The following is a 143,540-nucleotide window of genomic DNA, read 5'->3' on the forward strand; positions in this document are numbered from 1 at the left end:
TGTTTCTTTATTTGCTCAGAATAGTTTTCATAATAAAACGTTTGTGTGTAGAGTGTACAGTGTGTAGAGTGAGATCATTTTGGCCAATATTTTTCTTTCCAATGAGGAATTTGCAGAAGAAAAAAATTTAACAAATAAATAAAAAATACAAATCTTAAGAATGTATAACTTTAACAAGATAAATGGTCGGGGTATGAGAACAACGAACGTGTGACAAGAGAGACTGGAATTAGGCTATAGATTATTTAATAATTATCTTTTTTTCGAACAAACGCCCAGTGTCTCTCACACATATATTCTGAACCAAAGGGGGGCGCCAAAACTATAACAAAACATCTCGTCGGGGGCGCCCCGCGGGGAATCACCGGGTAGAGCGCGAAGTCCGCGTACCATTAAAGGAGACATATTATGGTGTTTTCCCAACAAGGAAACATAGTATTTGAGTTCCAGAAAACATGTTTTTGAAGCTGTTTGCTGAAAATAGCTTTTAGAATGCGCTGTTTCTGGTGTCTGTAGCTTTATTGTTTATGAGCTGCAGGCCATTAACCAATGAGCTGTCAGACTGATCCACAGCATGGAGGAGAAGGGATTTTTGCCGTTTGCGGACTCCTGGAGCTCTATATCTATATCATATAATATAATATAATATAATAATATTATATATGGGTATTTATATAATATTATATCTAATATCCCAGCCAAAAGTTATGTGCACCTGGGATGATATTATGAATAAAGACTGCGTCTGACGTCTCTGGCATTTCCACAACAAGTAAAGACTCGTAGTGGGGGATATCTCGGCCATGGTTGAGAGGAATTGGGGGAAAGGAACTTAGCCTTGACTCTCTGAAGTCCATGAACCGCGACATGGAGGAGAAAGGGATTGTACTCCGGGAGCTGAGCTGCCGGACTTGCCGCCGAGACCTACCCCCGCCGGACCTGCCAGCTTCGGCGGCAGTTCAGCTCCCGGAGTACACCCGCCGGAGCAGCCGGAAAGCTTCGGCCGCAGTTCAGCTCCCAGAGTACACTGCGGGACTGCCGCAGAAGCTTCGGCAGCGGCCGGGCGGCTTCTACGGCGGTCAGACTGCCTCTTTCTCTTCCATGTCTCCTCCTCTGGACTGCCGCCAAAGCTTCGGCCGGCAGTACGGCAGTGAAAGGGATTGTACTTCCGGAGCTTAGCTGCAGGGCTGCTGCCGAGTTCCCCCCGCCGAAGCTGCTCGTCCGCTTGTCCACAAAATCGTAGCCAATGCTCTGATTAGAGGGGAGTGGGGAAGTGGGAGGCAATATTCAATTGTGCCCCCTTTCCACGTAGGAGGGGGCACCGAAACAGACTCGCTCGTTTGGTAACTGTAGGCGGGGTACTTTCAGAAATGCATATCTCCCTCAAAAAATCATGTACAGACTTTTTTCAAAGTTTGTATGCGTGTGGGAGCACCAGAGACCCTAAACAACACCCCAAATCCCAGGAAAAGTGTTGTTTTCATAATATGTCCCCTTTAAGGCCAGTGCCTTACCCCAGGGACCCGGGTTCGATTCCTGCCCGTGGACCTTTGCTGCATGTCCTCCCCTCTTTCTTTAGCCCAATACCGGCTGCATGCAGTGCAGCTGCACTGAGGACGCTGGCCGTCTGCTGCGATGCTGCAGATCCAGCCTGGAGTTGGAAGTGCTGCTGATGCCAGCCAGTAGGCTAAAGTTATCCTGCGATTCAGCATTCTCCATGTGGACCATATAAAAGAAAAGATGCCTGCTTCGTCTCTCCTCTGAACTCGTCAGAGGACATCGCAACAGGCCCAACTCATGTCGTGTTGTCTGTCCGATCAGCAGGAAGTCTGTCGACTAATCTTAAATCTTTAATCTCAATCGATTTGACTTGTGTCTCTCTGTGTGTACGTCAGTGAGTCATTTTGTACTTCAGTGATGGTAGGCCTAGGCCATCCTCTCATACTCATCGGACACCTAATAGTGAGTGTCTGAAATTCTCACTCAATATACAATAATTTAGACTTCTGCTCATGTTGTCTGTATATGGGAAAGTGATTAGATGTAACTTGTTGTCAAATCCGGTTCTAAATTATTTAAAGGATAAGAGAATTGGAGTATAACCTAAAGCAATAGGCTGGAGCCTATTTTGACGAGCGCGTACGAGCGCGCACACACACACACACACACACACACACACACACACACACACACACACACACACACACACACACACACACACACACACACACACACACACACACACACAGATGATCGATGATATACATATTTCAGATATGGAATACAGAAATGTATTATTTTTATTTCATTGTGAAATGCATTCACATGACTTGATAATTGATCAATTCAATGATTGTTTGGATGCTCTCCCATCCGCTGATACAGACAGTAGGACTGTTAGTATGTCCTTCCCTCGCCCCAAACACACGCCTCACAACCATTAAGACACTTTTAAGGGCCAATGTTATCCGATAATTGGCTTTGGGGGATAACGTCATTGATTTCTCCCCCATTCAATTACTGGCCGAGGTGAAACATAACTCAGTTAAGACTCTGGGCTACCAAAGAAAAGCCAGTCAATGGCTCCTCATGTCAAAAAGCCTCCTTCGTAGCTCACCCAGCTCATCGGCATGCACATGTCTCCATTGGCCTTCTAATTCTCCCTCACTAAACACACGTGAAAAATACAATAACCGAATGAAAGAAAAGTTGTATTTTTTTTCCTTCACAGCAAACTTTTAGGTAGCCTGTAAAGGACACAGGCACGCACGCATAGACACACACACACACACGCACGCACGCACGCACGCACGCACGCACGCACACACACACACACACACACACACACACACACACACACACACACACACACACACACACACACACACACACACACACACACACACACACACACACACACACACACCCTCCCCCTCCCTGCGGCTGATAGACTCCCATCAGAGGTTCAGTGTGAGCGGCGGTGGGTTCTGGGTTGCCCACGGTGGTCGGGGTAATACTCACTCACCACTCAGTCAACCGGCGGGTTTAAGCTTCACACTTTGGAGGATTCCCGCGAGTTCACGTTTTAAAGTGTGGCTTTAAGGTAAAACCCCTTCCCATTGTAAGATAGGGGCAGAGAGGATGGACCGTCTCCCCGGACCCTGTCAGGCGGGGTGCTCTGCGAGGTGTTAGTGTTGTCGGGTCCACATGTGGTCGGACTCGGACTCGGAGGAGCCGGAGACACCGTGAGGACGCTGTGGTAAATACACCTTCTCTCCTTTGAAGCCCACGTTTCTTCTCAGCGGTCTGGTAAAAGTATGTATTTTAAGATGACCAGACCAGTGTGTCAGAGCGAAATGTAAAATATAATTTAATATGGTTAATTGATAAAATATAATTGTGTCTAGCTAGCTGTTACACTGCCCTCGGGTCGATATCTCAGGTAACTTTATTGGTTTATTCGTCAGCTTTGCACTTTCTTTTACAACTTTTAAACGACCCTAAGATTTACATTTAAGACCCCCATGTTTGTATTAACGTTATTTAGGTCTGACTCACAAACACAAATTCCCCCCTCAAAACATAGCCTACAGAACTTAGCTAGCAAACTTCCTCATGTCGATATGAATATATTGTGAACGTGTAGCCTACGCCAAATAATTTGTTGATTGAATTATGTTCATCAAATCATCATCAAATATGTTTTTATCTCGAAATAAAAGTTTAAATAATAACTCAAATAAATGTCAGACTGCAATTTGGTTTCCATTCGTTTCTCGTTGTTTCTTTTTTAATACTGGTTTCCTTTGTGCTGAATTGGCAGGTGCTTTAAAATGTCTTCGATTTTTGACCTACAAACACCGGCAACCCAAAAGGCGTAAAGGTAAACAGAACCAGGTAATCAAATGATGCCCTAAATCTCGATCTGTCTATCTATACATCCCTCCATCCATCCATCCACCCCTCCCTCCCTCCCCCACCATCTTCCTTCCTGCCTCCCGTACCCCCTTCCTATCTCCCCCCTTCTGTCTTCCATCCATATTCTGTAAATTCTGTCCATGGTGCAAGTTTCAAGAGTTTGTTTATGATTCAAATGAAAACAGACATCTCACCTTACTACCAATCAAGCTGTGTGACACATCTTAGAAACTCATTCCACAGGGAGTGGGTCACAACACAATCATTGACATTAACTTAACATTACGCAGAAGCACACTTCATGCAAAAAAAATGCACCATTGGATCTGTGTGTGAGGGTCGTTAATCAACATCAATAACTCCAAGACTTTATTTATTCAGGTCGAAACAACATTGAGAAGGAACATATGAGTTAGAGGTGTAGTGGTAAGTGAGAATATGAAAAGTAAAAGAGCAATGAAATTAGTTGATTTTTTAATGAAAGAACCTATTAAAAACCAGAGCTAAAAACATTTGGCTCCTTCAAATGTTATGTCAGGGTGCCTTAACGAGATACTCAAGTCAAGGTTATGTCATAAGAAACAATTCCCCCATCCGCTGTTACTGTCGGTATATCTGTACCCTCCCATGCTTGAACTCAAGAGAAAAGGAAGTGAAGTATGTGATTACAAGGCTTGTCATTAGCAGTGTAAACAGAGCCCGCACCGTCGGCATGTCGTCTTGGCTGGGACATCCCAGCCCTCTACTTTTTTATCTAGCTCTCAAATTAGTCAAGCACCCTAGGCTATAGATGGTGTTGTTTGGATCTGTTCATAAACACTGGCTGTTTTACTGTATGTGTTGAGATTACCTCAAATAGATTGCTAACATTTTGGCCATGAAGAATCCTGCAGATTCTACCACTGGGATACTGGGACCCCTAATGAATATTGGAGGCCCAGCAATATCTGAACTGATGAAGAGAATGCGTGCGTGTGTGTGTGTGTGTGTGTGTGTGTGTGTGTGTGTGTGTGTGTGTGTGTGTGTGTGTGTGTGTGTGTGTGTGTGTGTGTGTGTGTGTGTGTGTGTGTGTGTGTGTGTGTGTGTGTGTGTGTGTGTGTGTGTGTGTGTGTGTGTGTGATTGTCCAAAATACTTGCATTGACATGAGCCTGTGTAGGGTAGGTTAAAAAAAACACAAACATAGTCAATGTGAATGGTGGACAGAATGTGTTGTTCGCTACCTCCCCTTCACCTCTGGTTTCGAATGGAACACATGACAGTCAATCCTTTGTAACCATCCTGTTTGGCTCGTCTTCGCCTGTGGTTCTTCTTCTTGTTGTATAACTGTTCCTCTTCTGTGGTAGAACACTGGGAGTGGTAACCGTTACTGGATGAATGCCACGCTTCGAAGCCGCGAAGAAGAATAAAATTCCGACCTTAGCGTATGCCACCCGGCCCAGTTCTGCAGCCCGCAGCTTCCCACAGCGGGTTGTAAAATAACTTAATTGATGTTTGGACCTTTAAAGAAACCAAGGTATGGAAAAATGCCTGTCTAAGGGGACGTCACGCTGAGAGAGAAGAGGCCTGGCTTGTTCACAGCATGCGTGCTGATGGAAATTAGTTTTTATTGAATTGTATATTAGACAAGAGGTTGTAAAGATATATTCACGATTTTGGCTTGGTAGATTTTGCTGCCTTATGTTTTGAATTGGTGGCAGGATAATGATGGCCAGTGAACAAATGCATGAGGAGGAGGGTTTTTTAGTACATGGATTGAAACAATATCCTTGGAGTTGTCGAGTAATAAGTGAAAGTAAATGAAAAGAGAGATGCTAAATGCTAAAAGACAAAATAAATAAATATATATATTATTCATATATATTATATATCATCATCGATAAGTTATCCTTATGTTGCCCCCTCCCCTTGCCCATGTTGAATAATGCTTGTTGAATTTTTTATTCAGACCTGAGCCCTGCATAATGTTCAAATGCAAAGGCTAAAATGTTCAAATGCAAAGTGACACAGCGGCACAAACAGAAAAAAAGCAGACGTATACATCATCAGAATCTGAAATAATTTCAGGGGGAAATTGTACAAAATGTCTGAAGCTGGAGAAAATTGAAGATTTATCTCTCCAGGGTAATGGCCACAAGAGACAGGGGAGGTATCTTTGGTGACATCAGACAAAGTCACTACTAAAATGTTTGACTGCATATTTAAGATGATACAATATTTATTAACTGAAGTACATACATTTAAAATACATTTCCGATGCTAGAATATCTAATACTACAGCAGGACTAGGTATTAACATCTCTCCCTGTAGACGGTAAATAGTTTTTCCCTGGTGTGCTGCTCTAGACAGACAGTACCACAGACCGATGGCACGTGAAGCATCATACAACACGGCCAGATGTGCGCGTCTCGGAGTCGTGCGACCACTAATGATGCTAGTCGTTTAACAGATCAGGCCTCCATGAGCCTTCATTTGTGTATTTATTTATTTTCAGTGGACAAAAATGCAGACAGGAAAGCAGGTTTAGAAAACAGTTTGGGGTAGGGCTGAGGAGTCCAGGGCTGTGCCCTCTGCTATCCTTTCCCTCTCAAGTTTGTATTCTACTAATTTCTTTCAGCACTGTGCTGAATATTCCTCCAGCCATTATACCAAAAGATGTGTGCTATCTTGTTGCTAGCCCTTGTGCACACCTGCTGCTTGTGCTGTGTGGCTAGACAAACAGAAAGCCAGGCCGCCTGCAGACTTACTGACAGACAGCCAGACCTGCAGCAAGGCACGCAGACAGATGGTTATAGAATGACAGACCGACTGATGGAAGGACAGACTGATAAACAGAAGGACAAGCCCGATGGCAGTCTGCTAGCGAGGTAGGTTGCTACAGACGCTCTCCCTAGAGACCTTCATTACCTATCCAGCTCCGATGTCAATCGGGAAGTGACTTACCAATATGATGTCTGTATGTTGGACCTCTAGTCAATATGTTTGCTGCAGATGCTAGTCTAGGCTAAAAGTAACTGTAACGTGTTGGGCAAAGCATGCTTCAAATCGAGTCCGGTCTTTTCTGATGTCTCATTGTTCTCTCCGGCCCCCTGGGGAGTCATCCTTACTGCAAACCGTTGACAGTTTGACCTCCAAGACACTGTTTGTCCCACGCACAGTAGTGCTGAAACATAGCTGGCCTGTGACCCCATCTTAAGTTCTGGTAATTCTCATGACCCCCATCTTCCTCCCCCCATGGTATTTACTATATCAATAACATCCGTTGATCTCTACGTCTCAGTGATGGTCTGCACCACGGCATCAGACCAAGCCAAATAGTTAGCTTGTTTGTGGCTGTTTATCATTTGACTCCAACCACAGACTGCTAAAAGTATGAACCTAGCGTCCCTGACATCCCAAGTTGGTTAAAGCACAAAGTAAATGTTAAATGGCCTTCATTAATATATAGCTCTTCTAACCAGTGGCCACTCATAGCACTTAACAGTATTGCCTAACATTCACCCATTCATGCACACATTCACAAACCGACGGTAGACTCAACCATTCAAGGCGACAGCCAGCTCGTCGGGAGCAGTAAGGGTTATGTGTCTTGCTCAGGGACACCTCAACAATCAGCTAGGAGGAACCGGGGATCGAGCTTGGCTCACCGGATGTCATCCCATTATATTCAGCATCCACCCCTAGACTAGCCTCCGCATACCGCATACCAACTAAAGACTGTATCAAGAACTTCATGCTTGTTTCTACCGCCTGAGATTCATCTCACTTGGCTTGGCTGGTTCAAAACAAAAGTTGAAGTGCCCTTGTGCACAACACACCCATCTCCAAGCTGCCTCTGGATGAGATGTGTTGTGGCCTTGTGGGATGACACATGCTAGATAGTTAGATGTTGTTTTCCTAAGAGACATCATTAAAGTTTTCTCACCCACACAATCCTCCACAAGTCCTTTGAACAGTGCACGCAAAGATCATGGCTTCTCGTGTCCCTGGCCCTGAACTGGTCCAAGGTCCATCTGTGTGGGGATCTTGATGCCTGGAGCTTGTGAGCGGGTGCAGTTGTCTGTGTGTCAGTGGTGGTTACGATGCTTGTGTTAGTCACACTGAGCCTTGGGCAAAGAGTTGACATACAGTAGTATGACTGTATGACTCGTCTCTTTTTTGAATTGATGGTTGTAGAGAGGTTGACTGAGTGATGGCGTAGAGAGAGTGAGAAGAAGAGAGAGAGGGATGAAGAGAGTGAGGTTCACTGAGTTACAACGATCGCAAGGTCACATAGTTAGATAACTGATAGTTATTGTTGAAAACATACAAAAGGGTTTTGAGAGGAAACAGTTAATCCTCGCAATGGTATACACAAGCATTTACCACAGATGTGTTGCACTTTGAATTAGTCTGCCTTGTTTTCAGCTAGATAGGCAACAATATATTTTCCGACATGTATATCCGCCGTTATCATCCAAATAATTTGAGATGGGGCGAATAAAATATGTAATCTCAGTATTGTTAGTCACAGTTGTTTGTGCTATTTCATAAAATAATTTTAAAAAGATAATTAAGCCAAATGTTTGCAGTATTTTATGATTGTTGGTATCAGCCAAGAATGTTGACATCCCTGATGTTTTCACCCAGTGGGTTTGTTTTTTAATGTTTGCATCTAACCTATACTAATAAAGTGTTGCAGCTATAGACGTTGCCGTGGCTACAAAATCACAGTGTCAGCGAAAGGACTGTCTGACAAATCTGTTTGTGTTCTCATGACATTCACACACACACGCACACACACACACACACACACACACACACACACACACACACACACACACACACACACACACACACACACACACACACACACACACACACACACACACACACACACACACACCGACACACGCACACACATACACACACAAAAACTCAGTCACTCAATCAATCACTCATCTCATATATACACACACACACTCACTCAGTCCCCCACTCACTCCCTCACTCAATCTAAAAAACACACTCACACATAATCTCCCACGAACACACACACAATGCAGTGTACAATTCTACTTGAAATCCTTTCAGTCCCTAACATTCTCTCACAAATGAGCACGGTTACTTTGCATGCGTTGATTGGCTCTCCATCCTAGCCCCTCTCCCCTCTCCTATTTAAATACAACTACAGTATATTGACTTTGAACGGACCCAGGCCTCGGTGGAAGGCCAATTTATCGCGTCAAAATCAATTCACTCAACTCTAATGTCTTTGCTCTGAGGCTCAGGCTCACCTCCTCAATGTTAAGGCCGTCCGCCTGCGTCTGGCAGCCCCTACAGCCACAGAGGATGCCTAGCATCCAGGCTTGTCTGTTGTGTCAGCATGATGCTATATTTCATTCCATCTGTTGGTTAACCTCAGGACTTCACTTTAGCGCATGGTTATAACACTTGAAGTACCACCACCTGGGCCATTGGTTCCAAATACTAAATGTTATGTGTGATGGATAAGTGCATTGTTGTTTTCCAAGCCTTAGGGGGCGCTCTACGGCACTTGTTAAGTGTAACCTGTAACATTGTTCTCTAAAATGTACATTTAGAGCATTTAGCAGACGCTTTTATCCAAAGCAAATTACAATTAGTACATTTGTCAGAAGAAGGTGAAACAATATGTTGCTGTCGGTACAGTAAGGATGTTCATAGAACCAAGTGCAAAGCAATAACAATCACTAGGTTAACCCATTCCCAGTATACAACAAAGCTAGCTAGAATAAGACAACAAAGCTAGCTAGGATAAGACTTAAACCTAAACAACACTAAACAACGTCGTTTGCTTCAAGAAGTGAACATCGCTACCTAACTAAATCTCAGCAGGTTTTCTCTGTATAACCGGACGGGTTTTGTTTGGTACGCTAAAAAGTGCTGAGGTTTGGTACCAAGCTCTGCAGTAGCGCCTGCAGACAATGCTGCAAGACAGGTAGACACGTGGCTGGGAGTGTCTCGCACTTTATGATTTCTGATAATAATATATTGTGGAGCACTAATATGCATACAGGAAAAGCACGTTCATGATGTTGTCGTCTGAACAGAAACATGTGTGTGTGTGTGTGTGTGTGTGTGTGTGTGTGTGTGTGTGTGTGTGTGTGTGTGTGTGTGTGTGTGTGTGTGTGTGTGTGTGTGTTTGTGTGGTGTGTGTGTGTGTGTGTGTGTGTGTGTGTGTGTGTGTGTGTGTGTGTTCGTGTGGTGTGTGTGTGTGTGTGTGTTTGTATATCTGTTTGTGCCTGTGTGGTGACAGAGAGAGCATTCACATGTGCCTGTCTGGGAACAGGCATCCGGGAATTTGTTTGCAAGTATGTGCGCATGCCTGCAAAAGAGAGTGTGTGTGTGTGTGTGTGTGTGTGTGTGTGTGTGTGTGTGTGTGTGTGTGTGTGTGTGTGTGTGTGTGTGTGTGTGTGTGTGTATGTGTGTGTGTGTGTGTGTGTGTGTGTGTGTGTGTGTGTGTGTGTGTGGGTGTGTGTTAGTGCAGGAGGGTGGTATGTGTGTTTCCACAGGTTGATGGGTGGTGGTCTCCTGGCCTTGATAATGGTTAGCATGTGTGGGCATCCCTCCCATGGAGGGATGCCTAGTTAAAGACGGAAGTGCGGATCTGTGCGGCACACCCAGTCACATACACACCAGTTTATAGACACACATGTTTATAACACACACAGGCACATACACACCAGTTTATACACCAACACGTTTACAATACACACACAGGCACACACACACACCAGTTTATACACCCACACGTTTATAATACACACACAGGCACACACACACAAACACACACCAGTTTATACACCCACACCTTTATAACACACACGCAGGTTCACAGAAGCACATACACTTAACTTGGTTATGGTTCTGAAATGTTTTTGTGGTGTACGGCTTGACCTTCGCAAAGCAATTACATTTTGGATCCAAATTCAACAAACACACTCTTACCCGCCTTTTTGGTGTAACAGATTTCAGGGACTGTGTCTTATTTTCTACTCTCGTTCTCTCACACACTTTTAAATTCCAAGCTCCCTTTCTCTCCCTCTCTCCCATCATCACTGTCTCTCTCGTCAGTCCCTCTCTCTCTACCATCACTATCTCTTCCTCATCAGTTATTCAAATATTGTACTTCCATTAATTCCATTTAAAATCGTGAATATTTTGTTTTTGGTTTAAATTATTACAATAATTATATAGATACCAATTATCCAGAACCCATTTTTAGAACTCTTTATCGTACGTTTATTTTTCATTTCTTTCCCATTGGTATGTTTATTCCTGTAATAATTATTTATCCATAATAAATTGGGGAATATAATGTTTAAAGGTAAACCTCGGCCCGCATGAGACAACAGTAATAATGCTAATGTAATCCAGATTCCATGCACTAATCTTCAGCCCATTATTTTATCTTTGACAGGGGTCCTGCATAGCGCAAAAAGTGCTTCAATCCCTGCCCCCTTCCTTCCGTGGCTCCTTCCATCCTTCCCTCCCTTCTCCATTTGCTCCTCCCTTGCCTCCTACTTTAATCTCTTCAATACCATCTCCCCTAATTTCTTCCTTACTTCCCCTCCCCCCTGCTTCTTCCCTTGTGACTCTTCCCTCTTTCCTCCCCCCTTCTCCTGCTTCCACCCCGGCCACCCTTCCCTTCTCACTCTCATCCCTCCCTTGCTTCCTCCCCTTCCCGCCACCATGAGCTGGAGCTTCCTGACCCGCCTGCTGGAGGAGATCCACAACCACTCCACCTTCGTGGGGAAGATCTGGCTGACGGTGCTCATCGTGTTCCGCATCGTGCTGACGGCGGTGGGCGGCGAGTCCATCTACTACGACGAGCAGAGCAAGTTCATCTGCAACTCGGGCCAGCCGGGCTGCGAGAACGTCTGCTACGACGCCTTCGCCCCGCTCTCCCACGTCCGCTTCTGGGTCTTCCAGATCATCCTGGTGGCCACGCCCTCCCTCATGTACCTGGGCTACGCCGTCAACAAGATCGCCCGCGCCGACGACCGGGCGGGCGTCGGCGGCGGCGGCGGGGACGGTTTGCCCCAGCGCCGCGCGCCCAGGAAGTCGTACCCGGGCGCCCGGAGGCAGCACCGCGGCGTGGAGGAGGCGGAGGACGACCACGAGGAGGACCCCATGATCTACGAGGTGGCGGAGCCGGAGAGCGACGGCGGAGGGGCCGGGGGAGCGGCGGGCGGGGCCGACGGGGGTGCGGGCGGGGCCGACGGGGGAGGGGTCAAGGCCAAGGCGCGCCACGACGGGCGCCAGCGCATCAAGGAGGACGGGCTGATGCGTATCTACGTGCTGCAGCTGCTGGCGCGCTCCCTGCTGGAGGTGGGCTTCCTGCTCGGGCAGTACGCGCTGTACGGCATGGCGGTGCCCTCCACGTACGCCTGCTCGGGCCCGCCCTGCCCGCACACGGTGGACTGCTTTGTGTCGCGGCCCACCGAGAAGACCATCTTCCTGCTCATCATGTACGCCGTGTCCCTGCTCTGCCTGGCCCTCAACTTCTGGGAGATGCTGCACCTGGGCGTGGGCACCATATGTGACATCCTGGGCTCCCAGCGCTCCCCAGCGCCCTCCAACGACGAGGCCTCCCACCCGTACGGAGTGGCCAGAGGGCCGGCGACGGAGCCCGCGTACGGGAACGTGCCCTTCTCCTGGAACACGCCGTCGGCCCCGCCCGGCTACAACTTCGCAGTCAAGCCCCCGCTGGACTCCAACGAGTACCAGGAGCCGGCGCTGCAGCCGCCCCCCGCGGCCCTGCCCTTCACCGACCTCACCAACGCCAAGGCGGCCTGCCAGCAGAACCGGGCCAACATCGCCCAGGAGGAGAACCAGCGCTTCGCCGACGACCAGAACCTCCCCAAGACCGGTGTGGGCGGCGGCTGCGGAGCCCTGCGGAAGGAGCTGCACCTGGCTCAGAACCGGCTGGAGGCGGCCATCAACGCCTACGGCCAGCAGGGGGACTACAACAAGAACGGCAGGTCCCCCGGCAACAAGGCCAACAGCGGGGGCCGCAAGCAGCGGGCCGTGTCCCGCACGGGGTCGGGTCGGGCCGGTGGCAGGGGCCAGGGGGGGAGCAGTGGGAGCAGCTGCAACAGCAAGTACGGAGAGGTGAAGGGGTCTGAGTGGATCTAGGGAGGGGGAGTACGATGGGCTGGAGGGGGGGGGGGGGGGGGGGGGCAGGGTGGAGCTGGGTCCGTGGTTAACACGCCTCATTTAGATATCAGTGAGTTCGGTGTCCAGTGAATACTTAGCTATTAGCCGGTCTTGCGCGGCGTTGTTCGGTTACGCGGGACTCGTAGTGAAGGGTATGCAACCTCAACTAAGTGTGAAATGATGTTCACATCAAGAAGTGATTGATGTGCCAAAAACACTGCAAAACACACAATGTTAAGACGTCAACATTTAGCAATATTTTCTAAAATCTTTTAAAACAAATTGTGTTATTATATTCTCGTATTATTTTCAAGGTCGACTTGGGACAAATGCTCTTGGATGGTGATGTTTGTTTTCTTTAGGGGAAGTTAGTGTGTACAATTTTAAAATACTCCCTTTAAATCTCCCTTTACATTACACACATTTACACATTTAATTGAAACATATTTCCGGGGCATTTCATCTATAACCAAACATGTTTCAGTTATTTATATAGCTAACTGTATTGGAACCAAACTATTGTTAGGCCATTAGCACTCAAGGAAGCATAATCCCTTACTGATTTGGTATTTATTATTTTTGTATGGTGTGTTCATTTATGTGAAGACGTTTAGCTGTAAAAGAGGAGTTATGCTGTGTTATCCAACGTGCCTTAGGTTACCTGCAACTGAAAGAGTAATGTCATTTGGAAACCGCATCCCTAAAAAGACATAGGGTCAGTCAGACTTCTGACTGACCCCAAGACAACGCGGCCGCCACTCGTGATCCCATGTGGTTAAAACGTGCATTATCCGATTTTACATTGTTCTTCTCTTTCGACGTGCAATATAATCGTACATATAAAACTGAACGTTTATTGTCATCACATGGAGTCAAATGCATGAATAATTCCTGAAAAATAAGTTCTTCTTATAACTGCTGTCAAAAGTGCCACAAGAAATGTGTGTTGTTTTGCAATGCACAACATATCGTCCATGATGTTTTGTTCAAGCTATTTTTGCGTGAAAAGCTTACATTTTTTGTCAAGAAATATAATTTTCCAGTATAAGATTCTGTTTTGTGAGTGTTGAACCAACTGAAACCACTCAGTGTTGTTATGTATTGTATTGCAAAAGGTTGACATTGCTGTTATCAAACAGGCTGTTTTTAAATGTAGTCTACTGTCCAATGTCAAATAGCTTTTTTACAGTGAAGCATGAAGTTCGTTCCTCTCCCTTCCAATAAAGTTTATTAAGGCCTTGTTTACATGATTGAAACTGAATGCATTAAAGAAGAAAGGGAATAAATAATTATCCAGGTGCTTCTGGCTTGAGTTAAGTTTCTCAGATGTCTTTAGATTGTAAAAGTTATTAAGGGTTGTGCTGTTTTCGATATAGGAAAGTCATTTATTGTGTTGAAATTAAAAACTGCATGTGTTGTTTTTCAAGGGCATTCATAAATAAATTGAGGAAACAACATGTCTGGTCCTTTGATGCCCCAACCTCCACGAATTGAATGAGAATGTTAATCAATCCCTGGTAAACAGATGGAAATTAGGGTAATACTTTAACCATAACAACGGTGTTATTTGATTGCTTAAATGTACAACTTTTTCAGTACAGATCTGATAGGACAGCTGGTGTTTTGTTTTTTTACAAAAAATAATATAACTGTTTATTAGAAGTGTTGTTTTAAATCGCTATAAAAATGAATCGTCAACATTTATTTTTTCTTCTTGGTGCCTTCTATTTACAGACTTTTGGGCCGTATAATACCGGATGTGACGTTGGCTTTGGGCTTTTGTTTTTAAAAAGCGGCGGTTGCTCCAAACCAGCCGGGCCGGCTGTCTGTACTCCTTAAGTTATATACTCTTCTTAAGTGAGATAAGCCACCAATATCACTTTGGGCATAACACGAAGTGAGTACTGTTTTATGATTGCAACGGATGGGTAGGACACCAGACGTCCGTTCCCTTGCTAAGTGAGGTGTTTTAACTTAGCCTTTAAAACAGGAGCTAAGCTAAGGGCTGTTCACTTAGCCTTCATAAGGGGAGCTAAGCTAAGGGGTTTTAACTTGGCCTTCATAACAGGAGCTAAGCTAAATGGTGTTATATTAGCCTAAGGTGTGTTACATTAGCCTTAATAACAGGGGCTTAACTAAGGTGTGTTATATTGGCCTTAATAACAGGAGCCAAGCTAAGTTTGATATAACTTGAATTAGCCTTCAAAACAGGAGCTTAGCTAAGGTGTGTGACTGGTTCGATGACTACATGTTTTTGTCATGTAGGTCAAAGCAGTTTACCATGACCGTGTGCCCTGGTGTACATGATCCTCCATGGTTTATATTGCAATAGTAATGGTACTACTGATGCATATATGATGGTTTATGTTATTAAGTTATAAAGGTTTTAATCTTCCCAGCTCTTCAAGAGGAGGTCTGTGTCTCATGTATCTAAGGGCATGTTTGACTAAAGCCACAATCAGCCAATCGTGATGTGTTGCATGTTGCAGTCAACATGACATTTTAAAATGTAAAATCTCGACCTTTACTATGATTATACAGTTCACATAGTATGGAAATGGCAGGTGGACTTTGCAACAAGTATCATAACTACAACTAAGAGACAATTTACTTTAGCAGTTACTTTATCAAAACTTATTTCCCCAAGAAATTCTCGTGTTCATTCATCTTTTTTAAACCTTTTAAACAACATAGCCATAGCCAAGAGAGATTTGAAGATGTGTATTTATAATCTGTCAGAAATGGCGTTACCTATCTTATTATGTGAAGAAAACATTAAACATCTATCTGACGTCTAAATAAGAAGCTCCAATGTGCTGTTAAAATAACCCAACTTGATGTTAATGTTTTAGCACCAAGAGGAGTTAACATTTTTAAATACAGTTTAATTGCAGTTCTTGTATTATTCACAATTGACATAGTATAGAAATGGTAGGACTTTGTAAGATATGAAGATGCAAGAATGAAGTTATTAACGCCAAGAGGAGTTAAAATTGTTTCCAAGAAAAGTGTCTATCAATAATGGTCTTGTTGTATGCAAAGGACTTTTAACCATGTGCATTTTTAAATGCAAGCAAATACAAAAAATCGATAGCTCATGAGTAAACTACTGCCGCGACGAACCCAAATACATCTCCGATGACCCCTGAGATTTGGAAGAACTGAATAAAGTATGCAAAAGTAGAATGGAAAGTTAGCTTCACATTCACACTGTTCTCCTGCCTGTTGTTCCTGTGCTGCTGCAGTCAGCGATGGGAGGAGGCCTCCTTGGTGTCCTGCCTCCTGGGGAGAAGAGGCTGACGGGAAAGTCCTTCTTCCTGGACAACGTCAAGAGACGGGCAGCCGCCTTGCTGGTGGAGGCCATCTTTCACCTGGGAGGGGTAAGCTAACTGCTTACACATAGGCCTGTTCCTTCTACAAGCTACCTCTAAGCTACCAGAAAGGTTCTCGTTGGGTGAAGAAGAAAATCCAGAAAGCTTGTGTGTGTGATTCGTGCATTTCTAGACATCTATATTTCTATTTAGAATTATGGAAAGTAAATCGCATGATTTGGTAATCCTGCTACAAAGACTGTAAAAAACGGAAGACTAGTATCTACATTGACGTTCACACACTGACATTATCCTACTAAAGGTCACCTTTTTTCTAAACAATAGTTGGGGCCTCAAATGCAATTCATCTCCTTTCACATTTGCTGTAGTGCCAACAATTACAGCAAAGTGAATTATTTCCGATAGGGCTCCTAAACCCATAGATGGAGGCATTTACACCCACACTGGTAAAGCCACAATGATGATGAGACTAGAACTTTGATTTTCCACTCCCATTGCCAGTTTAGAGGAATTAATAAATAAGAGTATAAGTCATTTGTTAGAGGGTTTTATCTAAAGCATCTTCCAATTCCATGCATGGATGCCTTGTTTGCATGGGAGGTTCCAGTGGGAATTGAACCTAACCCTTCCAGTGTTTACCAGCAGTGGAGCCACACTGGACCTCTAGATTCCAAACAGAGCAAACGGTGGAGCTGGTGATCAGCTAACATCAGGATGTCTTTTTTTTCGGGGGGCATGTGACCCAGGAAGTAGAGCGGGTTGGCTCGGAAGGTTGCTAGTTCGATCCCCGGCTCCTCCTAGCTGCGTGTTGAGCTGGCCCTGAGCCTCACCCTGACTGCTCCCGACGAGCTGGCTGTCGCGTTGCACGGCAGACACCGCCGTCGCTGTGTGAATGTGAGGCAGTATCGTAGAGCACTCCTAGCGGCCACTGGTTAGTAAAGCGCTGTATAAAGACAGACCCTTTACCGTTTGTTCTCCTCTTGTGTGTCCCTGACAGAAGGTGGAGGGTTTCCTCCACAAGGACGTGACCTTCCTGGTGACCGGGAGCCAGGAGGCGTCGCCAGAGGAGAGGATCCAGCCCGCCAAGACGGAGGCCAAAGGCGGGCGAGGGGAGACGGACCCCCCCAGAGACGGAGTCCGGGAGGCCAAGGACCGGCCGTGGCCGACCACGCCCCTCCCAGCGCGCCCCACGGTCTGTCCCCCGCCTGTCTGTTCGCTGTCCGTCTGTTTTAAAACATGGAGGAGGTGTTTGCAGAGACACAAACGTGCTCTTGTCTAAGCATGGTCTATGCTTGCTAGTGTGTATATTGTGTATTATATCTGTTTGCTGAGTTTGAAAATACTAGCATGGGTTTGATCATAAAATCAAAGCGCTTCACAGTACACCCCCAATGTAAAATACAATGGGACTGAGATGGGTAAGATCTCTTTTGCTGCTCTTTCATCCTGGAGCGGGCTGTAAATAGACCTTAAAAAGAAAGTCTGCTGTCATGAGTTGTCAAAAATGAGTTTGTATTTGTTGGATGTTCCGTTTTTCGCTTTGTTATTGGCCAGTTCACCCTCGCAATTTTTTTTTTATAGTGATGTGTTTCAACCTAGATTAATAAAGTAATGGTTGAATAATGACGCGTTAATGATCTGGTCAGTGTTATGTTGCCGTAGTTGTCAAAACCATCAGAAATCAGTCTCATCAACTAGTCAAATCTTAACTTGCGGTGAGTGTTAATGTTTAAAACTACACTGTTAGCTCATGTTTTTTTCTTTTTCTTTTTTAGTGTTTCGGCAGTCGTGGAATGGCCCTACTGGAGAAAGCCATTCGCAACAATGTGAGTGGTCCTGTAGTCACAATAGTGGTTGACATGGTTTGGTATGTCAACTGTTGACGCAGTGGAGTCCTGCTGACAAACAGGCCTTTTGTTGTTATTTTCTTCCAGGAGCGACTGCAGGGAAGTGTCTTGCAGAAAGCCCGCTCGTGGGGTGTGCAGATTCTCTATGTGGATGGTATCCTTTTTGACCGATGCCCCCCTTATGGCTTGTCTTTAATGTTCTCTTGGTGTAGTGGGTCTTCGCTTACAGCAGAGGGCACCGTATTCCTGTTATGAGCTTCAACAGTCTGTTAGGATGTTGTGGTCTCATGGTTTCCTCCTGACAATAGGTTAAGAATGGTGGGGTGCCAATTCAAATATTCAGTAATAGTTTTGTTTAATGGACTATAACCATTGAAACCGTCTCTCCTGGCTCCATGAAAGCTTCTACTAATACGAAATGTCAACATTACTTCCATGTACCAACTCTGCTGAAGAGCAATTAGCGTGCATGTGCAAGTGTCACAAATGTGAATTAAAGTGCTTTATTGCTATCTTGGCGTCACTATGGTTGATCCCCCGGAATGGTATGTTTCTTTAATGCGAGGCTAAGCAAGGGGTATGTGTTAAAAAAAAGACATATTTCCCCACAGACAAATTTCATATGAAAGTCCCATGTTAAGGATAATGGGACTATTTCTTATGACTCCAAAGTCCATACTGTAGACTTGAAGCACAGTGTGGAGTGGAATGGATGCTCTCTATGGTAGAGGATGTGTTTAAGTTAAGATAAGATGTACTTTATTCATCTCAGCAGAGAAATGTTGTGTCTTTAACTGATTCCAAGATATCCTGCTGTACCTACAAAGATTAACAAGAGAGAGCTTCAACACCAAGCAGAAAAAAGCAGAGGTAATTTTCTCAGAAGATGCAAAAATCTTTGTATCAATATCAGTTTGGTTTGATGGGCTTTGGATGACATTGTATGTTTCCTTTTGCTTTATCAGCTGAAGAACTGCAGCAAAGTAGCTGTTCGTGTCGTTAAAGGTTAGTTAATGCTCATAAACACTTTTATTACTGTCTCTTACTGCTCTGTCTCAAAATATTTCTAATCATGTTCTAAATTAATTGTACAAACACTCAAACTTTACTTTCTTAAATTTATAAAATGAATGATGGATAATAAATGAACCACAATGTTCTGCATCCTCTGTCGTTAGCTGCCGGTCTGAAATGCCCCTACCTCAAAGTGGAGGATTTAAGCAGGTGAGTGAGTTTCCTCTTTCCATGCTTTTCCCGGTAGAGTAAGTGCTTCACTTGCCTTTGTTTGACATTTGAATCCAAGTGAAACAATACCCTTCAAGATCTTTAAGCCATACCGTCCGTCCCCCCCCTCAGCTTTTCCTCTAAATCCTTTTATGTTAAGGGATTCGACACCCATATGTAAAGGGATCCAGGCCTTTTCTTGGAACCTAAGAGGTATATACTGTACATTATTTGACTATTTAGTAGATGCTTATATCCAGAGTGACGTCCAGTGAAAACACATTAATGTAAATTAGGAGCAGGTATGCAGCCTTGTTGAAGGATGCCTACAGGTGGAAAGCAGGCACTGGGAATCAAACCCAGAAGTCCTCTGGCTGGGTAGAACACCTTAACCACACAATATTGCTTTTCCAACACACTCTAGCCACTTCACATTCCAACACTTAAACGTAATTTTAAGTCTTGATATGCTAGAGCCAGCATGAACCAAACCTGGGGTAAGCACCGTGTGCAGGGTTCATGTGGCGATCTGTCCCGTGGTGCGCGGCTCGGAAATGTGGAACCTCTGCAAGCATCGTGCAAGAGCCGCGTGTCCACACAACTTAAGGCGGCGGGGTATGCAATGGCCATGTGTGGACTGCACTTCACGAGCAGCGCATCACCGCAACCCCTAGTTCTGTTTTACTCATTTAAACATCTGTCTTGGACTTGGACTCCAAAGCCTGGCTATATATAAGCAACAGGCCAGAGGCCAGAGAGAAAAGTGATCAGTTTCTAGATCTTTCCTTCTGAACAGGAAGGTGGGTTGGTTATTATGCCCCGGAACACGCTACGTTCAGCTCCAAATGAGTGTAGTGAGAAAGGGCGTCGTTGACCCAGGGTGACCGGTCTGCAGCTACCCCCTCCCTCCCACTGTGCGTGGGCTCACCCCTGCGGCTTGAGTTTCGGCCCTGGTGGTTTTCCTAATCGTGATTAGTTTAGTGAGTTCAGGCAGCTAGTGTGTCAGTAGCACTGAGTGAAGCGGCCCCCAGGAGCCCAGTGCTCTCCCAGTGGGGACAGATACCGTATCCAGTCCACCGCGACGGCTCCGTACACAAGCCAGGTCAGGGAGGTCTCTGCCCCAGCCAAAGGTTCCCTTCAGTGGCCCCTGTCATTTTAGCTAATGAAAGGAGCCCTCCCCTGTCGGATGGCACCTGTGCCCAGGGAAATCTAACCCCACGGTATCTGAAACGGTGTGTGAGACTCGCTAGGGTCTGCCTCCAATACAACGCTTAATATGCATTCTTGCCTTTTTATGTTCTATATATTTTGTACCAAAGCATCTCTCTTGTGAGGAATTATTTACTTTTGTAGCACAGACTTCAATGAATGTAATCAGACCTTAAGTTTATGTTTCAGTCCACCTCTAGTTCTTTTGATATCAGAGTTAACAAACTTGCGACCTGACATGCTTGTATTATTTAGGATCATTTGTGGCCACTCACCAATCCAAAATGCCCCCTCTAGTGGTGCTCTTCAGCAGCCTTCTGACCCTCACACTAACCTGATGACTGGTGCTCCACAGGAAGTACAAGCCGCTGTACGTCCAGTCCCTGAGCTTCCCCAGCTTCTGCTTCTCGGGCCGCTTCGGCCCTTCCGAGCCCCCCCCTCCTGCTCCCTGCCCCGAGAAAGGCCCGGAACAAGAATGCGACACCAAGTTAGTAATGGTCTTTTACCTACTGAAGAACCAGGCACTAGCCCAGTACTGGGAGTACGACCTGGGAATATAGTGTAGCTAGTCAACACACGTTGGTTGGACATTACTATTAGTCCAATCAGAGGGTCTTCTGAACTCAGGGCCACGTCTGAACAGCCATTTATCACTTTACTATGGATGAAGGTTGAAAGGGAACGGCTGCATTCTGGGTAAGTTGTAGGTCTTATATTATGCTATTACAAAACAAAGGGGCTGGTGCTAGATCCTTGATTACTATTAAAGTGTTTTTGTGTCATCTTCACAAGGAAAACCAAACCCTAAAACAACCTATTCAAGATAAAGTGATGTAATCAGTAACTTTAGAATTATTATTTTATTTTTTTAATTGGCCACTGAACTATGGTCATAGCATCAAAAACATCAAACTATTAATCCTGAACAGTGGATTGCATGTGTAACAGCCTGCAGAATGCCGAATTACTGATTAATCAGAATCAGGTATTCAGTAAAGCTGTGTAAAAAACAATTGTACTGTAATGGATACCAATCTGTCCTCCACCAGCCTTTCTAATGATTGTATGTTCTCTAGAGAGTCCTACAAAGTGGCCAGCGGACCTCTGGGCCCCCCGGAGCCCCCCCTGCCACTCAAACCCTCCCCATGGCGGGCGCTCAACAAGGTCCAGGGCTACTGTGAATGCTGCCTGGAGGCCTTCACCAACCAGGAGGAGGTACATGGAGGGAACTATGGAATCAAAAACACATAAAGTGAAGGGTTAAACAAATAGCTCATGTGACCGATTTGAATACATTTGAGATGAAATATAGTGTGTGTGTGTGTGTGTGTTGTGTGGTGTGTGTGTGTGTGTTTGTGTGTTTGGTGTGTGTGTGTGTGTGTTGTGTGTGTGTGTGTGTGTGTGTGTGTGTGTGTGTGTGTGTGTGTCATTTGAAATAGCCCTAATGTATATCATTTCGAATCCCATTGAAACCGTTGAAATGTGTGTACGATTCAAATGCCGTTGAAAGTCATTTTCTCCCCCGTCTGTCTGTCCTGTGTCTCTTCCTGTGTGTGTCCTCACTCTGGTCCTCAGCACCTGGTGTCCGCCACACACCGTGGGTTTCTGCAGCAGGCCTCCAACTACAGCGCATTGGACCGGTTGGTGGCCAGCCTGCTCCCGGGCTTCGACCCAAACCCCCCCCAGCACATTGACCCTTCCCTCGACAGGTGACCCCTCTAAAACCCCACTATATTTAAGATTTAAAGAATGATCAATCTTTAAATCTTTTAATGGATCACCCACTCACACAGAAACTTTTTTATGTATCCTTCTGGCTCTATTTTGATTATTCTCCTACCATGAATAGCAGATGTTATATTCATGTTGATTACAGCTCAACCTGCACAGGTGCAGTGTGTATATTTCGGTTGATAGTGTCTGCGGTAACATCGTGATGTGTTTATGCCCACACCAGCGTCCCCACCCCAGCATGCGGCCCCAGCCCCGGTGCGGCCGACCTGCTGACCCTCAGTGACGGCGCGGCGGAGAAGGCCGTCCGAGCGCTGCTGAACCCAGTGGCGGCCTTCGACGAGGCCTTCCGCAGCCTCCCCGCCAAGCCTCCCTCCCCGCCGCCCCCAGCCCCCCGGCACGTGCCTCCACACCACGCCTCGCACCCGACCTGCGCGCCCATCCTCGCTGCCCTGCTGGCCGCCCCACGTCCTCCCTCGCCGTGCATGGGGCTGCGACCTCTGGACCCCCCGACGCTCACCCCCTGCTCGCCCCTCCGACAGCCCCCTAAACTCGAGCCGCTCTCCCCCTGCAAGCTAACCCCGGACGGGACCTCTTCCGATCCGTACTCCCAGCCCCCGGTCCTCAGTCCCCAGGCCCCGGACACCCGTTACGAGCGCCTCGACCTCTTCTCGGACCCGCCGGAGCTCAGCCCTGAGATCCCGATCCTGCCCCTTCCCGCCCTCCAAGGCATGCAGGTCTCTGGTTCTGAGACAAACCACAGTTTGTTCAATGTCCTAGAGAAGATCGGAGCGTTGTGTCCTGAGACCAGCCCCCCGTCGGCCCTGTGTCGATCTTCCTCCTTCCCCCTGATGGCGTCGACGTCGTCGAACTCTAAAAAACGCAGCCGGTCTGCCAGCCCCAGACGGAAGTCCACGAAGAGGAGGAGGCTGGCGTTCTCTGTCGACCAGCGGTCCTTTTGTAAACCAGAGGGGGACCTGAGTGTGGGCCTCCCTGGCCCTGTACACCTCGGCCCCGTGTGCTCCAGTACAGACCTCGCGGTGGCTCAGGCCTGCATGGGGTCGGACCCACCGGGGGACTTGGGTCTTGGCGAGCCCCTCCATCTAAAGTCCCTTCTCTGGGATTCTCCTTCCTGTGGCCCGGTCCCTCCAGAGGGAGTCAAAGAGGCCACAAAACCCACTTTCACCTCGTTCCTTGTGCCAGACACCAAGGTCTTCTCCCAGCCCCCCAGTCGTTTGGCCAGCAGCCATTCCGGTCTGGGGGACCAACCTCCCTCCCCGGTCTCCCCCAACACTCCAGACTGTTCCTTCTCCATCCAAACCCCCCCCGGGTCCCACCACACCCAGTCCAGCCAGTGCTCCCTCCCCCACGCCGTCTCCTCTGTGTGCATCGAGTCCGCCCTGGTGCCCGACGTAGCCGGCCTCTCCCCGTCGTCCTCGGAGTCGGACTGGGACCACGAGTTCCTTTCCCGGCTCGCCCCGACGGGAGCCCCCCCCCAGGAACCCCTCCTCTCCACCCGGGGTCGCTGTGGGCTGGACCAGGAGCTCCTTCAGAGGGCCTGTACCTGGGCGCACAACAGCAGCTACGAGGCGCGCCTGCACTCCGCCCTGCAGCCCCCCACCAGCCGGGTCCTGTAGCGGGGCGGTGTGCTGAGGTCCGACACCGGGCACGTGGCCTTCCCTCCCCCCACCGAGTCCGTTCGCTTTTTTTTATTTAATGTTTCACCTCCTCACCGTTTAGGTTCTCCAAAAGAAGCCGAGCAAGTTTACGATGAATGTTTTTAAATCATGCATCCATGAACTCGGTGTCTGGGCAATGGGTTGTAAAAGGTGAACACAATCACCCTCAGCGTCCTGCTCTTCCTGCTTCTGAGCCTCTTACCAGAGGAGAGTATAACCACACATGCACCCTTTGGTGACCGCCTATCCATAAAGTACCCCCCGGCCCATCAGGCTTTCAGCCTCTCTGATGCTATGGAGAATTTAACGAGGCCCTGCTCCGATGGGATATTACTCAATTAGTCCTAAGTGCTGCTAGCGAGCCTCCAGTACATCCCGGCACTCTGTTGCTGCGGAGCGCCCAGGGTCAGAGCGCTCTGCTAGGGATCAGGGAGGAAGTAGCTGTAGCTCAAGCAGCTGCTGCCTGCCCAGTGAACCGGGTGGTGATAATGGCACCATCGGCTTCATGGGAACCATTGAAGGTGACTCATAGTTGTGGGGAGGGGATGCTGCCAGGACTAGCTCTGAGCGGACCCCCCGTCTCCAGGCACTTCAGTGGATAGGCTGCGCACAGGACGTCTAAGGGGGAGATACTCTGATCGGCCTGATGGGAGAACAAGGCCTAATCCCACTTCTACCCCTTACCCCTTCAAAACAAGGGGATGGGGTAAGGGGTAGAAATGGGATTGGGCCCGGGCCCAAATCTCATCATCTTAAGGCTTGAGGCTGAAGATTGAGAACCCGAGAATCTGCGATAATGAATTGATTATTACTGAAGTGCTTTTGTGCAGTGGACTCGTTTGGAGGGACACCCCTGGCTATCAGTGACCATGCTGTGAAGCTCAAATGACTCCTTTTACTTTGGACGGTGTATCACTTAAATAAGCTTAGAAATGGACAACCGGCTCTCCTCTCCATCTCCAATATAGAATAATATATGTAAAGAGAAGAGAACGACGCAAGTGGTTTTCTACAAATGGCAGCTTATTCATGGTGAAAGTATTTTATTGCTTTGAAATGTGAAATTAATTTGAAATAAATGTTATGATTTAAATAAGTCATGATTTGGTTTTTAGGATTTTCTACATCACTGAGGACCGATTGACCTATTGACTGTCTACTGTTGAATTTCAGCGTATGTTTTTATCTTTACCATAAACACACCAAACCACTTCGCCATAAATGGATTCTCGAAATCTCGATATACCTCACCTCTAAGTCGATAACCATAACTTGAACATTACTGAATAAACTATTACCATTTCTAATGCACCATGGAAAATGACCACTGGCTAAGTTTCTTTGTTCGCTTTCTTTCTGAGTGATATTTATGTGGGATGTGGTGTGAGCGCAGTAGATCGTTCCTTCGTTATCCTCTTCAACCTGCTTATGTAGCATTAATCTGATACCTTATTTATTTACTTCCGTTTTAACTAATATGTTAAATTATTCCAGGTCAGGCAGGCAGTCTCACAGCAGACAATTGAGACTTTAATTTACAGAGATTAATTTTGGTAAATCATACATGGATTTCTTTAGTTAATTGCATTCCTACAACCTATAATTTAGGTCTGAATAACTGACTGAGGTCCTTTTACCTGTAATGATGAGTCAGCTAAATATATTAAGGAGTTCTTCAGCAATATGCCTTTCATTTCCACAGATTCATATTTATTAATACATTTTTGTTAACAAGTTTTTGTCAACTAGCTAATTGATGTACATTAACTAGGTGAGTGTGTAAGCATTGCTTAACAATTGTTGTTCCTAGGCTTTATTCTTTCTTAATTATTCTTTGCAAATATGGTACCAAACTACATCCAAAATGTTTCACCTAGAGACTCCATTCTCGGAGACCTCAACTAGGCCTACTTCATATTCATAACTTGGTGCATTTTCAACCGTTGAACTTTGTATCAACATTTAACAAATCAACACACTTTGATCTTTAGATATATCTAAACAGATTTTCGATCTAGTTTAATTTAAAATCCACTTTCAGTTGAGATGAAAATATAGAATAGCTGAGGTGTGTGTGTGTGTGTGTGTGTGTGTGTGTGTGTGTGTGTGTGTGTGTGTGTGTGTGTGTGTGTGTGTGTGTGTGTGTGTGTGTTTCAGTTGGTCTCTCAGCTAGAGCGCGAGGACGTTTTAGCACACGGTGGCTATCACAAAAGCTAACCGTTGAGGACGTTGGGAGCCTAGTAACAATGTCAATATTTAATCTAGAAACAAAATGTTAAGCTTAAATGGTTATGGTATTTCTTGTTTCCCTGACGCAAAAAATATTAATCAACGAGAAACAATATTTTTCACGTCATGCTATCTCCATCATCACGAAATGCCGTATGAAAGCTGGGACTCCAAGGAGTCCAACTGGATAATCCTCATCATTTTGTGAGTTTATCTCAATTAACTAGATGTGAAGGAATAAGGTCAATAACATACTTTTCCAAGTTACCACGCACACACACACTTTCAACCATTTCAAACATTCCATTTCCATTTCAACAGCTCAGCTATTCTATATTTTATCTCAAATGTATTCAAACTTGATCATATTAGCTATTTCTCTTTTTGTTTCCAACCATTTAAAAAAAAAGATGTAAATGTTGTGCATGTCAACAATGTAAATATTTAGACTTGAACGCAGTTCAAGCCTTTTCACTTGATTTAGGCCATTCCACATTTCTTATGTGGCTTTATTGAAACATATTTTCAACCTCACTTTGCAATGACTCCAGCACTTACAGGAAATGCATTTTCTAGTTGTAATATAATAAATATTATTGGAGGCTTGAGCCTCACGAGCTGTTCTCCAGGCGGTGGTTGCCAAGGCAGCGTCAGCGGCGCACGTGACGGCAGGGTGGGCTTTGATCTCCAGGCGCGTTCTGCCGCGCCGCTCCCGTTCGCGCATCGAGTCGCTCGCTCTCCTCCAGTATCAAGCGTTCATTTCGGAGCTTCGATGACTTCAACCGAGGATATTGGACCCAAAACAATATAAAAATTGCAAATCGTACACAAGTACCTGGCTGTCAGTCACTCGGGGGCGGTGGGTCCTATAGGTGGTGTTGAGCGACACATGTGGAAACCAGAATGTCTTTCGGATATATAGTCGGTCCACTGAGATAAGGGGACGCCTATCAACAGCCTCCTTTGATCCGTACGCGTCCTCACCGTTTCCTGGATACCTCAGGGACTATGTGAGCACCATGCTGGCAGTGCGATGCCTGCTGTTCGTCACAGTGAGCGCACAGTGCGCCGCCACAGGTATGGGGAGGATGGTGATGGAGTGGTTTTTGACCAGGAAAACGTTTCTAGAATTGGGCTAATCCCCCAGCGATGTGAAGTACAATACAGAGGGATGCTGTGTGTGTTATGGTCCCACCACACGGACCAGCTTTAGTCTGGGTAGTACTGGTTGTAATGGTCCCACTACACGGACTATCTGTCGGCTCCGTTGCCCTCTCCTTATTGAATTAGGCCAACCGTAATTATAGGAGATGGTACTTTTATAATCCTGCCCTCGGGGATGTGTGCTGCCTGTGTGTTGGTGCATATTATATACGACGCGTATTAAGTTAGTTTGGAAATGTGTAGTAAAGCTGAGACGCGCAGCAGATCACCGTAGTGATTTCTGTGATCCTACTACCAGATGGCCGTGTGGTGTCGTCCCCCCTTTCCCGTGTTCAGATCCCCGCCAAATCTAGCGCGGGACGTCGGCTCACTCCCAGCGGTCTGGTTCAGTGAGGCGCTCCCGTACAGCTTCATCAATATTGGATCGATTACTGTTTCGAGTTCTGTATTTCACCGACACGGTCTGCGATTAACAGTTAGTGCTAATTGTAGCTATTGTGAAAATGTAATGTTTTCCCTTTCGGTTGACTCACTGACGAATAACTTGAGATATAGCCTAAAACTGTTGATTTCAGATGTCTAGTCCCAGGCTGATCCACTTTAGTCACGAGGTTCAGGGATCTTTTGATCTGATCTATTAAAGATATTCTACAGCAGCCTTCATATCCACTGTTTTACTGTCTTATCATTAATTTGGCTTTTTAAACACCGGTTTATCATTTGGCCGTCGCGTCCAGTCGTAGATTTTGACGGTGCTTTAAACGGGCTTAAAGGCGTTTGGGACCGGGAGAACCACATCCAGGAGTCGGAGGTGGTCCGACCCCAGCGGCTCCTCCACAAGAGCCACTCCCACGAGGAAGTGCTCACCGCACACCTGGCCACGCGGGTGCACAACTACACGGCGGGAGAACAGGCGAGTCTCAGCTTGTAAACAACTTACCACCTGAGCACATGAGCAAGACACGCCTCTTCAAGTGAACTTTTCAAGGGGTGATGCCACCATGTCAGGTGTGAGTGTGATTAGCCGTTACAAGCCGTTTGAAACTCGGCCTCTTCCTGTGTTTTAGTGACATCACAAGTAAGCGTGTACACCTAGATGTATGATGGATGTATAGATCAGCAACATTTGCTACAGTCCACGGGTTAGGCTGGTTGACTGGTCCATCCAGCATACATGTAGGTTGACATGCCTCCCTTGTGATGTCACTAAGGCACAGGGAAGGGCAGATTTTCAAATGGCTTGTAATGGCTAATCACACTCACACCTGGTGGCATGATATCACCCCATTAACTCACAGCAGACCTACATATTTTACATATTTTATACTATACTATATTCCTGAATACAATGCTTTGCCCTATCGAAAGGTTTCTGTTCTTCATACGGTTTAAAACCAGAAGGGTAGGCGCTGATCTGACACCGACTAGAACAGAAGCAGTTTCAAAGTTCAACCGTCGTTTCGCATGACATATTTCATGATCCCCTTCGTTGTCCTCTGGCCCTCAAGTCAGATGACCACAGTGGTCACATATCCAACACTTTGTATCACATCAGCCACCCCTGAGAATACCCAAGGGCAGCACCCTTCAACCATGATATTAGGTGATAGGTCTCATATCCATCTGGGCTCTGGTTACCATCTCCATCCCGGCTGTCCGTCAGGCCAGCGGGCGATGAGACCTGCCCTTCATCTGCTCTCTGGGCTGGACTCCAGCCCAGCCCATATCTCAGTTACCTAGGATAACTGTTGAGTCTCGCATCAAGACGGACCTACAAGTGTACAATAAGTGTACCCACTTATTGAATTTTGTACGTCCTGGTACTTAATGTACGCACTTATTGTACGTCGTACTTCCTGGCACAAAAAAAAAAAGTATACAGGGAATGGGTTACCTACCATTATTGGTGCTTGACACTTGGTTCTGTGAACATCCTTATTGTACCGACAGCGATATAGGGTTTCTCCTTCTACCGACAATTGTATTTATTGTAAGTTGCTTTGGATAGAAAGATCTGCTAAATGCCCTAAATGTAAATGTAAGACGGACTGGCTTATTCCAGTCAGCTGCCCTCCTTTCCCCTAAAATCTCCTGGTTAAGACCCACTGCTTTGGGTATACTGACGATACAGACCTATAATTATCTAATGCTAAATGTATCAATTTCGGACAACCTTGTGGCACCACAAAGCAGATGCCATGTCCCTTTTAGACTTAACATAACTTCAAAGTGAGATTTTTTGATGTATTTATTTCATAACAAGAGAAAACGGGAAATATCAGTATTACCTACTATTGATTAGTTTGAAATGCTGATCCTATTTTTGGATCTCTTTTATGGCAGCCATAATAAGAGCCATCTCTTCTCTTTTCATCCACCACCCTCTCAATCTCAGCCCTTCCACCTGGCCCAGGCCAGTTTTGTCCTGGAGGCATTCGGCACCAAGTTCATACTGGACCTGGAATCTCAACCAGTAAGCAAAGACACACACACACACACACACACACACACACACACACACACACACACACACACACACACACCAGGCACGACACACTAACATAACACCAACACATACACGCACAGCACGCACGCACAGCACCACACACACACACACACACACATGCAGGCGCGTACACACTAACATATACACACACACACACACACACACACACACACACACACACACACACACACACACACACACACACACACACACACACACACCATGTATCTAATCCTAACACCTCTGTCTGTCTGCAGTAACCTCCTGTCCTCAGACTACGTGGAGAGGGACCAAGGCGATGGAAACAGGGGATCAGAGCAGAACGTGGTAGGATGCTCTGACATAACTCACAACACTCCTGCCTCTGGTTCCTTCATCTGTAAGAAGTCCCAAAAGCTAGCCAGATAGGATGAATTCCAGAGGTTATCGTGTAGCGTCGATGTGGTGCCTGTGTTGTGTGGTCTTAGTGTTGGATGACGATATGTTTCTGATTATTATTATGATAATGACGATGTGGAATAGTGTAACTATAGGACAAGTGAAAGGGTGTGCTTGAATGCATTCGGTTGGCCTATATATATCATGATTTTAACTATGGGCACTGGCATGACTGACTTAATGAGATGCACATGTTTTTGTAACGCCTCTGTGATAAAAGGCCTATCCCCTCTTTCCACAAGGTGGGACAAGGGAAAGGTATAGAATGATAAGAAAGATGGGTCGTGAGCTGTCAACGTCATGTCTATATTATTTTCCGCTTTTTTTCTTCTATCTATCTTCCACCCTTGCTGAAAAAGTATTGCCATCAAATGTTGCCATGACTACTAGCAGTCAGCTATGAGGGCTGTCAGAGACTGGTGTTGAATACTGGACACACACACACACACACGCACCCACAAAACACGCGCACACACACACACACACACACACACACACACACACACACATTCACGCACGCACGCACACGCACACACATTGAACAGTAATTGTCGAGGAACACAATGTCAGAGACGGACAGTTTTGTAGAAAACCTGTCCTAGCCCAACCAGGCTCATTCAATCTGGCCCCCTAATCATCCTCCTGTAAAATTGGCTGACTCATTAATTCCCTCACTCTCCACCTCAAGCGGGTGTGTGGTGAGCGTTCTGGCGCAGATTGGCTGCCGTGCATCAGCCAAGTGGGTGCTACACACTGGTGGTGGTGAGTGCGGTCCCCCCCTTCACCGTAAAGCGTCTGAGTGTCTAGAAAAGCGCTATATAAATTCAATCCATTATTATTATTAGTAGCAGGTTTGAACCGTCTATTTTATTCTGCCATGCTTCAAAGACAGAGCAACAAGTAACGCCCCTTTCAGGCCATTGCCATGGATACACCAGGACAGCAGTGTTTAGGTTGTGGTGAAGGCAGTGGTTTGATTCCTATTATTCCTGTATTGTACCTGTAGGCATCGTTGAGCAGCAAAGACGCTTAACCTCCCCTGGTCCTTAAGGACCTATTCCATGTTACTTAAGATAAAAGCATCTAAATGCATATCCATATACTGTCATGCAAATAAGCGACGGAGAGCTAGTTATCGTCGTCCATCACTTATTGATGTCAACGATATGATTTCACAAGACAGTTGAGGAAGAGTACACCACTCACATGGACCTTTCATTCTACGATCTGTCTCCCACAGATCCATAACCACTCCTCTCATCTCCTCCTGATTTATGTCGTTTCATTGGCCGTGTCATAAATGTATCCCGCCTTTTGTGCGGTGGATGGCATGGCACCTTTTCTTTTATGGGTCCCTGTGGGGCCTGGGGCCCTTCACCAGCGCCATCCGCTCCAGAAGCTCATTGTCCCACCGTACTACACTGGGATTGCATGTCAGGGTGAGATGGAGGTCGGAGTTACCCAGAGAGGGAATTACCTCGTTATGTTTTCTGCATGGGAAAGACTCGAGTAGTTACTAGGACTCGAAATAAATGTGTTCCCCAGGAGGCAAGAATTTTTATATTTGAAAATGATTGAGCATTTATGTTAATTTTGTGTTCATGTAGAGCTTTAAGTGCTTTGAAAAGAGCTCTATAAATGCAACCAGTGGTTTAAAGTACAACACTGTTGGGTGAATGTGTGTTGGTGGAGGGGGTGTGTCGGACGATTGAGCTCATGAAGGTCCATGATGGTTATGGGTGTCCATAGTAACTGTGTGTCTTTAACCGGCGTCCCAGATCAGTTGCTCATTGATGATTGAGCTTTGTAGTGCCGTTCTATTTATAATTCCCTTCTCCCTGTCCCACTTTATTTCATTTCCACAGCATTCTTTGCCGGCTTTCAATGTTAATTTCTTAAAGTCGCAATGTGTAACATTTGGTCTAATTAAAGGACATGGACATATCTATTCAAGGCTGATTGATGGCATTGATTTCAATAATGTAATCAATAAAATCGCATCCTATAACCCTGAAATATGCTACAAATAAAAAAAGCTGGCTAGGCCAGTAACCCGTAACCCCTCGTACTCACACAATGCAGTCCCCCGTGCTACGCCAGTTGATCACACAGTGGCACAGCCAGTGAGAATGGAGAGAACATTGTTATTGTCTTATTCTTATTACTTTATGTGTCCCGCGCGACTTTAAAGGCGGGGGTCGGCCAGTTTAGTTTGACAGCAATCACATTAATATGTGATGAAGTGTGCGATTAAACTGAAGATTTACATAAATTCATTTCCATACAGCGCACATACGATAAGGGAGATTTACAGTTGATTTGTCATATAAAAAAAAAGTATCAGCTTCTCATACATCAAAAAGCAAACAACAAAAATGCTTCAAGCTCACGGGAAATGAAGTCTTCTGTCTGGGAAGCTCATCCCCCCCCCCCCCCCCCCCCCCCACACACACACACACACATCCTGTTAACGACGTTAGCCGACTGAGAGAGGTCATTACCTCCACACCCAGTCCCGACCAGTTAGTGTTAGTGCCCTGTCAGCCAATTAGATTTACCTCTACTTAGCCGTGTAACCTTGTACATTATTTATTTCATTTATTTTCTTTCTGCAAAATCCTAAGTGCATATTTAATCTACGGGAAATACCGTGTTTCAGTTTTGTCAGTGGAGATGGTTGAGTCTGCCCTGTCCCTGTTTTTCACTACTCATTCTTAAAGAAATATTAAGATTCTTGATCTTGATTAATATTAGGTTATTCCTAACAGGTAGCAGATGTATCTTCTGGGGGTGGTTTTAGTGATTCGGAGGCCCCAGGCAAAGATCAATGGGAGGCCATTCTCCATATTGCCTAACGCAATCATAGCTAGTGTACAAAATCTGGAGGGAGCTCTTCTGCTCTTCACATTTAACTTGGCCACAGAACCAACGGACGGACCCAAAGGAGAATACCAACTGAAGAACCTCGGTTAGAAACATGGCAAGAAAATGATTGTCAGTAATTCACATTAAATTTCTTTAAGACAAAAATATAGATGTTTTTTTGGTAAAGTGTGTGTGTGTGTGTGTGTGTGTGTGTGTGTGTGTGTGTGTGTGTGTGTGTGTGTGTGTGTGTGTGTGTGTGTGTGTGTGTGTGTGTGTGTGTGTGTGTGTGTGTGTGTGTGTGTGAGATGTGTGTGTGTGACGTTTTGGTTCATGCTCTTTCCAGCTTTGTTGCCTGATTGGTCATCTGTGTCAGGCTTACTTTGCCAGCCCAGTACAGATCTGAAGAGAAGGGGAAGACTAAAGACGTGCTTATACATTAAGAATGTTCCCTCTGCTTGCAACAATCAAACCTGCAATCAAACCACACATTGCTCTTGGCTGTCGCCTTATCTCATCTACTATAACTATTTAACCCAATAGTGTTCAGCAACATTCGTCTTGAGGTGTAAAATGGAGGAGGGCTGGGGATTCAAAGACAGGGTGACGTTCCATGTTGATTCTGTGATTCTATGTTGGAACAATCTGGAGGGGAGGTAGAGACTGACCAAGAGAGTGGAAGGTCAATATCTTAAGGAGGAGAGGGATCTAATGAAATGTATCTCAAGGAATCATTTGAAACATTTGATTTGATTTATAAACAATCTTGTTTTCTATGAAGGAAAGGTTAGTGGACAACTGCATACCTATGTGTACCTGTGTGTAGTAGTCTGATGTGACGTACAGTGTCTCTGGTCATCATGGCATTTGGAATGTCCCCATCTAGTCCACTATATTCTCCCACCCCCACGATGCCTGTTATACCATTGTCACGATTGTATAACAGTACAACTGGTGTTCAGATATACATTTTCACCTTCCCTGCATTAGCATTTGCTGATGGCGATATCAGTTTTTGTGTGCACGCTGCGCAAACAACAGGTTGAGGTAGCAGTAAGGTTGCTGCTTCACTAGAGAATTGTTACTGGAAGAGTCAAAAAGACCATAAACACACGTTGCCCGTGTCTAGGGAGTACTGAGGGCATTTTAAAGTGATCGGTCAGCCCCTTGATCAGGGTTGTTGCTAAACAGATTGACTCAAATCACCCCATTTATGCCTGCTGCATGGATACAATTGATACATATACGTATTGAATTGCTTGATAATGTCCTGTCCCTGACATATCATTTACTTTAACATTTAGGGCATTTAGTAGATGCTTTTATACAAAGCGACTTATGTACATTTGTCATAAGAAGTGAAACAATATATCGCTGTCAGTACAGTAAAGATGTTCATGGAACCAAGTGCAAAAAAAGTACTATGAATTAATCCAATGTAGATTAAGTGTGTACAATAAGTGCGTACATTAAGTGCCAGGACGTACAACATACAATGGTGGCTGGAAGGGGCTGGGTAGCTATGCAGAGTCGAGGTGAACCCTGAACAGGTGAGTTTTGAGTCTTTTGCGGAAGCTGGTGAGCGACTCTGCGGTCCTGACATCGGCAGGGATCTCGTTCCACCACTGAGGTCCCAATCTAAATAAGACCACAGCCCAACAAAAGATATAGTTAAAACTGAAAGGGAAGACGATACTGGGGCACAGCAGATTAACCCTGGACAGTAAACAGGTTCTAGCCACACCGATGCTCTGGGGTGATACAAAGATTATCATCATTCTACCCACTCCATCCAGGAGGGAGAAATGAGTGGTGAAGCTTTTCAAATGAACAATGGTGATGGACAGAGGCCGACGATAACAATGGCATGTCACCCTTCTTTAATTATGAATGATATTTTCTCCTGGGACAGTGGATAGGTATTATCTGGTGTGGGGGTGGGGGGGGGTGGGGGTAGTGAAAACGGACTGCCAGCCCAGGTGTAAGAGTGAAGGTCCTTCTCTCTCTCGCTCTGCCAGCCTCTGTCTCTCTCCCGGACAGACTGCCCTTGGCTCAGGTGGCAGCCATCGCTTATTGGGCTTCATTACAAACACTTGACACTGACCTTCACACACACATACACACACACACGCACACACACATGCACGGATGGATGCACACACAAAGAGATACAGAGGCACAGAAATATTAATAAAGACATGTACGTTTGTGCGTGTCTGTGTGTGTGTGTGTTTGTGTGTGTGTGTGTGTGTGTGTACGCGTATATTTATGTGTGTATAGATTAATGTCTGTGTATATATGGGTGTATTTATAAATTCACACATTTTATTATATATATGTTTATGTGTATATATATATGTGTGTGTCACTGTCTGAAGACAGATGCACACACACTTTCCCTTTCCACATCTAGCTGAAAGGGGTGTCTAGGGGTGTCTGTGCTGCTGGTGTACAGTACACACACACCCGACCAAGTAAGAGGATACTGCAGGTATTATGTCTGCTGTGGGGACACCTGAACCACAACACCAACCGCACAACTGATTGAGATGACCCGGGACTATGGCTTATCATAGAGTCCCCTGTGGAGGCAGACGCACGCACGCATGTTCATGTTCTGTGTGTGTGTGTGTGTGTGTGTGTGTGTGTGTGTGTGTGTGTGTGTGTGTGTGTGTGTGTGTGTGTGTGTGTGTGTGTGTGTGTGTGTGTGTGTGTGTGTGTGTGTGTGTGTGTGTCTCTGTGTGTGTGTGTGTCTCTGTGTCTCTGTGTGTGTGTGTGTGTGTGTGTGTGTGTGTGTGTGTGTGTGTGTGTGTGTGTGTGTGTGTGTGTGTGTGTGTCTCTGTGTGTGTGTGTGTTTGTGTGTGTGTGTCTCTGTGTCTCTGTGTGTGTGTGTGTGTGTGTGTGTGTGTGTGTGTGTGTGTGTGTGTGTGTGTGTGTGTGTGTGTGTGTGTGTGTGTGTGTTTGTGTGCGTTTGTGTGTGTTTGTGTGTCTCTGTGTGTGTTTGTGTGTCTCTGTGTGTGTTTGTGTGTCTCTGTGTGTGTGAGTGTGTGTGTCTCTGTGTCTCTGTGTGTGTGTGTGTGTGTGTGTGTGTGTGTGTGTGTGTGTGTGTGTGTGTGTGTGTGTGTGTGTGTGTGTGTGTGTGTGTGTGTGTGTGTGTGTGTGTATACTTTAGCCTGGAGTTGAAGCATTGTATTGCTATCGGTGGCTGCTGCTAGTTTGTTAAATGTGTTTATGCCCGTCCCCCTGAAGCTGTGTGTGACGTGTCCCCCCCTCCAGGGAGCAGAGCACTGCTACTACCACGGGCGTCTGCGAGGGGAGCACCGGTCCTGGGCTGCTCTGTCCACCTGCCACGGCCTCCGGTCAGTTCAACAAGACGTCAACAATGTTTTATACGGTGATATCGGAAAAATAATGGTGTATTCATACTTACCCACTCATTTAGCAGACGCTTTTATCGCTTTTAAGTACATTTGTCGCAAGAAGGAGAAACAATATATCTCTTGTCGGTACAGTAAGGATGTTCATAGAACCAAATGCCAAGCACTTACAATCGCTAGGTTAACCCATTCCCCGTATACAACAATGCTAGCTAGCTTAAGATGCTACACAACTAAGTACTATTTTTAAGTGCCAGGACGTAGAACATACCATAAGTGTGTAGGAGGGGTGGGAGGGGCTGTTTATGCAGAGTCCAGGTAAACTCATCATATATAAAACCATATAAAATTGTACTACTCTTATTCTGTACAAATATATTTCTCTTACTTTATCATTCAAAAAGTTCTGCGCTCTACCTGCGCCTGACACCCTAAGGTCCAATGCGGGAAGAATAACCGATGTTATCGTGATGACGCTAAATAATCCACAGTCTCACCAATCTACAGTACATGATCTCATACGATCTCATGCATGAACCCGCTGTCTTCCTCCAGGGGGATGTTCTCTGACGGGACGTCCTTCTACGGGGTGGAGCCGCTGGACCCTGGCAGCCAGCAGGTAAGCTGCGGCCGGGTGTCGGCGGATGTCTCCGAGGAGGGCGCCCGCTTTGTCCGAGAGGTCGAAGGGTCGCAGGAGGCCACGGCCCGGTGTATACCTCGCTGTCGCACCTTTTCGCTTCCCCACTTCCCACGTTTATTATATTCCCTAGTTTCGTACCTAAATGTATTCAGGATGTCCGATTTATTTTTACGTTCTTCTAATCTTAGAGGAACCCAACCCATCTTACGCTATATTGTGTTCTGTTCTGCTCTATTTGGGAAGTTGTTAAGGAGTCTCTCTCTCTCTCTCTCTCTCTCTCTCTCTCTCTCTCTCTCTCTCTCTCTCTCTCTCTCTCTCTCTCTCTCTTCTCTCTCTCTCCTCTCTCTCTCTCTCTCTCTCTCTCTCTCTCTCTCTCTCTCTCTCTCTCTCTCTCTCTCTCTCTCTCTCTCTCTCTCACTACACTCTTTCACACTCTCTACTCTCTCATCTCTCTTTCATTTCCCCCACCGCCACCCTGGCAATGAAGCTGTTACTTTATCTGTATGGAAACTGTTGAGTTGACATTCAATTCCCCAGATAACAAAAATCGTCCTGCCCGGACTGACTGTAGACAAGATATGTTTTCCTCTGAGAGCCAATTCATGTGAGATCCAGGGAGGGAGACAGAGGGATATGCAGACAGAGCAAGAAGGAGCTAAGCTAAGGGGTGACTGGTTAAGAAAGCTCTGCACTAATGGAGTCCACTCAGAAGGTACTCTATCTGAGCCCCAGCCCTCTGCTGATGGACCCATGGCCCTTTTCCAATCGGTCCAGTCGAGCATCGGCTTGTTGACTTTTTGTTTCCATTACCAGGTTAAACCCAACTCCTGAGATGGAGCATCTCTCGAGTCGGGCCAAAGCGCAAGACCCGCAGCCAAGTGGGATGCGCTTACCTCACATTTTGAGAGACAAAAACTGGTTCTCGAAGCAGTTGTTGTCTGTCGGATTGTAAGAATATGGGCCTAACACTAAAGACAATAACTGTGGGTTATTGTGTCTGAGATGCATTCTCATGCGGAGAGCAGCCAGAGGTTTCAACACTTTGAATAGTTAGATTCAAGCGCTCGGCAGGGATTTTAGTTTGATGATGTTTGCTTGCAATAGGAAATAGCTAAAACAGGTCAGATTAGTCTTGTTCTACATACTGGACATTGAAAGATATTTCACACTGTTATATCGCTAATATTGACAATCATCGATTTTTGTTTGCCACATCAAGGACTTCATGTGACACTCATATGTGAGAAACATTGTCCAAAGTGTAATCTGATGTACATCCGCACGAGATAAGATATTGAGATGAGGAAGCAAAAATGAATATTCAACATCAAATTGAATTCATCAGCGAGGACATAAGTGTGTGTGAAAGAATAAATCCGCCGTTGTAAAAAATGAGTGTGTTGTTGTTTCATAAACTCAAGACAAGCGCGTCATCACTTAAAGACACAAGTGGGTAGCCCCGTTGTAATGGAGATGCAAACTCCCAGCATATCAATCCCTGTTCCCATTCACTCGAGACCACACGCAGGGAAACCTCCGTCACTTTGCAGGGAAAGACTGTGAAAGGGGCTTAGTTGTGTTTACTGATGCGTAAAATGTCTTTACAGGTATACAGGGAGCATGCAGTGTACCGCATGGCTGACGTGAACTTGCTCCAGCCCTCCTCCACAGGTAGGACCCCCCGTAGCTCCCAGGGTGTCACCGCCACCCCCGTCCTCCTCCAGGACCTCCATCCCACTGCAAACGTTCCCGTTCCATCATCTGCTACACCCTCCTTCTCCTCCTCCTCCTTTTAATGTTTCCATCGCCATCGTCACTCTCTCTCTCTGTCTTGCTCCTCTTTCTCTCTGTCTCCCTTCCTCTCTCTCTCTCTCTTTCTTGCTCTGTCTCGCTCTCTGTTTCCCTCCCTCCCTCTCACCCTATCTCTTGTGTTCCCCGATACAGGTCTTTCTTTAACTTAGGTGTAACTTTGTTTCCCTCCTCCCTCTCAATGACTTTATTCGCCTCTTTCTCTTCCTGTTTTTCTTTCTGTTTCTCTAAATACTTTTTATGGTGTGTCACTTTCACCTCATCCCTTTCTCTCAATGACCTGTCTCTCTCTCTTTCCCCCTCTGCCTCTCTTTTGTTCTCAGTGTCCTTCCCTCTTTATTTCGGTCTCTTTTTCTGGCCGTCGCTGGGCTAATCTTGGGCTCGCTATCACTATCTTCATCTCTCTCACCCTGTCCTCTTTCTCTGCGTCTGTTCTCTCTCTCTCTCTCTCTCTCTCTCTCTCTCTCTCTCTCTCTCTCTCTCTCTCTCTCTCTCTCTCTCTCTCTCTCTCTCTCTCTCTCTCTCTCTCTCTCTCTCTCTCTCTCATTGCACCACACCCTGTCCTTCATCAGGTCATTTCCCTCAACATCCCTGCCAGCAATTCCCGGCTTAATTCCTCTACCATGTCCCCACCTCCTCCTTCTTCTACCCCCTCTCCTGTGTCCTTCTCTCCTCACCTTTTCCTCTCCCTTCATTCAATCATCCTCCATTTAATTCTACTTAATGACACTACTTCTCTTCTGTCCACTTCCTTCTCTCCTTCTCAGTGATCAGGGTGTATTTTAGGGAAACAATTCGATCACATATGGGATAACACACACACACACACACACGCACACAACCACATGTTTTTCCCTTGCTTAGCTCTCTGCCTGTCTCTCTCTCTCTATCTCGCCCTACTTTGTTTGTGTTTGACAGACAACCGCAGTGAGACAGACGCCGAAATAAAGGACACTGGCGAAATTCCCATCGCCATGGAAACCCTCAGACGCTCCAAAAGACAGGTCACACCCAAGAACTGTCAACCACCACCCGATAAAAACACAAATGTATAGAGCTACCCTGAGACTGATTTAAATATAAAGAACCATATTTAAATTCCACCCGTTACAGAAACACATATATAGAACTACATAACATTAGTCAATTACAATATTTCTGAATCCCTTTGTTATTGTAAATGTCTTTTAGTGTTTGAATTATTTTAGTGTTTCCTAAATGCTCCATACACAAGCAAAAAAGAAACCCATGAAAAAGTCTGGTGTAGAGTGGTGACGCCCAACCAGCAGTATAAAGTCATGGAGATCGCTTGGTTCTGCAGACAAATTTACAGGCTAGTGTATGTGAAACTTTTTCACATTCACAGCAATGTGATTTGGCCCTTCACTACTGGCCAAGTCTCTCTCAAGGACACACACACACACACACACACACACACACACACACACACACACACCACACACACACACACCACCACACACACAACACACACACACACACACCCCACAACCACACACACACACACACACACACACACATCCTCACGACACTTGGGTGTGTGTGGGAGTAAGATAGAGAGTGCTTGTCTCACCTGGTGTGTATGTGTGTGTGTGTGTCTGAGAACAATGTGTTTTTGTGTGCCTTTTCTTTCCCTGAGTGAAGGTTACGAGGACGCAAGCTTCGACAACTTTTATCAGTCTGGTTTTCTGTCGCCCCCTGCAGGTGAAACCAGGGCAGCGCACCGTCACGACAGAAACCAAGTACATCGAGCTCATGGTGGTGAATGACCACGACCTGGTACAAACTACACTCATGTTGGCTCTGTCTCTATGTTTTGTAGTAATTTTTTTTGTTTTTCAATGTAGGAAAGTAACACTATTCTTCATCCTCTCATCCCCTTTCTTCTTGTCTGCTTCTATCCATTCTCCTTTTTCCTTTTATCTTAATTTTCTTCTCTCTCTCCTCCTCTCCTCTCCGCCCCTCTCCTCCTCTAATCCTCCTCTCCTTACCCCTCTCTGGTCCTCTCCCCTCCTCTCCCGGCACCGCTCTCCTCCTCTCCTCCTCTCCTCCTCCCTTCCCTTCCTCTCCTCCTCTCCTCCTCCCTTCCTCTCCTCTCCTCCTCTCCTCCTCCTCCCTCCCTTCCTCTCCTCCTCTCCTCCTCTCCTCCCTCCTCTCTCCTCCTCTCCTCCTTTCTGCTCCTCCGCTCCTTTCTGCTCCTCTCCTCCTCTCCTCCTCCCTTCCTCTCCTCCTCACTTCCTCTCCTCCTCTCCTCCTCTCCTCCTTTCTGCTCCTCTCCTCTCCTCCTCTCCTCCTTTCTTCCTCTCCTCTCCTCCTCCCTCCCTCCTCCCCTCCTCACTTCCTCTCCTCCTCTCCTCCTCCCTTCCTCCCTTCCTCTCCTCCTCTCCTCCTCTCCCCCTTTCTGCTCCTCTCCTCCCCTTCTCTCCTCCTCCTCTCCTCAGTTTGTCCAGCTCCGTCGCTCCTTCTCCCAGACCAAGAACTTTGCCAAGGCTGTGGTCAACATGGCTGATGCAGTAAGCGACGCACAAAGACCCCTTAGCAACGCTACTCCTCACACATTCTCCTGAGTCATCTCCCCCACCTCCTCCTCTCCTCCATCACCGCAGGGACAATGTCACTTTGTAACCACACACTAATGTGGGAGACTGCTGCCAAAGCCCAGGGTCATACCACATGCTTCTCTCTGATTGGCTCAGAGTCCCCGGTGATATCAGTTGTCGTCAGTTGGACGTGATTAGGGAGAATGTGTTTTGTTGATTTGGATGTTCAAGATGTTTATGTGGGCTCTATGTGCTCTCATGGCTGGGATAGTGAGGATAGACAGAAAAGGTTGAAAGAGTGGCGGAATGAAATCGTCTGTAAATAAAATAAACAAACCCTAGTCACAAAAGTGTCTGGAAGTGTGTTTCGAAGTTAACTATTTGTATTGTTATCTTCACTATTAATATGTCGCTGATAAATGCCAAACTGATTTCCGCCAGCCTCAACAACATCATCTCTCTCTCTCTCTGTCAGATCTTCAAGGAACAGCTCAACACACGTATCGTGCTGGTCGCCATGGAGACGTGGTCGTTGCACAACATGGTCTCCGTGGGCGACGACCCCTTGGTGACCCTGCGCGACTTCATGAAGTACAGGAAGGAGAGGATCCGGGAGCACAGTGACGCCGTGCACCTCTTCTCGTGAGTCGTCGTAACGCCTTTCCACAATAAAAGTCCAAAAAACGGTTGGTGTCTATTTCGGTCAGTTGGTATTAATAGATAGGCAAGTTAGCCTCGATCTTCCTCGGAGACAATAGCTCAGGAGATAGAGCTGGTTGACTGGTAACCAGACTGTTGCCTGTTCGATTCTCCGGATCCCCGTAGTGTCGAGGAGTCCCTGAGCGGGAAAACCTCCCCCTCAATTCTCCTGACGCGCTGGCTGTCGCCCTGCGAGGTTGACTCCGCCGCCGTCGGTGTGTGTGTGTGTGTGTGTGTGTGTGTGTGTGTGTTTGTGTGTGTGTGTGTGTGTGTGTGTGTGTGTTTGTGTGTGTGTGTGTGTGTGTGTGTGTGTGTGTGTGTGTGTGTGGTGTGTGGTGTGTGTGTGTGTGTGTGTGAGTGCTTGTAACTCGCTTGGGATAAGAGCGGCAGCGAAGTCCTCTAAATGTGATCCTCCTCTTGGTGGAGAGTCAATGTTTTTTGCCTGTGTGTGTCTCTCTCTCTCTCTCTCCAGGGGCAGGACGTTCCTCAACAGTAAGAGCGGGACGGCCTACGTCGGCGGGATGTGCTCAGTCACTCGGGGGGGCGGAGTCAATGAGGTCAGAATCACCGCCGTTCACCAGAATGGGTTATTTCATATTGGGGCTTCATATCGATTAGTAACAAGTAGTTAATTGGAGAAAGGATGGGTATGGGTAGGATTCCTGTTTAGATCTGTATTGTGTACTGACTATTGGAGAATTTAGAAAGACTCTTGTAGCCGAATCGTGTTACATTGTGCAAGGAGCAGTTGGGTGGAGGGATGCCTGAAGTTCGGACCATAGGGATTGAACCATGAACCATATGATCAGAAGAAACAGGGAAAGATAGAGAAAAGAAAATCCCAAAAATGTGGCATGATGCCAATTGATTCCATCCGTGTCCATAAATGTGCCGTGTCTGTAAACATCGATAGCATCACCTATCGAATATCGATGTTTATCCACGAGTATGTATGTGTGCATGTGGCTATCGCTATGTATCAGTACGGTATCATTGTGTCTACGTCTCTATTTCCACGTGTCTCTGCGCTGCAGTACGCCAACGTGGGTCCGATGGCCATCACTCTGTGTCAGACCCTGGGTCAGAACATCGGCATGATGTGGAACAAGCAGAGGGCCTCCGCAGGTAACCCTTCACATCCCTCGCCTCTCTCCAGCCAGTAACGTATCCAGCCTGCTTGTCTAATTGCAACGTTTCCCTCTAGTGGTGAAATGGTGACAGTGCAGGGCCCTTTTCTAGAACGTAATCCACAGAAAATTTAAATACAATTAATGGAATAAAAGACACTGTCTAGTGTTTCATTATTTGAAGGTGTATGATGTTTTTTTATGACTTTACCAGGAGACTGCCGGTGTCCAGACCCGTGGCTAGGCTGCATCATGGAGGACACTGGGTGAGAGAACGTCTCTCTTTGTGCACAACTGCAATACAAAGTTCATGTGTTTCTCCCCCACAGGGTGAGAAACACAACTCTGAACTTGCTGTTCACAAAAGAGACCCTGATCAATAATGTGAAATTGATGGAAGACACACTACTGAGGAATAAGCCTTACCTTCTCCCCGCAGTTAAACAAAAACATTATGTTCTTTTACTGTTCTTTCCTCTGCATTGTGGCTGCATTATGGCTGCTAAAGTTGCAGTAGGTAGTGGAGGAGTAAAGAGCGAGAGAATGAAAAAGGGCCGAAGGGAGCAAGGATGTGGAAATAACAATAACTAAAAACACAAAATCTGTTTATACGTTACTATTACCACCGTTGATTATAACGCTGTGTGCGTGAAGGCTATTGACAGGAATTATGGATTCTTTCTGGAAGACATTCCCTGATTTGTAAGATATCTAAAATGTCTCACACAGAGAGCAACCAGAACAGCTCTTCTCACAGAGCATTGCACTAATCACTGGCAGATGGCTATTGATGGCCATTTCTAACAAATTTTGCATAATAAAAAAGCTCTTACATACTTATTTAATTTAGGTTCATGATTTGATTGTGACCATTAGCAGAGTCTGTAACGATCTACTTTCACTTCATTCAACTTGTTTCTTGTAAATTTGTCATCATGTCAGGCATAATTGCTTTTCATTGTGACATTAATTTACAATCTTCTTCCATCGGGTTGATTACCAGACGCTGTTATCCTAAGCAAAGATGTGAAGATTCATACACTCAATGTGGATGATCAATATTAGCGTGCAGAGAGTAGCAATAGGAATCAGAAAGAGATAACTTGTTTTAAAAATGTATTGGTGGTCGTAAATAGGCATAGAAGGCAGAGATTTAAATAATTGACGCTTAATTGTTAAATTTATGTTTTATTATTTTTTTAGTTTTTCCAAAAGTTCTTTGTTCATCTAACTGCCGAGCTGGAATAAAGGTTTCTCCCAATTCCTTGTGTTCTGACATCCACTGTCAGTTCAACTCATAAAGTTTCTTCGTTCAATCTGTCTCCCCAGGTACTACCTGCCGAGGAAGTTCTCCCGCTGCAGTATAGACGAGTACCTGCGCTTCCTCCAGGAGGGAGGGGGAAGCTGCCTCTTCAACAAGCCCAGCAAGGTGAGCTTTGCATGGAGAGTAGCTGTGGCGGCGGTGGACCCAATGGGAGTGGATTGAACTTTAATGGGGAGCTCATGTACAAACCCCACTTTTCCTTGCCCTTGCATGCATCAGGTGTTAACGTTAATACAGACGGTGAAAATTTGACATCCGAAACCTGCAGCATCTCTACTTCGTCCTGTTGTTAATTCAATACCAATACCCGACTCAGGACGGTATCAATTTTAAAGGGGTGATATCATGCCAACCGGAGTGAGTGTGATTAGCCATTACAAGCCATTTGAAAACCTGCCTTACCCAATATTAACATTGTTTCGGCAGTTCTAGTTAGAAATGTGCCTTTTATTGTCCTAATCTTCATTCAGGGATTGTATATGGTGTTTAGTTAGTCAGTTAAACTGGTTGTGGTGTTTTTCATGCTTGTTTGGGGGTTTTGAGGGGATTTCACCGGGGTAGGCTATATTCTGTTGTCGTCAGAAACCATTCAAGGTAGAGGCTCTTCTGCTGGAGTAGAAATAGAGGTTATGTACACTATTGTTATGGTCCTGACCTACTATGGGTTACCGTCCAGTTATATTCATTTCATCGTCATTTTATATTATTTCATTGTGACGTGATGACTTGGTGGTAATGCTCATGTCTGTGTATTTCAGCTGCTGGATCCTCAAGAGTGTGGCAATGGCTTCTTAGAGGTTGGGGAGGAGTGTGACTGTGGATCCTACCTAGTGAGTACAACACAGTCGGCTGGTGATGATGATACCGGGATGTACAGTTTATTTACATTTTCATTTACATTTAGAGCATTTAGCAGACTTATAATAAGTACATTTGTCAGAAGAAGGAGAAACAATATATCTATGTATATCTAGGTACACCAAGGATGTTCATAGAACCAAGTGCCAAGCACCATTAATTGCTAGGGTAACCAATTTCTGTATACAACAAAGCCAGCTAGGATAAGATGCAACCCAACTAAGTACTATTAAAGTGCCATGATGTACAACATACAATAAGGGCACTCTCACACTAGGCAAGTTTGCCTGTTCCGTGCTGCAGGTAGATTCAGCACGATTCCCCCCCTCCCCACTCCCCCCGCTGGCCCGTGGTCCCAAAGGCCGTGGCCTGGGCACGATTGCTCCTTCATACATACGTCATCACGTCGTAATACGATAAATACGTCATCACCAAGCGTGGTGTCCAGCTGCGACTGAATGCTGTCGTCGGCCCAAATTTAAAATAAACACTCGACTTCACTATCGCACCAACGTAAACTCACTCGTGGACCGCTTGCCGCCATTGTTTAAAATGATTGTTGTGGGGAAGAAGGGCATGGACCTATAAAGAAAGAAGGGTCGCGCATGGTACATTCCTATTGGTTAAGAATAGCAAAGTCCACAATAGCAAATAGCACCTTGTGCATTAAAGGATATTTTAGTCTCCTTATATTTAGAGTAGTTAGTTACTTGTAAGAAGCTATGCACTTCATACTTATACTTTAAATACACTTCATACATCAGCTTAGAGGATTCTGTCGTTTGTTAAGACCCAGGGTTAATTGTTTACATGGTTAATGTCAAGACGAAAACGACCCGTGGTGTTTGTTCAGCTCACCTCCTCTCGTTAGATAATAAAGAAAGCTAAATGATAAGGCGTTGAAAAAGGGATTCTTGTGATTTAAAATCTTCATTTAATAATGAAAACATGACATTCAAACCTGTTTAAATTCTTATTACAGTAGTTTAATGCGCTGGAATTCTATAACTGAACTATGAGCAGAACAGACACTTTTGTTTTCTTTTTGTGGATATCTGAGAGATATCTGAAAAGGGCAATTAAATGGGAGTCTGAAAGGGGAACCTGAGACCAGTGTAGGCTGATTCAGGAGTTCATTTGGCCCTGAACTAAAATAAGGAATGAATCTTCGAATTGAACTGCCAAATCTGCGGGGCTTTCTGCAGTGTGCTGCGAATAGTAAGGCACCCTGGGGTGTTGTTCCACAGGAGTGCTCCCGGAGCGGCGGGGCCTGCTGCAAGAAGTGCACCCTTACCCATGATGCCATGTGCAGCACCGGCCTCTGCTGCAGAGACTGCAGGGTAAGAAGAACACAGCGTTTAACCTTTTAATATTCTGAATGGCAGCAGGTGTGATTTATATCTGACTTATGTTGCATTTATTTTGTTTATTATTCTATTGATATTCCTTTCATTTAATTATCATTTCACATTGAATGCAGCAAACATGCATCCTGGTATTTGTGATATGTGAAACTGTATGAACCCCCAGAGATCACCTAATGACCACTATGCTTTTCTTTATCTCCTTCTTTCGCTCTCTCTCTCCTCAATCCTTCCTTCCTTTTCCTCTCTCCTCTCATCCCTTCCCTGTCTTCTCCCCTTCCCTCTCTCCTCTCCTTTTCTTTTCCTCTACTCTCCTTTCCTCTCTCCTCTCCCCTCTCATCTGATACTCCTCTCCTCTCTCTCCTCTCTCTTCTCCTCCCCTTTCTCCCCTCTCTCCTCTCCTCTCTCCCATCTCTCCTTTCCTCTACTCTCCTTCCTTCTCTCCTCTCCCCACTCTCCTATCCTCCCCTCTTCCCTCACTCCCCTCCATCCTCCCCTCTCCCCTCTCACTCCCCTCTCTCCTATCCTCCCCTCTCCCCTCTCACTCCCCTCTCTTCCTCCTCCCCTCTCCTCTCCCCTCTCTCCTATCCTCCCCTCTCTTCCTCCTCCCCTCTCCCCTCTCACTCCCCTCTCTTCTTCCTCCCCTCTCCCCTCTCACTCCCCTCTCTTCCTCCTCCCTCCTCCCCTCTCACTCCCCTCTCTCCTATCCTCCCCTCTCCCCTCTCACTCCCCTCTCTCCTATCCTCCCCTCTCCCCTCTCACTCCCCTCTCTTCCTCCTCCCCTCTCCCCTCTCACTCCCCTCTCTTCCTCCTCCCCTCTCCCCACTCACTCCCCTCTCTTCCTCCTCCCCTCTCCCCCCTCTCTCCCATCCTCCCCTCTCTTCCTCCTCCCCTCCCCCCTCTCTGAAATGATGATTGATGCTGTGTGTGTTCAGTATGAGCTGAGGGGTTCGACGTGCAGAGGGGCGGTGGGGGACTGTGATATCCCCGAGACCTGCACAGGAGACTCCAGCGAGGTGAAAGACTCTCCGCTCATTGATGAACTAACAACACTTTCTTAATTCCGTATTTTATGAGATACAAACATTGGTGTATGACCAGGTCGATGCTGCTGCTGAATCCAATTTGACATTGGTCTTTGTTGGGATTATGCACAGTGTTTTTAAACAAAGTATTATTGTTTTTTTTAATCTCAAAATTGGAGGTTTGGGTGTGTCTATGTTGAAGTCTAAAACGATAAATGAAATAGTTGAAATACATTTATTTTTTTATTTAATCAAAGATTGCATCTCCTTAGTACACACCTTAGTACACTTAGTACACACAGGTCAAATACAAATGATGAAATACTCAGTAAGTAATGAAAATACCTCATCATACATGTCATTTAAACAAGGCCCATCTCTGGTTTTTGACTCTATTATATGAATGACACAAAAACAGTGCCGTAGTACAGCAAATTAATCTAAACATTAATCTGGTGTGTTCTGTGTACATCTACTCATCAACAAGAATAGAACTTAAAACTAAGTATCATTGGATATGCGAATGATTCACATTTCTCTTCCAGTGCCCGCATAATGTCCACAAGCTGAATGGATACACGTGTCAGACTGGGCAGGTATGTCTGTTTATCTGGTTTGTGTAGTTATAATAAAGTTTTACATCCAAAAACTACTTTTGGCTTGAATTAAAGTGTTCCCGGGTGGCTTAGATTGTTTTTGTTCATAACAGAAAAAGCTTCCTAGGAATTTGAGTAAACTTATAATCCGCTCTTACAAACACAATTTAACAAGCAACAAGCAGGAAGTATGTCTCTAGTTTGGCCAAACGTAGCGCCGCCCCTTTCATTACCACCAATATTTACATGACCCCTAAAGTACCTTATGCATTCAGAGTTCATCCCAATCTCGTGTCTCTTATCCCATCAGGGCCGTTGCTATGGCGGACGCTGCAAGACCAGAGACGGACAGTGTCTGTCCGTGTGGGGCTACAGTATGTCACACTCACCGTCTGTCCTTCCTTCATCCCCTGATTAAGACAGACGTCACACGGCGTCACACATTCCTTCTTAAAACCACTGACTTAGACACCACAGCTGATTCCTTCTTAATGTTGTTACATTACATATGTTACACCAGACATCACACAGTTGTGCGATGATGGATAGATCAGCGACACTTGCTACAGTCCACTGGCTAGGTTGGTGGACGGATCTATCCATCATACATCTAGGTGGACCCGCCCACTAGTGATGTCACTAGGGCACAGGGAAAGGCCGATTTTCAAATGGCTGACTTTTTACAAAACAATCCCCCCTTTAAGTCCCCAGGGTTCCTAAACCTCACCCCGATCTACAGCTCAGAAACGGCGTCCTCTGTCCCCAGACTCCGCGGACCGCTTCTGTTACGAGAAGTTCAACGTGGAGGGCTCGGAGAAGGGCAACTGTGGACGGGACCCTAGCGGCCACGGGTGGCTGCCCTGCCAGAAGCTGTGAGTTCTACTGACACAGGGGCGGCAGAAGCTCAGGAGGGAGGGCGGGGGCTGACTGGTAACCGGAAGGTTGCTAGCCCAGGCTCCTTCTAGTGTGTGTCGAGGGTGGGAGTGTTTGGAGAGGTGTCCCTGAGCAAGACGCCTCCCCCTGACTGCTCCTGACCAACTGGCTGTCCCCTCGCGTGGTTGACTCCGCCGTCGGTGTGTGAATGTCTGAATGAATGGCTCTAAGTCACTTTGGATAAAAGCGTTGACAAAATCCCCTAAATATAAATGTAAATGTAATAGCGTCTGCTTCAAATAAGATGGACAGGACAGCAGAGTCCTCAGGCAGATGGGGGTTGAGTGGGTGAGGTAGTGAGGACAGCCCCCTGCATCATGTATTGAAAGCATACCATCATGGATTCCTTGGTAAATACTTTTTGAACCTCAAAAGCAAGGTTTCAATATTAAAGAGTGGATATCGGAGGGTCTATGTATACCTTATCAAACCTATGAGGTGTCTTTTCCTACGTTTTCAGGGTCGACCTTTTCATTAAAACCTTTTGAACCTTTTTCAGAGGATATTCTCAATTCTCATACCAGTATTTTGTGTACCACTACCACGCCCCATTTGATGGCCACGTTCCTCACTTACTTGCCACACGGCTCTGGTGTGTCTGCATAAACCCACAATGGTTTGACCCGCTGCCTCAGCCCTTCATTATATGGAAACAGTGTGTTTAGAAGCAGCGATGCGCAGTTCTTGGTGTTGTTTCGACCCCTGAATTACCTTTGAGACACCGATTATACGATGGAATACTTTAAATACGCCATTTGAATGTCCCTTGGGATCTGCTAAAACCTTGAATTACCCTTGGGTAAAAGCAGGGATTCACTGGGCTGGTAGATAGTGATGGTGACCACGCCCTCAGCCTTGCTCCACCTAGCTACAGTCAGTACAACGCCAACTCACGGGCGCGTTGAGCCGTAGCGCATGTGCACTCGCCTCGGCACTGTTGTGCCGGGAGCTGTGGTCGGGAAGTCTTTGACGACACCCGTGAGTCATGTGCCTGCTGGCATTCAGCGGCCTACTCAAGCACACTCTCCCAATATAGCCATCCTTATTCTGGGTCAACGGGGAACTGGGGCTGCCGTGTTCAGCTCGGGAGCTGCTTCGTCGAAATGAATGGCGCTGAATCCAGTTGTTATAACACATCCATGGGTCTGACCCCCAGACAAAATACTTTCAGAGTTCGATCAACCAGGTCAACCGGTTTACCTAAATGTCCTGCAGCGAGACGCCTCAACCCTACCTGCTGTCATTGTATGTCTCTCTACCTCTCTCTTCCTGTCTCTCTACTTCTCTCTTCCTGTCTCTCTACCTCTCTCTTCCTGTCTCTCTACTTCTCTCTTCCTGTCTCTCTACCTCTCTCTTCCTGTCTCTCTACCTCTCTCTTCCTGTCTCTCTACTTCTCTCTTCCTGTCTCTCTACTTCTCTCTTCCTGTCTCTCTACTTCTCTCTTCCTGTCTCTCTACTTCTCTCTTCCTGTCTCTCTACTTCTCTATCACTGTCCCTTTGTCTCTCTACCTATCTCTCTCTCTCTCTCTCTCTCTCTCTCTCTCTCTCTCCTCTCTCTCTCTCTCTCTCTCTCTCTCTCCTCTCTCTCTCTCTCTCTCTCTCTCTCTCTCTCTCTCTCTCATTCTCTCTCTCTCTCTCTCTCTCTCTCTCTCTCTCTCTCTCTCTCTCTCTCTCTCTCTCATTCTCTCTCTCTCCCCCTCTCCCTGTCTCTAACTCTATGTCTCTCTCCCTCTGTGTGTGTGTGTGTGTGTGTGCTATCAGGGACGTTCTGTGTGGCTTCCTGATGTGCACCAACCTGACCTCCCGGCCGCGCTTCGGGGAGCAGCAGGGGGAGCCCACCAGCCTGACGGTGTACCACCAGAGCCGCTACATGGACTGTCGGTGAGCTCATCCTAGAGGTCACAGGGTCACGGGACGCAAAGGACTCAAAGGATCCCGTCAGCCAACAAACTGTGTGTAGCAGTTGTTGCACTCATGTAAACTGACCCAAAGATACGGCAAAACCTGACAAGCTACACTTGGTTCACTCAGCGGAGATTACCCCTTTTCAGGAGAAGGCCACCATTACCTATCAAATTATACATTGTGTATTTTGAACTGTTGAATATATACATTCTACTGAATGAACTAAATAGAAAGATAAAGATTCAAAAACAAAAACAGTTTTTTCTGAACGTCATTCACGCATGAGACATGAATAATAATAAATCAATATAAAGAACAAACAGAAATCGAGTTAGGGAATTGCAATCTGACAGAGAAAACATCGTTTTTCCACAAATATGACGTCACCTATTTATTCAAAAAATCGGCGAGGTTCCTCTCCTTTAAATGTATTCGACGTGTCAGGTGGCAAATGTGTGCTAACTTCACACTGTGTTTGAATGTCGGGGGTTTTATGGGTTGAATGATTTCAGAAACTAGCTGCGACCTGACAGGCTAATGTCACATTCCTGTAGTGTTGATTGAGCCGATGCTTATTGGAGCTGGAGTCTGTTGTTGCTGCTCGCTCTTAATCTATTGTAGCCAGAGCCAGCCGGCCACTGCCCAAGCTGGTCCTCAACACAGCCAGAGTTCAACCAGTCTGCCCTACACTCCAGATAGAAAGTGGAGATAATAGTTGGAAGGGTAAGACAGAGAGATAGTGGGAGAGGATGAGTCCGAACTTATAGGGGGCAAGAGGGAACAAGAGGATTAATATGAGATGTTGAATTCCTCCAGCTTTTCCCTGGAGCTAAACCTCTCCACACTAAGCCGTGCCGTTAGTCGACTCAGCTGTGGTTGTGGAGCTTAAGCATTGATTGTGCTACAGGGCACATTGTACATGCAGACATTAATAATCTGAGATTGGGGAACTGGCAGAGGATATTTAATAGTTGGATCAAGATGATTTTTAATAGGGGTGTAGTGAAAGATTAAGATAGATATCTTATTATTCTGAATCGTTCACAACTTCAAAAAAACGATATATATTATATATTATTTACTTTTGTATTATCATTATTGCAACATTTAGCTGAAAAACAACATCACCTTTACTGATAACTTTACTCTGCTTTCATGTTGTAATTTGCAAATTATCCTCAGTAGTTTAGCTTTGGTCAACCGTTAGGAGAGTGTGTGTGTGTGTGTGTGTGTGTGTGTGTGTGTGTGTGTGTGTGTGTGTGTGTGTGTGTGTGTGTGTGTGTGTGTGTGTCTTTACCCTTTGTTTACATGCCTTGACCCCTTCTAACACAGGATGCCTGGAAGTGTCCTGCCATAATCCCCCTGTGGAGTTATATAAATCAATAGGAAATAATAAAACTATTATTTATTTCAAATATTGATGGTGTCAATCCCCTGCTCCGCCCCTAGTGAGGGGCCACGACCCACTGACAGGTCAAGATGACCCACTGACCGGTCATCTTGACCCACACATGAGTCATGACCCATTAATGGCTCCTGACCTACTCATGGTTCCATCCCGACCCAATCATGGGTCAAGACCAACTGGGGGGTCCCGACCCACTATTTAAGAGCCGCTGCCCTAGAGACCCTTCCCTTCTCTTTTCCCACCTGTGGCTCCCTGACGACCTTTGACCTTTGACCTCTGTCCTCAGCGGCGGTCACGCGGTGCTGGAGGACGGGTCGGACCTGGGCTACGTGGAGGACGGGACGCCGTGCGGGCCCAACATGATGTGTCTGAACCGCCACTGCCTGGCCGTCAACACCTTCAACCTCACGCTCTGCCCCGGCTCCTCCCCCTCCCGCATCTGCTCCCACCACGGGGTCCGTCGCCACGGCAACAAGCTTGTTGTCTGTTCTGCTTTACGTTTCACAGCGCCTTAGACGGCGTTTCGGCCGGTGGTTCAGGACTGCCAGTCGTATGGGTCTGTGGGTAAGTTTAGGTTTTAAACCTGCACTGGATCAACGTGCCCCTCTCTCTCGCTGCAGACGTGTAGCAACGAGGTGCGCTGCATCTGTGACGCCGACTACACGGGGAAGGACTGCAGCGTGTTCGACCCCGCCCTGCTGCCCACGCCCATGGAGGGCCCCGAGCAGCACAAAGGTAGGGGGCGGACGTGCTTCCTACTCCAGGGCGTCATGTGGCTGAGGAGGTAGAGCGGGTTGGCTGGTAACCGGAAGGTTGCTAGTTCGATCCCCGGCTCCTCCTAGTGTCGAGGTGTCCCTGAGCGAGACAACGACCTCACCCTGACTGCTCCTGACGAGTTGGCTGTCGCCTTGCGTTGCTGTCTCCGCCGTCGGTTCGTGAATGTGTGCATGAATGGGTGACCACTGGTTAGAGAGCTCTCTATAAATGCAGTCCATTTACCTTTTCCTTTTCTCTTCTCGCCTGCATGTTGCATTCCAACTTCTGTTTTGCTTTCCACGACTATCACTGCAGGTTTTCGCTTTAGTTCAAATCTATGTAAGATTCTCTCATCTCTCACTCTGAAAAAAACAATCCACAACCTTACTTCGTTTTTTTTCTCGTCTATCTATTTGTGCCGACAAGGTCATCGACGGGCCAAAAAGCAGATTCTAGATCTGGCCACCAGTGGGCGCTATTGTGCACAGTGCCATTAAAGCACCTCTGTTCCCCTCCAGGGCCCAGCGGCACCAACATCATCATCGGCTCTATCGCCGGGGCCATTCTGGTGGGGGCCATCGTCCTGGGAGGCACTGGCTGGGGCTTCAAGTAAGACCTTTCTCTTTAATAAGCTCAGTACGGTCATTATTGTGAAATAATGACCAGCTTGCTGTACCTATTCCCTCTTATTACACAGATACTTTTTTTTATTATTGGAAATGTATTTTATTGCTCCTGCGTAAAGAAAAGTATATAACGTTCTACAGTTGAATTCAGAAAAGACAAATACTTACAATGTTCATATTGTTCTCAAAGTTATCTTACATGTAATCCCATGCGTCCAGAACCCAGTGTTTAGCTGTATGCATAGGCGCCGGAACCTATGAGGCCGCGGGGCCAATGGCCACTCAAAATGATCTATATATTTTTTGCCTGTATTGATGAACTATTTAGTTTCTCAGTAATGTTTTGGCCTAATATTGTTACTATACAAACGAACAGAGCTTCGCCTCCCCACAACCTTATATTGATTGAGTCTAAAACGTACTCAACGATTCAGCCAATGAGAGTACTACAGCAGGTAGCAATCGCGTTGCCATGGCCCAAGGGTAAACTTTATGTTTTAATTTTATTTTTTTCTACATCACAATTGCATGCTATAATAAACCATTGTTTTTACCTACCATTACGAGTCTCTTTTGGTCTAGTAGGGAATTCGCACAATGGCGCTGCTGCTGCTAGCTTATGGCTGGTTCAGACCATACGATTTCCGCCCGATTTTGCCCCGATTTGTTCGTCCCAGACAAATTTGAAATAAATAAATAATAAGTTAGACAAAGACAAACGGCAACCTGACAAATTATATTTTTCTATAATCTCTCTGCTTCTGAAACCCCCGCCCAGCGCTCGTCCGCTGGTTTTCCAGAAGCATTCCACTGTGCGATCATCCCTGCTGCATACGCCCTCACACATTGTTGAAGTCATATGCTTGATGCTTTACTCTTAATATGTCTTTTAGTTAATGATCGGGCTAGAATAAGACCACGTTGGCTATGTTCGCTGTCAACAGGGGACATTTCACAGTGGTTGGACATTTTAGCGAGCCGACAGGCTTTTTGTCGGGACGTGGAACACGCATTATTTGGATCACAACGGTGCTGCAGCGCGTCGCTTCCTATTGGTGCTAGGTGCGGCAATTGACGCGTGTGACGGCCGGCTTTAGGATGATGAGGTGTCACGCCCTGTTTGACACATGCACTTGCATTTGGCCCCCCCCACCACTGAGATCGTTCCGGCGCCACTGGCTGTATGTTACAGCTTCCTTGAGTCAAGGAGGAAATGGCTGTTGATTCTGACTTTGAACTCTTGTCCCCGTTGTCACCATGTTCCCTGTCTTCTGTTCCTCCTGCTCTTCCCATCCTTCCCTGGGGAACCAGGAACATCCGCAGGGGAAGGTATGAGTCCTCTGAACAAGAGACCTTCTAAACATCTTGTGTCTGAACCACAGCCCTCACCCTCCACCTCCCTCGATTCCATCATAAATATAACCAAAGCGTCCTACAATATATCTAGCGTCTGTGAGTGCATACATAACACAGGACCCTAGTGGGAATCAAACCCTGAACCCCAGAGCCAATGCTCTATATCAGTTGGCCAAGACGGGAGCTTCAGGATCTTCTCTTAACTTAACTTCTCCAATATGTAGTTTCACCCAACATTTACAAACACGTTGCATTCTTCATTTCCCAATGCAGATATTTTTCCCCTATTTGTACCCTGTGTTTTTTTATCATAGATGCATTGCTTTTAAATGCCCTGTTTTTAAATTGTTAAACTTGAATATTTAGATTTATATCAGAGACTTTTAGATGGATGTTTAACTCAATGGTCGATTTTTGTCTTTCACAAAACCCTTTAATTAATGAATTAGTATCGCATGCTTAGATATTTGATAAAGTCACGTTCGGGTTTGTCATTTGTAATCGTCCAATATAAGAATAAATACATAATGTAATGCTTTCAAGTGTTTCGTTTTATTTGAATAACGTTTCATGATTTAGTGTAATGTCTGTTTCGAATGCCCATTCTGAATTTTTTAACCATTCTGAATTTTCTTAACCACTACCTTTTTCCTGCCTCTCCTTCTAGATCTGGGGGTGGGTGATCCACTGGTCATTCCCCTGCTCTCCTCTCCAGCTGTGATCTCTCTGAGGAATCTACCCTCAGTCTAACACGTCTTCCACTGACCTCAACCTTTTATTCCTACCTTGGACCTTACATTATCCTGTAACCCTACCTTAACCTAAATCCTACCTTCAAGTACACCTAATGTACCTTACGTAACCTTAACTTTAACCTTACCTATAATCTTACATTTAACCTCACCTTAACATTTAACCTGAAATCTAACCTTGACTTTGACTTCACTTTAACCTTACCCTATCTTACCTTACTTCACATTACAATTCTTCCTCCAACCTCTCCTATCTCCTACATAGAATATAATTAACTTAGTCAGAACATCATTAACTGTCATAACTTTCTCTCCCTCTCTGTTAAAACCTAACTTTCGGCACAGGCCAAAGGTGCAAGAATACATTCCGGTTATATGCTGTATATCAGGGAAACACTTTATTTTTTCAACTCACCATTGTCAAAATGTGTCTATTAACAGCCTTTCGTAATCTTGAACTGGTGTGTGTTCCAGAAAACCCACATACTCCAGTTGAATTTGTCTGACCCCTGAGTGCTCAATATGTTTAAAGCACACAAAATGTGTCTTCTCCTTGTTCTGCCGGCTGTTACAATTCCCTACGCCTTTAGGTGGTCAGGATTTAGTAAGTAGCATTTGCTTGTCCAACTAGGTAATTGTTTATGCAGTATCTCAATCTGATATATACACCAGTCAGCTCTTCATATATTACATACATTCATATCTCATTCACTAATGAATGTAAAATTATTCCTGTACAGATTGAAAAGGATGTCTGCAGAGTCTAGTTTTTCAGAAATAGTTTTGTGTGTAGTTTACCACTGACCATTAATCCAGCTTGATTGACAACTCTCTTGGCTAGTGTGTCCATTATTTTGGCTAGGTTGACTTTTGCACATACACACAGAATGCCTTCCAAAACCAGTGTGCAGTATATATTATCTAGCCAAGCTAAGTACTGTATATGTATACAATATAAACAGTACTTACGTATACGTAATGCAAGTCTCAAATTCTGCAGTTAGTGTATCAATTAATACTCAATGTTTAATCTTTCTTATAGCTGATTATTCTAAATATTAACATTTACTAATTGTTATAATTTCACTCGCTAAATAGTTTCTATATCATATTTACTAAAATTACTATTATTTTCCAAAGCATGCATCAAGCTTTTAGGAAAAGGATCATTTTAAATGTCCAAATGCCATTTCTCAAGCCAAATATTCCCATGGTTTGAGAGTCAGTATTGGGATACTGGCTGAAAGTGGTACGTATGTATTATCTGGTGGCTGTGTAAGGCTATTACATTGCCATTGGAAAGGTGCTAAAGAGTTGGAAAACTACGTAACAGTCAGAGTCGTTTTTACAAATGGTGTCCTGTTTTGTAAAACCACCATGATACATCCCAAAAATAACTATTTAAACAAAAAAAAAAAATCATGAAACAATTGTCATTAATAAACCAGTGTGGAGCTGGTTTCACTGTCACATCTTTCCTGGTTAAGGCCGGTGATGATCCACAGCCCTGTATGCCTATCCTGACTTAGCCCCTTGGATTTCTTTTAAATGTAATTTTGAGGGAAAACCTGGAACGACTCCCTTTTCTGTTTGTTTTACAAAAACAAATGTTCATGTACTTTGTCCAAATACTTTGTCCATGCTTTCTCTGGATATAGCGGCCCATCATTTATTTGTAAAGATATAGTGGAAGGAAGTTGTGGCAAAATAGCAATAACATACAACACAAAGAGCACTTAAGGGATTTAGGAATAGCTTACAATATACTGTAAAATATGCTAACATTTTGCCTTTTTGTACAGAGATAGACCGGTCTGTACAATAAACCAGTGTCATGTTGGTTTTCCAAAGCAGAAAATATGGAAGAATTAACCAAATACATTTAATACAATTTAACATACAAGTGACCTAGATGACACAATCTAACTGAAAATTGTACACCTTTTATATAACAACCATCGTCCTTGGATAATATAAGCATAGCCAACTCAAATTGGTTAACTCTATTCAATTTCCAAATAGTGATCCAAATGAACACAACTAATCTGTCATGATGTCATTCCCAAACTCATTTATTTGTGTGTCTAAATGGTAATACATGTAATGAGCTCTAACGTTAAAATGAAAGAAGACTAGACAGAAAGGTAGGTACGGTAGTTAAGGAATGTTAATGTGTTTACATAATCTGTAATTTACACATTATCTGTAAAATAAAGTGAAGATGACTCCTAGATGTAGGATTTTTTTTAATCTTTGAGAGTTTGTTTTCTTTGGCATTCTACATATGGAATAGCTGTAAAACAAATGATTGATGTGAATCTGTAATTACAGCATTAATCTAAATTACTGAATTTAGTGAGAATGTTCAGAAGTAACAGAAAAATAAAATCTAAAAAAAATATCAAACTTGGCTTTCTCTAGTTTTTTCTTAATTATGTATACAGGTATACCTGGTAAATGTTCTTATTTTTTTATTATTTATAATTTGGTGGCTGGGGTCTGGGATATACCTATGTGGCTCTAGAACAGACGTTGCTTTAGGCCTGAACAGCACCCCCATGCCACAGAGAGGTGGTATATTATCTGTTACAGCTGTTACGTTTACCAAACTCTTTAGTCGATAAACTAAAGTCAGAACTGTTAATTCGTGCATTTCAGTAAACGTTTATGGGTAGCTTAGGCCTACTTCCACCTGTATACTACTGGAATACATCTCAAAGTCACAGTTATCTCTAGGTCTAAACAGCCTATATCTCTAAATCAAATTTCCATTTAGGAGAGATCCATCTCTGTTTACTGCCAATGACCCCTTCCCCCCCCCCCCCCCCCCCCCCCCCCCCCCCCCCCAACTGCAAATCAAACATCATGCAGGAAGGTGAAACCTAATCGTTTAAACGTGACCGGCCTAATGTTGCATTATAATACAAAGAACAAACGAGAAAATGCTTTTCCCTCAGACAATGCGTTGAGTGCTGTGCAAAGTGAGGTTGAATATATGTTTTTAGCAAAGCCACGTAATTTAAGACGTACAGAAATGTTAATTTTGTTTAAATCATGTAAAGGGATTTGAACAAAGTCAAAATGGAGTAAACAATTTAAACATGCAATGTAAATGGTTGGAAACCAATAAAGTGAAGTGTTAACCAAATAGCTAATTTGATCAAGTTTGAATACATTTGAGATAAAATACAGAATAATCTGTTCTGAAAGTGTGTGTGTGTGTGTGTGTGTGTGTGTGTTAGTGGTGGATTAAATGATTCGTTTCCGTGACCCAGTTCGCGTGATTCAGTTCGCCAAGAGGAGTCGTTTGCGAATCGTTCGTTTGTTGGTTCGTTCAGTCGAGTTTCCGGTAGCACTAACTCCACTGAGTCTGACCGCACCAGCTGAGAACTGTGCAATGGCGTGCATTCCATGATGCAAATTACTGCTACCGGAAAACAGGCTTTCCGGTGAATCGATTCACCGGGAACTCGACTGAACTGGGAGGAGTCGTTCGCGAATCAGCCTAGTTTCCGGTAACGGTGAATCGCATCATGGAATGCACGCCATTGCACGGTTCTCAGCTGAGTCAGTCAGACTCAGTGGAGTTAGTGCTACCGGAAACTCGTTCGTTCGTTCAGTAGAGTTTCCGGTGAATCGAATGGTGAACGAGACGAACGAGAGCCGGTTCGGTTCGTTCGTCCTAAAGACTCGTAGCCTAGCCATATAAACGGAGTCCCCACAGACACACGCCCGAAATATAACAATCATATTTCCAAACAATTAATAATTTTAGAAACATTGTGTTTCTAGGTTAAATATTGACGTGGTTAGGCTCCGCGACGTCCGCAATGGTTAGCTTTTGTGATAACTACCTTGGGGCTAGAGCTGGGACATAATCACGCTCTAGCCCCAACTGAAAATATACGAAGCGGGTATGAAATTAAACTGTTAAACTGTGATTCTGAAAAAAGTATAAATGATATCGAAATTATTTTATCTTAAAATAATTGAAGACACAAGTGTGATGATTTGTTAAAGGTCTGAACAAAGGTTAATGGTTAGAAATTCACCAAGTAAGGATGTATTTAAGTAGTTCAAGTGTCAGAGAATTTACACGTTGACAGTTGACTTCCATTGTAAAAAAATATGTTTTAAAAGTAGAATATCTTAAAAGTTTTAATGTATATATATATTTACATTTTTTATATATTATACTTTTAAAACATTATTTCTCACAATGTATATGTATATGTGTATATATATATAGGCCTATATATAAAGTGAAAAGGTGGGAAGGAGTAGCCTAGGTCCCAAAGTTTGTAGAGAATAATAAAGGAAGAAATAGAGAAAGAATAAAAGCTAAGAAGAACATAGGTGAGCGCTCACCTAATGAATGCTGGCCAAACAGAGGGTTTGTTTACCGAGCAGGAGTGCGGAGCAGGCGGCCGCTGAGCTCTGCAGCGACGCTCTCCGACACTCTGCAGGCTGCAGGCAGCATCCCGCAGACTGTCCACGTCTACAACATTCCTCCAGCCCCTCAGCCCGACCCACCGCTCCCCCTCCAGCCCGACTCACTGCTCCCCCTTCAGCCCGACCCACTGCTCCTCCGCACAGTCTGCAGCCGACTTTCTCGAGGTGCCTGCGTAGTTATCCGGCACTACCCCCCACACCATCAATGCAACTCTAAACTCCTTTAAATTGAGTAGGTTTTGTTTTAAATTTGGTTTTATATTTATATTGCAACATGTTCGCCGTGTGCGTTTTGATTTTGGTGCTCAATGCGCTGTTTTGCGTGGAGTGCAACCCAAGTCCCGTCGGAGATGTAGTCGTGGAGAGGTATTCAACGCCGGCGGCGTGTCCTAGAGAGGTGAAGAATGGAGATCATGTTCGGTATCACTACAACGTGACTCTGCTCGACGGGAAAACATTCGACTCAAGGTAAGTCAACCGGTGGTTCACCGGGTAGAGTGCGTACCGTTAAGGCCCAGTCCTTACCGCAGCGACCCGGGTTTCGATTCCTTCCCGTGGTCCTCTGCTGCGTATCTTCCCCTCTCTCTCTCTTATACCTTCCTGTCTTTCTTTACAATGAAGAGGATGAAACCTTAAATCTTAAAAAGGTAAGGCAACGTGCCATGCAGCATGGGCTTTTGTAATATGGTGTTTAATGAAGTAGGCAATATATTAGGCCCATTCCTAGAAAGTTTACCCTAATGTTACCATATAGGATGTAATGCAAACTCATGGTAAAGCGATGTGCGAGCGATGAAAGATGGGGCTGCGATTTGATTCTATGACCTTTATTTGCCTTTAATTGCGGTATTGGAGTAACTGTAGCCCGGGGGCATGGTTTGCATATGTGGCACTCAGGACGCCACTTTTTTTCCATTTGTATTTCGAAAAAAAAAAAATGGGAGGAGGTGGAACTTAGATGTTTACAGAAATGGCCGGGCTACACACGGTGCTTTTTATTTATATATTCCTTCCTGCCACTTCACAGCCATCAAAAAGGAGTACCCAAGGTTGGACTGATCGGGGAAGGCCGTCTGATCGCAGGCATCGAGAAGGGGATCGTGGGCATGTGCATCAACGAGCGCAGGAAAGTCACCGTCCCTTCACACCTGGCCTATGGCGCTGCCGGTGCAGGTAACCCGGTCGCTAACGTCACTTATTCATCAGCCAGCCTTCCTTCATCCCCACATAAATTGTTGTCATTCAATAAATAAAAATATATTAAAAAAAATAACCGTTGACGTTTAAAGGGAAAGTGTGTAGTATTTATTTATTATTAATTTATAATTATTTATTTATAACGGCACTTATTCATCATTCTTCCTTCATCCCCATAAATTATGTTCTTATTCAATAAATACAAATAGTTCAAACTTGGGTGAAGTTTAAAGGGGTAGTGTGAAGTATTTATTTATTTTATTTTCCTTTATTATACCCAGAGAGCCTTCTCAGATGAAATATGTATTTTACGGACGTTCTCTGACCTGATAAACCATGTAAAAAATTTGCAAAGACAACAATTAACAAATAAAAATGCTTTTCAGTAAAAACCGACACTGGAATTGTGTTTGATTTAGTGGCATCTAGTGGCGAGGTTGCAAATAGCAACTAACTGAACCCCCCTCCCCCCTTCCCCTCAATAATGGGGGGGGAATTCATATATATATCTATAACATTACATTTATTCTCATTTAAATTATTTAAACCTTTCTCACATTGGCGTCTTGGATTGACTATGAACGTTTTTCCTTGTAGGTGATGTGGTACCTCCAGATGCCACCCTGGTGTTCGACCTTCATCTGTTGGACCTGTGGAACAACGCTGACCTGGTGGTCACCAAAACCATCTCCACCCCCAAAGACTGCCGTCGCTCCATCATGCGCACCGACTTTGCTCGCTACCACTTCAACGGCACGCTGCTCGACGGCACACTCTTTGACTCCAGGTGAACTCACACGCTGGCATATATCACATACTATTTTGGTGACTTTAGCTGTTTTACATATTCTCAAAAACATAATCACTAATCAAACTGATTCAACTTTAACCTCACATTATGGGAGAAATGCCAATGTCAAGTAAAACATCTTCTCTGTGTGTCTCAGACTGTGTCGCCAGGTCTTTGGTCCCGCGTAGTGTGAAGTGTGTTTTACTTTGCGCTTGTATGAGCCCCACCTCAGCTACGCCCGCGAGCAGACCCACGACTCCCTGGTGGGCGAGGGCTGGCTGATCAAGGGCCTGGACGAGGGTCTGCTGGGCATGTGTGTGGGAGAGATCCGCACCGTGGTTATCCCTCCCTTCAAAGGCTACGGAGAGAAGGGACTGGGTAGGTTCATGAGGAGGGGCTGTGTTTGGTCGGATCCCCCAAATGTCTGTAGCGTATATTTACGGCATTTAGCAGACGCTTTTATCATAAGCAACTTACAATAAGTACATTTCTCAGAAAAATGAGAAACAATATATCGCTGTCGGTACAGTAAGGATGTTCATAGAACCGAATGCCATGCACCAACAATCGCTAGGTAAACCCGTTCCCTGTATGCAACAAAGATAGCTAGGATAAGATGCTACACAATGAAGCACTATTTTAAAGTGCCAGGACGTTAAACATGCAATAAGTGCACACATTTATTTCCAGGACGAACTCTGTACAGTAAGTGTACGTACATTAAGTGCCAGGACGCACAACAATAAGTGCCTAGGAGGGGTGGGTGGGTGGGGGGGGGGGGGAGGTCAGCGTATCCTGTGGGGCTTCTGGAGCACGTGTCCTCACCCATACCTGCTCCTTTATGAAATGGACCTGAATTCACTGCTTTGGAGCCAATCATTGCTGCAAAGTAAATGTTGTATTTTGTCGGAGGGTAGAGAGACAGTCAACATAGGGGAGAGAGGTGGGGGGTAGTTTATAACAGTCAGTGTTAAAGTAATTGTAACGGTATTTAGAGAATTACTTAAGCAACGAAAGAATCCATACTTATAAGCAGTGTTGTCATGTCAATAATAAAAAACAACGTGGACGTTGGTGTTACCAGGCCAGGAGGTGCCGTCCCAGGCCACCCTGATCTACAGCATCCTGCTGGTGGACATCCACAACGCCAAGGACAACATCACGGTGGAGAACCAGGTGGTTCCTGAGTCCTGCACGCGCAAGTCGGTGGTCGGAGACTACATGCGCTACCACTACAACGGAACCTTCCTGAACGGGGTCACCTTCGACACCAGGTACACTGTCAACATGGCTTTAAATGCATCACCATGAAGCCAGGTATACTGGGTCGTCATGGCTTTAAACATACCACTGTGAATATTAACATGTATAGGCTAGCGGTCTTTCTCTAGGTCACCTTAACCCTGAGTATCATTATCCCTAACCCCTCTGCTCCAAACCTCTTCATACTTCATGAAATGCATGGAAATAAATCACTTCTAAATAAAGAAGTGACTTAGAATGAACACCTCAGCCAAATGTTCTCTACATCCTGCCAGCAATCAATAAAGCAAAAGCCCTGACGAAATAAAAGAACATGTAGGGTATTCTGTAGATGTTGCCGGCTTGTAATAAGCCTGTCCAATCATTTGGCCCGACTTGAATGAATGGATGTCATCCCTGTCTATCCCACGGAGCAGCCCGGTGCCTGCTGTCACGTGTTAAGGGAGGGGCTTTGGCTTTGGAGGAGGCCCGAAAGGAGGGGGGGGAGTTTTTTAGTCGGATATTCAAAATGGATCTCTCTCAGCCTGGTTCCTAAAAATAACGTACTCTATCTTTAAGAAGTTGGTTTGTTTCCTTTTGGATTTAGTTACTTTTATAAATGGGGTATTATTATTATTCTGGTTCCTTAACCTCCATGGCAGTTACGTTCCTTGTTATTCTGTGAGAAATGTTGAAGTACAAAACCCAAGTCATTGATAGTAAAGCCCTAATAAATTAGGTTTATATAGCGCTTTTCAACAACTCAAAGACGCTTTACAATGAGTGGTTGTAAAACAGACAACAGGCAGACAGCACAAGCACCCATGGCTGGATGGGGGAAGGGGGGTTAAGAGAAGGGGGTAGAGAATAGATGGGTCTTGAGACGGGATTTGTAAACCGGAAGGTTCTCTGATGTCTCGGGGGAGGGTATCCAAAGGTGGTGAGGCCGCCTGAGGTGGATCTGAGGGACAGTCCAATGGGGTAGGGAGAGAGGAGGTCAGTGAGATACGGGGGAGCCAGTTAATTAGTTTATTCGTTGGGAAACAGGAAGTCAGTGGAGGTCCACTCCTTAGGGACAGGGGTGATGTCGTGGTGCCAGGGTTTGGTGTGAGTCGCATTCTGGACCAGTTGGGAGTTTATTGACGAGGTTGGCACTGATGCCGGCATAGAGGAGTGAGTTGTAGTCCAGACGGGAGGGTGTGAAGGCGTGGATCAGTGTCTCAGCTGCAGAGCGTGTGAAGGAGGGCCAGAAGGTGGTAGAGAGCAGTTTAACGACTTATTGGATATGAGGTTCGAGGGAGTGGGCTGGATCCAGGATCACAAAGAGGTTGCGTGGCTGGGAAGAAGGGTAAACAGGAGTGCTACCAGTGGTGAGAGGGGGGGTTGTTGATTCCTCTGATGGTGGACTCGGAGGCATTGAGGAGCAGTTCAGTTTTGTCACTGTTGCTTTTGAGGAAATTGAGCTGCATCCAGGTTTTTGTATTGCATGTGCAAATCTGATCCTTAAACCAAAACGGGGCAGTCAACAGACAGTTTTCCTTTGATTTAGCTCCTCATTTTTGTCCCTCTTGCTTATCACTGTTAAACTGTATGCAGCTACCAGAGGAACACCACCTACAACACCTACATCGGCATGGGCTACGTCATCACCGGCATGGACCAGGGGCTCCTCGACGTGTGTGTGGGCGAGACCAGGAGGGTCATCATCCCGCCACACCTCGCCTACGGCGAACAAGGAGCCGGTGAGTCCTGCACAGAAGACCATCCAAGCACTGTGTTTGACCTCTTTAGCCCTAAAGCATGGGTACCTCTATAATCTACTATTAGCAAAAGCATTTCTAAGCTTTAGGGCCTTTTGCTTAGCATTGTTAGCGCTAGTATTGTTATTTTTTAGCTGTAGCTATGTCGGCTTTGGTGTTTCTTGCCTTTAGCCTTACCATTCTTAGCTTGAGTTATCGTGGCCTTTTTTTTCCTTTAGCATTCTTGGCTTTAGCAGTCTACGCTTTAGGGTTTCAAGCCTTCGCCTTCTTAGTCAAGGCGTTCATCTGTATATTCGCATTAACTTCGTCATCTTCAACGATGACTGCCACATTATGACACTGATGCCACCATTGCCCTAATGTCCGGCTGTTGAAATAACGATGCGTGCTCTCGTGGTGGTCGGGGTTCTCTCCAGGCAAGGACATCCCCGGCTCTGCCGTGCTGGTCTTTGACGTGGACATCATCGACTTCCACAACCCCAAGGACAACATCACCGTGGAGATCATCTCCAAGCCAGAGATCTGCAACGAGACCAGCGACGCCAACGACCTCATCCACTACCACTACAACTGCTCACTCATGGACGGCACCCTGCTGTTCGCCTCGTAAGTCCCCGCACCGCACTCGGCACTCCCCACAACCCTGTCCCCACCGGTTTAAATACAGTTTAAATTCAGTGTTTAGCTGTGAAGCCCAAAGCCTACAGCCGTTTCGGGACAGGAAGCAAAGTCAAACTGTTTTAGACAAAGTATTGTGTAGTGTAGCAAAGGTTTACAGAGTCATTGCGATTTTAATTTTGCATCCTATTCATTCATTCATTTCTTTATTTATTGTTCCTTTATTGAACAAGGTGAAGTCCCATTGAGATATTGAAATCTCTTTTACAAGGGAGTCCTGGCAACTTAGTCGTACCTGTATTACAAAACACTCAGCATCTTCGCTTGAAGTATTCGTCAAAACAATTCTGAAGTATAGATAAAGGGCAGCAAGCCAAAGAGGGCGAATTGACTCTCAGCCCAAAGGTACCAACGGTTCAATCCCCAATGTCCACAACCTACCTTGGTTCGGCATCCATGAGCAAGACGCACCCAAGCCCTACCTGCTCCCTAATGACCGCTATGGGTATTCACTGGAGACACATCTCCTAAGTAACTGGGCTCTCCATGCCAATATGAGGGGATCTAAAGCTTATTTTCTTCCCTCGTCCAACAGAGGGAACTACGAGAACCACCAGGAGGCGCTGCTGGGAGCCGACAAGGTGATCGACGGCCTGGACCAGGGCCTGAGGGGCATGTGTGTCGGGGAGAAGAGGGTGGTCACCGTACCCCCCCACCTGGGACATGGAGAGAAAGGAGGTGAGGCCAACCAACCTTCCTGAACTGCAGTTCCTGACTAACGGGTGCAAATTGCAGTAACGCTTTCTGGTTACCAAAATAAACCATGTTTTGACTGTTAACTGTTATGAAATGTAACCAGAACATGTTCTGATCTGTTTCTGTCTCTCTCTGTCTCTGTCTCTGTCTCTCTCTCTCTGTCTCTCTCTCTCTCTCTCAGCCACCGGAGTGCCGGGCAGCGCGGTGTTGGTGTTTGAGCTGGAGCTGATAGACCTGGCGAAGGGTGTCCCCCCCGGCTACCTGTTTGTCTGGCTGGGAGAAAGCCCCCAGGAGCTGTTTGACTCCCTGGACATGAACAAGAACAAGGAGGTGCCTGAGGAGGAGGTGAGTGGCTCCCTCCCTGTCTGAGGATAGCGTTGGGTTTTCCTCGAGCGGGGAAGACAAGAGGGTTCTCGGCGTAGTGAAGGTTCAACTCAATGTTTTTGACTCAGCCATCTGGATCTGATCGTTGCTATAACCGCAGATAAACATTTGTCCATATGAAGTAATGACAGTTCACCTGTCTTGAGATGACGCACAAGTTACCATGGAACAGTTAGCGAATATGTAGATACAAGGACAAGCCATTTAGTGGAGATCGTTAACCAGAGGTAGTCAATTCATTCAGGACTTATTCCAGACATTCAGGGACAAATCACATCACTCACATGTTCCTGGGAATGCATGCGGTTATCGGGAAAAAAGGAAGCCCCCTTTTCACGTGGTCCTTGGTTTTCTATTTCAGTTCGGAGAGTTCATCAAGCTGCAGGTGGCAGAGGGCAAAGGTCGCATGAAGCCCGGCATGGACCCAGAGGAGATCATCGCCGACATGTTCAAGAACCAGGACAGGAACCACGACGGGCTGATCACCCCCGACGAGCTGAAGCTGAAGGTGGAGGAGGACCAGGAGCGAGAGGCCGCCCAACACACCGAGCTGTGATGCGTTGAAACAGACAACAAACATACCAACAAGTGTAACAAGAAGACCGGAAAGAACAAACAGAATAAAGGTCGGAAAGAACAATCAAACAGAAGATGTATCAGAAAGAACAATCAAACAGAAGATTTATCAGAAAGAACAAGCAAACAGAAGATATTTCAGAAAGAACAAGCATACAGAAGTAAGATCGCAAAGAACAAGCAAACAGAAGAAAGATCGGAAAGAACCAGCAAACAGAAGTAAGATCGCAAAGAACAAGCAAAAGGAAGAAAGATCGCAAAGAAAAAGCAAACAAAAGAAATATCAGAAAGAACAAACGGACGGACAATGAAATGTGCGCATCCTCTCTCAGGGACAAAGCCAAACACCTTTGAAACATTTTATGACTGACTTTAACTTCAAGGTTCTTTTTTTCCATTTAGCATCATTAAAGCAACACATTTGAAAGTTTTGTTTTTAATAACGAGAGAAAATATTGAAAGTAATTATTTTGGAAACTTTTTTTTATTTCTGTGTTGTGTGATTGGTTGTGTTTGAAACAGAGTTTTAAGTAAGTGCATTGACTTAAATTAATCTACCGAACAAGCCCCTATTGTTATCGTCCGTGACGTTTGTAATGTTAAAATGTTTTTAAGAAAAATGGCGTCGTCTCTTTTTTATTGTAATTTATGATCGATATTATCCACTGTCCGATAACTGCTCACATTACGCCAGTATCTTTGAAGATATCGAATTACGTTACGTTTTGTCCACAGGCTAACATTATGATTATTGAGAGGTAAGAGTGACTTAATGCTTCCCATAACATCCCAGCTCACACAAGATTGGATTTAAACTTTTTCTATATCATAGAAGCTTCTAATGGAAAATACAGATAAGCAATACTTTCATATTACGGATCCCAAATTATACTACAAGCAGAATTGTAAAATAATATATCCCTAGAAATTAGTCGTTTATTTGACGGTTGAAAGATGAAAATAGGCCTACATTACCATTTTAATTTTGTTGCAAGTTTTTGCTGTCAAAGTATTTTGAATCAACACACTACTCACACCCTAGTCAGCTGAATGTTAAAAAATAAAAATATCAAACTCTCAATAGTATTCAACACACAGTCACAAAAGTTCCTTTACCATTTTAATCCTTGCCCTGTGTAATGCCCTCCTGGCCTACTGTAATCCAGGAGAGGGCATTAACTTGCAAGTATACAATGTAAATTTAAACAATGAACATTTTTGAGTAGCTCCCATGTTGTATAACTGCATTGGGTGCAGTATACACTGTAAACAGGCTGCTGGCACTAACCTTCTCAGGTAGAGGTAGCATTGAGTAACACCTTGCATGGTCAAACATGCAATTATTTAAAATTCTCTTACACCCAAGATAAAAAGCACCCATCACTTTGGTTACTATCATACATTGAAATCATGCACATAAAATAAAACCCATTTACCACAAAGCAGACCTTTTTTCAACAAAAGTGATAAGAGACCTCGTGCAGACTACAAATATTTGGAAAAATATTTACAAAATAAAAGCTTATTCATATTTATGGAGGATGTTGCACAAAAATCAACACAAACCTTGTGTTAAAAATAAAAGTTCTGTTGTCACTAGATAGAATCTGAGACAGCTGTCGGTCACCTGAGATGCACATTACTAACCAGACGTACAGTACACATGTGAACACTCCCAATAGTCACCATGATCTGGTCTGAGGTACCCGGCGAGAGGCCACGCTGACTTGACGTGTGTTTACAGCATTAATATTGTCCATCCATCGGCAAGTGAAGTGAAACAGATCCATGTGTCATGTGACAAGTGTGTCTTGCACTGTAAACAGGTAGTTGTATTTCCTATATGTTGCATGGTCACTTGGCATCTTTCCCAGAGGTGATGAACTTCAGCACAGCGTTGGGTACCTCCATCGTCTCGTCCTTAACCAGAACAATGTCGAAAGCCTCCATGTACGACTCTGTCCTCTCCTCGACCTAAACAAAACCCAACAAACACATGGTTTGAACCTAATGCTGAGCCATTGTGGAGGAAGCAACCTAGGGAAGGGGCTCATCAACATGCTGCAAATGGTGGATGATATAGTTTGGTATTTTTTGAGAGAATTTGAAAAAATGGTTTAATCCAAAATTGTCAGTTTGTTTGAAAATAATCAAGGGCCAGCTCTACAGACATTGACACCAGACACCAGGTACAACACACACACACACACACGTTATGCACTTGAAAGCTCATTTGTTTGTGTTTGCATAGTCTACTTTAAACACCGACTAGTTTAAAGTAGCCAGTTTGAGTCAGGGTTAGCGTCCAAATCTTTGTTGAACTATAATTTATATAAAGGTTTCACATTGCATTTAGAAAGCTAGGGCCCAGTAAGAGGCCTTCCTGCTGCAGATCAGAAAGCCCACACAGGATGTCACAGCACAGGTAAAACTGTACCAGCACAAACAATACAAATACGCAAAAACCACACGCCAACATTGTAATAGTGTGGGTTCTTCTCCCTGAGCCAGACCTGGTCGTTGAGGAAGCCCACGGTGAGGAGGTTGTGGGGCCGGGCCACCCCGTCGGCCATGGCCACCCCGTCGGCCATGGCCAGGTCCCCCAGGGAGTCCCCCAGCAGCAGCACGTTGGGCCGCTCCCGGAGCTCCGGGAGGGGGGCGGCGAGCAGCAGAGCCCCCTCACGCTTGTTGAAGGTGTGGATCAGGGGACCTTTGAAGCCCCGCAGAACGCCCTGAGCCCCCGGGGACAGAGATGGTGCGTCTTAGGACATGCATCAACAAAAGGTGCACAACTAGTGTCGTATATTGGAGAGTTGACAGAGAGGGAGGGAATGGACATGGAGCACTTCAGAGTTCACCTAGACTCTACACCCCTCCGACGCACTCAGTGTATGTTGTACGCCCCGACACTTAAAAATAGTACTTATTAAATGAGTACGTCGTGTAGCATCTTATCCTAGCTATCTTTGTTGTATACAGGAATGGGTTATCCAGCGATTGTTTGTGCTTGGCACCTGGTTCTATGAACAATCATCCTTACTGTATCGACACCAATATATTGTTTCTCTTCTTCTGACAAATGTACTTGTTGCAAGTCGCTTTGGATGAAGCGTCTGCTAAATGCCCTAAATGTGTACTTTCTGACAAATGTACCTATTGTAAATTGCTTGTTTTGTTTAGAAGATTTTCTTAATGTTTAATTGACCAGTTCACACTTACCAACTCCCTAAAAAAAAAATACTTAGAATGTTTAGAATATTTTATCTAAAGCAACCCCAGAGCCCAGAGAACACAGTGGAGGGTGGGGTATTTTGCTTACGGATGCCTACATTTTAGGCTTTGTGAACATTTTGGGATTGAACCCAGTGCCTTCCTGCTAGTCCAACACCTTCGCCCACCACTACACAATACGAATCCTCCCCGGCTCTTGCACGTGAAAATACTGTACAACCCACGCACCGTGGGTCAATTTAACACATCAAACATATACAATAATGCGCATTACAAATAATTCACAAGGGGGGTTATGCCTCAAATAAAAACCACACATGCAGGCCAGAATGGGGCATGGCCCTAGTCTCACGTTGGCGTCAAAGTCCATGTAGTTGGAGATGACGTGGACGTTGGAGTGGAACACCTGGCTCTGACGGACCACCTCCTCCAAGATGTCCCCCACTCCCGCCGAGAAGATGAGCAGAGGGACCTGGAGCTCAGCCAGGCGGTCGAAGAACACCTCGTAGCCCTCCCTGGAGACACACACACACACACACACACACACACACACACACACACACACACACACACACACACACACACACACACACACACACACACACACACACACACACACACACACACACACACACACACCTGTCACTTTCTTAACTTTGATGTTGACATTTAATCTCCTTTTTAGGGGATGAATGAAGTTTATCATATAGGATAGATCCTTGTTTTGCTTCATAGATGATGAACTGAAGGGAATTGTATGTCCATGCGTGTGTATGTGTGTCAAGTACCTGAGAATAACACCAGACTCCTGGACCGCCTGGGCCAGCATGTCTCTCTGGATCTTCTGCTGGATCAACAGGTGATGGACCTTTGTCCACCTGGAGCAGGGAAGAGGAGGACATGGTTCACATTTCTGACAGGTACATCTATGTAGTGTGATCCACTTTGAGAGGGTTTACCCATGGATTTTGACCAGCAGCCAAAGGTGTGTTTTAGGTGCAAGCATGCACGATGTTGATGTGCACGGTACTGATTTGCGTGTGCACAGTACTGATGTACACGTGCACGGTATACAGCTGTTTTCAGCCTGCGATTTGTAGCCGTCCAATATGGGTTTCATAATACTGTTTATCTGTGATAAACAATCACATATGTAGCCTGCTGTCTATTATAAAGTCACTTGTTGTGTTTCTACCATATACTGCTATTAGGGGTGGAATGGTTCACAATTCAATATATAACTTTATTTTAAGGATTTTTTTGCGTATTCCTTTTTGACGTTTGGCAACATGACTAGCAAACCATGACTAGCAAACCCAACATTTCAAAGTTTTTACTTGAACTGTTCCTGTACCGACAGCGATATATTGTTGTTCCCTTTCTTCTGACAAATGTAATTATTGTAAGTCGCTTTGGATAAAAGCTTCTGATAAATGCCCTAAATGTAAATGCAAATGTTCGAACCCTAATTACTAACTTATTTATGCTTCCTAAATTTAGTCAAAAGCCATTCATGAGCCACCATGCCACCATCAGTATCATCATGCGTATGTTATTCTTCTTAAAGATCCCATGCCATTCTATTTTATGATGCTTTAATATAGGTATTAGTGGGCCACAAACACAGTATTCAAAGACGTCCCCGAAATTCAGCCGTGGTGCAGAGTTACAGTCACTCCGAAACAGTCGCACATTGAGCTTCCCCCAAACGCGCTGTTTCGGTGGGCGTGTCAAGGCAGGTCAAGGAGGGGGGTGGGGGTGTGGCCCTGAGCAGCTTGTAGCCACTACTATGCGCTCTGTATACGGTGGGCGTGTCAAGGCAGGTCAAGGAGGGGGGTGGGGGTGTGGCCCTGAGCAGCTTGTAGCCACTGACAGTACCATGCGCTCTGTTAACGGTGGATGTATCGCAATGGCTCGTAGAAACCCATATTATACATAGATATCTATATCATATAATATATAATATATATTATCACCTGGCCCTGAGCAGCTTGTAGCCACGGTACCATGCGCTCTGTTTACGGTGGATGTATCGCAATGGCTCTTAGAAACCCATATTATACATAGATATCTATATCATATAATATATAATATATATTATCACGGCCAAAAGCTGTGTGAGCCTCCAGACGATAGGTTATTATGAATCTCAAACGACCGCGTCTACTTCAGATTGATGTGGAAGTGGTAGAACCAGAGACGTCGGAGAACCCGACGAAGTCCTTTGTGATTCATTATATCGTCTGGACGCGCACACAGCTTTTGGCCGTGATAATATGTATTATTTGATATAGATATCTATGTATTATATTATATTATTTAGATATAGAGCAGAGCTCCAGGACTGTAACGCAAGTGTTGTACACTTCCTTGTTATTTGGATAACCGTTCTGCTGTTGGTGTGATGGCGCATAACACGTCGGACTCTCGTCTCTGTTATTTCTACAACGAGACTCGTAGTGGGGGTTATCTCAGCCATGGTTGAGAATGAATTGGGGGAAAGGAACTTTGGCTTTGACTCCCTGAAGTAGGCTACATGAACCACGACATGGAGGAGAAAGGGATTGTTGGCCGCGAATGTAGCCCGCTTGAGCCCTGCTTCCCGCCGCCTCGGCAGCGGTCAGCGCTAATCACCGCATCCTGATGCCGAGGCGGTGGTCCATCGGCAGCGAGGCTCCGGCGGGAGACGACCGCGGTCAACAATCCCTTTCTCCTCCATGTCGTGGTTCATGACTTCAGGGAGTCAAAGCCAAAGTTCCTTTCCCCCAATTCATTCTCAACCATGGCTGAGATAACCCCACTACGGGTCTAGTTGTAGAAATACCATAGACGAGAGTCCGACGTGTTATGCGCCATCACACCAACAGCAGAACGGTTATCCAAATAACAAGGAAGTGTACAACACTTGCGTTACAGTCCTGGAGCTCTATATCTAAATAATATCATATAATACATAGATATCTATATCAAATAATACATATTATCACGCCCAAAAGCTGTGTGCACGTCCAGACGATATAATGAATCACAAAGGACTTCCTCATTTCTTCTGCCTTTTTCCTTTCATTGCCTATTGCATTCAGCAGACAAACTGCATAGATTTAAAACTTACCACAGCTCACAAACTTATTCAGACCTATGTTATTTAACAAACAATAGGAAAAATGTGATTTTAATGGCATGGGCTCTTTAAGCAGAACACCATTTAAGTATTTTTCTACAGTATTTCTACAGTAAGGCAATAATCCCTATCTAACATGGTGCAGTAGGGGGCTATGATCAACTTGGTAATAACATGTAAAAGCCTGTCATTTCAAACACTTTCAAACGCATTGAGGATCAATGGATACTGGTTCTGATGGATCGGTTTCCTACCATTCCACCATCAGGGGTATTTTTTGCTCGGAGGTCAAACTGGGGTCGATCTCTATGGGGTAGTAGATCTTCAACAGCTTCCTCATCTGGACGCAGGGGGGTAAACACAACATTAGAAACGTGCTAGTAGAAGTATATGACACTGCTATTGCAGCAGCTTTAAAAAAACACTGTGGGCTCTCACAATGAAAATATATACTACGATATTTAATGAGAGAAATAAAGTCTTGCAGGACAAGGTTTAGACTGCTGTATGAGACAAACTTGCAGATAACAGATCATAATCCATGTTCAAGAGAAAACTGAATACTACTGAGAATACTGCATTTGTCATTTTAACTGGTGGTCTTTCAGTTATGTGTGAAGCAAGAAATTAATATGAAGAGCTTTTCGATGCTCCGCCTCTTTCCGTAGGTTTTAAAGCTGTAGATTATTCATTTTATTTTTGGTTGTTTTACTTTTTATTTGGTGGTCATGCAAGAACACCAAAGCCTGCCTGTCTCAGATAAAGTTTCTATCTTCTTCATTTTTGTCATAAGCATAGATTGGTATGATCTATAATCAACAAGTTTATTCAACTTTGAGGTCCAGATGTTTGTGGTTATCTATGTTTCTGTGGAAAAAAGGTATATCAGTGGTTGTCTGATTATATGTGTCACGTGACATGTCAACCCTTTGTTCTCATCAGAGAAGATAAGGTTGTCCTTAACACACACAGTATCACACTGCCTTAATATTTGCATGGTGATGTCATTTTCCATCACATTGGTTTCTGATAGTTACTTATTTAAATGATAGTACTGCATGCATAGGCCTCACAAATAGTGCTTACATTGCAGGCACAGTCTTCATCGATGAGTAGTCTGTGGTCCAGGATATCTGGGAGGTACACAGAGACATCACAGGGTTTCTACAGGTTTCAACAAGTTCAATGAAAGACTTTTAAGACCATTATGAATGCAATTTTGAACCTATTTCACTTCCATACTTGCAAAAAAACGTATATGAAGGATATGAATGAAAATCACTGTCCCAGAATTACTTGCAAAGTAAATAAATGTATTCACAATCTAAAAAACATGATTACACAGAACTTTGTGTACGCAAAAGTTGTAAGAGTATAATATGCGATACTTGTAGACGACATTAAATGTCTGTGGTTAGGGTTAGGGTTAATTTAACTGTTATAGTCGGCCTCTCTATGTCTGGACAGTCAGATAAAGCGTAAAAAGTTTACAGCACAAATGTTCCATCAATAGTAATGTGGCTTATTATAATTACACAAACTAGGTGTTTTAAGGTTGTCTTGGTGGTGTAACACCACCTGCAGGGGCCCTAAACATTATACTTTTGTATAAAAGAGCGTGGTTGAATCCTGCCTGTGATAAAAAATAAATAATAATAATAATTAATAATCAATTATCTCCCTGTGGTCTACTCACTGTGGGTGGTGGGCGCTCTCTTCCCGTGGTGGGCAAACCTGCTGAGGGTCATGTCAAAGTCTGAGATCACCTGAAGGGCACAGGGGTCATCACAGGTCAACACTGGTTCAAAATGACATCACAGCTTGTAACGTGCGATGGTGCAGGTCAAGGTTAGCATTAGCTCCGGTTAGCATAAAGTAGAAGGTAGTCAACAAGTAGGAGTAACCACCGGTACTTCTATTATATAACTGGGACCATATTACGCCAGGTCACCGGGGTAAATTTCACGGCTATTTCAAATTTCAAAACAAATACACACACTATTACATACATAGGTCCAAGATCCCTACCTACACCGAAATGTTACAAACTAAAAGAATATATATAAGAAGGGAGACTAAACTGAAGACGGCAGTTACTCGTAGCAAGGCGGAGGAGCACGCGCACTTCTTTAGACTCAACGTTATCTTGCATAACAAACAATTAGGGTGAGTACATCAACGTTCCAGTACAGTAATGGTTTCAATAAGATTCTGGTTGAACCCACAAACGACAGAGAAAATATCTTGTCTGTCAGCTTGTCCACCTTCAATACAATACCGTGCATACATTTACAGTCCGGCAACAATAAAGGGAATACTGGAATTTGTGGTTTAACGGTTTACTGAATGCACTCGCAGGCCTGTGTACCTGGAGGGTCCCTGGTCCGGCATGTTGCATGGCTCGCAAGGTGTTCTCCACCTTGTTCCTCTGCCTCATCAGCACGGAGACCTTGGACAACTCTGGCAACTGTAAAGACAGGGCAGGGTGGTGAGGTGGTTAGGGGGTTGAGCCTCCCAGCCCAAGGTTATTGGGTATAGCTACTGGCTCTCCCACAACAAGAGGGACCTGGCTTAAACCAGACTAAACCTTACTGTTGGGGTTAGGAATATGTATAGAACGGGGAAGAGTTCAAACATGTGGACTTCAATTATTAAAGTGCTTTTAAACGCCAATGTTTTTTTTCCACACACAAATAATTTACCAATTTTGCTAATTGTTGAAAAACTGATATAGTATAGTATAAAGCAGGCAAAGGGAAAAGAGGAAGATTATAGTTTAAACCAAACCAATACTACTCGCTGAACATCTATGTTAGCTAGTTATAAACATGATGCCCTCTACTTAAACATAGTGTCAGTAGAATAGATTGGAAAGTATAAAGACAGAATGGGAATAAAACCCACCTCAGTCCTGGTGGTCCACTGATACCAGATTGCCAGGGCGGTCCGCACTGGGATGTTTATCCATGGGACGGGATATGTCTGGGGAGAGGAGTCGACCAAAATACAAGAGAAAGAAGACAGATATTGATGAAAACCTGGTTTGATGCTTTGAGGAATCGTCGTTTTGGCTTATTCAGGGACACAAGGTAAGCAAGCTTGCACTCTGGAGTTGGTTCATGAAGTTTATATTGGAGGTGGGCGAAGCCACCCTACAGGTTTTCATTTACCAGATGAACCTTCGCTTTGTCTTGGCTTTGTGGCAAAGAGGCCATGTTTCTAGTGTTTAACTTATCTACAAACTCATAAAACCTTAGTGCTATATGGCGTTTACTATCTGGAGAAGAAAACATTCATAACTGTTGTTAGCTTGAAACATGCCATCAGAAAGAAGCATAGACTAAAATACCGGTAATTGACATCAATATCTTGGATGAGCTCAGAATTCATTAATCATTGGTTAGTTCACTTTTACACAACCTGGTACAACAGTACAACTGTACTGACACAGCGATAAATTGTTTAACTTCTTATGACAAATGTACTTATTGTAAGTCGCTTTGGGTAAAAGCGTCTGTTAAATGCCCTAAATGTAAATGTAAGTACAATAACAACTGGTAGGGAATCCCCGAGTGTCTTCAGCTCGTTTTAAATACATGGTAGTCTGGTGGCTAGCTAAATAACTTACCATTTTGAAAGTGTTCGGAGTCAGATACGTATTTGTAGACGTCCGGTGAAAACGACCAGGATAATGCCGAGCATATGGGGCGATTTCCAAAATGACATTTGTCCTACTTGTCGCATTACAATGCTATAGTGAAAGCTGTCTGTTGACAAACGCAAATCCATGCAGATGGACTAGCAGATCCCGTCATTACATCTCGCGAGATTTCATATATTTGCAAATCCATTGAGATGGGAGTTACAGGGTCTAACAGAGCACGTTGTAACATCTCACAGATATATATAACGGCTATATACATTATAACTAGTTTATAACGTTATATTGTAGAGAGTAGTTTATAACGTTATAAACTAGACGTATAAACTGGGTTTGACGCTCTGAGTTAAAGATGCCAGATTTTTGTGCTTCGTATGGATGCTCCAACGAAGGGAATCAATTGATATCATTGATGGTATCCAGATTCCATAAACCAAGCCAGCATCATGTTGCCAAAGTCCACACACTTCAGCTCCAGTGAGATAGTACAAGAAATACGTTTTGCAAGGTGGTTCTGCTCTAGGGTGATTAACCATTCGTGTCATGGTGTTGCCGTTGGGTGCCCAATAAAACAATGTTCACATGAGAGGAAGTTTAGGTTTCTCTTCTTGCTGCAATTCGCAGAGAAAATGTATGTATGTTCCAATGACTTATGAAAACACGTCGGATGTATGTCAGAAACCAACCCGCTGAAGATTGCTTAAAAATAAAGAAATCTTCAGCCCATTTTGACTGGGAAAAGTCCTCTATCTAGTCAGATGTTACATAGATGTTACACAGAAAATCGTAAACAACAACAATCGTCGGTGGGGAGAAGCCATTTTTCCATTGACTGGAAGCCTGCTTTATTTATTGTAGGTTACAAAAAATAAAGAAAATGGCAGCATTGTTGTTGTTATCGATTTTCTATCAGTTCTCACCACACAACGACGTCTCATCTTTGCTGCTTGAATGTCGGTATGTAATGGTATGGAGTTATTGAAACTTACTACGTGTAAAAAAGACTAGAAATTGAATGTTTATTTTTAAGCCTCAAAAGTTGCACTGGGTGCCTTTAACACACATAGCAACCAATCAACATGCATTTAAGAAGGATGTTTTTCCAATTATGACGTCACAATTTGTTCCTAAGCAATATCTTGTGTGCAGAGAAAATATATCAGGCGTTTGGACATTGCGTGTAGTAGAGAGAGAGAGCAGCTTTGTTGAAAAGAGAGATATTTGCTAATCAACTTTTCGACATTGTAGTGAGAACATGGACGGTGAGTTCCCAGCTCTGTGCAGAGCAGTATATTTTTGGTGTACCGCTGTGAATGCTTCGGGTCTTCCGAGAGCTCTTCGGCTCAACACCGCCACCCTAAGTTCAGAGAAAGACGCACGTTCAATTTTGATACGAGCATCAGTTGTAGGTCAATTTGTATTTTTTATTTAAGCTTTATTTATACTCGAGAGATCAACTGAGGGTTGACCCTCATTTGCAAAGATGTCTAGACTGAAAGAAAATAGTTTTTTTTTACGTGGCATCCTTGCTGGATGACGAGGTTATTCCCTCACAGCAGGTAGCTCGTCAACCCATTGAACATGCGTGTCTTTTTCTCGCCTGATGGTAGCGCTGCTAAGACGCAAATTTTCGAAATGTATGTTCCCTTGGAAGAACCTCATAAAAACATTTTAGTCCCGTTTTAAATTTACATTTTAAAACGGGAGTGAAACACGAAGACACATACTGTTAACGGCCCGACGTAGCCTACAATAATAACTAAATTAGCAAGTTAGCTATTTCTACAATTTCTTTACCACAATTACAAACCAATCTTTGGATGTCGATTTCATGTCATTATAAGCTTTTCTAATTCTTCTCTCTCTCTCTCTCTCTCTCTCTCTCTCTCTCTCTCTCTCTCTCTCTCTCTCTCTCTCTCTCTCTCTCTCTCTCTCTCTCTCTCTCTCTCTCTCTCTCTCTCTCAGGTCAATCATTCTCCGTGTCCAAAGGAGACCTGATAACCACAAAGTCTTCCTCCTACCTGGTTGAAGACTTTCTTGGGGAAGGAACATTTGGGAAGGTGGCCAGATGTGTTAAAACAGGCACCAATTTAAAGGTGGCTGTTAAAATCATCAAGAACCACCCTTCAGTGTTAGCGTTGGTTAGGCAAGAGGTAAAAGAAAGCATTAATAAGTTGATAAATAATGTTAATAAATAAATATTGCTAAAGATAATATGCCCATTTTCGAATTGTGTGTTTCTTTTTGGTACTAGTTTTTCATGTGATTTCGCATTGTAAAATATCTCTTTAACCTGCTCTTTATTCTCAGATTCACATCTTAAGGTACCTCCGAGCTCTGGACCCGGAAAAGTGTGGGATTGTGAGATGGATGGGTGCCCTCAAACACGGTCCGCACTTCTGTCTGGTGTTTGAGCTCCTGGACCAGTCTCTCCAAGCCTTCGCCCATCAGACAGAAAACCACTGTCTACCGCTGATGCAGATCAAAAATATAGTGGAACAGGTAAGGTTGGACCTCAACCTCAACACAATTGTAATGTCGTTGCTCGAAACACAATACATTGTTGTATTTCTGTGTTTCTGATTGCGTATAAGACTTTGGATTTAAACATCACACTTTGCTCTTCGGTACTGTGGAGGGTAAGGGTCACCTTTCGGCGAAATTTACAGTCTTCTAACTCAATTAACTAACCCTAGTGCATCCACGGGAATTGCGTAGATCTGCAAAAGCCGTGTCTACGTCTCATCCAAATGTTCAACAATGGGTACTGGGCTGGCCCATTGGCCCATTCTACTAAAGGGCCGAGTAGAATGTTGTCACCTTTTTGAGCCATCACCAGTTTGCACTCAACACTTTAACAAAATAATAGAGTTCGAGAAGTCTGACGTAATATCACTCACGAACAAGTTAGAACAAAGCGGGAGGTAGATGCAAAATAACCAAAGAACCACCCCCCAGACCTCTGCCTATATGCACCATTCTGTCCACACATCATCCATACGTAATCACCTCATCCCATGCATTCTTCTCTTATGTTGAAATCGACTGTACTTCCAGTACGCTCTTACACTGCTAACCAGTTCTCTCTAGTTCTCCTTTGACTCACAGCCTGTGTCTCACCATATAAGGAACATGCTAGCAACACACATTAAACATGTGATGCTTGGGGCGGCTCGAGGCAGACCAAACTCACTCATCTTGGATCAGCCATAATAATGCAGCTGTACTGGGGGAGAGTGGTAACTGTCATCAAATATTGATTTTCAGCTGGCCTCAGCCCTTGACCACCTTGGCAACCTTGGGATCATTCATGGCGACCTGAAGCCTAACAACGTCATGATGACAGGACAGGACACTCAAGTCAAAATCATTGACTTCGGCTGTTCCCTCCATTTGTCCCAGGCAATGATTGGCTTCAACTTGGGGACCCTTTGGTACAGGTGAGTAACTGACAGCCATCCTGACCTGGTTGGTTCCTATTGGTTGCTGATTACAATGGTTGCTCCAATTTCCTGTCTTTTTTTCTTATCAGATCCCCAGAGATCATACTGGGTCTGCCATATACAGGCATGGTTGATATGTGGTCCCTGGGTTGCATAGCAGCTGAATTGTTAATTGGCGACCCCCTTTATCCCGGCTACACCGAGTATGATATGGTAAGTCTAACCGTGTATTTCAATATACCAAAAACCTTTTACACTGAGACAATGTTCAAATTACAAGTCTGAGTCTGTGGGGATCATTGGAAAGATGTTTGAATCCCTGAACAATAATAACGATCCTTCACATAATCCAGTGGTGGATTACTAACAGGAAGGATGTGTTCTGTTGTGTTTCAGTGGGCATACATCATACATACCCATGGTGAGCTTCCTGATGCTATGCTGGACCAAGGCATCAAAAGCCATTTGTGTTTCACCAAAGGATCCGTCTGGAGACTCAAGGTATCAATATACGTGTCCGTCCACCTGTTTTACTTTATCTACGGGTCAAAATAACCTAACCAAAACAGAGGCTATTTTCCAGACACAACGGGAGTATAAGAAGAGTATGAAGAGAATAGGGCTCAAGAGGCGCCGGCCCAGATCGTTCTTTTTTATCTCCCTGGAGGAGGTGGTCAAGGTAGGTGTGGATCCAGTAATGTTGTAGACTTAAATGCAGTGGCCATGTTGTTTCCAATCTTCCAAATCATTTCACTTCAAACCTGAAGGTAGGATATGAGCCAGGCCAAACTATCCCGCCGAGCTTCACGGACCTGTTGAAGAGGATGCTCCATCTGGATTGTGACCAGCGCATCACACCACACGCACTGCTGGAGCATCCCTTCATCAGCCTGGGGACAGAGATCCAGACCGACAGCAGCTGCCCTGAGCCCACTCTGGTCCAGCCTTACAACAGCAGTCCTGAGCCCACTGTGGACCAGCCTTACAGTAGCAGTCCTGAGCCCACTCTGGTCCAGCCTTACAGCAGCAGTCCTGAGCCCAGTGAGGACCAGCACGACAGCAGCAGTCCTGAGCCCACTGTGGACCAGCCCACCATCAGCTACACTGAGCCCACTATGGTCCAGCCCTATAGCTGCAGCCCTGAGCCCAGTATGGACCAGCACTACAGCAGCTGCCCTGAGCCCATTGTGGACCAGCGCTGCAGTCTACCTGTGAGCCACACACCTTCTGTGTCAGAGGAACAGAGGAAGGTCTCACTAGACACCACAGACAGTGGCAAAGGGTAGGTGTGCCGTTCACTCTCCAAATCTTCCTAGATCTGCTATTGATTTGCTTCCTAATATCATGCTTTCAACATTCATTTGGTTCTGGGCTCAGGCACTGCTTAATTCTCTGTTTTTAATCAGGATTTTTTTGATGGAATTACGATACATTAAACATCTTTCCTCTTGGTTTTTAATTTAACAGCACTGTATCAATATCTACCGCTTCCTCTGCTGCCACGGAGACTGTGGAGGTCAAGCCAGCTGTAGCAGACAACTCACTAGGTTAGTTAGAAGTCTAAAGCCTCAGTCTACTCATGTTTGTATTTTAAACTAAATCAAAATCCTGTTTTGGTGTCATTTTCAGATGTCAACCCAAAGAAGAAGCAGCAGAAACAGGGCAGAGTAAAGAGGTTTTTTAAGACGGTTATGAAATCCTTCTGCTGTTGCTGCTTTGCCCATGGGGACCTGGAATAACTGGTTCCTACATGGACCAGCCCAACAGCAACTGCTGGCCAGAGACCAATGTCGGCCACCCCAAAGGCCACTGCCTTGAGACTAGTGTGGACCACCCCAAGGGCAGCTGCCCTGAGACTAGTGTTGACCACCCCAAAGGCAGCAGCTGCCTTGAGACTAGTGGGGACCACCCCAAAGGCTGCTGCCTTGAGACTAGTGTTGACCACCCCAAAGGCAGCAGCTGCCCTGAGCCCACTATGGTCCAGCAATACAGCAGCTGCCCTGAGCCCATTGTGGACCAGCACTGCAGTCTACCTGTGAGCCACACACCTTCTGTGTCAGAGGAACAGAGGAAGGCCTCACCAGACACCACAGACAGTGGCACAGGGTAGGTGTGCCGTTCACTCTCCAAATCTTTCTAGATCTGCTATTGAGTTGCTTCCTAATATCATGCTTTCAACATTCATTTGGTTCGTGGCTCAGGCACTGCTTAATTCTCTGTTTTTAATCAGGATTTTTTTGATGGAATTACGATACATTAAACATCTTTCCTCTTGGTTTTTAATTTAACAGCACTGTATCAATATCTACCGCTTCCTCTGCTGCCACGGAGACTGTGGAGGTCAAGCCAGCTGTAGCAGACAACCCACTAGGTTAGTTAGAAGTCTAAAGCCTCAGTCTACTCATGTTTGTATTTTAAACTAAAACATAATCCTGTTTTGGTGTCATTTTCAGATGTCAACCCAAAGAAGAAGCAGCAGAAACAGGGCAGAGTAAAGAGGTTTTTTAAGACGGTTATGAAATCCTTCTGCTGTTGCTGCTTTGCCCATGGGGACCTGGACTAACTGGTTCCTACATGGACCAGCCCAACAGCAACTGTGCCTTTGGGCCACCCCAAAGGCTGCTGCCTTGAGACTAGTGTGGACCACCCCAAAGGCTGCTGCCTTGAGACTAGTGTTGACCACCCCAAAGGCAGCAGCTGCCTTGAGACTAGTGCGGACCACCCCAAAGGCTGCTGCCTTGAGACTAGTGTGGACCACCCCAAGGGCTGCTGCCCTGAGACTAGTGTTGACCACCCCAAAGGCAGCAGCTGCCTTGAGACTAGTGTTGACCACCCCAAAGGCAGCAGCTGCGCTGAGCCCACTATGGTCCAGCAATACAGCAGCTGCCCTGAGCCCAGTGTGGACCAGCACTGCAGCCTACCTGTGAGCCAAACACCTTGGAGGTGTAACCCTCAAACATTAAGACTGTTGCAGCGTGAGCAGGTGGTGAGCAAAGGCTGGAGGTTTTGGACTGAGTACAAACCTCAGTCCTTCAGGGCTGCTGTGAGTGCACAGACTGGTCAGTGTTCTTGGACGCCTCAGACGATATACATTTACTGACGGACGTAACGGCTAGCTACATTGGGTTTGGTAAAGACTCTGTGATCCCTACCAAGGAAGTGAAAGTCTTTACAAATAATAATCCTTGGTTTCAAAATAATTTATATTTTGATTAGTCAAAGGAAGACTACTGTTAATAGAGGTGATGCAGCCAAGGAGAGGGAATTAAGAAAGCTAAAATGAATACAGAGTTTAGAAGCAATAAACCAAGAGCTGCCTGGAACGGCATGAACAATTACTTGGTGTTATGAGAGGTGGAATAAGGTAGTTAGGCTCAATGGTTTTAACTCTGATACATAACTAGCTGGATTTGAGTTCTACTTGAGGTTTGATAAACATTATTATTTTTATGATTTTATTATATTTTTTGTTTTCATGGAACCTCGCTACAAAAGATACCATTAATCTGGGAACACTCAACCATTGTTGAAGTGTAAAAACACAAAGACTCAGACCTGTAAGATTTCAGACCTGTAAGACATCTTTCATTGTGAAGGTTTTTGAGAAGGTGATAAAGCAGGCTGTCCAGGTGCAGGGTTCTTTAGATCAGAGCTGACAGAGGTGTAGAGGATGCCACCGTGATGATGCTAAACTTGCATTTTCCCTCATTGAAGCCGAGCTGCCATTCTTCTGGCCATTTAACCAGGAGGTCACGGTCTGCCTGGATCTGACATTGGTCGTCTCGGGTTATTATTCTGTTGAAGATATTGGTGTCGTCAGCAAATATCTTTGCTGTGCTTCAGATCATTTCAAGGAGGTCATTTAGGAAAATGACCAGTATCAGTATCGGTCCTAGGACACTCCCCTGAGGGATTCTGCTCAGTACAGTGGCCCAATCAGAGAGCTTACCAATTACGGTAACCCTCGGTTTTCGTCCCACAAGGAAGTGCTGGATCCAGCTCAGGAGGTTGCCGCCCACGCAATAAGCTCGCAACTTCTGGAGGAGACGAGTATGGGGCACACTGTCAAAGGGTTAGGCTTAAAATCCAGGTATATGACATCTAGTGGTTCTCCCCTATCTAGCCAGTCTGTCCATATCTCCAGTGTGACCAGGAGTTGGGTCATACAGGACCTCCCTGTGACAAACCCATATTGAGCACCTCAAAAAAAAAAATAGTCTCCCTCTGTGATGAGTTGTACTAATCTATCCCTGACAAGTGATTCCATAACTTTACCTACAACTGATGTGAGGCTAACAGGTCTGTAGTTGCCTGGTACTGTCTTCTTTCCCTTCTTGTGGATTGTGTAATGTTGCCGGTCTTCCAGGCTTCCGGGAGTCGGTTCTTCAGCCAGTGAATTGTTGAAGATCAATGACAACGGGAGGCCAATGGTAGATTCTGTTTCCTGAAGGACTCTGGGGTGCGGTACATCTTGACCGGATGATTTTGTGGGTTTTAGATTCTTCCGTTTTTTCTCTCCCATCTAAGCTGTGATATCCAGATTTACTATGGGCTCCCCTTGAGTCTCCGACTCAGATCTGGCATGTTGTCCAATTTGGTTTCCCTGGTAAAGATACTGGCAAAAAAGTTGTTTAGCAATTGAGCTTTCTTGCTGTCATCCTTGGTCAGTGAGCAATCCTCTTGCTGCAGGTCTCCTAGTTCCGGGCGATTTTTCAATTTGCTATTTGTGTATCGCCAAAATGCTTTTGGATCAGTCTGCATGTTGCGAGATAGATCACGTTCAAACTCTCGGCAGAGCTTACGGGTGCTGTTGATCAGGTTGTCCAGGTTGTTCATCTTTAGCAAGTGCAACTAAGGACCTCCAATCGGCTTTTAATGTTGTTCAGCAAAACCTCCATGAATTAAGACTGGTACTAAATATTGACAAACCCAAAATGATCCACTTTTCAAGAAGTAAAAAAACATGTAATATATATGACTACCAGATTGTAACTCAAAATAGCAAAGCGATTGAGAGATTCCCAACCTACAAATACCTGGGCCTTTTCCTAGAAGAAAATCTCTCATTCGAACATCACATTGAGTGCCTTACTAAATAACTAAGGAGGAAACTGGGTTTCTTGTACAGAAATAAATGTTGTTTTTCTTTTGGTGCCAGAAAGACAATTGTCCAAACAGTTCGTTATCCATTATTGATTATGGTGTTATTTTATATGTATGCATTCAAATTCATGTTAGATTCTGTGTACCATGCAGCATTACGATTTGTCTATGATTGGCATCCAAACGCACAATTGCAAGTTGTATGAGAAAGTTGGTCTGTCTTCCTATATACCTGTAGAATGTAACACTGGCATATGTTTCTTTATAAGGCAATTTTGCCCGAACTGCCTCCTTATTTGTGTTATCTACTGGCTCCTAGAACTAACAGTACTCGTATAAATTTTTCTTCGGGTGACCAGATGTCCCACTTTGTGCGGGACAGTCACCCATTTCCATTACTTTTTACACTCTCGCAAATTGAGACGTTGTCCCGCATCGTTACACCGCACCCTTGTCCACACCCTTCTATGTCTTCAATGGAGTGCATCAGGGTGGAATTCTGTCCCCGCGGCGCTACTATTCAATCTGTACATGGATCATCTAATGTATCTAAAAAGCTAAATGAATGTAAAACTGGCTGTTTGGTGGGGGATAGCCTCATTAATCATATGCTTTACGCTGATGATTTTGTGGTACTGTCTCCCTCAAGTGCTGGCCTGCAGCAGATTCTTAGAATATGCTCTCAATATGGCATAATGTATGATATTAAATGTAACTCAACGAAGAGTGTGGTACTGATTGCTAGAACCAAGGAGGATAGGAAGCTTGTCTCTCCTTCTTTCTCACTGGCAGATGAACCACTAGTGGTTGTAAAGAAGGTTAAATACCTTGGACATGTGATAAGAGATGACCTCTGTTATGGTGATGTGCAGCGTCAGTGTGGTAAACTGTATGGGCACGCAAACATGCTTCAAAACGTATTGCACTCCACTGTATACTGCCCACCTGTGTTGTAATTATAGTAAAGCGAAAATGAAAACATTCAAGCGGCATATAATGATGCATATAATTTTGCTTAAAGGCACCCAGTGCAACTTTCGAGGCTTAAAAATAAACATTCAATTTCTAGTCTTTTTGACACGTAGTAAGTTTCAATAACTCCATACCATTACATACCGACATTTAAGCAGCAAAGATGAGACGTCGGTTGTGTGGTGAGAACTGATACAAAATCGATAACAACAACAATGCCGCCATTTTCTTTATTTTTTGTAACCTACAATAAATAAAGCAGGCTTCCAGTCAATGGAAAAATGGCTTCTCCCCACCGGCGATTGTTGTTGTTTACGATTTTCTATCAGTTCTCACCACACAACGACGTCTCATCTTTGCTCCTTGAATGTCGATATGTAATGGTATGGAGTTATTTAAACTTACTACGTGTAAAAAAGACTAGAAATTGAATGTTTATTTTTCATTGAATGTTTACATAAAGTTGCACTGGGTGCCTTTAAAACTCCCTTGGGGGGGGGTAGTGCCATAGAAATGTTTGTGACAAACAATGTGCCCACTTTTAATGCTGTTCTGAGAAATGTTATGTGTAGTGTATGTGCAGATTGACTGAGTCTCTGAGCACGATTATTGTGTCTTTAACTGATGTTACTCAGAGTGACACAAGGTACTCATGTTGCTTCTGGAAACATTGGACCCGAAGCTTGTATGTGTTTTAAATGTGTTTGTATTAATTGTAATAATTAATAATTGTTGATGCCTCATTTGCATCCTTCTTAAATGTTTTGTATTGTTTTATTATATATATATATATATAGTCTATATATATATTTTTTTTTTAAATATATATATATACGTACTGTGCTGTCTTTATGGACCTTCCTGTGTCTTGAATAAAAAATGATTTAATTGATTGATTGTTATTGATAGTCAGACTCGACTTTTTATTCTTTGAAATGCGTGTTTTATAATCTGGCTTTGATCAAATAGCTTTGTGCGGAGTCAGCAGTGAGTGCATTCATCAGGGGGCGGGCGGGCTGTTAGATCATGTCAATCAAACTGGGACTTGGACGCAAATAAGTGCACGCCCACCAACAGTGTGGACGGCATGCAGCACAGCACACATGGAGGAAAGCACGACACGTAGGCAAGGCAAGGCAAGGCAACTTTATTTATATAGCACTTTTCATACACAAGGCAGACTCAAAGTGCTTCACATATAAACATTGTCATACAATAAAATAAAATAATAGATAAGTAAAAGAAAAACATATGCAAAGAAATGGGTAAAATAGAAAAAGGCATTTTAGTATTAAAATAGAAAATAAAGGCAAAGTTAAAAAAGCTTTTTAGATTTAAGATTTTAGCAGAAAGCTATAGCAAACATAAAAGTCTTCAGTATTGTTTTAAAGGTGCTCAGAGTTGGGGCAAGTCTTAAATCCTCTGGGAGTTTATTCCAGCTATTTGTTGCATAGTAACTAAATCCTGCTTTCCCATGTTTTGTGTTTACTCTGGGGATAATTAACAGATTGGTCTCAGAGGATCTTAGTGGTCTTAGTGGCTGATGTAGTGGAAGCATATCAGTTAAATATTTTGGGCCTAAACCATGTAGGGATTTATAGGTTAGCAACATGATTTTAAAATCAATTCTCTGACCTACAGGAAGCTAATGTAACGATTTCAGAATTGGTGTAATATGATCACATTTTTTGGTCTTTGTTAGAACTCTAGCAGCAGCATTCTGAACAAGCTGAAGCTTCCTCAGAGTTTGTTTTGGGAGACCTGTGAGGAGACCATTGCAGTAATCAAGCTTACTAGTGATAAAGGCATGTACAAGTTTTTGTAAGTCTTCGGTGGACATGAGCCCTCTAAGTCTTGCTACATTTTTAAGGTGATAATATGCCGATTTTGTAACTGATTTGATGTGACTGTCAAAATGTAAATCTGAATCCATGATAACCCCTAGATTTCTGGCTTTGATTGAGGTTTTCAGGGACAGAGAGTGAAGGTGTTGGGTTACTTTAAGCCTTTCTGTTTTAGAACCAAATACAATTATCTCTGTTTTGTCCTCATTTAGTTGAAGGAAATTTCGGCACATCCATTCCTTCACTTGCTCAATGCACTGGCACAGCAGATCTATGGGCCGATAGTCATTTGGTGATAGCGATACATAGATTTGCGTGTCATCAGCATAGCAATGATGGTCAATATTGTTATTTTGCATGATTTGCCCTAGTGGGAGCATGTAGATGTTGAATAAAGAGGGTCCTAAGATCGAACCTTGTGGGACTCCACATGTCACGTTGGTTGATTCTGATACAAAGTCGCCAATGGAAACAAAGTAGTTCCTATTTTGTAGGTAGGACCTGAACCAATTTAAGACAGTGCCTGAAAGCCCCACCCAGTTTTCTAACCTTTCCAGAAGTAATGTATGGTCTACAGTGTCGAATGCAGCACGTACGGCTAAAAGAAGAAGAAATGCAGCTACAATAAAGACTGGGAAATTATCTATCCCTTGGTGAAACCAGTGCAAGGGTTAGGGGAGTCTGGTAAAGTTTTGTGTGAGGTTTGCTTGAGTCATTTTTCCGTTTCACACGGAGGTGAATACGTCGTGAAACGACACAGACAATTCGGGACACAAAAAACGTTATTATTTTATGTATTGCCTATTGCCTAATTTTATACCCAGTTGTGCCTTTAGTTGACGTTGTCCAGTAAATGCAGATAATCTTCAAATGCATTTCTTTTGTGTAGTTAATCTGTGATTCTGAGCTGAGTGAGTTTTGTTTTGTTCAGGTAATCTGCCTAAACTGCAGTAGCCTAATCCAGTGCATGTTTTACTTGAATATGTGGTTCAGTATATTGTTCTACTAGAGAAAACACTTTAATGTGGTGTTTTGAGTTGTGCTGGGGTTAGGTTGTTGCTCTGTTGTTGGAGAAAAGGCACATTAAAGTACAATACTTGAAATAACAATTGTAGCCTTGACTGTCTATTCTATTTGATTGTATGCAGTCAGGTGTGTTAATTTGAGGCACTGTGAAATGGCATGAAAGCCCCATGCCTACTAAGTTTTCTCAAGTGAGAGAACTCGGGAAAGTTTAATTTAAATAAGATATATTTGTTATGTGCTACTGAATCAACCAGATGGCAATACTATTATAAGCAAAGGGGCAGAATATACATATTTTAAGTTATTTTAGACTACCTCAATGCATTGGTATCCCACATTGTCCCACGTAGTCTTCCCCGTTACTTTTACCTGACAGTGAGGACGCAAGACTGCGTCGCGATTGTTGAGTCACGTTTAGTGGGACTTGATAACTGTAGCTATTCGTCCTGTAAGGATCAAGCGATATCTAAATATACTATTACCTTCATTGGTTGGTTCAAAGATGCTCGATGTGGACATAACATTTCACCATTTATTACAGGAGATTTATTTAGAATGGGACGTATTTATTAAATGTTTTTCATACATTTTATTTCGAATCAAACAGGAACAGCATTTAAACATAGTTGATATGACAGGTACACAAAACCCTTACCATAACCCTGATTGCTGTCCAAAAAACACAGAAAATTAAAAACTCAACAAACCTTAATTGATTGCTTTAGAAGAATACATTCAAGTAACTACTTTATCATTGGCTTTGGGTACAAACATGGTCAAAAGTGAAAATGAAGCGCTGCAAATATAACAACTCCTCTTCAGTAAAAGCACCAGAAGTCCAGCACAGTGCGCAATCAGTTCAGCAGCAAAGACAACAGCATACAGAAGGCCGGAAACCACACACACACACACACACACACACACACACACACACACACACACACACACACACACACACACACACACACACACACACACACACACACACACACACACACACACACACACACACACACACACACACACACTTTTCCGCATCAGCAAATACTGGATAGGCGAAGTGGACGGTTGCATGTATATGCTCTAAGGTTCACAGATGCTGACTTCGTTGTTTGTTTCACAAAAAACAATTAATTCACAATATTAATAAAAATCTTCTTTCCATTTCACAATATTCAACGATGCAATCTCATTCAATTCTAGTAAGTTAAAAGAAACTACAGACATATTAATTCATAAACCCATACATAGGAAGGTCTTCGGACAGCAGATGTCTAAAACAGCAGGTGGGATACAGATTCCCAGACAAAGCGTGTCAATTTCTTATCATCTTTCTGAGCCATGGACAGAAGATTCCCTGATTGCCTGGTATGGACAAGTGGAAAAACAACATTTACAAGAACATACAATAGATGAACATAAAAATAACACACACACATAACCTTGGCGAAAAGTGATGCCAGAAATAAAGGTTCACATGTGCTCGTGTTTGGTGGCATACGGAGACGCGCGTCACTAAGGGAACGAGGACGCGCTGAAGCGGCAGGACTCGCTGGAACATTGGAAGGGGAGGCGATGGCGCCGCTCTGGGAAAGGCAGTGAGCGAGCCTGGCTGGCGTAGGAGCCCTCCCGGGTCTAGCATCCCTCCAGAGGGGGGGTTGGGCTTGATCCCCCTCTGAGGGAGAAGGGCGAGAGGAGATGGGATTAGAATGGGGGACGGGGGGGTTGGGGACGGTGGGGAGCAGAGGCTGCCTGTTTAGAGGACTATGGCTGCTTTGTTCTGACCGCATGCACCCATGCACACAGAGATAGGCAGCTGTCAGGGACAGCCGTTGGCACAGGTTTGAGGTGTGCAGGCACTTCCTGGAGATCCAGCCCCAAGCAGGAGTAGGCATGGTGGGGTAGGATTAACAACATGGTCCCTATGATAAATGATAATCATGCTTCTAAACTTTTAACTGAGTTGTTTTTCTTTACAAAATGGGCCAACCAAGACCTTAAATTTACCAATACAAAAGTGTAGAAACTTTGCCCTCCATACACATCACAAGTGTAGGGATATACCCACAAATGAGAATAACGAGAGCTGAACAATTCACACACAGGAGGGGAAAAAGGAACGATAACAAATCCTTAAGGTCAAAGGAAAGGAAGATTCCAAAGAGCATGCAAGGGAGGTCAGAATCCAGATACAGGACAATCCCACGGGTTATACACACATAGACAGTGAATATCATTTACCTCACCCCCGTCACCATCATTACCATCATCCTACTCATCACCTTTTCCCTGGAATTGGCGACAAGACAAGACAGACAAGAGTTGATGACAGAGAGACAGAGAAACACACTAAAGTTCAGTGGGTTTACTGGCTTGCGTTGTGTCTTAGGAGTGTGTGTGTGGGAGGGGGAAGATTGGCGACGAACAACGACAGAAAAGGCCTGAAATCAGGGCTCACCTGATCCTCGGCACTCAGGAGGCAATTAAGAAGCGCGACGGCCTCCAACTTGCCAGCCCCCGTGGCCTGGAAGGAGGAACACGTTACTGTCATGTTCAAACACTAGAATGGTTCTCCTCCACGCTTTTATCCAAAGCGACTTACATAAGTACATTTGTCAGAAGAACGAGAAACAATCTGTATCACTGGCTGTAAAGTAAGGATGTTCATAGAACCAAGGTCCATGCACTGACAATTCTTAGGTTAACCCATTCCCTGTATACAAAGAAGATAGCTATGATAAGACGCTACAGGCTACATGATGCTACGTACTGTTTTGAAGTGCCAGGACGTACAACATACAATAAATGCATAAGAGGGGTGTTTTTAGGAGAGTAAGGTAGGAGAAGGAAACGCAAAAGAACTCCAGTACTAACCACCGAAAGGGCCGACTGTCCGTCGTACCCGGGGGTGTTCAGATCGGCCCCGGCTAGGTGCCAGATCTGCAGACCGTCCAGGTCTCCGTGCGCCGCTAGGCTAAAAACACACAAGGTATCAGAGGTCAGAGTAGCCCTAGACGCACAGCCGCTGTTCCACTAAACGACCAGAATATCTAAACCGCTGCAGTCATATCAACCAGCAAGCAAGCATCAACGAAGGGAATGCATTTGTTTTATTTTTTCAAAAGACAGTGAAATGGAAGTAGTGCATGCACTTCAAGATCGGTGACGTGGTAAACGATCGTTATGGACACGTTGCGGGCCCCTTATCAGATCTTCAACCAACACGTTTTACAGGACATGTTGTAACGCAGCAGGATAGCATCCGGACCATGACGGAGCCGACAGGGCCAGCGACCCGAGCGTGGGGGCCACACAGAGGAGCCAGGCTCTGCGTGCATGGGGGCCAGGGAGAGAGAGAGAGATGCTGGAGATGAGGAGAGCCGCAGTTTTGCAGCCTGGGAGCGTTCCTGCTGCCACTCGGCGTCAAGACTGGGGAGGCTGGTCGTAGCTGTGATGACGAGTGTGGGGGTGGTCGTCTCAACGCTTGTCCCCCCATACCATCTCTGAGCGCGTCTCACCTGCACAGCTCTGTGCCCGAGACGGCCAGCTGCTGTCGGGACAGGTGGGCTCCGGTCTTCCGCAGGAGCCTCACGATGTCTTTGCGTCTGCAGGAGACCACAGAGGGGCGGAGGGGGGAACATAGGAGTTGTGCATCAATAACAATTGGGCACCAATGAGTATAATTAGGGGGGTTGCGACAGAACAAAGATGCACTTGTTGGGAGGTGTCCATGTTGTTGAGGTGCAAACACAGTGGACAATACAGCGTCTACCATCATATGCTCTTTTTGAATGAGTGGTGGTGACAAAAAGAAAAGGTAAGCAGAATTGGATAATTGCCAGGCAAGTGTTTATTATTATTAAAATGATTAAAAGCCAGTTAAGCAGAGTCCTTCACAAACGTTACTGCGGGGGTTACCTGAAGCGCACTGCGTTAGACAGGGGTGTGTCGCCGTAGCGATCCCGGCTGTGGACGCTGGACCCGTGCTCCAGGAGGTACTGGACCACCTTCAGGTGGCCCTCGCACGCAGCGATGTGCAGCGGTGTGCGTCCGTCGTAGTCGCCAACACTCAGGTAACTCCCCTAATCCACACACCAAGACTGACGTTAGTGTTTTGGTAAAATGATGAAGACCGGATGACGATCTAGTTAGAACAGCTGACGGGGCGATATATATTTATTAAGGAACGATAGAATAACTGAACCAATGGAAACACGGCCGATCTTAGCCTCCAGGTCCCTCAAAGTAACAGAAGCGATCAATGTTAGAGAGACTAAATAAAGTTACATCAAACCATCAATATAGTATCAAGTATGTCTGCATCAATCTTGTAGATCTGTATAACTGTCAAGCTGCTGCGTTCAACGTCTTGGCCTTAGGGCAGCAGCTAACGGATATATTTTTAATGTTGATGAATCTAACAGGATCTTTTTAAGATTAATAATTTTGACAATAAAATGTCAAAGCAAATTTCATCACAAGCTAACAGACTACAAAGAGAAGGCTTAAAGGTGCTTGCTTTTTCTGACAAGCCAACAAAAACAATATTTCAGTACGGTTCGTCAATTTTGAGGTTGATTTTGAAGACCTTCCTCCAGAGTGTCACTCCTGAAACACATTACTCGCTCGCTAGCTTTAGCAATAGCTCTGCCTAGCCTTGTGGAAAGCTCTGGTCATGCGTGATCAGTGCATGGGCAGACTGTGTGCAGGTAGCAGGGTAGGTAAGTAGACAGACGGCCTGGGACAACCACAGACCAGCCATTTCTTTCTTTTCCCAGTTTTTTTCCCCAGAGCATTTGCTTTATTGATTACTGTTGGGATGTAAAGAGAACAAAAATAAATGCTTATGAAATAAATCACCTTTTCTAGCTTTTGGAATTAATTGTTTTATACTTATACTTCATAAATGAAGTATAAATAAATCAAAATAAGATTTAATGAATTTTCTCGCTTGGTCGACTCATCGTTGCAGCCCTACCTGGCATGCAACATTATTATTATGTGTTTAATTCAGTGTTGCTTGCCATTTCCCGGATGGATTCCAGGGCCTCCACGTCTCCGATCTTGGCGGCGGCGCAGGCCAGCGGGGGGGCCAGGGCGTCGCGGATGGCTTCCAGCTCCTGGGGAACGGCATTCAAAATCAGTCAAGCTTTATCCGTCGCTTTTGACAGAGCTATCAACGAATCCTATTCTCATCGCAACACAGTGAAAACTAGTACTAGGATTACTGCCACAGTAGTATCCCCTTTTTCAATATCGACAGTATTCATAAACTGCACAGGACAATGTTAGAATGGAGCAAGTTGAGGGAACTTTGAATTCAATTCAATTAAGATTGAAGAACCACCATCAAATGTGACTTTAGTCACACCCTTCAGTGGCTGTTTAGCCCAAATCGTTTCTTCAGATACAGGTCATCACGAGCAGGGCGGGGAGGGACACCAACTGCTATCAACCTTTCCGCCGACGGTCAAGGACACCAGCAGCTGGGCACGGAGCACATTTGGATCCAGGGGTAAAGGCTTAGGCTGCGTTCCTATCATTAAAAAAACGGCCCCGCTTACACTTTCCCTCACGACTTGTTGAAAAGCTGCTCTGCACTCACACACAGAATCATCCAAGCCATGGCATGACATTCTCACTGTTCCCCAAGTGTGACTCCCAAGTCTGTGAGCATGCCCAATGGCGTCTAAACACTTGTGGATTTTAGAGTATGCCGGCGCTGTTGGAGAAAACCATGAATCCAGGGCTTGATCGTATGCGGTGTGCAGAATCCCTGGCTGATGGAGACAGAGGCTTGCATCTCATTGAAAAACACTCAACTTTCCACATGCTGCATCTCAGATAGGGCGTAAAACGTAAAGCATCTTCCCGTTCAGACTGACCTCCTTGCAGCTGATGCTGAGCGACTTGGCGATGACCTGGATGAAGCGGCTGTCACTCAGGTTGAGCTTGGCTCCCGCCAGGTCTGCCATCATCTCCCCTCGCAGGTTCTGGGCCATCATCTGGACCATTTGGGGCACGTGCAGGAACCCAAAGATAAGCATGCAAACGTGGGGTCAGCAGTGGTCACAACCACATCTGCGGCGTGTTGCTAAACTGACTAACAATTGTTAGTGATTGGCACTTGGTTCTACGAACGTCCTTACTGTACCGTCCGACAGCGATATATTGTTTCTCCTTCTTCTAACAAATGTACTTATTGTAAGTCGCTGTGGATAAAAGCATCTGCTAAATGCCCTGAATGTAAATCAAAATGCAAGACCCACCTTCTTTTTGGTCTGGTGGTCCAGCCCTTCAATGGCCAACACGTAAGACAGCTTGGAGAGGACCGCCTCGGGGGTCATGTCCACGCCGGGCAGCAGCCCCGCTTTATACAGGACCTGGGGAGAGGCAGGCGGGTGGCTACCATCCAAGGGCTCATTACCCTCGTCTGCCATTTTAGGGACTTCTCCTCCAAACGATTCCTCTTATTTCAGTTTTGACGACATTTCGACTGCATTTAAAAACTGCACAGGACGATGGTAGGATTCAGTTCGTTTAAATTCCAATTAATTTAGATTGGAGAACCACTTTCAAATGTGACAGTTCAGCCACACCCTTGGTTGGTTGTTTTCCCAATAGAATTTGTTTGTGTTATTCATTCAGACTTTTGTTACCATTTACTCCTGACCCACTCAGCAGAAGCCCTTCTCTGATGGCTAGCCCGCGCTAGCTCCTACCTCGCCCGTGGCGTAGACCTTGGACACGGTGCCCCTCAGACACTGGGTGGTGTTGATGATGATCACGCCGCGGTCCGTGGCCTCCTTCAGCTCGGCCAGGAGGTCGGCGCGGTTGTCGGGGGCGTTCCCGGTGCCGTAGGTCTCCAGGACCACGCCCTCCATGGGCGGCTGCAGGAACGACCTCACCTGCGCACACGGGGCAGGCGCATCAGACCACGCCATACATGGACTCCACGGAACCGACCAGACACACGGGTGGAGTCGAGGCTACATGTGACTTTGTGTCGGTCACTGGGTCTCTGTCCCCTGCAAGAGCTCCTAAGAGTCTCCGAGGTTATGTGCCCCCCTCCGAAAACCTAGCTACAAGTCGGGGTGATGGAGAAGCACCGCCGGCCTCGCCTTTCCTACTGGGTTTGTCGGTGCATTCATGATTAGTTTTCACACATGTTCCTAGTTACGACACATCAGCTCCCCGTTAAAGAGATCACCAGATGTCGCTGAATAAGTGTCAGGGTGCTCAGAACCACAGACTCAGAGTCGTAACTGCATCCAGACCTCGACACCTGCTGCGTACCTACAACTCAACACACAAGTATAATTGGGCCTTTTTGCTAAACCTGAACCTCAACTGCCCTTCCCTGTCCAGCGTTATGGCTCTACTCCCCCATCCCCCTCCCTGCATTTGATCCCAGCTCCTCTCCTAAAAGCACTGCTGCTGTTGTCTTGTGCTGCTGCCATCCCCGTCACTGCTTGACTGGCACCCAGAGACTTCCTTACCCGCCGGTAACCATGGCATCTGGAGGGGAAACCGCTAAACGCCAGGAAGAGGGGGTGGGGGAGGCGACCAGTAACTTACAAAGACATGAGCAGAAAGAATGTAACTAGGCTCGTATCGTCACTCTGAACATAAAGTGGGACAGCACTCAAATGCCCAACAGGAAGGGCCGTTTGCTGATACAATAGACAGATATACTTTGCCCCAAGCCTCTCGTACAGACTGAAGCACTTCGAACCCAAAGCAAACTGCTGCGGTACAGTCAACAATGTCTTCCAAGGCAGGCAGGGAGGGAGACATAGAGAGAGACGAGGGAAGAGAGACAGAGACAGAAACAGAGCTAGAGACAGAGACAGAGACATAGCTAGAGACAGAGACATAGCTAGAGACAGAGAGATAGACAGAGACAGAGACAGAGAGATAGACAGAGATAGAGACAGAGAGAAGAGGGAAGAGAGAAGAGATAGAGAGAAGAGAGAAGAGAGAAGAGATAGAGACAGAGACATAGCTAGAGACAGAGACAGAGACAGAGCTAGAGACAGAGCTAGAGACAGAGCTAGAGACAGAGCTAGAGACAGAGCTAGAGACAGAGGGAAAAGAGAAGAGATAGAGACAGAGACATAGCTAGAGACAGAGACAGAGATAGAGACAGAGACAGAGACAGAGACAGAGACAGAGATAGAGACAGAGCTAGAGACAGACACAGACACAGAGACAGAGACAGACACAGACACAGAGACAGAGCCAGACACAGAGACAGAGACAGAGACTTTTGATGGTTGAAGGGGTAACAGGAGCAGACGGAGACAGGAAAGCAGCTCTCTTTTCATCTCTGGATGAAAAACTAAATATTAGAATAATTTCCTGGGGCCAAAGGATTGCTGGGGACATCCGAACAGAGCCAGGTAGTACTGGCATAAGGGAAATCACAAAACACAAAAATAAATTGGAAAAATAAATTGAGGAAATTAATATGGCGTTAGACTGGGATCTAACAAGCCAGATTGTGAGTGGATCTTGGATTGTCGTACAGTTTATCGAGTGCAGGTGACAAGCCACGTAGTAAGACAAACATTTGGTGTCTCCTGGTCCTTCAGGAGTGTGGATAAAGACATTTGATTTAAATACCTATTTGCGACTGCAGTAGGCGTAAGGTCCCTTAGAGGCATAAACACTAGACTTTACCACGGGGAAGGGCTCCTGTGGCGAGGCGAATTGGACTGAGTGGAAACGGTTTGTGGGTGGCCTATATTTAACTTAGGCCGTTTACAAACATGGGTCAGGTGACTAATTACAGGGAAGGAAATAAACAAAGTCTTTCTCAAGCAAATATTTGGGTAAAACATGGATTGCTATTCTCAGAATTCTGTAAGAAGTTGCAGAGGAAAGGACACTACCACTACTGCCAATACCACTACCAATACTTTAGAAGACAGACGCATGGCTAGATGGAGGGCTTCCTTCATGCCATAGCCCTGTGTTGTTTGGAGCTTATCGTCATAACATAGTGAAATGTATTCCTATAACTGAGCAAAGCCTGTGCAGTACACATACACATGCATAGTAGATTACACATATGGATGTCAAAGAAGACAAAAGCAAAAGGTATTTCGGCTAATTCACACGCATTGAGATAATGGAATGGCGCCAACACTGCAGACAAGATCATGATTGTTTTTCAATTTACATTTCATAGTGCATCTCGTTCTGAGACAACAAATATTCTCACCCACTAATGGGCTTGAAACCAATAGCAAAATAGGAAAGATATTTGGATGATTTTCGATGTCACCAATGTTGCCAATGAAAACAAACCAGAGACAGGTTATGAGTTATCTCTGATTCAATAGTTTTATAATGAACTTTCTGATCCCTCTGCATGCGAGAGAATGAATGACTACAAAACTTAATGAGCCATTTCCAACTGATGACCAAGAGCCATACAGAAGACCTCCAGACTCTGACTCAACACCACCTGAGACAGCTTACGAAACTACCTGTGGCCACGAGGTGCACACTGTGGACGACTCGCTCTCCAATCCTCCCCCTCTCCCTCCCTTGTGGACTCCCTGTATACCCTCCCTCCCTTTCCCCCTCTTTCTGCCTCCCTTACCCTCTCCCTCACTCCCTCCCCTAACCCCTTTCCCTCCCTCCCTCCCTCCCTCCCTCAAGCTTACTTACTTGCTCCCTCCCACTCCCTCCCTCTTTGTGTATCAACCTCCCTCCCTCCCTCCCCTATTTGTAGCTGTCTCCCGCCGTCTCCCCTCCCCCCTGGCTGACTTACGGTTGCCGCGGTGATGCCAGGGAACAGCCTCAGCAGGCCCACGTTGCGGTTCAGCTCTGTGCGCACGCGGAACTTGGTGGAGGTGTTGGCTCTCCACACCGTGTCCCAGTTGACTGTGGGGGACCGAGCATTAACTAAATCGCCACGGTAACCACAACTGGAAATACAAACGATAAGATAGCACCATGACAAGCCATTCAATCATCCATCCGTCCATTTATTCATCCATCAACTGTAGCTGCTATCATTGCTGTAACACGGGGAATGGGTTAGCATAGCGATTGCTGTACTTGCACTTGGTTCTATGAACATCCTTTCTGTACCGACAGCGATATATTGAAGCACTTCTTGTGACAAATGTCATAAGAAGTGCAACAATATATGACAAATGACGAATGACAAATGACGCTTTGGATAAAAGCGTCTGCTAAATGCCCGAAATGTAAATGTAAATGTAAAAGCTAGCACCATGACAAGCCATTCAATCATCCATCCATCCATTTATTCATCCATTACCTGTTATATCCACGTCCATCTTGGCCAGGGGGGGCAGGTTAGGGGAGGCAAAGGCATTGAAACTCCCGGTGTCCACTTTGGTGACGCGGTTTCCCCTGTACAGTTTGTTGCGGAAGTACACGCATACCTTGATAGGAAGAGGCGTGCAGGTGAACAATGTATTTTGATAGAGGAATATGGATTTAATAGTACAATCTTTCTGAGGAGGACAGCAGCCATGAACCAAACGTCTGTCGGGAAGGACGTTGGTTCAAGCTAAACCATTATAGATTCATTCACTCGCTAGACAAGTGAATTCAGCTAAAATAGTGTCAAACATATCAACTGTTTCATCTTTCCTGTAAAAAAGGGAGCATAATCAGTTAGTTTTCATTGTCTTCCCAGTATCTTGTTGAACTCCCTGACAGTCCTCTTACTGTTTGAGATAATCACCTGCTGTTGTGAAACACACCAACGTTTACCCCACAATCTCGTTGACTGAGAATGTTAACAGTTTTGTTTCCTTCCCTCCACATAAAACTATAACAAATTGTCAAAACAATGACTAATTTTCTGTCTGATTTACAAATATTAATAGAAGAATCAACTGACACACAGTAGCAACATATACGTAGTATCTACCTGCAGTAGCCAACAGTAGCAGCCTCTTATTGCTCACCTCTGGAATTACAAACAGTCCAGCAATCAGCAGCGCCCCCATCAGGTTGTCCCTGCCATCGCTCCTCATTTCATAAATTGGCACCTGGAAGAAAGTTTATGTTTTCAAATCAAATAATTACATTTGAAAAGTGGTGCATCGGTGACTAACCCCACTGATGTGCAAACCAGTCGGGCGACAATATGCCTTGGTTAGGGTTAGCACAGTATGGATAATCATAGAACTAAGTGTCACCAAGCACGTTACCTGGGAGCCAGTGAGGATGACGGGCTTGCCCAGGTGCTCACACATGAAGGACAGGGCGGAGGCCGTGTAGGCCATGGTGTCCGTGCCGTGGAGGATCACGAAGCCATTGTAGCACTCGTAGTTTTTCTACCGAGACAAATTTAAGACGGTTTAAAAGGGTGAGACCAATCTATGGAAAACACATTTTGTTTAGTCAATGAGCAGACACATCTATCCAACACGCACCAGCAATGCCTTCTTCTTAAATGTTTCACCTTATATTTAATTGATGAGCAGAAGGGTGTGAAACATCATGCTCTATGATGCCTGCAGGTGGGTTTCTGGCCTTGTTTATTCAACTAACATTTCGATACCCAAAAGGCATGATAATTAATGTGCTGCCGAGAAACTGATAATTGGGCATCACATACCTCGATGTCTTTCCCGATTTTTCCCCAGTCCTCGGTCGACATGTTGGAGGAATCCAGTAAGGGGCTGTACTCTAGAAAGGTGTACACCACCCGTTTATTGTCCTTGTACGACCTGTGAAAAGACGTCGACTTTGCAATTATCAAAAAACATTACCCAGCCGATTAAAAGGAAGGGCGTTAAAAGTAAGCAGTGAATACAGCAGTTACAACAAAGGCAGATATTCAGCATAACAATGAAAAGGAGTAATGGATCACACAGGAAATCATACGTTCATTCTGTTAATCCTAGTTTATGCTTAAACTGGAGAGCGTTAAGAGAACGGATGCGAAATGTTTGAAAAACCCAAGCATGTTCAACGAAACGATGGACTGTGCAGCAGATCCCCTCCTGCTTGAGCTGCAGGGGGTCCCGGGAAAAGCAGGCACCTACCAGGCAAAGCAGCTGGGAAAAGTGTCTCCTTTTAATAGGAAAGGCAGTGGGTGTCTGCGGACGGCGCCCCTCTGAATAACCAGGGCCCTTTTCTCTACAGTCACAGAGGGGGGGGGGGGGGGGGGGTACCGACTGACAATACCCCAGTCAGCCCTCGGTCCAACGTGGCCCTGGAACATGTTGTGGATCAGCTTATGGTGCCACCAGGACAATATGCTAACCGCAATGAGTCAAGTCTTGTCACACCTTAAGGTGTAACAAGGTAGTGCATAGCCTACCAATGCTATGATGCCCCGCTGTCTGATGAATGGAGGACTAACATTCGAGTCTGTGCTTGTGAGTGTGTTTTGGGGGGGGGGGGGGGAACTGCTCAACAACAAATAAAGCATCTGGATAAATCATTAGCCAAACCAATTCCGTCCCTGGGAAACAATGTTTAACACATTCTAGGCAAAAGCAAATGATCCAGCACCCCCCTCAGACCGGCCTATGAGGTTTCCTCATTCGCCATTACCTCTCGCCATTACCTCTTTACTGAAAAAATGTGCAAAAAATAAATGTAATCATGCCAACGCATATCCAAATTGCAATGCAAAACACATGCATATTAACATTTCAATTAGGATTATCTCAACTCAATATTGAGATATTTCAAAAGTGCCAAGATAAGAGCAGAAAAAAGGAGTTAACAGCTTCAGAAGGAGAGATACCCCAGGAGATGAGCAACATCCACAAACAAAAAGCCTTTTCTTCAAAGCTTCTTCTTTGGCCCAAAGCCAGCCACCCTCTCTACTTGTATTGAAGTCACAGAGGGCGGATGTCACATGACCCATGACCAAACTGACTAATACAGTAGCTTCAATGTGCCTCGGGAATCTCAGCAAGGCCTTTTCTGAACTGCAAGCAGGATCTTAAAACGTGCTCATGGCACAAGGTTTTCAGGCGACACGACAAAAGCATAGTAGAGACGCACACAATGCCTCCAGTACTACAATACCGTTTAAAGCGCTCTTCAGCATGGCTGCTTGGGTTCCTGTTGGGGCAACAGAGCAGTTGAGAGTAGGAAGGAAGGATGCAGAGTGTATCTGTTGCAGTAATGGTGGGAGGTGGTGGGGCTGTTGCTTTATTTTGTACCCCTGGTGATACTAAATATAAACCAAGAGATGAATAGAAAAGTATGTAACCATGACTTGGCCTGTACATAGTGCTGTGGCTTGCTAGAAGTTCAAAATGAACCCTCCATTCTTTAGCACGAGTTTGTGTCCATAGTGAAATGAACACATCTCCGACATCTTCGACCCACACATCAGGTCGACAAATACTTAACTCTTAAATATGAATTAGTTAGTGTAGAACTTACTAGTCATTCGATGGTGACTCCTAAATAGACCAATGGGATTGCTAAATTCAATTTTATTTGTATAGCCCTTAATCACAGGTACAGTCTCAAAGGGCTTAACAGGCAATATATTTATGACATATGCTATGAAGAGGTGTCTTGGTGGACGAAAGGCTTACGGCAGGACCAGTGTTTTGTCCGGGGTATCGTAGAATTCGTACAAGCCTGTGTCCTGGGCATATTGCTCATCGTGGAAGGTGGTCAGCTTTCGCAGGCCCTCCACAAACGCATTGGATTCCGGTGAGAGGACTGGGGGTGAGACAAAAACAATCAGCCTTTGAGAGGCACGCGTTTGGGGCGGTGTTACAAACAAGCAGCCCAGAAACCTGGCTGACAGCGAACTTTGCTGGTAACAAGGAAAAATGCACTTGGTGCACATGCGCAAGAATACAATATAACTTTTTTTATTTTTTTTTGTTTACATGTTAGCGTTACATTACGTATTCACAGTGTGAGAAAAATCGTTGAATATTATTCAAACCTGAGAAGTGTTTTCGTACTGAAGTACTTTAATGTACGATTTTTTATTTCAATACATATAAACCATTGGATCTTTCACTTAGTTGAGGAGAAATACATTATCAACCGTCAATTTCAGCCTTGACAATTGCAGTTGATATGTGCCTTCAGACATACTGCATGTCAGGAAGACCTCCATGTTTGTTATTGTATTTGGGCCAGGCCACTTTAAGCTTTCCATGAATCTGTGGGTTGCTGTTATTATCACACAGTTGTTGCATAACCTTTCAGTTCACTTTGCCTTTATTACTACTTGAAGGTTTGAACGCTCCAAAGAAACAGGCAAATTGTTTAAAAAACATCACATATCACAAAAGGAATTGGTAGCATAGCACATATGAATTCATCTAGAAATGCATCCCCTAGACTTCAAAGAATTGAAATCCAAGAAAGCCTTCCTTCCAATCTCAGTATTGGCCTTCCAATACTGTGAAGCACCAGGAAAACACACTGAACAATTAAGGGAAGAAAACCACAAAACTGATATTTTGGTGTTATTCCGTCATCACGTCAGATGTCACTCCTTGTAACATGAACCTGTGTGCTGGGCTCTGTCACCCTCGACTGCAAGCATGAGTAGTTATATTTACACAGTGAGCATTGAGTTACTGTTTAGCGCTACTGAAGAAGGCCAACTCGCTCCACCCCTATTACTGGACATATGGGTGAATGACTCCTGTGGGGTCAGGCTGACTTTTATAATTCTATGGGTAGGGAACATTGCAGGAATGTTCAGGTAGATTCACTCATCAAGGGCATTGTTCAAATTAATGAATTGATGTGCCACAATTTCCCCCAGCTAAATAAAGATAAACCTGAAAATAATTGTTGGTGCCAAAGATGAAAGTGTTAAGTTACGGCTCTTACCGAATCTCGATGAGTGAAGACTAAAACCAGGTTCCTTCCTACATCTTGGTGTAGTTATGGACTCAGAGCTAAACTGTAATAGCAACATTAGGATTAGGATTTTTTCTTTATTGGCATTTATGCAGAACATAATAGGAATTTGTCTCAACTTTCCAGTGTGTGTGTTTAAGAAATATTGTTTATGGTTTAGGACAACATACATCTCTCATCTGCTTGCGTGTTATGAGCCAACTTCAGCTAATCTTGGATTGATCCAAGCTAGGTGAAGTAGCTTTTATTTTATTTCTTTAATGATCAAGAATACTCTTGATCAATGGTCGACACGATGTTGATTTGAAACCTTCACAGACACATAGTTGACTAGCGCTCTTCCAGATCCCAACGAAATGATTGAACAGCGTGCCTGTGTGCAAGTCATCAGGAGTGTGATGCTTCAACCTAAACAGCAGTATAGTTGTTATTGTTATTTTTTATTATTCCTTGCAATGAATTACTCACTAACGCACGTAGTAGGCTCAGCGTAAACTACATCCTAAATGTCCAAGTAGATGGTCCATCAGATGATTCCCTAGAAACGTGATACTCTCTCCCGGCTCATCTGAGAACATGGATAGATACTTACCGTCGTTATGACTCTTCATTCCGATGGTTCCTCCGGTGTTGATGACCAGTACCCGAACCTCTTGCCTACTGCCATGCAGCGTGCAGTTTCGCATCGCGTTGGGGAGGCTGTCAAGACACTCCGCGTCGCTGGTTTTGGAATTAGACAAAGCTCGAGCGAGTGAAGTCATGTTTTCAGAGATCGAGGGAGGATTCGACGTAGACGTCTTATACTAAACCCCTCTCGGCTCTGGCCCTAGCTTTAAATCCGACCACAACAGTGGAGTCTTCTCTATGGTCCCACGTTCCCGCAACGCAATGACCACGCAGACGCTTAGACGCAGTAGTGAACGTTTATGGTTCTGCGTAGGGTTTTAGTGTGTAGTGACACTTTAGTGACACTACATGCGATTGCGTCCGTCAACGGATGACCTAGGGCGTGTCTGACGTATAGGGCTTAAGTCTCTGTAGACGCATACTGCAGCCAATCAAATCTCCCCCTGCTACAAAGCCGATGTGTGGATATAAATACAAAAGATGACACAAACAGGTGGCTAAAGACAATCCTATTATTCCACATTTCTTAAAAAAATATATAACGGCCGGATTTTTACTGCTTCTTCCTGCTTGTTAAAGGCCTACGTGCAGGTTAACCGGAAGTTGTGATTAAAGGGTACATATAGCACTCAAAATATGTGTATCATTTATAAAATGTCTCCAAAATAGTGTTAAAGTCCAGTTTTTGGCAGTAACGGGTGTTTTCTAACGCAATTCAGCGATGACGTCACGTTGGTGAGGCGTGGTGGAAGGTATAGCCTCAGCCTACTAGAACTATGGCGTCTAAGAGGTGGCAAGAACCACAAATAACATGTATGATGGCCCACAGCAGTATCATTTCGAACCTGTCAGACGTGAGAGGGCGAATGAGCAATTGCCGAGAATTGATGGCGGTCAAAGCCCATTAAATGCATGGTCAGAGGAGAATGAGTGGAGAGTTGCTATCATTTAGCAACGCAGCAACGAGCGCTGGAGCTAGTCAATGAACAGCAGTGCATGCAATAACGACACTTTTATTTATTTTTACTGTCAGTGAATATCCCCGAGTGAAAGTCAACGTTTCCTCTATATCTAGTGACAGCGATTATGTCGTAAGTACCGGTGAACTTAGTCCGAATATCTAGAAATAGAAGGCATAATGCTAGCTAGGGCTAACTTAGCCTATCGGACAGCAATTAGTGCACTTGCAAATGAGTGCCTGCAAGTATAACCGATCGTGGTGTGACATTATTTAACCATCAATCTACCGCAAATAGGACCAGACAGATGTACATTGAACACATACACAAAACACACAGTCCAACCCGGCGGATGCTGACAGACAGCCCACATCAAGCCAAACATCACCACGGCGGGTGTGCTCTCTCTCTCTCTCTCTCTCTCTCTCTCTCTCTCTCTCTCTCTCTCTCTCGCACGCCTGTACACAATCACTCCAACTCCAAGGCTAGGCTGCTTCACTAAGACCACAACTAACCACAAGGCCTTCATAACCATGCAGTATTCCGACGCCGAAAAGGACACACGCACAGTCGCACACACTCATCTTATGCAAAACAATCCGTTTTATCATCAACATTCAGACAAGCCTCTTACCATAAGTTAGAATGTACCCAAAGTATGTGATTGATACAGTCTGGTTCGACTTTCGCTTGCTATCCGTTTTTAATATGACTTCTCAACATTACTTCTTTCTTGTGTTAGGCGCACATGGCTAATTTGCATACGCGCACAGGATTGGCTGGCTCCGCAAGGCAAATAATAGAAAATATTTAATTATCTTTCTATCTGTCTATCTATCTATCAACGCATGGGTCTAGTTTAAATGTGAGGCATTTTGTGTATGTCCAGTCAGACTTGTTGTCTCCCTTGTTCTGTGTGGTCTTGTATAGGCCTACTGTGTGAGCAGAATCACCTAAATGAATTCCCGACGTGTAGTTTGGTATTAATAAAGACTTGACTTGACTATTTATCTATCTAGGCTATAGTCAACAATTATTCGCCGAAGGCGAAGTGAATAGTGGGGAATAGCCCCCGAGACCGAAGGTTTATTTGTTATCAGCTGACATTTTGCGATGAAAACAATATCGAGTTTGAGATGTCAATCATGGGATATTGCCCAATATCCCGAGATAGCGAACCAATCACATTGCGCCATCTTAGGAAGCTCACGTTTTTATATATGTATCTGTATAATCTGCTGAACACTCTCTTACTAGTCTCTACCCTCAAGGGGCTCAATGCCAGCCTGGTCCTGCCAGACCATCGTACTTCATTTCATTTGTACAGAAGGTCTGGAACTGCTCAATTGACAAACGTTCACTCACTTGGAGGCGGGTGTCTGTAGAGGTTTTTAAATGATTGGATCTGCCCAGTGCCACTCTGGATCTGCCATAACCAATCGCATAGCGTTCGGTCGTGACGTGTGCCATGCGACGGGACCGGCCGGAAACCACGTTGCGCGCACGCGCAGACTGTACACAAACAAAACAAGATGAAGCGTGAAGATGTCTCTGAACGATAGCTCCAGGTTTTGCTTATCTGATTTAAGAGTTCAAGGAAGGGTTGTACATTCTAAATTAATATTCGATAGTAAGTAAGTAGTATTAATCATTCTGACTTAAAGTCTGTACTTCATTCTTTCCACCGTAATGTAAAATGCGCTACCAGAGGGAGCAACACACTTGATCAGGTTTATACCAACATAGCCCATGCATACAGAACCCAGGCGTACCCCCACCTAGGTCTCTCTGATCATGTTTCGCTCCTCCTGCACCCCTGGCACTCACCCAAAATCAGAGCCAGTAGGCCCGAAGTCAGGTCTGTCAGGATTTGGCCTGAGGACGCCATCCCTAGGCTCCAGGACTGCTTCAGCTCCACAGACTGGGACATTTTCAGTGGACTGGGTGTGTTGACACGTAGGTCTCTGAATAATTATCTTGTCTCAGTCCTTGACTACATCAAATTTTGTGTGGATATTGTTACATCCTGCAAACAATTCCGTGTCTTCCCAAACGTTAAACCCTGGATGACACCTAAAGTAAAATCCTTACTACGAGCCAGGAATGCAGCGTACAGAACCGGTGACACCAATGCATACTGCACGGCAAGATCCGACCTGAAGAAAGGCATCAGTTCTGCCAAGCAAGCATACATGACCCGCATTGAAGCTCAGTTCAACAGCGCCTCATGCCCCCGGCAGGTGTGGGAGGGCGTTAGGGCAATAACGGACTACAAGGGAAGAACATCCCCCCCTGTCAACAGCAGCGCCCCCCTAGCGGAGGAGTTAAACATCTTTTACGCACGTTTTGACAGGAACAACAAGGACCCGGTGTCGCCCCCTCTCCCCTCTGACGGCTCCACCCTAGTCCTGAGCACTCTACGCAACATCAACATCAGGAAGGCAGCAGGCCCAGATGGAGTCCAGGGACGGGTGCTCAAGGACTGTGCGGCTGAACTAGCTCCAGTTCTCACCACCATCTTTAACCTGTCTCTGGCCTCATCCTGGGTCCCAGGATGTCTCAAGGCAGCAACAATAGTCCCGGTTCCCAAGAAACCAAATGTTGCAAGTCTGAACAACTACAGGCCTGTGGCACTCACCCCTATCGTCGCAAAATGCTTTGAGAAACTAGTCATGAAACACATTAAAGCCTCCATACCGCCATCATTAGATCAGAATCAGTTTGCTTACCGGAAGAACAGGTCAACAGATGATGCCATTGCCATTGTGTTACACACTCTACTAGAACATCTTGAGCACAGTAACACATGGGCGACTCCTTTTTGTTGACTTTAGTTCAGCTTTCAACACTATCCTGCCTAACAAGCTACACAGCAAACTACACAAACTTGGCCTGAACACCACTTTATGCAATTGGATTTTGGACTTTCTAACACACCGTACACATGTCAGGATTGGCAAGCATGTCTCCCCCACCCTGCCCATGAACACCGGGGCCCCCCAGGGTTGCGTGCTCAGCCCACTTCTCTACACACTTTTCACTCATGACTGCTGCTCCTCTTCTCCATCTAACCTCATAGTGAAATTTGCTGACGACACAACAGTACTTGGCCTCATCACAGGAAATGATGAGACCTCATACAGGAGGGAGGCCGAGAGACTGGTAGAGTGGTGCGGTGATCACAACCTGGTTCTCAACACCACCAAGACCAAGGAAGTGATCATCGATTTCCGCAGGGCCAGACACCTCAGCCACTCTCCACTCCTAATCGGAGGGGAGGAGGTAGAGAGGGTGTCCAACTTCAAGTTTCTGGGTGTGACTGTGGCCGACGATCTGTCCTGGAGGACCAACATCACCTCTGCCGTGGGTAAGGCACAACAACGCCTCTTCTACCTTCGGAAACTAAAAAGGGCTAAACTTCCACAGGGACTGATGGTCAACTTCTATGGACTGCATTTATATAGCGCTTTTCTAACCATTGGCCACTCAAAGCGCTTTACAATGTTGCCTCACATTCACCATTCACGCACACATTCACACACCGACGGCGGAGTCAACCATGCAATGCGACAGCCAGCTCGTCGGGAGCTAACAGTCAGGGTTAGGTGCCTTGCTCAAGGACACCTCGACACTCAGCTAGGAGGAGCCAGGGATCGAACCAACAACCTTCAGGTTACCAGCCAACCCGCTCTACCTCCTGAGCTACTGCGCAGTAGAGAGTGTACTCACTTACGGGCTCCTGGTGGGTTTCTCCAGCTGCACCAGGGCCGAAAAGGAGGCCCTCCACAGAGTGGTCAAGGCTGCGGGGAGGATCATTGGGAAGAGCCTCCCAGAGATCTCCACAGTCTTCACCTCCCGCTGCCTACGCCGGGTGAACAACATCCTAAAGGACCAGGTCCACCCAGCGCACCATCTCTTCCAGCGACTGCCCTCCGGACGGAGATACCGTTCCATCCGCTCCAGGTCCAGCAGATTGACCAATAGCCTCTATCCAAAGGCTGTCAGACTGCTGAACAACCTGCCCCCCGCACCCCCCACCCCACCCCCTCGGTCATATAACTCCCACTATAACTCCCACTCAATAACTGAACTGGACTGCATTGCTGCACTGTACACTATTTTCCATCTATTGCAGGACTGCAGCCCCCCAACCCCCCTCACTCTCACACATCACAACTATGGACTGGACTTGCTGCATTCTTATTCAAGTTATTATTGTTATTTATTTATTTACTTATCTATTTATCTTTTTTTATTTGTATTTATTAATATATTTATATACTATGCCAGTGGTGATGCTCTAAACTTAATTTCGTTGATTAACTCTGTTGAACAAGGACAATAAAGAAATCTAAATCTAAGGACAGAGATAATGTTTGTGGTCAACTTTTATTTAGCAGGTGCATGTGCAGTTTTGTCAAATTGCACAAATTACAAAACAAGATATGTACAACTGACACCAACCATGATCCTGCAGAAGTACACAGAGGGTTTAAGTGTTCTGATCACAAGCATCACCAAATTTACTGTTCAGACTCAGAGCTACTGACACGGCTCATGAGTGCATCTTCAACATCATCATCAACATTGTCAAAGTAGTTACTGTAATAGAGATCTGGGTCAGTTAAATACCTCTCTGAATCATATTGCAGATCTCCATCAATATCCCCCAAAACATCACTGATGATCATTAAAATCTCCTTCACTTGGTCCTCCATAAGTGCAACAAGAGGGGAGACGACAACAACTATCGGCTTAGCATTACTAGCGTTCGCCTTAGCTAACTCCTTCACCACTAACGGAGCCAGCTGGAAAATCAAACTTTTCCCGAACCCGGTGGGGAGAAGCGCTGTCACGTTAAAATTATACCGGGGGCGAAAATTGTACCGGCCTACGTCATCAGTTGTTGACAACTTGATTTGAACTGATTTGATTGGGTTGTCCATTGCCGGGCAGGTTTCAAAAAACATTCGGCTCATGTTTCCAAAGACGAAATAACATATACAGATAACAGATCGCTAGATAACACTTGTTTTTACTTTATATTTATATTGTATTGAATTGTTTAATCGAATTTAGCTAGTAAACTGAGTGTTTAAGGCAGGTTTCAAAAACCATTCACGTTTCTGTTGCCGAACACCAAATAACATAATACAGATAACGTATCGCTAGATAAAACTTGTTTTTACTTTATATTTGTATTGTATTGAATTGTTTAATCGAATTAAGCTAGTAAACTGAGTGTTTAAAGCAGGTTTCAAAAACCTGTCTTGTCACGCTCAATGAAGGAGTGCAATGAACGAGCATGAAAGTTCGCGAATGTTCAAGAACCTTCCTAACGCCCCGTGCCCACTACCTCCGTCCGTTGCGTGATCCCCATTGACTTTGAATGGGGACGGACGCGCAATGCATTGTGGATCCGTCCGTACCGTTGGAGCCTTCGGCTCCGTCAAGAAGTTGAAAAATGTTCAACTTTTTCGGCAGCAACGGATCCGTCATCCAATCAGATCACATATGCAAATATAAGCACTGTGACGCGACTCGGGCTCTGACGATACTGGAAAGTGGGAAATCGGGTAATCTTGCCTCGCAACAAGCAGGAAGAAGCGGGAAGAACCCGGCGAAGCGATTTGATGGGCTGACGGATGCCTCTGCAAAGACTACTCCCCCATCAGTCAGCCACGCCTTCCCACGTCCGTTGACTGACGGAGGTAGTGGGCATGTAGGGCCGTACGTCCACACCAGGAGCGACCAAAGCGTCGCTCACAAAGTTTCGCTGCAAATATTTGTGGTCGCTTTGGTCGCTCACGACGTACAATTCAATTATGCAGACGCATTTGAAGGAGCCGTAGGCTTTTAGTACAGACAGCCATATCAAAGAGTGAACTCCCATACACTTTGGCCATATTGCCGAGACGGTTTTGCTTGTTGGATAAAGTGCTTCGACAACAAGTAGGACAGTGATTCCCCCCAATATAAAAAAACTCTAAATACTAAAATGTAGGCTAATTACAACCGAGAACAAAAAACCCTGTGTGCTGTAGTAGGCTAGTTAAAATATGTTTCACTGATCTGCATCTGCAAATCATGATCTGCACTCATTCGTCGCACTCAAAACAAGTAGACATTGGCGCACATGGCTAATTTGCATACGTGCACAGGACTGGTTGGCTCTGTCACACTAAATTTGTACCGGCTGCCAAACTTGTACCGGGCGCGTCCATACGTAATCCATTCCCAACCTGCCTGTCAGCAAATGATCGCGTCGTCCGTTGCCGGGCAGGTTTCAAAAAACATTTGCGCTCATGTTGCCAAAGACGAAATAACATAATACAGTTAACGGATCGCTAGATAACACTTGTTTTTACTTTATATTTGTATTGTATTTAATTGTTTGATCAAATTTAGCTAGTAAACTGAGTGTTTAAAGCGGGATTCAAAAAACATTCACGCTCATGTTGCCAAAGACGAAATAACATAATACAGAAAACGGATCTAGATAACACTTGTTTTTACTTTATATTTGTATTGTATTTAATTGTTTAATCAAATTTAGCAAGTAAACTGAGTGTTTAAAGCAGGTCAAGGACGAAATAGCACAATACAGATAACGGATCGCTAGATAGAAGGTTTCGCGAATGTTCGTGAACCTTTCGTGAAATTTGGCAGCCGGTACAAATTTAGTGTGACAGAGCCGCTGTTGGTTGAAAGCATTTCTCAACTTTTTGACGCAGGCTTCGGAACCGTAAGTACGCCCCTTCCGGTAGACCCCTTATGGGACCTCTGGGCGAGGAAAATTAAAATGGGAGTCAATGGAGAGAAATTTATTATTTTCTGATCCCAGTCATTAAATGCCTTGGATTACACATATGTTTTGTGTGGGTCCAATAAAAAAATTTCATGTAAAGAGTTTGACGTTTTATTGTGCAATTAGTCAGTTAATGGCTGTAGAGAAAACACAAGGAGAAAGACTACATGTCTGTATGTGCCGTCACGCTCCCTGCGACTGGCTTGGACAAGACCGACAATCTCCCGATCGGCATAACTGAAACTCTCCACATGCCCCAATTTATTATGGTTTTCCCCTCTTTTGATGCTTTTTTCCTCAAGGTATTCGAATGATGGAAAATCACCAAATACCATGTTTCCCCTGAAATACATTTTTAAATAACCACCTCTTTTTCCAGATCTACATGCATCAAAAAAGTTATAGTTGGGAGGAGCTTCTCTATCAGAAGAGAACAGGTTGCACTGTTCGTTTGATCCAGCCATGTTTCAGTTAAAACATAAAATCCAGTTTAGAAGTGGTAATAAAATCATTAACTATAAATGATTTGTCATCCTGATGGTGTTGTTGATAGGCTTAAAGGTTGTTTTTGGTTTGGAGGCAATAGGTATGAGATTTGTGAGGTTAGCAGTGTGTCTAAGTTTCCCTTTGTTTACTCTCTTAGTGGTTACAGCAGGAATGCAAAAGTTTCCATGTTTTGACATATAGGCAACCTTGGGTTGAGCAGATTATGCTCAACCCAACTTCCTTTAAACTGTGTCTACGGCTTAACCCTTTACTCAGGACTGCTTTCAGTACAGGGAGGGGGCTGGGGCTCCCTCCGCTTTGGTGTTATCAGCCTGCGGGCATGACGTGGCGATGCTATCATTGACACAGATGCAAGTTTGATGCCAACATATTCCAGTTTCCTAATTTTAGCTGGGAAATCATAAAGGGAGGGGACAGTGGAGCTGGAGTTGTTGTGGCTATTGGAGAGATGAGGCTGGAGGTCATCGTCGATGGAGGAATGCAGAGGAAGGGGGTGGCCGTTCCTCGCCAAGCCAGCATCAGCGATGGGGGAAGGCATGGTGTCAATGGCGTCAGGCGGGCTGATGTCTCTCTTCAAGGTATGTGTTCTGTCTGCTATCTGTGTGTCAGATAGTGGCAGAGTAGATGTGTGTGTGTGTGGGGGGGGGCGCCCCCAAAATAAATTTAAATTGTTAATATGAGTGTTGTGGGCAGCTCCTCGGACTGCAATACTCTGTATAGTTGAAAACGTGTATTTAACCACTGTGCGTCAGACTCATCATGCTTACAGGGCTGACATCACAATTCCATGTATCCATTGCAGACTCTGGAAAGCCGTGTTTTCATTGCAAGTAGATGACTGAATCTGTTTATTCCCCTGTCAACCGCTGCAATGGGTCCACTGATGAATGAATTAATGTGTATTTTGTCCAGGGTGTCCAATAGATCAATGTAATCCCTCTTCAGAACTTCTGACTGTTCTCTTCGAATATCATTAAGTCCTGCATGCACAATAACCTGTGTGATTTTGGGGTTTTCCAATATAATTGTGGTTAGTTTCTGGTTGACATCACTAACCATCACATCTGGGAAGAAGCATGTTTTGATCTACTTACCAGTTAGGCTTGGATGGAGGTTATAACGTCTGCAGCTGTGGCCTTGCTGATGTTTCTGGTCAGCTGTTCACGAGGATGGTCAGCATATTGTCAACCAGGCTCCATTTGTGGGCGTTGAGTTTTGCGGACAGCTCCTCGGACTGCAATACCGCTCTGTATAGTTGAAAATTTGTATTTAACCACTGCACGTCAGACTCATCATGCTTACAGGGCTGACATCACAATTCCATATATCCATGGTGAAGCACATGGATATATGGAATATATGGATTGATTCAAGTTGTTATCAATCAAAGTGTGAATACATTTGGTGATCGCATCATACATGCTAGAAGGCACACATCAAAAAAGTAGCGGCGGTATCACACCAAAATTGTACCGCCTGCATAATCTGCGTTCGAAAATTCCAAACCTGCCTGGCAACAGACGATCGCTTGGAAACATGGAAAGCTGCACTGAAAGTGACTCTCTGGTCAACTCTGGGTAATTTTCAATGAGTGCTGCATCCATCTCTCCACTCAGAAGTGTCTCTTCCAACTTTTGAAAAGTCAGCAAGTCACCCTTATTAAAAAACTCACTGAGCTTTGCAACTACAATATTCTGGACTTTAAAGAATTCCACTCTGTAGTGGTCCTTGGCACTTTTAGGCTGATGTGCCGGTAATGGGCTTAACACCTAAAGACCATCGCCTCTTCAAACAGACTTGAAACTTGCCTCATCTCTTTTGGCCTTGAGTGAGGTCTTAACATCTTGGACATCAGCCCTCATGCCAGAAATGATTTCAGTTATTTTCTGAAAAGAGATGTTCAGGCTTTCAATCTCACGAATCACTGGTGAGGCATGGATGAGTCCCAAAACAGTTCGCTCTGTTTTGCGAGAGCAAGCCCGAAAGCTACCCGAACGCTAGCCTACACGAACGCTAGCCTACATCGCTGATTTTTTACAACCTACCAGCTCTCGTTGTGAAGACAAGTCACCGCGCCATTCGTTTCAATGGGAATCGCGACGGTCCATACTTTCAAAATTCTCATATTTTTTATTGAAATCGTCCCAGCCTTTATACCACAGATGCTCTAGGGTCTAAACTAAAGCATATAACTGCGTTGTCTGATTACATTTTAATTAATTTTTCACAATTTACCAGCTCTCGTTTTGAAGACTAGTCACCGCGCCATCAGTTTCAATGGGAATCGCAACGGCCCATACTTTCAACATAAAGTGTACATATTTGTAATTAGAAATTCGTACCAGCCTTTATACCACAGATACCATAGGGTCTATAGCATATAACCGTGTTTTCTGATTACAGTTTAATGCATTTTTCACAATTAACCAGCTCTCGTTTTGAAGGCAGTGTTAATCTTGGCAGCTAGATTTAGTCTTGGGCTGCACAGGGTTCTGTTTATGAGAGCCTAAAACACCCAGGACCCCCACCATCATTGTTAAATCAAGTCTATTATCTTGCTGATAGGTTAAACAATCCAATAATCAACTACAGCCCCATCCCGCTGCGTTTGGTTAAAGTTGTAATGTTGACGTTTGAGAATGAGAACGAGGGAGTAGCTGAGTCTGAGAACCGTGCATTCCATGATTCGATTCACCGCTTCCGGAAACTCGACTCAACGAACGAACGAACGAGGAGCTGAGTCTGACTGACTCAGAGAACAGAATGTTTATGTTATAAAACGTTGCCTGGTGGGCATGAGCGCCATTCCCCTTCGGCCCGGCACGAAAGAGGAACTGATCTCCCGTCTCCTGGATACCCGTATGTGTACTCTGTGCTGATCCCTTGCGGCTATGTGTTGGCATTGCAACTTGGTTTGTGGCTTGGTGCTGACCTCTTGTGGTTATGTGCGGGAATTACACTTGTTTTTGTGGCCTTTAGCGTCTGGGTCTCTCGAACATCTTGACCGCTCGTATCTCTAGAATTGACACATGATGATTGGCTTCCTGTATGAGCTAGACGCCTCCCTAGGCTCAGGATCCCTCCCTAAGATGAGAAAGAAGCCTCTTTAATTGGTAAGGGCATATGTGGCCTGTTGGTATGAATGTGTGAATTATGTCACAATTCCCTCCTTGGTCATCTCAGATGACCATCATACAAGCAATACAAAATACATAAAATGTAAAGGGAAATAAAAAAATCTCAATCATAAACACCACCAACCGAGATGGAAAAACTCCCTATTGGAGGCAAAACCTCAACGCGCCCCCCTAATTCTGGAACGGCATTCACCTTGGTGGGTCTCATAGGAAATACAGGCCGCTGTCAACAATACAACTGTAGGGTCACACAGAATACACAGCAGGCTGCAAGCCTCACTCAACAACGAAGCATTAGACATACAATCCCCATGTCATACAATCATCACTAAATCAGTAGTCACACAATCGTCACTAAATTAATAATCAAAAATACCTCATGTATCATTAGGAAAACAGTAATCAAAAATATGTCATGCAATCATCAACCATAGATCCAAAAAGGCACACATATAGGTTTAATCATAAAAAACACATCCAATACCTCTATGTATGTGTGCCACAAAGTCCTACACTTTTAGCATGCATTGAAAATCAACACTACAAAAATAAGTGACATAAAAATACATTTTAGACGACCCTCAAGGAGAGTAGCAGGCAGGTAAGTTATGCATCACACGAAATAGTAAACAAACTAGAATTGATGAAGAAAAGGTGATCTTCAAGTATCTGTGAGCTGCAGGTATGCGGGGGATTTTGGACATTGGTGTAGTCGTTGCTCCTGTTCGCTGTCATCAGGCCCTGCATACCACGATTTTGAATCTCAATGAGAATATTCCTGGAAAAATAAAGGTTTATAAAAAATGTAAAAAAGTTTAAATGAAGTACCTCCCTGGTGGGTCGTCGGTCATCGAAATTGGAGCGTGCACATTCGTTGCAGGAATGGATGGCGCTCCCTGCAAGCACCAGTATGCCGTTCTGCGGCATTTCAACGAGACCTCACTGAATTTCTTGCCCCTGAGTGACCCTCCCTTGCGGGAACGTATGCTATTCCTGGCAACTGTTCAGAAGAATTTGAGAACAGGATGGTTCACATCCCTATCAATTGCAGGCTTGCCACTAGAGGTACAAGACCAGATGGGTAGTCTAAGCGATGATGATAATGTAGTTGAATCTGAGTGGCCTTCTGTTGCTTCTGTTGCTACTCCATCCAGCTCAAATGCGGCTATGGAGTCTTTGAATGTTCAGAGGGTGCTGCAGAATACGTTTTATAAGAGGAGCAGTGGTCCGTTGCAGTCAAATGTTGATGGAGGTGAACCAGCCTGTAATGATAAACTAGCCTCTTTGGAAGTTGCTGTTGATGACTGTGCCAGTCAACTGATTGCAACGCTCAGACGCGATCCGTAAGAACTTCATAGAGAGGCTTCAGTCAGTGTGTAGTTGATTGGTATCCTTTTTGGGTGTTATAGCGGTACGCACATTTTCCACGTTCTCTTTCAAACAAAGGCACACACAATTACACACAGTTCACATGCGCAACATATACATGCATATACCGTAGGAAGCAAACTCATGTTTTGGTTTGTATATTCTTCCACGTAGATATATTTCTATATATCATATTTTTATTGACAAAGAGTTCACCTACAGTACACACACATATTATTCACACATGCGCTACATATAAACTCTCTCTCTCAGACACACAAACACCCTCTCTCTTTCTCAGTATCTCTCCGTGTACATATTTTGTACACCCTAAACAGTATAGTTGCCAGCGAACAATATTCATGATGCATATACCTTTGAAACAATCAGGAGGCAGGATTTTACTGTAATAGGTTAAACTGTTTGGGAAAAAAGCGGTTTGCGGGCGGCGGCAGGCCTGTGGCTCGATGGTGTTATGTGCCCCAAAGCAGCCTTCTAGGCAGGCCCTCCCCGCCTGAATTCCTAACCTCAACGTGCGCTGCTTGAAGGCTCTGTTTGGGGCACAAAACAACATCTAGGGGGCCTGTGACAAGTCGCTGTGTTGAGCTTTCAAAATAAAACTTTTATATAATTTAATTATTGAGTTTGCAAATCCAACTGTACATACAGCCCATGTGGCTCATCATCAGTAGTGTCACGCTTTTCACGGTACTCTCGGGCGATTGTTGCTAGATATTACGTATGCATCTTATGCCGCCGCCATCTTTCGCGGGTGACCAAACCTGAATGTGAACTCCGATGTGGCAGATGTGCCGTGGGGGGGGGTTCGCCATTTCCCCCACTCTAAATTGCCTTATTTTTAAGCAATCTCATCGGTTTATGGTTTCTGACTACGTCCGACGTGATGTTTGTGTAAAGGGACAATGTGGTAAAAATGACTCCATCTAGTGGTACAATGTATATTGCATTTCAAACCATAGTGCCGCTTGTTCAAAACTACGGTGGGCAGTACCTATGTGCAAGAGCTGTATCATGACATCCCATACTAACTACCCATCGAGTCATTCGAGTTAAAAATGATGATGATGTTTCGTATTTCAAACAAATTTCAAACTCCATTGAATCATTAGTGTACTAATGAGTATGAGTAAATATTTCCTCGAGCAAGATGTGAAAATTTCATTCATGCTTCACCGGCTGGCTCAGAGTGAAAACGCATTTGCATTTCCTGTACCACGTAGTGCTTTTTGTACCTCTCGGCAGTTCATAGACCGGAAGTAGGCCTACATGGAAGGCTCCATGAAGCTTACCCGTCCAATGTAACTACAGATCTATTATTCTTCGCTCAGGAGGATAATGGAGATTTTTGGCAGAAGATTAATTTTTACACCAAGAGGCTTATTTATGATAATACGTGTTTGAGGTAATAAATGACGTAAAATATTACAGTGTCCCTTTAATGATAGTAAAAAGAAGACACATTAAAGAACCTCAATATTCATACTCAATGATATACAGGTGAGCAGAAGAGCCATTGAATATCTAATTTCACTGCAAAATGCCTCATGACATCTACAGCAACTGGGAGCAAGAATTACCCCAGCCTGGCCTGAAAGTGATTGATAAACTGACAACAAAATAAATACTTGTTGGTATAATACTTGTTTTGTGCAGCTGTGACCATGTTTGTTTGAGGTGTTTTGTTCCTCGTTAGGGCTTCAGGTTAGCTTTATTATATAAATAAGCTGAGTCAGGTCAAGTCAATGGTATAACCCACAAGGGGACAGTTTATTGCAGCCAGGTAAACACACAGTAAGATCCATCATAAATACAACATACCATACAGATACAGTACATGCAAGATCAATTAAATTGAAGACAATACACAAAATTACGGGGTGCAGAAAGGGCTTAGTGCAGTAATTAAAATAAAAAAAAATAAATGCCCAATTAAGCCGTCAAATTTCCGTGCAAAAGAAAGTCTTTGAATTTTTTAGATCATCTGAGTTTACCTATCATAGAACCTCAAACCCGTCTGCAGAGGGGTGGTAGATACGAAACAGACCTTATATGGATGAGCCTGTGGCTTGATGCCCCCAAGCATTTTGCTGGCCACCCTCACTAGCATTCACGCCTATCATTGGCCAGACTCAAACCACATCACATTACAAAAGACAGCAGACACTCAATAAAAGTATGTATAAAATAAATAGAAATGTACAACTGTCATCATTTTGGTGCACGCGTCAAGGGAATTAATATTCCTTAAAAGTAAAGCATTGGGTTAAAACCTTCTTAAAATTGCATCTGCATTAGCCGAAAGCCACCTGGTACACACATGGTACCCAAATATTTTTTAGTGCTCCACTAAATCAGTTTCAGTTCCCTCAATAATTGAGTTTTGGGATGGGTGCTGATTCCTTGAATGAATAATGATGTCCATGGATTTTGAAACATTCAGTTCAAGGGAAACCCTTACACCATGACACAAAGTCGTTAATGACCGGTCCATGATTATCACCTTTATCACCTTCTCAAAAACCTTCACAAAATAAAATGTAAGTGTTACAGGTCTAAAATCCATAAAGACTTTGTGTTTTTACACTTGGCAACAGGGACAATAGTTGGTGTTGCCAGATTACTGGTATATTTTGTAGCTCAAGAGGTTCCATAAAAACAATGTAAAAAATATAATGAAAACATAAAAATAATAAAATGTTAATTAAACCTCAAGTATAACTCATCAAAACCCAGCTAGTTATGCATCAGAGTTAAAACCGTCGAGCCTAACTACCTTATTCCCCCTCTCATATCTCAGAAAAAAGAGTATTTTTTTCATGCCGTTCCAGGCAGCTCTTGTTTAGACTTCTAAAACTCTGTATTCATTTTAGCTTTCTTAATTCCTTTCCTTTCGTTTGCAACATCACACCTCTGTTTAAAAGCAGTCTCCTTTGTCTATATCGAAATATTATTATTTTGAACCCGAGATTATGAGTGCACAGACTTTCACTTCCTTTGGTAGGGATCACGATCCTTTACCAGACCCAATATGCTAGTCGTAACGTCATACTTTACCATCGATCTGAGGCGTCAAGAACACTGCCAGTCTGTGCACTACAAAGCAGCCTTGGAAATGCAAGGGGATGAGGACTGTCCTCAGTCAAAGGCTCTAGTCTTGGCTACACCACCTGCTCATGTTGGCAACATTCTTTAGGTGGACTACATTACGATCTGATGAGCTTGACCTCGGTGGCCTCCGAGTGGGACCTCTCAGGTACAAGGTATCTTTATTATATCCCCAATTTGAATGCCAGCCAGCAGTGAAAAGATGCGCAAAACACATCGACAACAAATAACGCAAAACAGATCACACACAAAACAGATCCACTTGTTTCATGTGATGATTGATCAAACTAATGGCCTTAGGCATAAATGATTTTTTTAACCGGTTCGTATGACAGAGTGGCAGCCTATATCTGCTCCCTGATGGCTGCAAGAAAAATTCAAAGTACAGGGGATGCGTTGCTTCAGCCATGATCGAGCGGTCCTTCCTCAGTGACCTGACCTTATATAGGTCACTGAGGTTGCTCATTTGAGTGCCAGCAATCTTGCTTCAAACAGGGCAGCAGCCTTTGCTGTGGTCCACACTGGGCTCAGGGAAGCAGCCTTTGGTGTGCTCAATACTAGTCTAAGGGCAGCAGCCTTTGGGGTGGTCCACACTAGTCTCAGGCCAGCACCTGTTTTAGTGGTCCACACTGGGCTCAGGCCAGCAGCTGTTTTTGTGGCCCACACTGGTCTCTGGCCAGCAGCTGTTTTTGTGGCCCACACTGATCTCTGGCCAGCAACTGCTGTCGGGCTGGTCCATGTATGAATCAGTTAGTCCAGGTCACCATGGGCAAAGCAGCAGCAGATGGATTTCAGTTCCTCAATCCAGAATTCTTCTGATGACTGCAGTGTAATGTCATCTGTGGAGGTCCTGTTGGAAATAAAGGTTTAAACACAAAATATAGTAAGCAACACATTAGTTGATTGAGGAAGCATTGGAGAGTGAATGGCACACCTACCCTTTGCCACTGTCAGTGGCATCTACTGGGGCCTACCTCTGTTCCTCAAACATAGCAGGTGTGTGGCTCACAATGGGCTCAGGGCAGCTGCTGCCTTTGGCGTGGTCCACACTAGTCTCAGGGTGGCTGCCTTTGGGGTAGTCCAGGCTGCGTTCAGGACAGCAACTGTTGGGCTGGTCGGCACTGCACTCATGCCATCAGCTGTGTTTGTGGTCCCCACTTGGCTCAGTGTGGACATCCCAATGAATGTTGAACACATATTAGGAAGCAACTCAATTGCGGATTCCAGGAAGAATTGGAGAGTGAAAGGCACACCTACCCTTTGCCACTGTCCGTGGCATCTATTGGTGCCTTCTTCTGTTCCTCTGAAATACACTGTGTGCTGCTCACAGGTAGAGAAGGTTGTGTCTCCTTTTCCCAGAGAGAGCTCATGTTGTGGTGGTCCACAATGGGCTCAAGGAAACAGCGGTTGGGCTGATCCACACTGGTCTCTGGCCACAACTGCTGTTGGGCTAGTCCATTTATGAACCAGTTAGTCCAGGTCCTCATTGGCAAAGCAGCAACAGAAGCAGAAGGACTTCAACACCGTCTCAAAGAATCTCTTTACTCTTCATGTTTCTGCTTCTTCTTCTTTGGGCTGAAATCTAAAAATGACACCAAAACACTGAAATGTATGTATATTTTAAAGTACTAACATGAGTAGTCTAAGGCTATGGACTTCTGACAAACCTAGTGGGATGTCTGCTACGGATGGCCTGACCTCCAAAGTCTCAGCTGCTGCCTTTTGGGTGATCCACACTAGTCTCAGGGCAGCTGCTGCCCTTGGGGTGGTCAACAATGTGCTAAGGGCTGCTGCTGCCTTTGGACTGGACCATAGTGTTGCAGCAGCCTTACAGCTGCTGTAAGGCTGGCCCACACCGGGCTAAGGGTTTCTCCTGTAGGACTGGACCATTGTGGGCTCAGGGAAGCTGGTGCCTTTGGTTTGGTCCACACTAGTCTCAGGGCAGCAGCTGTCTTTGGGGTGGTCCCCACTGGGCTCAAGACAGCTGCCACCTCTGGGCTGGGCCACACTAGCCTCAGGGCAGCAGCCCTTGGGGTGGTCCACAATCATCTCAAGGCAGCTGCTTTGGGGTGGTCAACACTAGTCTCAGGGCGGCTGTCTTTGGGGTAGTCCAGGCTGAGTTCAGGGCAGCATCTATTGATGTGGTCCACACTGGGCTCAGGCCAGCAGCTGTTTTTGTGGTCCACACTGGTCTCTGGTCAACAGCTGCTGTTAGGCTGGTCCATGTATGAACCAGTTAGTCCAGGTCCCCATGGGCAAAGCAGCAACAGCAGAAGGACTTCAACACTGTCTTAAAGAACCCCTTTACTCTGCCTGTTTCTGCTTCTTCTTCTTTGGGGTGACATCTGAAATTACACAAAAACAGGAAATGTATGTTTAAGTATAAAATACTAACATGTGTGGTCTAGGGCTTTAGACATCTGACATACCTAGTGGGATGTCTGCTACGGCTGGCTTGACCCTCCGCACACTCCGTGGCAATCCCATAGGAAGCGGTAGGTATGGATGCAGTGCTATCAAATAAAAAGTCAAGATAAAAGATTTTTAAAATAACGTAATTCCATCAACAAATCCTGATAAAAAGACAATTAAGCAGTGCATGAGCCTGAACCAAATTAATATTGAAAGCATAATAGTAGGAAGCAACTTAATGGTGGATCTAGGAAGCATTGGAGAGTGAATGGCACACCTACCCTTTGCCACTGTCTGTGGGGTCTACTGAGGCCTTCCTCTGTTCCTCTGACACAGAAGGTGTGTGGCTCACAGGTAGACTGCAGTGCTGGTCCACAATGGGCTCAGGGCAGCTGCTGTAAGGCTGGTCCACACTTGGCTCAGGACTGCTGCTGTAAGGCTGGACCAGAGTGGGCTCAGTGCAGCTGATGGTGGGCTGTTCCACAGTGGGCTCAGGACTGCTGCTGTAAGGCTGGACCCTAGTGAACTCAGGGAAGCTGCTGCCTTTCGGTCGGCCCCCACTTGGCTCAAGGCAGCTGCGGCCTTTGGTGTGGTCCACACTAGTCTCAGGGGGGCTGCCTTTGGGGCCACACTAGTCTCAAGGCAGCTGCTTTGGGGTGGTCAACACTGGGCTCAGGGCAGCAGCCCTTGGGGTGGTCCACACTAGTCTCAAGGCAGCTGCTTTGGGGTGGTCAACACTGGGCTTAGGGTGGCTGTCTTTGGGGTAGTCCAGGCTGAGTTCAGGGCAGCTTCTATTTTGGTGGTCCACACTGGTCTCTGGCCAGCAGTTGCTGTTGAGCTGCTCCATGTATGAACCAGTTACTCCGGGTCCCCATGGGCAAAGCAGCAACAGCAGCAGAAGGACTTCAACACCGTCTTAAAGAACCTCTTTACTCTGCCCTGTTTCTGCTTCTCGTTCTTTGAGGTGACATCTGAAAATGACACCAAAACAGGACAAAATTATGTTTTACTTTAAAGTACTAACATGAGTAGACTAAGGCTAAGGACTTCTGACTTACCTAGTGGGATGTCTGCTAAGGCTTTCTTGACCTCCTCAGTCTCCGTGGCAACACAATAGGAAGCGGTAGGTTTGGATGCAGTGCTATCATATCAAAAATCAAGAGAAAAGATTTTTAACATATCGTAATTCAATCCACAAATCCTAATAAAAGACAATTAAGCAGTGCCTGAGCCCAGAACCAAATGAATGTTGAAAGCATGATATTAGGAAGCAACTCAATAGAAGATCTCGGAAGCATTGGAGAGTGAATGGCACACCTACCCTTTGCCACTGTCTGTGGTGTCTACTGGGGCCTTCCAATGTTCCTCTGTCATATAAGTTGTGTGGCTAACAGGTAGACTGAAGGGCTGGTCCACAATGGGCTCAGGGCAGCTGCTGTAGTGCTGGTCCACACTGGGCTCAGGGCAAGTGCTGTAGTGCTGGACCTCACTGGGCTCAGGTCTGCTGCTGTAGGGCTGGACCACAGTGGGCTCAGGACTGCTGCTGTAGGGCTGGACCACAGTGGGCTCAGGACTGCTGCTGTAAGGCTGGACCCTAGTGGGCTCAGTGCAGCTGATGGTGGGCTGGTCCACACTTGGCTCAGGACTGCTGCTGTAAGGCTGGACCAGAGTGGGCTCAGGACTGCTGCTGTAAGGCTGGTCCACAGTGGGCTCAGGACAGCTGCTGTCGGTCTGGATCTCTGTCCCCAGGCTGATGAAGGGATGCTCCAGCAGTGCGTGTGGCGTGATGCGCTGGTGACAATCCAGATGGAGCATCCTCTTCAACAGGTCCGTGAAGCTGGGCGGGATAGGTTGGCCTGGCTCATATCCTACCTTCAGGTTTGAAGTGAAATGATTTAGAAGATTGGAAACAACATGACCACTGCCTTAAAGTCTACAACGTTACTGGATCAACACCTACTGTACCTCGACCACCTCCTCCAGGGAGATAAAAAAGAACGATCTGGGCCGGCGCCTCTTGAGCCCTATTCTCTTCATACTCTTCTTATACTCCCGTTGTGTCTGGAAAATAGCCTCTGTTTTGGTTAGGTTATTTTGATCTGTAGATACTTTAAGACCGGGTAGCAGACAGACACGTATAGTGATACCTTGAGTCTCCAGACTGATCCTTTGGTGAAACACAAATGGCTTTTGATGCCTTGGTCCAGCATAGCAGCAGGAAGCTCACCATGGGTATGTATGATGTATGCCCACTGAAACACAACAGAGCACATCCTTCCTGTTAGCATCCACCACTGGATTATGTGAAGGATCGTTATTATTATTTTGGGATTCAAAAATCTTTCCAATGTTCCCCACAGACTCAGACTTTTAATTTTGAACAATGTCTACTGAGACATTGTTTAAAAGGATTTTGGTATATTGAAATACACGGTTAGACTTACCATATCATACTCTGTGTAGCCGGGATAAAGGGGGTATCCAATTAACAATTCAGCTGCTATGCAACCCAGGGACCACATATCAATCATGCCTGTATATGGAAGACCCAGTATGACCTCTGGGGATCTGATAAGAAAGAAAGATAGGAAATTGGAGCAACCATTGTAATCAGCAACCAATAGGAACCAACCAGGTCAGGATGGCTGTCAGTTACTCACCTGTACCGGAGGGTCCCAAAGTTTTGGCCAATTATTGCCTGGGACAAATGGAGGGAACAGCCGAAGTCAATGATTTTGACTTGAGTGTCCTGTCCTGTCATCATGACGTTGTTAGGCTTCAGGTCGCCATGAATGATCCCAAGGTTGCCAAGGTGGTCAAGGGCTGAGGCCAGCTGAAAATCAATATTTGATGACAGTTACCACTCTCCCCCAGTACAGCTGCAGTATGTTATCATTATGGCTGAACCAAGGTGAGTGAGTTTGCTCGGCCTGGAGCCGTCCCAAGCTTCACATGTTTAATGTGTGTTGCTTGCATGTTCCTTATATGGTGAGACACAGGCTGTGAGTCAAAGGAGAACTAGAGAGAACTGGTTAGCAGTGTAAGAGCGTACTGGAAGTACAGTCGATTTCAACATAAGAGAAGAATGCATGGGATGAGGTGATTACGTATGGATGATGTGTGGACAGAATGGTGCATATAGGCAGAGGTCTGGGGGGTGGTTCTTTGGTTATTTTGCATCTAGCTCACGCTTTGTTCTAACTTGTTCGTGAGTGATCTTACGTCAGACGTCTCGAACTCTCTTATTTTGTTAAAGTGTTGAATGCGGTTTACAGGGGTGCCAACTGGTGAAGGCCCAAAAAAGTGACACAATTTTTTGGCCAATGTGTTCTCCACGCTGCCTTGAAGTGGAGCGAGCATTTCAGCAGACGGAGGGCGACTGACCCATTCTACTCTGCCTTTCATTGGCCAGCCCAGTACCCATTGTTGAACATTTGGATGAGACGTAGACACGTTTTTTGCAGATCTACGCAATTCACGTGGATGCACTAGGGTTAGTTAATTGAGTTAGAAGACTGTAAATTTCGCCGAAAGGTGACCTTTCCACAGTACCAAAAGTGTGATGATTGAATACAAAGTCTTTCACGCAATCAGAAACACTCAAGAAATACAACAATGTATTGTGTTTCGAGCAACGATATTACAATTGTGTTGAGGTTGAGGTCCAACCTTACCTGTTCCACTATATTTTTGATCTGCATCAGCGGCAGACAGTGGTTTTCTGTCTGATGGGCGAAGGCTTGGAGAGACTGGTCCAGGAGCTCAAACACCAGACAGAAGTGCGGACCGTGTTTGAGGGCACCCATCCATCTCACAATCCCACACTTTTCCGGGTCCAGAGCTCGGAGGCACCTTAAGATGTGAATCTGAGAATAAAGAGCAGGTTAAAGAGATATTTTACAATGCGAAATCACATGAAAAACTAATACCAAAAAGAAACACACACAGTTCGAAAAAGGGCATATTATTTTCTAGCAATATATATTTCAATAACTTAATTTATTAACCTATTGATGTTTTGTTTTACCTCTTGCCTAACCGACGCTAACACTGACGGGCGGTTCTTGATGATTTTAACAGCCACCTTTAAATTGGTGCCTGTTTTAACACATCTGGCCACCTTCCCAAAGGTTCCTTCCCCCAGAAAATCTTCCACCAGGTAGGTGGAAGACGTTGTGGTTATCAGGTCTCCTTTGGACACAGAGAATGATTGACCTGAGAGAAGAGAAGAGAAGAGAAGAGAAGAGAAGAGAAGAGAAGAGAAGAGAAGAGAAGAGAAGAGAAGAGAAAGAGAGAGAGAGAGAGAGAGAGAGAGAGAGAGAGAGAGAGAGAGAGAGAGAGAGATAAGAAAAGCCTATTGACATGAAATCGACATCCAAAGATTGGTTTGTAATTGTAAAGAAATTGTAATTGATAAATAAAATAGATAGCTATTTTATTTATTCTCATAGGCTACGTCGGGCAGTTAACATAAGGTGCATTAGTGTTTCACTTCCGTTTTAAAATGTCCCGGCAATCAAAACATTCCGTTTAACTGTACGGTTTAAACGCCAATATATCATTCCGGGATAGCATTAAACTGCTTTAAGGAGGTTCTTCCAAGGGAACCTGCATTTCGACGATTTGTGTCTTAGCAGCGCCTCCACCAGGTGAGAAAAAAACACACATGTTCGTTGGGGAGACGAGCTAGCTGCTGTGAGGTGATATCCTCGTCATCCAGCAAGGATGCCACGTTTTTAAACACAAACTCTTGTCTTTCGATTAATCTCGACATCATTGCAAATGTAGGTCAGCCCTGAATTGATCTCTTGAGTATAAATAAATGTTAAATACAAAATACAAATCTCCATCCAACCCTTATCGAAATTGAACGTGCGTCTTTCTCCGAACTGAAGGTGGCGGTATTGAGCAGCGGAGCTCTCAGAAGACCCGAAGCGTTCACAGCGGTACACCAAAAACATACTGCTTGGCACAGAGATGGGAACTCACCGTCCATGTTCTCACTACAACAACGGCGAAAAGTAGATTTGCAAATATCTATTTTTCAAGACAGCTGCTCTCTCTCTCTACTACACGCAATGTCCAAACGAGTGATATATATTCTCTGCTAAACACAAACCATTGCTTAGGAACTAATTGTGACGTCATAATTGGAATTGCATCAATCTAAATGCTTGTTGATTGGTTGTTATGTGTGTTATTATGAACGTTTAAATCTCATGACGAGAAAGATACCATCTAGAAAAAACTCCCAACGGATGAACTGACGGACACCAGGCCACATCTATCTCCCCCTGGGTTCTACACCAGTTCAAACTGAATACGTTTCCTCAACAAAAATGGTTTATCATCACGAATATCATCAGGGAATGGGAATGCCTCCCAACAGTCTCTCTCTGATGGAGTTAATTTTGTCATCCAGCAAGGATGCCACGTTTTTAAACACAAACTATTTTCTTTCGATTAATCTCGACATCATTGCAAATGAGGGTCAACCTTCAATTGATCTCTCGAGTATAAATAAAGGTTAAATACAAAATACAAATCTACATACAACCCATATCGAAATTGAACGTGCGTCTTTCTCTGAACTGAAGGTGGCGGTATTGAGCCGCGGAGCTCTCGGAAGACCCGAAGCATTCACAGCGGTACAGCAAAAACATACTGCTCGGCACAGAGCTGGGAACTCACCGTCCATGTTCTCACTACAACAACGGCGAAAAGTTGATTTGCAAATATCTCTTTTTCAACGAAGCTGCTCTCTCTCTCTACTACACGCAATGTCCAAACGACTGATATATTTTCTCTGCACAACACAAGATATTGCTTAGGAACTTATTGTGACGTCATAATCGGAATAGTATCATTCTAAATGTATGTTGATTGGTTGCTAGGTGTGTTATTAGTCTCCCACTGGGTTCTACACCAGTTCAAAGTGAATAACAATAAAGAAAAACATTAAAATACGTTTCCTCAACAAAAATGTTGTATCATCATAAATGTAATCAGGGAATGGGAATGGAGTTCATTTGTTCAGTGATATACATCTTGTACATATCTAACCAAGTCTTGGAGACATGGGGAAGGTGGTAATAACATGCTGTAACGGGAATGCACTTTTTTAGTCATCTTATGGCTACATATTCTGACATGCATTACTGCAGTCTGGTAAGGTGACCTTGGGTGCCTTGAAAGGCGCCTCTAAATTAAATGTATTATTATTAGTAGTATTATCTATGACTACAGTAACCGCTTCTGTTAATAAATAAATAAATATATATATATATATATATAATATTATATATATATATATATATATATATATATATATATATATACATACATAGTGACTAGGCCTACAAACGTTTAAATATTTATATATCTCAATGTTTACATAAATAAAAACATGTATCTATACTGACTAGGACTTTAGTCAAGATATTATTGTAAAGATGTATTGTATCGAAATGGTAGAGAAATAAGTCAAGACGGTTGCCAATATATTTTATATTGTATAACATCTTTAGTGCAAATATGCATTTGCACTAAAGATGTTATAAAAGCAGTTTATGGCACACAATTTCTCTTTGTCTCTCTCAAACACACAGACAATTCCACAATGAGTTCCTCTCAGTAAAAGTCATTAAAATAGTATGTTTTTAATTGCAGTTAGGGGATAAGATGTAGAGCTTTCTGCCCTCTGCGAATACTAGTTAGTGAAGGGTTTGTATTCAAGGTGTAGCCTACTAATCATTTGAACCAAAGAAAACTTACCCTAAAAGGCCTATTCACCACTGGGGTTTCTTTCCCATTGTCTGAGAGTTAGATTCCCGACTGTTGGCTTAATTATTACTTCAGGGACTTAAACGTAAACGTAACAGTGGTGAAAGGATTCGGTTAGAAACCCAAGGTGACACTATTCTCAAATAGCATTGTTTTAGCCTGGTGCTGACTTGTTATTGGCTAACTTCAACATAAAAAAAGGGAGTCGTTATCAAACACTTGCTTTGTGGTGAAATAGTTCATGTCACCTTACTGTCTGGGATTTACACTTCATTCTGATTTGCAATGTATGAATATTATACAATTATGTCTGCATTGAGCCGTGCATGGACCTTATTCACCCAGCGGCCCTCCAGGTTACATCTTGGATGTAAACTTCGGCATTGGGATTCCCCATCAGTCTTCAGATCCTAGATGGATGCTAGGGGGATAAGGTACATTTCTGGAGTTGGATAGTCCCTTAAAAGGTTTGGCATCTATCATTTAAACAACGGGCTCATTTCATACATTCACCCACATATTGAAACATTGAAAGGTTAACATTGGCACAAGACAAAACATTGTATATTACATATTTATAGTGTGTGTTTGTGTGTATCCGTGTGTGTATGTGTGTGGTTATATATCTATAGATTTCTATATCGGGAGGGAGGGTTGACTTTGCCATCAACGATCAAATTGCATGCAACCATTTCATTGCAACCTAAAAAAATTAAGCTGCAAGGCTGAACACGAGTGGCCTGAGCCCCCGGTAGAGACCGCCACATCTCGCTACGAGGGCAAGCGACTCCCAAAGGCTAAAGCCTCAACCAGCCTGCTGCTTCCAGCCTTTCCCGAGTGCCTGGATGAAGCGATCCGGTCTTGAAGCAAGCCTCTCTCAGCAAATATCCCTGTCCAGGCTGGATCGTGTTGGATTGGGCCAGTATGCAGTGGCGTTTCTACATGTAAAAAAACAGGTGGGGCTAGGCTAATATATTTTATTCTTTTAAATGGCGAACCAGTGTTCGTGACGTCACCCGTTTATTTTCACAGTCGTGGCGATCTTTGTAGACGTTGACTCCGCCTGCTCCCGGCTATCCTGCACAACACGGGACTGTATGTAAAAATCTAGTTCAACATCTGACCTGTGAAGGGCAGTCATACGCTAAACAGCGTCTAAACTGCCGAAATCTTTCAACAAAAATGGTAGACCTTCACTTTTAGTAGTGTTGCTACTGGCTTTTCAGGCATACAGACATCCATCCAAACAAATTACAGGGCATTTTAATTTTGTTTGAAATTCATTTTGGAAAAAGTTTACAGCCCTCAATATTACAAATAAAATGGTAATTTTCTAAAAAAGCAAAGTATTTCAAAATAGGAGATTGAGCATCCTTCATTGGTCTTACTTACCGTGTCAATAGGTGCGTTTCCAATCTCAAATGTGATGCAAATCTTAGAAAGTTTTGCAAAAAAGTATTCGAATTAGTGTGCGTTTCCATCAAGTGGTTGGAGCGGATAACTACCCTAGTTCTGCCTGAGGTGGCGCTATAGGCAAAAAATGTATGCCGATACGTAATAAATGGTAGAAGTAGATAAGCTGCAACAAATGTAACAAAAAGCGGTTGGTCCGCCTAACGACAAATAACAAACATGGAGAGAGGAATCCAGCAGCAATTGGTTTCCCTTGGGCAAGTAATAACAGTTCTTTCAGTCAAGTTATCATTGGCTATTTTAACTTCTATCCGCAAACGAAGAAACAGAGAAATTGCAATGTACACAGTGGTAGAAAGGGAAATACGAGGACGACGTCGAGGGCCTTATGTATGGGAGAGACAGCGCCAGCATGACTTCTGGGAGGTCATAGTGGAAGGACATTTCACAGCCGGCCTTTGGCTACAACATTTTCGAATGATCAAGCCCACTTTTGTAATGTTGTGCAACGCTATTGGTCCATTCGTTGGTCCCAAGCAAAGCCCTGGACGACGTCCGATTTCAACGGAAAAACGCATTGCCATCGCATTGTACAAGTTGGCAACCTGTGCTGAATACCGAGTTGTGGGAGAGACATTTGGTGTAAGCAAAACAAGCGTTCACCGTTGTGTGTACGCGGTGTGCAGGGCCATACGATACAAGTTGTTGGCTAAATTTGTCAAAATACCCAACGTGGCCGAGGCACAGGCAATAGCGCACCGCAACTCAATGAAGCACCAAGTACCACAGGTGTACGGTGCACTGGATGGGACCCATATTCCGATCCTTCCACCATCCGATGGATACCGGGACTACGTCAACCGCAAAGGGTGGCCCTCAATTGTGTTACAGGCGCTTGTGGATGATCGGTATCAAATCATAGATATTTGTGTTGGATCACCCGGCAGTGCGCATGACGCAGCTGTATTCACCATGTCCAACTTGTACAGGTAGGCTTATAATTTCAAACAACCAGTTTGTTACCTTATTAGTAAACTTGAAAATGTAACTGGTGGCTTTACTCGTGTGCATGGCTATTAATGAAGGCCTGTGTTACAATTTTCTATAGTTTTTGTGAAACTGAAATTTGTACTTTTGTTTATTAGGCCTACTCTTGTAGCAGATCATAGGTTTCACTCAGTACTCTTTTTTTTCAACAGATTCCCAGAGAGACACCCTCAAGCCAACGCAGATGTAGAGGGGGTCCAGGTGCCTCTACTGATAGCTGGAGACCCAGCATATCCGTTAATGCCATGGCTCATGAAAGGGTTTTCTGGTCCAAACCTTTCAGAAGAGCAAGAGGCTTTCAACTTCCAGCTCAGTGCTATCCGTGTGAAGGTTGAGCACACATTTGGGCACCTTAAGGGGAGGTGGCGTATTCTTGCCAAGTGGTCAGATGTGCACCACTCCTTTATGCCAACAGTTGTGGTTGCATGTTGTGTGTTACACAATATATGTGAGAAAGAGTAGCAGCAGGGCCCACCTGGAGCCCCCTGTGAACCCCCTAACCCCAGCGACCTCATCAGGACTATAATGAACCACCAAACGGAGAGGCCCAGGCTATCAGGGCTGCCCTTGTCCATCACGTGGTTAACAAGCATCAGGCCGCTCCCTAATTGTAATGTGATATTGATTTGTGTAATAATTAAAAAATAATAGGCTGAAGAGGAATGCAGACAAATACAATTATATTCTTTTTAGAATGAAGTGTGTTTTGGTTGTATTTAATTAAAGTTTGACTGCAATGCAAAAAACACATACAAGATATTTTGGTTAGGCATGGATAGTACCAATCAAGGTACCAATACCAATTTTATTAAATTACTTTTAAATTACTTAAAAATGTACTTAAAAATAAAGACATGTAGTGCATCTGAACATTTAGAATATATTAATAAATAAAATAAGGCACAAGTGGCCATTGTTAGTTAACTAATGTAAATGTATGTAAGATGTGAATTTTATTAAATTACATGTACAAAAATAACAAGACTTGTACCGCATCTGAACATTTAGAATATATTAATAAAATAAGGCACAAGTGGCATGTGTTAGTTAACTAATGTAAATGTATGTAAGATGTGAATTGTATTAAATTACCATTAAATTACAATACATTGAATTGTACTGCATCTGAACATTTAGAAATAATTTACAAATACAATAAGGCATAAAGTGGCATGTGTCCGTTTACTAATCTAAATTCATGTAAGATGTGAATGACATGGTGTTATGTGTGTCAGTAGATGTGTGTTGATTGTAGGATGTCGATGGTCGTTGGTGGTTACATGTATAATTCCCATTGTGTGAGGCAAATGGTGGTGTTTGGAACTGGCCTTGCCCTGATGCATTGGCCATAACCTCACATGCATGGGCTTGTTTCTCTGCTGCCTTTGCACAGCGCTCGAAACACCTCACTGCCTGACCCAGAACAGTGGAAATTGATTGAATAGACTCCCGGTCTTTCTCGGCTTCCTCCTTTTGTTGCCTCAGGAGGGCTTCAAAGAAGGGTGTAATCTTGCCAGCTCTAGAGGACGGCCTTGCAGTGGAACGGGACCAGAATCTTTTCCGTCTTGATGGGGTTGTTGACCCCGTGAGCTGTGATCTGTCACCATCTTCTGCTGAGGCCACAGAGTCAGGCGTATATGCTGGCTCTGTTACATTTTAAAGGAAAATGTTAGTGTTATCAGTAGCCTACATGTCTCAAAAATTCTCCTCCCCTCCCCTTTCTAGGACTGAGGTGACATGGTATGTCAACTTTTACCAGCAAATTATCACAATAGTTGTTCCAAAGAGAGCATAGGCTTCAGTACCTTAAGTTTAAAAAATATTGTCCAGTAGGGCCTACGTGGATACAGAGAGCACTACAGACAGTTATTACATCAGCACAGGGCATCTTAAACACACAGCTTCCAGACGTTAACAGGCAACTACCTGTTTACTATGCTGCCCTCTGGTTAGCGCTATTAGTCTAGACAGTTTCTTATTCTCGAGCTTTAAAATAACTGAATTGTACATTACGGTAGCTTACCATCTGAATCTATGTAGCTGATGTTGTCATCTCCGTTGTCGCTGTCCCTACCATTAGTTTCTAGACAAAAAAGGGAGAAATTGGACCCAGGTTTACAAGTTTACCTTGAAATGTTCACCTGTAATTTAATTTAATTCAATGAATTGATACCAACCTGTGCTGTTGATTATGGATGCCAGAGATGTGAAAATGGGCCTCTGGCCAAGAATATTATCTATTTCGGTGAAAAAACTGAACTTGTTTTTTTTATGCCGGCACCGCTTCGGGACATTTGTCGTTTCTCGAACATGTATCGTTGTTTGAGGGCTTTCCACTTACTCAACACATTCCAGGGCTTGTCGTATCCTTTAAGCAACATCGTCTCTCTTAGGTCCTGATAAATAGTGGAATTTTTTTTTTGTTTTCCATCTAAAATAGCAGTTATGTTCTTTTCTTGGACGAGAGCAAGGAATAATTTAATCTCGTCGGTCCACACGTGTCTAATATTTACATTTGCCATCTGTTCGATGTACGTAATTAAAATATATAATTAAAGGATATATAAACGGTTAAAAATAGAAACGTTGTTTCGCGTTGTTTGAGAGGGTGATGACGTTACACGTTGTTGTCGGCAGGGTTGCTATGGCTGGTCGTTATGCAGAAATCGGTCCTGTGTGTTCAAAGTTCGCTACGTCACAGCTGTTTCGAAAAATGTGTTTCCATCTCCCATTTTGCGAATATACTCTCTTTCGCATTCCTCAAAAACCACCTCAAGCGAGCGGATAAACTTTTTGCGAATTAGAGGATTTTGATGCAAATTTTGGCGTTTCCATCACCGTTTACTGATTCGATACTTCAAAGTTTGCATTAAATTAGGGGGATGGAAACACACCTAGTGTCCCACCATGCTGTTTGTTGCCCTGGCTTGGTGTTTCCCATTTTCTATTCAGCCCTCAGCTCCACCCACAATGACCTTCCAGGACAGCAGGCAGGTACTGGGGCCATCACAACCATTACAAATAAAAATATACTTTAACACTATTTAGTATGCTGGGCTTTGAATGACTGTTCTCCATGTATCAGATATATATATTTAATTAATAAAGTACATTAGTGCAGCTTTTAATCTTTTATTGCTGACATCAAAACATTGCAATAATGAAAGTATAGTTTTTAAAGTTTTTAAACATTTAACTAAGCTTCCGTAAACCTCAAATGAAAATGATACTACTGCAAACAGCTGTAAGAGCTACTATAAGAACCCAATATAATTTTACCATGGAGTACACCTCCCATAGGCCTAGGCAGTGTCCTGGAGGAGAAATCAAAGATAATAGCTGTGAAAGAAAAGATTCAGAATGGCCTGCCTTGGTTTAAAGCCCACTCACCACCACCACGACAAGGCGCAGGATATAAGACCTCCAGACTAAGGGTATCAAATCTGTGCTCCAATAGATGATCTACCTGATTCATGTTGTCGACTCGTTTTCGTTTGTGTGCCTCCGGCATGTTTGTTAGCAAAGTTATCCTTCTCCTTCTCTTCTTCGCTACCGGACTTCTTGCGTGCGGCACGTGAGGTGGGAGTCGAGTGAGTCATGACTCACTCGAGTCATGACTCATCAGGGCTCGAGCCCTTCTTGCCCCTCCAGACGGAATCAGTCTGAAGAAGCAAGCTAGGGTCGACTCAAAATGAACTAAAAGCGCTGAACTTATTATTTTACTGTACTTTCTGGGGAGATTTTTATATACATATATTATTTTATATATAATTTTATATATCATTTTTTTGATATTTTCATTTTTTCCTTTTCATTTTTTTCTTGTGAGAGTAGGTGAGGTGGAGCCCCACTTGCCCCTAATGACCAGTCGCCACTGCATAGATACCATAAAAAACCTTTACCAAATAAAGTGATTTGCAAGCGATATTGACTCGGCTCCCAGGTTTTTCCAAAAAGAACACGGAATGTCCGCCTACCCCAATAGAGAGTTTATTAAAAATGTTTCCCAGCGAGCGTCGAGAGCGCAGCTTCATTAGAAAACAGAAACAATTATAAACATACAAAAAGAACAGAGTGTTATAAAACGTTGCCTGGTGGGCATGATCGTCATTCCCCTTCGGCCCGGCACGACAGAGGAACCAGCGAAGCTGGGGTCGCTGTCTGGCCGGGCTCAACAGTGGCTTTGATTGTCTTGCATCAGAAAAACTAACCGCCGGCTACAGGCTCCAATTTGCGTCCACTCCTCCCCGGTTCAACGGGATACTGCAGACGCAGGCCCCTGTAGAAAAAGCTCATGTTTTACAAGAGGAAATCACCTGTCTAAACAACAAAATGGCAATTCAGATAGTACCACCAGAGCACAACCAAAGCGTTCTTTACTCTAGGTACTTTCTAGTCCCAAAGAAGGGAGGGAGCCTGCGGCCCATATTAGATTTACTCGCTCTGACCAGATACATGAGACAGTACAGTTTCAGAATGCTGACACACGCAGCTCTTATACGCTTTGTGTGCCCAGGAGACTGGTTCACAAGCATAAATGTTACAAAAGCTTATTTCAATCTCCCCATTTATCCCCCTCACAGAAAGAATCTCAGGTATGCCTTCAAGGGCATGCGTACGATATGCGTACGATTTGGTTCTCCCGTTCGGAGGCTGCTATCACGCTTCTCCGGGAGAAGGGAATGCGTTTGGCAACGTACATAGACGTGTGTGTTACACATACACACACGCGCGCCCGCATTCATTCATTCTTTTTACCACTCATTCACGGTAAACAATGTTTTCTCACGATCAAATACTCATCAATCCTAAAAGTTATGGGCACGTACATGATGTCTGTGTCAAGAAAATATGTGTTTGATGTATAGTGTTTGCAGATGCATTGATTTAAAAGTACAACTTATTACCACTTTATCAGCTGTTCTTTCCCAAATAATCTACCAAGATAGTGTGGCTAGGTAGATGAGAGAAGTAAAGTGTGTGCGCGAGGTGCACAAGCAACATTATGCATGCGCCCTTAAAATAGCTGTGAACAACGCGCCACTGACTTTAAACCAGGTATTTCCTGGTTTGTGGCACAGGTGGTTTCTGAAACGCCAAAATAGCACCAGGGAACGTTTGTGCCAGAACACGCCTCCTCCTTTCGCCGAGCCACCCCTTGGGGCACAAGATCATTCCCTAATTTACTGACGCGTGGCGCAGGAGGGAAAAGAACGCTCTGCGCCAGTTGCAAACTAGCAACGACGCATGCGCCAGTGATTAAGTAAATTGCGCCCGATGCAAGATAGGGCCCCTAATGTCCCTGGGTTTCACCCAAAAAATTCAAAAGAGTGTTTTGATTCCTACTTAAAACAAATCATTCATAGGCTTTTGCCTCAAGTCAGTGACGTTCAAAGCATGTCTATCCGCGGAGAGTTTGGAAGCCTTTCAGGCTTGTCTGGCATTCTTTTGCAGGGGGACGATGTTGAAGTTCAAGACGTGCCTCAGACTATTAGGTCTGATGGCATCGGCGCTGGCAGTAGTCACTATTGGCCGCCTACATATGAGGCCAGTTCAGTGATGGGTCGCATCACTCAAACTGACCCCGACGCACCATGGCCATCGCCAAGTTTTGATCTCCATAGCGTGCGTCTTGTAGTGATGGGTCGCTCGCGACCGAATCAGTTCGAATGAACGAATCTTTAACAAGAACAAACCGAACTGATTCTTCTCTCTCATTCGTTCTCAGAGTTGACTTCAGTGATGGGCAGTAATGCGTTAGAAGTAGGGTTGAGCACCGAAACTCGGTTCCAGTAGGGAACCGGTTCCGACGTAAACGGTTCTAACGAGATCGAATAAGAACCCACATTTCGGTTCCTCATAACGGTGCCTGGCGTTTTTTAACGCCCCCTGCCCCGCCCCCATGGTGTTGCGGCGTCAACTTGCATTAGTGCTTGGCGCTATACCGGTTCACACTGAATAACTGAGTGTATTTTCGTTAGGATATGATTTTTTTATAGACCGCCATACCGGTGTATTTGATTACACAACGTTTGGAACGCAGCGCTGCGCGACACTGTTTCAGACGGGGCCCTTTTCAATGTTGCGCTAAACACGCATGGTACGACTACGACTTTCTTTATAGGTCCAGGACCATGACTGCAAGGCGTGGTATTTCAGGCCAACTGGTAAAAGAGTGTGTCACGGCTTTCAAACATATAAACCATAAAGCCTATGGGCGCCTCGAGACTCGGGACGGACTTGTCAACGCGCTGCGGCATCGCTTACTTGATGTTGTTTTGATTGAAGATCGGTAGGTTGTAGTGGGTGAACGTGAATGAACGTGTGTGTGTGTTGCGAGCAAATGTAATTTTAAAGTAACAAACAAACAAACTCAAAGACTATGCATGCATCCAAAACTTTCTGTTCAAAACCAAATAAACAAATAAAAAACAGAGTCGTTATTCGCTTCAAATACTTTTTCTTTTCAAAACTTGGGAATTAATACAGCGCGGTACCGAGCGGTTGAAAACAATGTTCGCGTCTCCTGTGGCTGCCTTGCGCACATGAGTTATACTACTTAATATGACTTTGGCAGTAATGTTGCGCCATGATGCGTGCATGCCTGCTTTCAGCGAGTAATTAATATTATTTGTAATTATTTTTTAAAAAGATATTTATCAGTCACAGCACTCACAGCAGCCTCTTCGTGTAAGTCGAGTAATTTAATGCCAACCGTAAATCTTGCATATCAAGTAGGCTAGCAAACACCGTTGCCATTCAACTCAGTGTCCGCTGACTTTCTGCTTAATGTGAAACTCATAACAAGTCGTGCATGTATGCAAGTGTGTGCGGTTTCGTTTTTTTAAGTACCGGTTCGAGAACCGTTTTAGCACCGGAACCGTTTGAAAAGTACCGAGTAGGCACCGGTATCGGATAAAACCCAAACGATACCCAACCCTAGTTAGAAGTAAGGCGTTACTGTAATCAAATTTCTTTTTTCAAATAACGAGTAAAGTAAGGGATTACAATTGCAAAAATAGTAATCGATTACTTTTACTTTCCTGCAAGCAGCCTGCGTTACTGCGTTACTAAGGCCCCGTTCACACAAAGCCGATTTCATGGCGAAACCGCAAAGGTCTTGTACGGTTCGGCCTTCCGTACACACGAAGCCGGCGAATCCGCTGACCGAAACCGCAAACTTCTGAAACCACCCTCGGAGGTGGTTTCAAATCTACCCGGTTTCGTTTTGAATTCATGTGTACGGCTGAAACCGCAAACCATGACGTCATCGCCCCACCCCTCGACCTCCTAGCCAATGGCTCTTAAGCCCGCGGAGTCTCAGAAATCACATGCGAGCATGCGCATAAGGGCAGCCTTTATGCGCATGCTCGCCTCTTCTTCTTATTTCATTTCTTCTGGATTTCTGTACCAGAAGCAGCGCCCCTTATGGGCCTGGAATGTGTACTACAGCATTTCTACAGATCTACCCGGTTTCGCTTGGCTTCGTCTTTACGGAGATACTCCGAAACCGGATAGATCGAAACCGTAACGGTTTCGCCCGTTTCGGCTTCGTGTGAACGGGGCCTGAACTGTGATTTATTCTTGCCATAAAATAAAAAAATAATTTGGGATTTTGCCGTATTTGCTTTGTGAGACTGTCTCGTGACAATGACGTAGCCTATAGCGGCGCGACGTCTAGAAGTAAACAACAGACACGTGTGTGCAAGACTCTTTCTTGCTAGGCGCACACGGCTAATTTGCATACATGCACAGCATTTGCTGGCTCTGTCACACTAAATTTGTACCGGCTGCCAAATTTGTACCGGGCGCGTCATCCATACGTAATCCATTCCAAACCTGCCTGCAACAGATGATCGCGTCGTCCGTTGCCGGGCAGGTTTCAAAGAACATTCGCGCTCATGTTGCCAAAGACGAAATAACATAGTACAGTTAACGGATCGCTAGATAACACTTGTTTTTACTTTATATTTGTATTGTATTTCATTTTTTAATCAAATTTAGCTAGTAAACTGAGTGTTTAAAGCGGGTTTCAAAAAACATTTGCGCTCATGTTGCCAAAGACGAAATAACATAATACAGAAAACGGATCGCTAGATAACTCTTGTTTTTACTTTATATTTGTATTGTATTTCATTGTTTAATCAAATTTAGCAAGTAAACTGAGTGTTTAAAGCAGGTCAAGGACGAAATAGCACAATACAGATAACGGATCGCTAGATAGAAGGTTCGCGAATGTTCGTGAACCTTTCACGTCATTCAACGCGATCGTCCGTTGCCAGGCAACGGACGACGCGATCATCTGTTGCCGGGCAGGTTTGGAATGGATTACGTATTGATGACGCGCCCGGTACAAATTTGGCAGCCGGTACAAATTTAGTGTGACAGCTCCACAAGACAAATAATATAACATATTTAATACTCTCTATCCGTCTATCTATCTATCTATCTATCTATCAACGCATGGGTCTAGTTTTAATGTGATGTATTTTGTGTATGTCCAGTCAGACTTGTTGTCTCCCTTGTTATGTGTGGTCTTGAAGGCTATACTGTGTGAGCCGAATCTCCGTCCTAAATGAATTCCCGACGTGTAGTTTGGTATTAATAAAGACTTGACTAGGCTATTTATCTATCTAGGCCAGGGGTTTTCAAAGTGTGAGAGAGTGAGCCCCCCCTCAGAGAAAAAAATTCAGCTGAGCCCCCCCCCCCCCCAAAAAAAAAAAGTTCAAAATACCTGTGTTTTGAAAGCTATATTAATTATTTTACACATTTTAAACATCTCTTATCATAATTTTAAAACATTTGAAACATATTTTTGAAACATTACAACATGCGTTTTTAAACATATTGCTTAACACAATTTAACAACTTTATCTAAGCATGTTTTAGCTTAACCTTTTTTAAATAAATTTGAACATCTTAATCTGTGTAAACTGCCAGTTTACACAGATTCATTCAGGGTCCCCGACTCTGAATTTTCAGAGTCGAATCAGAACTGCCTTTTCAGTCCAGAGATTTGACTATTCGGCGGGGTTAGTTTACCGGCGTTGCTATGGTGACCTCAATTATTATAAGCAACTGAAAATGATGCCGGTTTGAAACTAAAACTGTGATTCTGAAAAAAATAGAAATGCTATAAAAATTCTGTTTAGATAGTATTGAAGATACAAGTGTGTAGATTTGTTTAATGGTTTGAACGATGGTAAACGGTTGAAAAATGAATGAGTTACGATGTCTAGAAGTAGGTGTATCAGAATGGGCTGCAGTCTTCAATGAAAACAGCTGAAAACGAAGCGGTATGAAACTAAAACTGTGATTCTGAAGAAATTTTAAATGATATCGAAATTCTGTTTAAATATTATTGAAGATACAAGTGTGTAGATTTGTTAAATGGTTTGCACGAAGATAAACGGTTGAAAATATATTTAGTTATGTTACTTCTACAGTTGAAGTACGACTGATGATTTGAATCATCGACTTTCAGGTTTTTCTTCGTTTTTTTTTTTTTCTCACGTCGCGCCCCCTCTTAAGAACTCTGGCGCGCCCCACAGTTTGAAAACCACTGATCTAGGCAACAGTCAACAGTTATTCGCCAAAGGTGAATTCAATAGTAGGGAATAGCCGACGAGACCGAAGGTTTATTTGTTGTTATCAGCTGACATTTTGCGATGAAAACAATATAGAGTTTGAGATGTCAATCATGGGATAGTGCCCAATATACCGAGATAGCGAACCAATCAAATTGCGCCATCTTAGGAGGTTCACGTGTAGCATATAACTATATATAATATCTATGTATTTATCTATGGAACACATCCTTCCACACACACACAGTTCAAACACATACTCTTATTTGACATTAGAATTATGGCTGTATTTTATTTACATCT

The 143,540-nt window shown here is 44.5% G+C and overlaps 8 protein-coding genes and 1 long non-coding RNA gene across 15 annotated transcripts in view; 6 read left to right on the forward strand and 3 right to left on the reverse strand.

Annotated features, from left to right (window-relative positions):
- Positions 1–398, forward strand: part of LOC130371515 (probable phosphatase phospho1) — a 6,437-nt gene extending 6,039 nt beyond the window's left edge. For all 3 annotated transcript variants that reach the window (XM_056577315.1, XM_056577316.1, XM_056577317.1), the window contains exon 2: positions 1–398. This exon is cut by the window's left edge and continues 4,261 nt beyond it. The gene's annotated coding sequence lies outside the window, so the exon portion shown is untranslated.
- A 2,571-nt stretch (positions 399–2,969) lies between these two features.
- On the forward strand, positions 2,970–13,076 carry LOC130371931 (gap junction gamma-1 protein-like). 3 transcript variants are annotated; one of them, XM_056577813.1, is made up of 3 exons: positions 2,970–3,259; positions 3,824–3,897; positions 11,359–13,076. In XM_056577813.1, exon 3 carries the CDS (start codon positions 11,631–11,633, stop codon positions 13,074–13,076), a length of 1,446 nt encoding a protein of 481 aa, XP_056433788.1. In that variant the 5' UTR covers positions 2,970–3,259; positions 3,824–3,897; positions 11,359–11,630. The 3 variants fall into 3 exon arrangements, with proteins under 3 accessions (XP_056433788.1, XP_056433790.1, XP_056433789.1); XM_056577815.1 differs by having other exon boundaries at positions 3,824–3,883; XM_056577814.1 differs by having other exon boundaries at positions 3,245–3,315.
- Positions 13,077–14,894: 1,818 nt separating this feature from the next.
- dbf4b (DBF4 zinc finger B) lies at positions 14,895–25,505 on the forward strand. Its single transcript, XM_056577654.1, has 12 exons — positions 14,895–14,994; positions 16,343–16,477; positions 17,427–17,621; positions 18,205–18,255; positions 18,364–18,430; positions 19,082–19,146; positions 19,242–19,281; positions 19,455–19,500; positions 21,065–21,196; positions 21,786–21,924; positions 22,285–22,418; positions 22,667–25,505. Exons 2-12 carry the CDS (start codon positions 16,349–16,351, stop codon positions 24,075–24,077), a joined length of 2,409 nt encoding a protein of 802 aa, XP_056433629.1. The 5' UTR covers positions 14,895–14,994; positions 16,343–16,348; the 3' UTR covers positions 24,078–25,505.
- A 1,563-nt stretch (positions 25,506–27,068) lies between these two features.
- LOC130371881 (disintegrin and metalloproteinase domain-containing protein 11-like) lies at positions 27,069–56,209 on the forward strand. The gene is given in 27 exon segments (XM_056577749.1): positions 27,069–27,425; positions 28,250–28,425; positions 29,908–29,976; positions 29,978–29,985; positions 30,276–30,345; positions 36,595–36,677; positions 37,251–37,314; positions 38,943–39,006; positions 40,063–40,148; positions 40,867–40,941; positions 41,604–41,675; positions 42,178–42,344; positions 42,874–42,958; positions 43,436–43,526; positions 43,743–43,794; positions 44,858–44,957; positions 45,611–45,682; positions 46,958–47,050; positions 48,010–48,090; positions 48,645–48,695; positions 49,006–49,069; positions 49,462–49,567; positions 51,390–51,509; positions 53,228–53,396; positions 53,562–53,676; positions 54,216–54,306; positions 55,635–56,209. Coding segments are annotated over 27 exon segments (2,331 nt in total). The 5' UTR covers positions 27,069–27,367; the 3' UTR covers positions 55,684–56,209.
- A 4,758-nt stretch (positions 56,210–60,967) lies between these two features.
- On the forward strand, positions 60,968–69,455 carry fkbp10b (FKBP prolyl isomerase 10b). The gene is made up of 10 exons (XM_056577062.1): positions 60,968–61,351; positions 61,911–62,056; positions 62,678–62,867; positions 63,103–63,248; positions 63,955–64,144; positions 65,709–65,854; positions 66,289–66,478; positions 67,086–67,228; positions 67,428–67,591; positions 67,992–69,455. The coding sequence occupies exons 1-10, from the start codon at positions 61,158–61,160 to the stop codon at positions 68,184–68,186; spliced, it is 1,704 nt and encodes a 567-aa protein (XP_056433037.1). The 5' UTR covers positions 60,968–61,157; the 3' UTR covers positions 68,187–69,455.
- On the reverse strand, positions 67,970–78,359 carry LOC130371324 (cytosolic 5'-nucleotidase 3-like). The gene is made up of 10 exons (XM_056577063.1): positions 78,187–78,359; positions 77,463–77,540; positions 76,927–77,025; positions 76,255–76,324; positions 75,645–75,691; positions 74,813–74,898; positions 72,226–72,315; positions 71,790–71,952; positions 70,720–70,938; positions 67,970–70,180 (listed from the first exon to the last, which is right to left on the reverse strand). Exons 1-10 carry the CDS (start codon positions 78,187–78,189, stop codon positions 70,061–70,063), a joined length of 975 nt encoding a protein of 324 aa, XP_056433038.1. The 5' UTR covers positions 78,190–78,359; the 3' UTR covers positions 67,970–70,060.
- Positions 78,360–90,995: 12,636 nt separating this feature from the next.
- Positions 90,996–106,679, reverse strand: LOC130371449 (60 kDa lysophospholipase-like). 3 transcript variants are annotated; one of them, XM_056577224.1, is made up of 18 exons: positions 106,056–106,678; positions 104,167–104,296; positions 103,646–103,681; positions 102,219–102,330; positions 101,809–101,934; positions 101,563–101,646; positions 100,905–101,031; positions 100,389–100,501; positions 97,330–97,515; positions 96,877–96,990; positions 96,493–96,612; positions 95,632–95,727; positions 94,526–94,689; positions 94,126–94,212; positions 93,482–93,581; positions 93,066–93,131; positions 92,849–92,896; positions 90,996–92,282 (listed from the first exon to the last, which is right to left on the reverse strand). In XM_056577224.1, exons 1-17 carry the CDS (start codon positions 106,222–106,224, stop codon positions 92,879–92,881), a joined length of 1,848 nt encoding a protein of 615 aa, XP_056433199.1. In that variant the 5' UTR covers positions 106,225–106,678; the 3' UTR covers positions 90,996–92,282; positions 92,849–92,878. The 3 variants fall into 3 exon arrangements, with proteins under 3 accessions (XP_056433199.1, XP_056433202.1, XP_056433201.1); XM_056577226.1 differs by lacking the exon at positions 90,996–92,282 and adding an exon at positions 92,322–92,470 and having other exon boundaries at positions 106,056–106,679; XM_056577227.1 differs by lacking the exon at positions 103,646–103,681 and having other exon boundaries at positions 90,997–92,282; positions 106,056–106,674.
- A 26,089-nt stretch (positions 106,680–132,768) lies between these two features.
- On the forward strand, positions 132,769–134,314 carry LOC130371902 (uncharacterized). The gene is made up of 2 exons (XM_056577773.1): positions 132,769–133,592; positions 133,803–134,314. Exons 1-2 carry the CDS (start codon positions 132,823–132,825, stop codon positions 134,110–134,112), a joined length of 1,080 nt encoding a protein of 359 aa, XP_056433748.1. The 5' UTR covers positions 132,769–132,822; the 3' UTR covers positions 134,113–134,314.
- A 3,154-nt stretch (positions 134,315–137,468) lies between these two features.
- The window catches only part of LOC130371482 (uncharacterized), a 10,950-nt gene continuing 4,878 nt past the window's right edge, over positions 137,469–143,540 (reverse strand). The window contains exon 3 of the long non-coding RNA XR_008893195.1: positions 137,469–137,929. This is a non-coding gene — a long non-coding RNA (uncharacterized LOC130371482). The remainder of the gene's footprint in view (positions 137,930–143,540) is intronic.

The sequence above is a fragment of the Gadus chalcogrammus genome, chromosome 18 (assembly GCF_026213295.1).
Source record: "Gadus chalcogrammus isolate NIFS_2021 chromosome 18, NIFS_Gcha_1.0, whole genome shotgun sequence".
Taxonomy (NCBI): Eukaryota; Metazoa; Chordata; class Actinopteri; order Gadiformes; family Gadidae; genus Gadus; species Gadus chalcogrammus.

Bases quoted from the DNA above. Each gene is read 5' to 3' on its own strand.
- LOC130371931 (XM_056577813.1), top strand. From the start codon at position 11,631: ATGAGCTGGAGCTTCCTGACCCGCCTGCTGGAGGAGATCCACAACCAC.
- dbf4b (XM_056577654.1), top strand. From the start codon at position 16,349: ATGGGAGGAGGCCTCCTTGGTGTCCTGCCTCCTGGGGAGAAGAGGCTG. The intron at 17,622-18,204 runs GTCTGTCCCCCG...TTTCTTTTTTAG, and splicing joins CCCTCCCAGCGCGCCCCACG to TGTTTCGGCAGTCGTGGAAT. The intron at 22,419-22,666 runs GTGACCCCTCTA...TGCCCACACCAG, and splicing joins ATTGACCCTTCCCTCGACAG to CGTCCCCACCCCAGCATGCG.
- fkbp10b (XM_056577062.1), top strand. From the start codon at position 61,158: ATGTTCGCCGTGTGCGTTTTGATTTTGGTGCTCAATGCGCTGTTTTGC. The intron at 64,145-65,708 runs GTACACTGTCAA...AACTGTATGCAG, and splicing joins GGGGTCACCTTCGACACCAG to CTACCAGAGGAACACCACCT. The intron at 67,229-67,427 runs GTGAGGCCAACC...TCTCTCTCTCAG, and splicing joins GGGACATGGAGAGAAAGGAG to CCACCGGAGTGCCGGGCAGC.
- LOC130371324 (XM_056577063.1), bottom strand. The intron at 75,692-76,254 runs GTGAGTAGACCA...TGTACCTCCCAG, and splicing joins GAGAGCGCCCACCACCCACA to ATATCCTGGACCACAGACTA. The intron at 74,899-75,644 runs GTAAGCACTATT...CCCTGCGTCCAG, and splicing joins ATGAAGACTGTGCCTGCAAT to ATGAGGAAGCTGTTGAAGAT.
- LOC130371449 (XM_056577224.1), bottom strand. From the start codon at position 106,224: ATGACTTCACTCGCTCGAGCTTTGTCTAATTCCAAAACCAGCGACGCG. The intron at 100,502-100,904 runs GTAATGGATGAA...GGTCCCCCACAG, and splicing joins GATGGACGTGGATATAACAG to TCAACTGGGACACGGTGTGG. The intron at 95,728-96,492 runs GTCAGTCTGAAC...GCCGTTCCCCAG, and splicing joins TCAGCATCAGCTGCAAGGAG to GAGCTGGAAGCCATCCGCGA.
- LOC130371902 (XM_056577773.1), top strand. From the start codon at position 132,823: ATGGAGAGAGGAATCCAGCAGCAATTGGTTTCCCTTGGGCAAGTAATA. The intron at 133,593-133,802 runs GTAGGCTTATAA...TTTTTTCAACAG, and splicing joins ACCATGTCCAACTTGTACAG to ATTCCCAGAGAGACACCCTC.